We start from the raw sequence: 142120 nt of genomic DNA, 5'->3' as shown, positions 1-142120 counted from the left end.
TCACAAACCTCGAGATCGTGACCTGAGCCGAAGTCAGATGCTTAACCGACTAAGCCACCCAGGTGCCCCACACAAATGCTATTGTGTAACTAGGGTGCTAAAAATTAGGAGCTTCCATTGACCTCCATTTAAAGTTAGATTCTTAGTCTGAATTCTAGCAGTTTTATTACAAAAACAAAGCTTCCTTGTTCTTTCTCTTAGAAAAAAAAAAAGTGTTGGTATAAAAGATTAATCTAAGAACCATGCACTGAAATTGATTAAAAAGCAGTCCCCCAAACAAATATATTTATTTTAGAGGAAAGAAAACACTAACTTTCAGTTATTAAAAATACACTGTTAAGTGCTAGAAATTCAGGATGATTCAGTATCAGCTACTTCGGTGTTTCACTTGACTTCCAGTGGAATGAAGCGATGAAAATTTCATGCCCTCCGTGTATAACCTAATTTGACCTTTCAGGTCAATTTCAACCAAATTTCAGGAGAAATGGGCTAAAAAAGATACTACAGTTTTTTAAAATGTATATTTGTAGAGTGAGGATTGCCCAGCTGCAAATTTTTAATTTTGAGAACTACCACCTTTTGAAAAGCAGTAATCTAGCAATTAGGCTATGCTGGGGAGTTTAATCTGCAAACCTTCCCTGAGGAACTCTGGGTTCATGAGAATGTCTTGCAAGAAAAAATGATGGAGACTTTATGACTCAGAGTCCAGCAAAAGAGACTGTAACCCTGTCTTAGAATGAAAAAGAACAAGGCTGAGAGAGTAAGAAGGTGAATTGGCAGGCAGTCTTAGTTTGGGGTGAAGGGAACAACTGTGGGAAGCTAGGAAGTCACCTGGACCATGGACCACCTGTGGTCCTGGAGGGAGTCAGATTGCTCAGTGAGACTACAATGATCAAAACTATTAGACCATTTAAGGTTGGCTCAAAATGCTACAAGCACTAGGAGAACGAAACTTTCAGCACTTAGAAGTAGCTATGAATGATGGCAGGAACATGGCAAGACAGGTGGTGACAAAAGAGAGGTCAAGTAGTGTCGCTTTTCCCAAAACTTGCACAAGGAGCAGTGGGATCCAGCACCCAGCACATATATGCTAAACCCCTTTGGAACCTGAAAGAGCCTTCTAGAGTCAGGATTCTAGAAACTAACGTGGTTAAGAGACTAGAATAAAAAGCAATGGCAGTTGTTACTAAACCTTTGATTTTTCCCAAAGTTACTATGTTCTGGGGAAAATAGGTGCTATGCAGGGATGTAAAACATTGCTGTATTTGTGTGGTCTATATTTTTCCTGAGGACAAAACATAACAAAAGAATCTTCTTTCAATCTTTTAATTTATGTCTGGACGTTTGCTTGCGGCGCTAGAAATGCTATCACTTTGTCCCCTAAATCATGCCTGAGTGCTCTCAAATGAAAACGTCAATATCGTTGCAACCTGTGATCTTAAGAGACTTTCTATTTTTTGATGAACGTGTTTGGATTTGGAAAACGGGAGGGATGCCATTTGGGTACTAAGGTTGAACATTTTGTTTGATTATGATTTGTTAACAGAGTCATTTTGTAGATAAGCTTCAGACTCCACAGAGAGCCATTCTTTGTAGGTATCTTGCTTTAGAAAATTTGTTCAAGGTGTTCCCACTGTTCCAGTTGATTTCACAATGGATAATTGGAAAGCTTACGGAATGATGTCTGTCCTATGTTTCCTTCCCCTCCCCAACACAGCCACACATATCAAAAGAGTTGTCTCCATTTCCTCATTCTGTAACTTCTCAGCTTACTCTGGTCTGCCTTCCTCCATTATTGTTTTATTGAAACTGTTCTCACCACAGTCACAAATTGACCAGGTGACTATACCTAGAGACCACGTTTCAGCTTTTACTCATTGACTTTGTTGATTACCTCCCTTCTTTTACCTTTCTCCTTTATTTTCAGGACTTCACCCTCTTTGACTAACTGCTCCTTATCAGCTTGAGTTCCCTTTTTTTGCTCTACCCACCTGTTGGCTTTAGTTGGATGGCTCCCTATACCCACACTTTTATAGTTTTCTGTAAATAAATCTTCCTCAAATTATCTTATTTCAGATATGCCATCTGTTTCCTGTTTGGGCCCTCACTGATGAACAAACTCAATGCCAGCCTCTTCTTAAAACCCTTCAGTGGTTTTTCATTGCTCCTAAGGTAAAAGACCTAAATCCCTCAACATGGCTACCAAGTCCAGACATGATCTGGCCCTGCCTGCCTCTCAAGCTTCATTGTTTATTTTTTGACAAGTATATGCTGGATTTCAGTAACAGAAGAGTCCGTTATAGTTCTTTCGCATTATCTTAAACTTTGCATTTAAAAATAATTAAAGGGGCGCCTGGGTGGTTGAGCCGGTTAGGCATCTTCAGCTCAGGTCATGATCTCACGGTTCATGAGTTTGAGCCCTGCATCAGGCTCTGTGCTGACAGTGCAGAGCCTGCTTGGGATTCTCTCTCTCTCTCCCTGTCCCTCCCCTGCTTTCTCTTTCTCTCTCTTTCTTAATAAATAAAACTTTTTAAAAAAGTTTAAAAATAATTATAAAATAATTTGAGACTTACAAAAAAAGTTCCAAAAATAATTCAAAGTGTTCCGATATACCCTTCATTCAGCTTCCCAAATGTTATCTTTGACCAAAATACAATAAACCCAGAAAATTAACTTTGACACATTTCTAATTTGTAGATTACAACCTAATCTACAAATCTTATTGAAGTTTTATTAATTGTCCCATTAGTGTCTTTTTTAGGGGGAAACAAGATCCCACATTGCATTAAATTGTCATGTCTGAGTCTTCTTTAATTTGGGACAGTTCCTCTTTCTGTCTTTGTCATTCATGACTTTGAGACTGACATAGCACTGGACATTTGTTTAAAATGTACCTCAACTTGTTTGTTTTTCTGATTTTTCTTCACAATTAAATTCAGGTAATGTGTTTTTGGCAAGAACATCACCGAAATGATGTGCCTTTCTCAGGGCATCCTGTCAGGAGACACATGATGTCAGTATGTCTTGTTACTGGTGATGTTAAGCTTGATCATTCAGCTAAGGTGGTGTCTAGCAGATTTCTTCACCATAAGTTATATTTTTTTCCCTGTATGATGTATCTTACCTTATTGTGAGATACTTTGAGAATATGTACATACTCTGTTTTTCATGCTTCTGCCCACTAGTTTTATGATCCATTGATGATTCTTGAAACACTTATGACTGTGGTGTTTGTTTAGTGGTAATTTTCATCATCTACACTTATTAATGGAATTCTGAAAGAAAGAACTGTCCCTTCTCCCCCATTTCCTCATTGATTTAATTATTTGTTTTTATTAGTATGGACTCATGGACATTGTCTTATATGGGTTATAACCTATTGCTATCATTGTCATTACTTAAATTGTCCCAGATTTGGCCATTGGAAACCCTTCTCATATCCTTTCATGTCCCTGCAATTTTTCAAGCACTTTCTCACGTCTGGTGTCACAGGTACTCCAGGCTCAACTTGTATTTGTCCTGATCTAGCCCTGGCATTCAAGGAGTCCCAATTCCTTTTCCTGGAGAATAGTATTTAGAAACCAAGATCTGAGCACTAAGTGTCCTTATATTACTGGGTGTCATTGCTTCTAGATCCCCTCGGCAGACAGAGCTAGGTATATGAATATATATTCCTGCACACATCTATACTTGTTTCTCTCCCCACTCCCAGGAGCCCCCCGTGTGTGTATGACTGTGAATTCATTCTGATACCTCTGATGTCAGTCCAACATCACAGGATTTATTCTAGAATTTCTTCTTTCTTTATTTTACTTATTTTCTCAATCCTAGAATTACTCATCATTTCACAATTGCTAACTCATACTCCTATGAGAACAATTTATTATTATTTTAATTTTGGACAGTGAGAGTACTCGTAAGTGGGGGAGAGAGGTAGAGGAAGACAGAAAGAATCTCAAGTAGAGGAAGAGAGAGAGAATCTCAGCACAGAGTCTGACACAGGGCTTGATCCCATGACCCTGGAATCATGACCTGAGCCAAAATCAAGAGTTGGCTGCTCAACCAACTGAGCCACCCAGGCACCCCAAGAAACAAATTTAATTTAACCTTAGTATATATAGTTAAAATACTATTTTCTAAAGTTACATTGAGTTAGTTCTTTTCTTCCCCATCCACCTCAGTCTGGTTATGTTGTTCATTGTAATTAGTTTCTAATCATATGTATTCAGTTAGGTTCATGTGTTGCTATTTGTATTACTTTTTGGGTTCTCCCTCCCCAACATCCTGGCTGACTTAAATTATTTACTTTTAGGGTATGTGCCATTAACATGTCTCTAAAAGTCAGAACTATACAAGCAGTTCTACTCCGAGAACTGTTACTCCCCCCTGTCCTTTCTACTCCCATACCTCATACATCTCATTCTTTCCACTTCAGTCCCACTTACGGCAGGTACCCAAGTGCATTATTTTTTTGGTTTGTCACATATGCGTGTACATACATGTTTTACACAAATAAACAGATACATGCATATTTTCTTACTTCCTGTCTTGCTTATAAGAAAGGTAGCCAGCCAGAGTAGCGTTTCACTCTTTGTCTCAAGTCTCGGTGTGGTTACATTCCGCTCAGTTCTCCCTCTGCTCAAGCACATTCAAACTCCCTAACCAGCGTCCTGCCTCCCCCACTTAGTTCATTGTACTTCTTCAGGCCTCAGCCCAAGCATCACCTCCTCTCGGAAGCATCACCTCCTCTGGGAACATTCCTGACTAGGGCAGATACCTCTTTTAACATTATACCATTTTCCCTTTTTTTGGTAGCACTTAACATAATTATAGACTTAGATTTATTTGTGTAAATAGTTGATTAAATTCTGTTTCATATACACACTATGTGGGCTGGACCATTGTCCTGTTTCACTGTTATATGCCCTGACCTAGCTCAGTGCCTGGACCTTGATATTTGTTTGTTGAATGGGAAAATGAGTGAATGAAATGCTAGTAATATATTTCAGTGAAATTTCAATGAAGTCAAATAATTTGGATAATCCAACAGGTTATTACTGGTTATTTTTAAATGATAAGCTGTGCACATTTACTTTACCTTGGGGCTGCTACTACCTTCACAAAAACCCAAATAAATAAATACAGTTTTTCTTGAGGTTCTGTATTTAATCTACCTCTCTTTTTAGTCTCAATTTCCCTTATCTTTTTCTAAGAATATGGTCTGTTTTCATTTCCAATGCCTGAAGAGTCTCCCTTTTTTCTTCCCTGTGATGATTTCTCAGTGACCCTCTTTTTTATTTTAATTTTTTTGATGTTTATTTATTTTTGAGAGAGAGAGAGAGAGAGAGAGACAGAGCACGAACAGGAGAGGAGCAGAGAGAGAGGGAGACACAGAATCTGAAGCAGGATCCGGGATCTGAGCTGTCAGCACAGAGCCCGATATGGGGCTTGAACCCATGAACTGTGAGATCATGACCTGATCTGAAGTTGGATGCTTAACCGACTGAGCCACCAGGCACCCCTCTCAGTGGTGCCTCTTGACCACCTGCCTCTTGACCACCTGTCTCTGTTAATAGAGTTGGCCAAGGCTAGTGAGTGTCCCCTAAATCTCTTCTTCCCTCTGTAGCAACAGGACCCCTTATTTTAGCTACATTTCTTGACCTTCCCTGAAGCTAGATGTGGCCATATAACTTAATTATGGCCAATGAGATGTTAGTGGAAATGGTATATGAACTTCCACGAAGTGTCAGTAGAGAGAGTGCACTTTTTCTTGCCTTTCCTCCCTCCAGCTGGCTGAAAGGAGACATGGTGGCTTGAATTGGAACAATCAGCTCAGACCCAGAGCTGGAGCACCAAGTCAGAGGAGCCTGATAAGTGCATTACTGTATCAGCCTGAGGCTGTCCTCCTCCAGACTTTGATGAAAAGAGAGAGTGGAGGTAGGGAGGAAGGGAACAAGAGAGGAAAGGGGAGAGAGAGAATGAATGAATATCAGCTTGTTTAAACTACCCCTGCAAGGGGCACCTGGGTGGCTCAGTCGGTTAAGCGTCCGATGGCTCAGGTCATGATCTCGCAGTTCGTGAGTTCAAGCCCCGTGTCGGGCTCTGTGCTGACAGCTCAGAACCTGGAGCCTGTTTCAGATTCTGTGTCTCCCTCTCTCTCTCTGACCCTCCCCCGTTCATGCTCTGTCTCTCTCTGTCTCAAAAATAAATAAACGTTAAAAAAAAAAAATAAACTACCGCTGCTTGCGTTTTCTATCACAGCTAAATCAAATCTTAGTTTATTATAGTTTGCCTTACCATAACATCCGAACCTAGAGTCAGTATTACCATTTAGTGGGTGGGAGTAAATAACCTAAACAAATATTTATTGAAGGGAAGATCCCTTGCAAAGGAAAGCAGTGATTTAGGGATCCTTACAGGAGTGGCCGACTTTAGGCACAGGGAGTCAGGACTACAGGGGCACTGGGAACAAGCTAAAAGAAACTGTCCATAAGGGAAAAGTCAAATCCAAAATGTGAGACATTCTACAAGTTACCTGACCCGTACTGGGGTGTAGATTGAAAGTGATCAGTGCAATGCAAGAACTTTGATTGGATTTTGAATAGAACAGCAATCACAAATCACCTATAAAATATTTTTGAGACAATTGCATAAATTTGAACATAGACTAGATCTGAGATAACTTTATGGAATTACTATGAACTGTTTTTTTTTTTCTTCCTTTTTTTTTTTTTTTAGAGAGAGAGCATGTGCGGACAGGGGAAGGGGCAGAGGGGGAGAGAGAGAGAGAGAGAGAGAGAGAGAGAGAGAGAGAGAGAGAGAGAGAGAGAGAGAATCTTAAGTAGGCTCCATGCTCAGTGTGGAGCCTGATGCAGGGCTTGATCCCGTGACCCTGGACCCTAGGATCATGACCTGAGCCAAAATCAACAGTCGGACACCGACTGAACCACCCAGGTGCCCCCATTATGAACTTTCTTATGTGTGATAACATTGTGTTTTTGAAAGACAATGTCCTTATTCTTAGGAACTGCGTATAGTAGTTGGATATATAGGTTCTGAAAAACAAGATATCTGCAACTCTCATCCAAAGGATTTAAAAATGAAGGGGTGCTTGGGTGGCTCAGTCAGTTAAGTGTCTGACTTTGGCTCAGGTCGTGATCTCACAACCCATGAGTTTGAGCCCCATGTTGGGCTCTATGCTGACAGCTCAGAGCCTGGAGCCTCTTCAGATTCTGTGTCTCCCTCTGTCTCTGCCCCTCCCCCACTCACAATCTCTCTCTCTCTCTCTCTCTCTCTCTCTCTCTCTCTCTCAAAAATAAATAAACATTAAAAAAATTTTTAAAAACCCAAAGGGTTTAAAAATGAAAACAGGCCATATTGTTAGAAAAGGATAAGGAGAAAATGAGAACAGTGGATAAAGACAGGTTAAGTACCTTTCAGGAGTTTGGGAAAAGCTATATTTATTTAGGTTTCTGGGAGTGTGTGTGTGCTTGTGTATAAACACAGAGAAAGTATATGTAGTAACGTTACCAAATGGTGAATTTTGATGAAGGGTGTACATATAGTCATTGTACTAGTCCATCAATTTTTCTGTCATTTTGGAAGTTTCAAAATAGAGAAAATGTTAATGAATATTGTGATACTGAATTGGTCTAGCAAAGAAATTCTTCATCAACTAATGTGAATCCTGTCTCATACTGTTTTTTAAAAAGGATCCAGGGGCGCCTGGGTGGCGCAGTCGGTTAAGCGTCCGACTTCAGCCAGGTCACGATCTCGCGGTCCGTGAGTTCGAGCCCCGCGTCAGGCTCTGGGCTGATGGCTCGGAGCCTGGAGCCTGTTTCCGATTCTGTGTCTCCCTCTCTCTCTGCTCCTCCCCCGTTCATGCTCTGTCTCTCTCTGTCCCAAAAAAAAAAAAAAAAAAAAAAAGGATCCATAAGTAATATTGGCCACTTATTGTAATCTTTTGCTTTTATGGAACACCAGACCTTGTGTGAAGGCCTCTGTGTGTATTACCTCATTTAAACTTCACAGCAGTCCCGTGAGGTAGGGACTGCTGTCCACTCCAGTTTCACAGGGCTATTAAACTGTGTTCAGCATTACACAACTATCAAGATGCAACTAGGATCTGAACCCAGGCAGTCTGATTCCTGAGCCTGTGACCTTCACTACTTTTATACTTGTCCCTGATATCTGTGACATTCTATGGTCATAGTAGTAGTATGACCACACACAACTGGCTTATTATCACATATCTGAATTGTCTGTAGGCAAGGTAACATCTTCAAGCATTTCAGTCAAACAGAGCTTCACAAGGTCTGTAGTCTGGGCTATTTGCCTTAGTTCTCTTAGAGCTTTGTTACATTTCTGTGACTATAACTACAACATGCTACTAATTGCAACTTGATAAAATGCTTTAAAGACCCAGAATAAAATTATATCCTTACTTTCTATATTATAGCTACAGGTTTTGCTACTGTATTAATGATAAATGGAAGAAAAGTATTAAAATACTACATATCAAAAATATCTTAGTCAAGCAAAAAGTCACAGTGTTGGACACTGTTTGGAATGTCTTTATGATGTATACTAGGGACACTCGAGAGGGTTTCCATGCTACTGTTGACCTGGAACAACATTGAGAGGCATCAGGTAGAGATTTAGGGAGACTGCTGGTAACCAGGCACAGGGGCAAGTTATGCTTACTGGAAATACTTTTCAAACTTGGACTGGTGCAGTCCCTGCAATTCCATAAAACATATTTGTATCATTATAGGCTTACAGAAATAAGTCCAAAATCTGAGAATCCTAAGAAAATATGGATGTAGAAATAAAGATGGAAATAAGACCAAATGGAAGGAAGTACAACCAACACGTAATTGCTTTTATTAACTTAACAATGTGACTTTATTAGAAAGGAGATTCTTAGTTGATTATAATTAATGAGATGGAAATGCCATGCAAGCCTTCTCTGTATCAAAAAAAAAAAAAAAATCCTGACACTGAAGATTTGCATGAAAATCAAGCAAAAGAATTTATTGTGAGATCAATAAAGCCTTTGTGTCCCAGCAAGAAAAGGATGAGCACTTATAAATGAGCCACTGTTTAGGAGCTAAAAGGCACCAGTTGGACCCAAAGAAAGAAAATATGTTCTCAAGATGATGCGGCAGAGCTGAGGGGGTGGGAGGGGGGGGGGGTGGTGCGGGTGAAGAGTTACAAGGTAAATATGGATACCAGATGTTTCCATTTTGTTAGATTTGAGTTTTCGTTTCTTGTTGACAGAACCTAATGGACATAGAGCTCACTGATATCATGTGAGATCTCCATTTGTTTTCCTAACTCTAAGACAGTCCCTGTGGTGTCTGAGGCCTACAGACAGGCTTCTGAGGTTCCAGGAACCACTTGAAATAGGGCACAAAATTGTGTGTGTGACGAGGGCAGGGGGGTGGCACCTGGTTGGCTCAGTTGGTAGATCATACAAGTTTAGATCTTTGGGTCATGAGTTCTACCCCAGTTGGGCATGGAGCCTACTTAAAAAACAGACAAACATTTGTGTTTGTGTGCATGGAATTTTCTGCCGAGGATGTTTCTATAGCCCTCATCAGAGTCTCAAAAGAATTTATGGCCACACAAAAAGGTTAAAATTCACTGTAGTAAAATACTGCAGTGGGAAACATAGTCTTTACTTGGCAGAGTATGTCAGGAAAAGAAAAATATGGTCACTCCATCTTTTGCCTGTACCTGTAAAAGTGAACATGAAGACTGTCAAAAGTTGTGAAAGGCAAAAACTGGGATATTTAAATTGCCTCTTTTTGTTTGTTTGTTTGTTTAGTAGGCTGTATGCCCAATGTGGGGCTGGAGCTCACAACTCCTAGATCAAGAGTCGTGTGCTCTACTGACTGAGCCAGCCAGGTGCCCCATTTTTGGTCATTCTTTGATATTGAATCAAAGAGATGTTCTGGGATTCTGTTTTTTAGACTTAGTTTGTCCGGATGGCATGGTGGAGGGCCAGTCTGAATTAATGAACAATCAGATTTCTGCAATATTTAAAGAATTCCGACTCATAAAAAAGATTGCTGATTTTTAATAGAGATAAATAGATTAATAGGTAGATGGCTAGGTGGATGGATGAATGGATGAGAAACACTCAACTACATTATCAAAGAGCTTAAGGGAAGGGCTTTGATGCAGTGTGACCCCCAAGCAGCTCACCTCTCTGCCCTCAGCCACCCCACCCTCACACGTACCACAAGGAGGCACGCAGACCCACCTCCTAGTGACAGGCCTTTGCCCTTGCAGGCCACTGTTTATTTACTTGAGCACCCACAGACCCGTCAGTTTAGGATCCAGAACTTTCCCTGAGAACCAACCAAAGGAGGCTGAAACTTAACCCTTCTAGAGGCAAATCTCTCTGTGCTCCCGAGATGACAAACTGACCCGTTCCAGCCCAGGTGTTACTGCTCCAGGGACCTGCTGGGGACAGACATTTTTAACATTCATTCTTGTAGCCCAGTAAGGGTCCCTGCTAACCACAGTCACTGCCCAGGATTTAGACACCCCATACCGAATCTTTTCTATAATCTCTACTCAAGACTGTTTCTTGAGTTCTTCTTGTCTGACTCAACCTCCCCTCTTCTACACTTCCTGCTGCAACCTCTAAGCCACCTTTCATGATTTACCAATTGCCCTATTTCTCAAGCCTTCACTGAAGTTTTCTTTACCTCCTACTTTGACCTCTGAGGACTTGATTTCATCTGGAGCCATTTTGAGAGGAAGTTTCCCATTCTCAGAGTTGAGAGATGGGAGTTTGTGTCCTCTTTACTCATGGCTTATTACTCTGTGTCACAAAGCTCTTGTGTCTCCAAGCCTCAAGTCTAGCTGTCCTGTCCTCACTACTCTGCTGCCATTCCCCACTTCTGGTCACTCCCTTCAATCACAGCATCTTTTTTTTTTTCCTTCCCCTTCCCATGTTCTCCCATTTTCCTGAGAAACTTCAATGTCTATGTGGATGGTTTGTGTCCTACCTCAGCAGCAACAGAACCTTGTCTCTAGAGGCTTCTACCTTCATGGACACCCCCAGCACTTGAAGTCACCTAATAGTATCTGAAATTGTGGACTGAAACATCCCAGTCTGAGGAGGAAGCCTGTCTAAAACTATGATAGAAAACCAAGAAGCCATAGAAGAAAAAAAAAAAAAAGGAAAAATAACAAGCTGGGAAAATATTTGCAAATCAATTCATAGTTTTTTTTTTCCAATTAGAAGCTCATATAAACCAGTTAAAAAGTTCTTATAACCCAGTAAAAAATGAAGAGTTCACTGAAAAGTCAGTACAAATGTATTTTAAAGAAATGCACCCAACCTCACACATAACAAGAGAAACGTAAATTTAAAGCCAAAATGAGGGGCACCTGGGTGGCTCGGTTAGGCATCTGACTTCAGCTCAGATCATGATCTCACGGTTCGTGAGTTCAAGCCCTGCGTTGGGCTCTGCGCTAACAGCTCAGAGCCTGGAGCTGCTTTGGATTCTGTGTCTCCCTCTGTCTCTGTCCCTCCCCTGCTCACACTCTGTCTCTCTCAAAAATAAATAAACATTAAAATAATTTTTTTAAACCAAATGAGACACTTTTCTCACCTACCAAATTAGGAATGATCAAAGGATTTAAGAAAATGTGTGGTAAGGGGACATATGAGGAAACAGTTTCAAAACTATTGAGAGTTTAAATTGCCCTCTATGCAGGGCAATATGGCAATATATATCCTAATTATAATGCATGGCTCCTTTGACCCAGAAATTCCACTTCTAGAAATATAAACGTATGCAGAAGTGTGTGTGTATGTGCATGTATAACCACTATATTCTGTGCAACTATAGAAAAAAAGAATCAGGAAGCTTAGAAGTTCCATATTTAAGATAAAAAGGAAAAGAAAGTAATGTGCAGGAGAGGCAGTTAATGATACAAATTTGTGTAAAAATAATTTAAAACAATATATGCATATATATAGGTACATGTATGTATAGAAAATGCTTTTGTAATGCATGGAATGTCTCTAGGAATAAACACAGAAGGTGATGGCTATATTTGTGTCTGGGGAGGGGAACTGGGTAACAAGAACAAAGTTAGGAGGGCGACTGTGTGTCTTAGAATCCCAGCAAGAGGGGCCCCTGAGTGGCTCAGCTGATTAAGCGTCTGACTTCGGCTCATGATCTCTCAGTTCCATCATCTCTCAGTTCAAGCCCCAGCACACTTCGGGATCCTCTGTCTCCCTCTCTGCCCTTGCTCTGCCTCACACTCTCTCTCTCTCTCTCTCTCAAAAATAAATAAACATTAAAAAAAAGAAAAGAATCCTAGCGAACAACTGAAAGCACATTTAAAGTGGGTATTTTGAAGAGGGGCAAAAAAAGGACTATTTACAAAACTGCACCCCAGGGAAGGCAGCAGCAGAAGTCATTACCATGGCTCCTGCTGAAGGTGTGTGGACTTTCCTGAAACCCACAGAAGGTGGCAGTGTAGAGGGACCTGCGTGATAGGAGCCATGGCCCTATGGTGACTACAGGAGAAGACACTATGGCTTACTCACAGCTTCCCTACTCTCCTCCTGCCTTCCAACCTCTGTCATGGGACAAACCGTATGAGGGACGTTTCTGTGCATACAACCAAAAGCCACAGTGCAAGGAAATCATTGATGTCCTTCATGAAGTCCAGCCTCTGGGGCGAGGAGCAGGGTGGAGAAGAGAGCACATCTGGAGGCAAGGGGAGAGTCCTGGCAGAGAGATCTACCTTTCATTGCATTCTTCTTTATAGCTGTTGAATTTTGCACTGTTTGTGTATTTATATTAAAAATAAATTACAGGGGCGCCTGGGTGGCGCAGTCGGTTAAGCGTCTGACTTCAGCCAGGTCACGATTTCGCGGTCCGTGAGTTCGAGCCCCGCGTCAGGCTCTGGGCTGATGACTCAGAGCCTGGAGCCTGTTTCCGATTCTGTGTCTCCCTCTCTCTCTGCCCCTCCCCTGCTCATGCTCTGTCTCTCTCCGTCCCAAAAATAAATAAATGTTGAAAAAAAAAATTTAAAAAAAATAAATAAATTACATAATCTCTTAAAGAATGGAGAAATATTTATTTCCCCCTCCAACGATCACCTTTGCTTTCTGCTTTCACAGCCAAATTCATGACAGGTGTTATCTACACTTACCTGCTTCCCTTCATTTTTCCTTTTTTTTTCTTTTTAATTTTTTTAACATTTATTCATTTTTGAGAGACACAGGGAGACCAAGTGTGAGTGGGGGAGGGGCACAGAGAGAGAGGGAGACACAGCATCTGAAGCAGGCTCCAGGCTCTGAGCTGTCAGCACCAAGCCCAGTGCAGGGCTCAAACCCATGAACCGTGAGATCATGACCTGAACCAAAGTTGGACGCTTAACTGACTGAGCCACGCAGGCGCCCCATCATTCCTTCATTTTTCAAACCTAGCTTCTATTCCCTTGACACTTGAATGTGCTTGGCCACCAAGATCAGTAATGTTAGTGCTTCTGGCTAAATTTATTTTACTCTACTTTTTGGGAACATGTAACACTACTGATCCCACTTCATACTTTCTTGAGACACCTTGGTTTTTGCAGCCCCAACACCCATCTGGCTTCCTTCCTGGCCCTTTCTCCTTCTCAATGTCCTGGATGGGTCTGTCTTCCTTAGGCCATCACTAGATGTGTTGTTTTCAGGGTTCTATCCTTGGCCCTCTCTCCTCTCACACAGCATTGAACTTCACATTCTCATATCTACTCTTTTTGCCTTTAATGACCCCCAGACATTTCGATCTTGGGCCCAAATCTCTTTTCTAAACCTCACAGTTGGAGACATCTCCATTTGAGCATTCTACGGGCTGTTATGGGCTGAATTCTGTTCCCTTAAAATCCATATGTTGAAGTACCTCAAAATGCGGCTGTATTTGGAGATAGATCTTCAAAGAGGTAATTAAAGTAACGTGAGGTCATTAGGGTAGACCTAATCCAATATGCCTAGTGTTTTTATAAGAAGAGGAAATTAGGACACAGACATACAGAGGAAAGATCATATAAAGACACAGGGAGAATATGGCCATCAGAAGAAATCAACCCCACCAGCACCATGATCATGGACTTCTAGCCTTTAGAACTATGAGGAAATAAATTTCTGTTGTTTAAGCCACCCAGGGTATGGTACTTTGTAATGACAGACCTAGCAAACGAATGCACTGCCCCAGCTCAAAATCTCTAAACTCTTTCCTTCTTTCTTTCCTTGTTTCCTCCTTTGTTTCTTTTTTCTTTTCTTTTCTTTCTTTTTTTCTTTCTTCTTTCTTTCATCTTTTTTGAGAGAGAGAGAGAAAGTGCTGGAAGTGAGTAAAGGGCAGAGAGAGAGGGAGAGAGAGAGAGAATCCCACAAGAGGCAGAGAGAGAGAGAGAGAGAAGTGGAGCTCATCTGAAGTGGGGCTTGTGTTTGCCTGAAACAGGGCTCGAGCTCAGCTGATGGGGGACTTGAACTAATGAACTGTGAGATCATGACCTGAGCCAAAGTCAGATGCTTAACCAACTGAGCCGCCCAGGGGCCCTCCAAACCCTTCTTGTGACCCACCTTCTCAATTGCCCATCACTCATCTGAGCCTAGTTATTATTTGCATATCTTTTCTCAGCATCAACTCCATTTTGCAGAAAATGTTTTCTAATAGTTACATAAAGATTTAGAAGATGCTCACATCCAGCCAATCAGAAAGTAGACAGGCAAAGTCACCTTATGGTGATATACTGGCTTTCAGCTTTAATGTTGGTGAAGATTCAGGGTATCTGGGTAGGGTGGTATTAGATCTCTTCTCCACAAGTCAAGCCAAGAAAGCAGAAGCTTTACAATAAAATCTAGGGTAACATTATCAATTCAATTGTTTATTTTTTGAATAACATTTTAATTTTTAATATTTTAGAGATATTTTAATAAAGTGGCATCTTAAACTTTATTATGTAAGACCAGCAATAGTACCAACATCACATCCACTTATTACCCCAGCAGCAAGGCCTTAAATCTTTTAAACTATATTTTGAAACATAAAGTATCATACTTAAATGAAAATTTTTTCAAGTGTCAATGAAATTTATAAAAACATTGTATTCATTTGTTTGTGCTCTTTGTGTTGGCACCTGAAAAAGGTGCTCTGCTAACGCTAATCTCCTAGGATCCTGTGTTTTCCCCCTTTTCTCCCCTACCACTCCCCCCCACTCCCAACTCTCCTGCCCCGTGACTTCTTCTGTCACCTTATAGCACTTAGGCTAGGACCTCTCACAAGGAATATGTATTACTTTCTCTTCTAATTGCTCTTCTTGAGTCTTGATTCATTTTCTCTCCATGTCTGATTCTGCTGCATACACCCTTTTATATGTATGTCTGGTGTCCAAACTCATCGTGAACTGTGGCTTGATTGAGTTGATTAAGAACATGCATCATCCCAACAGGTGCCCTCCTCAATACCCATCACCCACCCTCCACTCCCTCCCACCACCCTCCATCAACCCTCAGTTTGTTCTCGGTTTTTAACCAATTTGACAATAAATTACATATTAAAAAAAAAAAGAAAGAAACCCTGTCACATGCTACAACATGGATGAACCTTGAGGACATTATGCAAAGTGAAATAAAGCCAATCACAGAAAAAAAAAAAAAGAACATGTAAAAGATATGAAATCCAAAGGAATGATATAAAATTCAATATTTTTGCTTTGGAAGTCCTATTAAACTGCTTTGGAAGTCCTATTAAACTAATATTAAAACCAAAAATAAACACTTGCCAACTGAAAAAAAAAAAAGAACATGGGTTGGGGTGGTCCCTTTTGGGCAGTCTCTTGGATCCTCCTCATAAGCCAGTGGTCTAGACCGCTGTTTTTTTTTTTTTTTTTTTTAACATTTATTCATTTTTGAGAGTGAGAGAGACAAAGCATGAGTGGGGGAGGGGCAGAGAGAGAGAGGGGGAGACACAGAATCCAAAGCAGGCCCCAGGCTCTGAACTGTCAGCACCAAGCCGGACACGGGACTTGAACTCACGGAGTCCAAGATCATGACCTGAGCTGAAGTCTGACGCTTAACCCACTGAGCCACCCAAGCGCCCCTGGTCTAGACCACTGTTAATCAAAGTATGGTTTAGTCTTACCAGGAAGATTGTTAAAAATACAGAATTTCAGACCTCACACCAGAACTACTGAGTTAGAATTTGTATGTTAAGGGACACCTGGGTAGCTTAGTTGGTTAAGTGGCAGACGCTTGATTTCAGCTCAGGTCATGATTTCATGGTTCATAAGATTGAGACCCCGTTGGGCTCTTTGATGAAGTGTGGAGCCTGCTTGGGAGTCTCTCTTTTTATCTGCCCCTCCCCTGCTTCCTCTCTCTCTCTCAAAATAAATAAAATAAACATTAAAAAAATAATTTGTATGTTAAAAAGATGCCATGTATTTCATATGCAAGCTAATGTTTGCACACTAATGTTGGAGAAGAACCGATCAATTGTTTCTTATTTGATCATAATGGCAGAGCTCCAGCTGATACATATACAAGTTCGGGAAGCACTGATTTACTTGTCCCTTGTCATATTGTCATGGCGAAGCATAACATAGGCATAGCAATATTGGCATAAGGAGCTGTCTGAATCCACCTTTCTCAAAAGGTGACAGTATAACTGGTAGGCATTAAGGCTTTATCATTACTTAGCTGTGGGAATTGAACTTGTTAATTTATGTCTCTTTGCCTCACTTTTCTCATTTGTAAATGGATTGGCAATACTTATCTAATACAGGTTGTTTTGAAAAGTTACTGAAAAAAATATCGACAGACGGGTGTTCAATAAGTATTAGTCCCTTCCCTTTTCCTGTCTTGTAAAACCTCAATTAGAATTAGTGAAACAAAGCCCTTGAGAAAGAAAAATAATAAGATCCCTCTAGCGTGGAGCTTATATCCATGGTTATGACACCAAGGCAGTCAGAATTGATGGCGGTTGCAGAAGGGGTGGAGTGAAGATGTCCATCTGGCTCCCACGGTCTTCATACCATTTCTGTAGCTGAAGGAGTCCTAGGAGGGGAGCTGGAAGGCAGACATATTTAGTTCCCTATACCTTCACCCTGTAGGGCATGGTTCCTACACAGCCCCTGGGGATTCAGCCTGGGATCTGGCTCTACACAGGGGGTTCTGAGGGGCCATTCTTTGAAGAGTCCATCTCCTCAGCTCCTCTGTTAACCCAGTCCTGTTCAGTTCCCCTCTGGCTGTTAGTTACACCACCACCACTGCTCTGGGGCTGAGTCCCTGCCTCCCTTCCTTCTCTTTGTGGCTGGATTGCACCCCTTTGTGGAGCAGCTTTTCCATGTAGGACTCAGTCTGATCTTGCACAAAGTTTGGCTAAGGCTTGCATGGCTGCTGTGCCTTCACAGCTATAGATGCTTTCCTTTTCCTCAGAGCCTTGTTCTCACGTTCTCATACCAAACTTCTGTCCACCTCTTGTATCTATTGACTCCTCAGAGATTCCTGCCTCCTTTCACCTTAGAGAATTAAAAAAAAAATTTTTTTTAGGGGTACCTGGCTGGCTCAGTCGTTTTAGTGTCCAACTTCGGCTCAGGTCATATCTCACAGTTCACAAGTTCGAGCCCCTGCTGACAGCTCGGAGCCTGGAGCCTGCTTCAGATTGTGTCTCCCTCTGTCTGTCTCTTCCCCCGCTTATGCTCTCTCAAATATAAATTAATGTTAAAAAAATTTTTTTAACGTTTATTCATTTTTGAGAGACAAAGAGGGACAGAGCATGAATGGGGGAGGGGCAGAGAGAGTGGAGACACAGAATCCGAAGCAGGCTCCAGGCTCCGAGTTGTCAGCACAGAGCCCGATGCAGGGCTTAAACCCACAAGCCTTGAGATCATGACCTGAGCCAAAGTCGGACGCTTAACCGACGGAGCCACCCAGGCGCCCCTTAAAATTTTTTTAAAGTTTATTTATTTTGAGACAGAAAGAGAGAGCATGTGCGTGTGTATGCGTGTGTGCTTGCACACACCCCCACAGACAAACAGACACGCACACGTGGGGCAGGGGCAGAGAGAAGGAGAGATAGAATCCAGGGCAAGCTCTGAGTCGCCATCATGGGAGAGCCTGATTCAGGGCTCGAACTCAAGAACTGTGATATCACGACCTGAGCCAAGATCAAGAGCCCACCACTTTGTGCCACCCAGGCGCCCCTGCCTCCTTTCACTTTTATACAAGCTGAGTTTTAATAATCTTTCTTCTCTGTCACAGGTCTAAAAGCTAACTTTTAATCTGCATCAGATTAAGATTATATTCTAGTTTTTCTCACAGAATTTATTTACACATGCATCTAAAAATAGTTCACCTCATGGTGTCTCTGAAAATGTAAACCACACTTGAACCAAAGGCCACATAATGTTCAAAGAGGATCTGACAAGTCCAGGAATGTCCACAGGCCACCAAGAGTGAGTGGGGTAGGTTGGCCTACCAGAAGAGCTGTGACAGTAAAATGCAGTAAGTGGCTCTTGGGATCAGACCATTCAGCTTAGTCTGGTTTCTAACTTGTTTCCCAGACACAGATTTTGCCAGTATTGATTCTTTTGCCTTCCATGAAGGCTTCACTGAAGGTAACTTATGCTCATCCCCATGACTGAACCTAGACACTCAGTCATAGAGCTCAGTACCGAAAAACAAACGGTTACTTTTTAAATATTGGCTCAACATTTAATGGGAGCAAAGGCTGAGTGCTCTGTGGAAGGTCACAGAAGAAGAATGAAGAATGGCTGGTGTCAGCTCCTTGTCTCATCTGGGCACAGAGCATTTCTGCTCTGATCCCGAACCTGCCCACTCTGCTTCTTGTGAACGAGGCCCCGAAGCCTTCTGGTCCTTCTCCCTGGAGGAATCTGGTGACCACCTGTGTCACTCCAGCAGGCCCTTGGGTTTCACTCCCACAACCTGCTCAAAGGAGTTCCACTTCTGAGTACACACACTCCTTCTTCCAGAGAGGTCAGGGGTACCTACACACTGCTGTATGGGACCCCTCCCCAATCCTGTTTAGTACCTCCCATATCTCCTTCAGGCTGGCAAAAAGTCCATGTTTTAGGAATATGACAGCATTCCCTGCTCTTCTAAAGGGCTGATGTGGCAGCGGAAGTAGAAGAGAAGGGGGAGCTTTCCTTCACTCCAGTGTCCGCCCTCTCAGGAAAAAGCTTGGAGGATTCCCACATCCATCCTTTCACCTTGGGAGTGATAGATAAATCCCCGACTTGAATTTCTTTTTCAGTTCCTCCAAACAATTTTAAGCTATCCATGCTCTTGCTAAAATTCATGTGTATATCATAAAACCATGAAACATGACCCTATTGTTTGGACTTATGATCTTTTTAAGTTTATTTATTTTGAAAGGGAGAGAGAGAGAGAGAGAGAGAGAGAGAGAGAGAGAGGAAGCGCACAGAGACAGGGAGAGAGAGAATCCCAAGCAGGCTCCACGCTGTCAACTCAGAGCCTGATGCAGGGCTCAAACCCGCAAACTGTGAGATCTTGACCTGAGCCCAAGAGTCCCACGCTGCATTGACTGAGCCACCCAGGTGCCCCTAGATTTACGAACTTTTAAAAATGAAATTAACCATGAAGTTAATGGAAGAAAATTGAAAACACACACACACACACACACACACACACACACACACACACACAGAGTTTGCGAGATTTTCTGCACCGAAAAGAAAAGGAAAACAAACCAAAACACCCCACCTCTGCGGGTTCTCCCCATAATGACTTCAAAGGGGGAAAGACTTGAGCTGGGTCTGCCAGAGGGGAAATCTCTCTAGGGTGCATTGTTGCTGTTACTTGTCAAACCAGACAAGCTCTCCTCTCCGTGAGCACATGGCCAAAGCCTAGGTAACTGTGCCCTGTAATAAGAGTGTTTTTATAAATTATGCAAATACACAGCGCCTTTCTGATGGCCAGAACAATCTTAATTCCCGACCTTAATCCGGGCGCTCGTTCCCAGCCCCCGCCGGGTGGCGTCTCCTGCCTGCCACTCGGCGCGGCCTCAGGTGAGTCCCGCGCGCTCCCCGCTCTCCGGCCTGCGGGAGGGGCTGGAGCGACGGCGGAGGGCGGGCCGGGGCTTGGGGGGGACCGAGATCCGGGCCCTGACTGCAGCTTCCTCCCGGCGGAGCCGCATTTCCAGGCACCTCCGCAGCCCTACCCTCGCGCGCCGAGCCGTTCCCGGCCGTGCCGCCTGGAGGCGCGGAGCCCGCCGGGCGCGCCCAGCCCTGCAGCTCCGGCCGGGGCGGAGGCCGCCGGACCGCGGAGATGCGGGGCGGGGGCAGGGCGCGGGGTAGGTGACTTTATCCCGCCTCTGTTTCCCTGCCCCGGGGAGCAATGACATCACGCGGCCTTCTCCAGGCGCCGACACAAAGAGCGGCGCGGAGAGGCCGCTGCGGGGGGAGCCGGCGGCCGCCGCTGCCGCCCAGGGCCCCGGGGCCCCGCCGGCCAGGCCCGCCGCCCGCGGCCCTCGTCCTTCCTGCTCCTTCGCCGCCGCCGCCGCCGCCACCGCCGCCGCCGCCTCGGTCGCCTCCGCCCGCGCCGCCCGCGCCCCCAGCGCGCCGCTGAGCCCGCGCCGGGCCGCGCCGGCCTCTTCCCATGCGGGCGGCGCGGGCCCTGGGAGGGGCGCCCGCAGCCAGCCGCGCAGCATGCACTGGGGGGTTGGCTTTGCCTCGTCCAGGCCGTGCGTGGTGGATCTGAGCTGGAACCAGAGCGTCTCCTTCTTCGGCTGGTGGGCCGGGTCCGAGGAGCCCTTCTCCTTTTATGGGGACATCATCGCTTTCCCTTTGCAGGATTACGGTGGGATCATGGCAGGGCTGGGCTCCGATCCCTGGTGGAAGAAAACACTTTACTTGACCGGGGGAGCTTTGCTGGCCGCAGCTGCGTATCTGCTCCACGAACTCCTGGTCATTAGGTGAGCCGGAGAGAGGGCCCCGCGCAGGGGCGCCGAGAGGGGCACCTGGCCAGGGCAGGGCTGACGCGAGGGGGGACCGTGCCAGCCTCTCGGTCACGCCGCCCAAAATGCCCAAGAATCCTGCCCTTACCTTTCCCTAGAGGCAGTCCGTGGTCACCTGCCCTGAGGGGCAGTTCGGAGTTAACGGGAGAATTAACCCGGTACTGGGAGGGAAAAACATTGGTCTCCCAATCCTTCGGCGCTAAAAGCAAAAATTCTCTGGGTTGTTGTGGAGCAAAATAGTCTGTTATGAAATGCCCTTAGTAAGATCCTAAGTGCAATGTTTGCAACAATAGAACTAGGCCTTGTAGAAATATTAAGTTACACTTTTATGAAATGCCTTATTTGTTTATAGGTAATAATGCTGGAATGTTAACCACTAACCTTATCTTTTACTAGTTCTCCACTATCCTTCCCCATCTGTCAACATCATCAAAAGGCTGAAATTGCAAAAGCTTCCAGAGACCTCCGGGTCCCTGTTAAAGAGGCATGGTCAATTGTAGTGGTGTGCAGGTTTGATGCAGCCTTAACCTGGTTATCTGCTGATCAGGTATTTAACGCTAAGCACCATATTCCGGTTTCAGTGCCATTGTTGTGTGAACAGTAGAAGATCCGAGGACAGCACTAGCACATGGGCGTGTTTGACAGGAACACGGGAGTCACCCAGTGCCGTAAACAGTTTCATCCCCTGCCGCAGAATGTTTACAGGACTGACTCGGAAATACCAGGAAATGGAGGCCCCTACTGTTGGTACATCCAGAACGACATGAGATCTTTGAGTAGGGTAATAATATAGGCTCCTGGGATGGTCCTTTGGCTTGTGGATACATCGATTTATGGTTAAAATTTCCATGCGTTTGAGCCCTCTGTCCCCGGGAGAAGGCCAGAAGCAAGCGGTTCTCAGTAGCTCAGAAAATCCTTCGGCCAGTATTTTTTAAATAGCGAGAAATGTGTTCACACTGCCCTTTTCCAGCGGGGGAATCCTACACAATAGGCTATAAACAAAGACAGTGACAGGTGACCTTTAACAGGCCTGTGGGGATTCCTGGGCATGGTGACAGGCTAACGTGGGTATTTTGAATATTTCTAGTCTTTGAGAGGGTGGGAAATCATTTAGGTCTGAGGGAAGTACTGGCTTTCACTATTATTTAGCTATAATTGCGAAGTTTTATCTTGAACGTATTATATACATTGAATTCTCTCAGTACAGTGCCTTGAATCATCTAGTTGAACCAAGTAAAAAAATTGTAAGTGGATTATTTCTCTAGATCATTTCCTACTAGTTTTAGAACTCTATTCCAAGTTAGGAGGCAAGCTGTATGAACAACTAAAACATTTGTGCAGTACTTTAAACAGTAACCCAGTTGTTTCTCAGTTATCTTCCAGCCCAAAGCCTTTTCAGGATCCAGAACTGTGTGACTTCTCACCGGTTTAACACTTTGTGGAGGGGGTGAAGGCACAGCTTCATAGAACCAGCTCTAAACCTTGCTTTAATGACCTTGCAGAAATAGGGAGTAGCCCAGAGCTCATCCTGGGAGCAGGCCACGCCCTGGCAGGTGTGGTTGCTGGACAAGGAAGACTTTCTGCCCACAGAAGTGTCCTTCCCCACTTAGTGGACTACTTGGATACTTACTTAGATCGAGGCGTGTTTAATCCTTGGTTGATTCACTTTTGTTTCTTGACAAATGTTTAAACCCTGGGTAGGAAATATGTTATAACGGGGTAGACAACCCTGTTATTATGCACATAATAAAAATGGCTGCCTGTTTTTGATCCCTTAGTAGGGACTCTTCATAGAAGTGCTTTCCTTGCACTTATTTATCCCTCACAGCTCTCGTTGGATGTTTGATTCCCATTTCGTAGATAAGGAGAGTACAGCTGAGGGAGGTTAAAACACTTGCTCAAGATCACACAGTAAGAGTAGTAGAATCCAGACCTGGGAATGTGTGTCTGTGGAGTCTGTACTTTTTTACCACTGGCTCCTAGAAAGTACCGATGTGAAATAAACTTGGATGGGGGAAGAGGAGGAGAAATGTAGAGAACTGGGGCATTGCTCAGGCAAGCGAGGCCTGTGGCGGGGACCAGAGTTTTTGACAGCCTCTAGTGGCACAAAAAGATAGGGGGGAAAGACTGAGCAAGGTCTGGAACTGACCATCGGAGGTCACAAGACAGAAACTTCCATTTAGGATGAACTTTAAGTTTCAGTTGTCTCAGTTTAAGCAAAACCAAACAATCCGGAATATGCAGGATGGAAAATACACCTGGAAAAGATCACAATGTCTGAGGTCATGGGCAACGGTAAAGTCGTGACCACTTGAATTTTCTGCTGCATGGACTTAACCCCAGTGTATGGCCAGGTCTCCAGTGTCTAAAGGAAAGCTGGCCAGTGAGAATTATTTAGGGAGTTAAATTCATGAGTATAAAACCAAAGGAGTAGTTTGGATTTTGTGCATGCTTTTCCCGCTGCAGTATTTTAAAACAAATATTGCCTCAACCCTCTACTTTATTTCCTTGAGTGGGGATAGCCTAGCAGTTATCTTAAATTCAATCCATTTGGAAATGTGTTGTGTGTAAAGTGAATGACTAAGTGATGATTTCGTTGTTGGTAGCTCATTTGCACGTTGGGCACTTGGGCTCAGCCTGCCCTAGAGAACTTAGGGAATGACAGCAGCCCACAGGTCCACAACACCTGACCTCCATACACAAACCGCTCATCAGCTGTACACAGAGGCATTGTCATCTGTGACAGCCTTCATGTTGGGAGGAGGGGCTAGTTTTGCTGCTCTGTGGGTATTCTTTCTTTTTTAAGATATTGTATTTTATCTATTTTTTAAAGCTTGTTTGTTTATTTATTTGTGAGCGCAAGCAGTGGAGAGGAGCGGAGAGAGAGAGAGAAAGAGAGACAAACTCCCCACACAGGGCTCTAACTCACGAAACTGAGATCATGACCTGAGCCGCAGTCAAGAGTCGGATGCTTAACCGACTGAGCCACCCAGGCTCCTGTAGATGACCTCTTATACAGGTCTCATTATAAGGCCACTTTAGAAAATACAGCTATGTAGGTGTTTTATAAAATACCTGCTCCTCTGATCCTAAGTTAGAGAGTAGTTCCTGCTGTGTGGAAGAAGGGCTCTGGAGCCAGAGTGGGTTCAAACCAACTTTGCTTTTAACCATGTAACCTTGAATATGAGAGTAAGCTTCTGGGCTACATGGTTTTCTCATCTGTAAAATGGGGATAATAACAGTAGCCTTTCTTATAGAGTTAATTGAGTTGAATGTGAAATGCTTACAACAGAGTTTGACATGGAAGAAAGCATTCTGTAAAAGTTGGCCATCATTAGCTATTATAACTTTTATTAGAAAGTTCCAGGCTTGAGCGACCTGAGTCAAACTGGCTGTTTTGGTCAAATTAACTAAGAAATTGCCCATTTCAGTGTACTGCTTAAGACCTTGGGATCTGGAGGGGTGCCTGGGTGGCTCAGTCGGTTCGGCTTCCACTTTCAGCCCAGGTCATGATCTTGTGGTTCGGGAGTTCGAACCCCATGTTGGGCTCTGTGCTGACAGTTCAGAGCCTGGAGCCTGCTTCAGATTCTGTGTCTCCCTTTCTCTGTCCTTCCCCTGCTCACGCTCTATGTCTCTCTCTCAAAAATAAACATTAAAAAAAAAAACTAAGACCTTGGGATCTGGAGCTATTAATGACCTGATCTTAAAATGATATTCCTTGGACAAGTTATTTAACCTCTGTTAAGCTTCAGTTTCTTTACCTACTGTATGATACACTAAATTTAAACCCTAACAATATCCACTCGGTGGTGTTACTGTCAACATGAAATAAAATAATATGCATGATGTATACAAAGTCATCGCCATATGCTTGTCACATCCATTCTTATTATGAGATGGCCCAAGTTAACCATTAGAATTAGATGTTTCTGGCCAGTGGACCAGAAGATTTTATATTTATCTCCCCTCTTAACAATTCTTAAATTTTGCCTGGCTAATTTACATGAAAATACCACTCTGTGACTTGAATTATTCGCCTGGACAAAATCAGCTAATTGTCAAATCTAGTTCACGCTCTCTAGGAATAGTCTAAGTGGCTCCTTGATTTTAGTATCTGACCTCCCCTGCCTTTCATCTAGACGAAAATCTTTGTTTTATACAGCAAATATTGCCAGAAAACAGCAAATATTTTTATTCTTTTGACCTGACCAGGATTTTCAAACTGAGTCATTCTCAACTCTTTAAGTGGAATGGACGCTTTGCCAGTAAACTTCTCCAAAAGAGTTTGTTTCGCTGAACGCAGATACTATAGTTAAGTGAGCATCCATGGATGATGATACAAAGAGCTTGTCTCTTGCTTGGGTGGAAGTGGGTGTGGGATTAGACTGGGAGTGATGTGAGGGAAGCAGAGGCCCAGGGAAGGCCAAGGAGAAGGAACAGGCTTATCTGACTGGGAAGTGCATGGGTGGAGGGAAAGAAGGGAGGGAATTGCAAAAGGTTCCTGAGGGTGGCGTAAGAGGGAAGCTGTGTGGAAGATGTTGTAGTTTAAGGAGATATTGTAGTTTAAGGGGATTAAAACTCTGTGAATGAGAATAGATTCTATGACTCCTCTACAGTGTTTGAGAGCTTGACCAATGTTTACAGATTTTTAAAATGTAATCCTCATGATAATTGGTGCAGAACTGATACTGTGTGCACTTTCCATGTGTGAGAGGAAGAGAGGCCAAGGGTAACATGGCCAGTAGGAAGCAGGGCTTGGATTTGTACCCAGGTGTCCACCCTTGGAATCTAACGTTTTCTCTAATATACTGTGTCTGTTGAAGAGCTGTACCAGGGAAATCCTCCCACTGAAAAAAGTAGCCAAGGAAAAGATAGACATGTGGCTGAGGCTGGAGGAAGGGAAGAGGCAGGTGTATTAAGATCTATGCCTGTGGTGAGAGTGGGGACCCTGGGGAACTGGAGAAGGTGAAAGAGAGCTCAGAGGCCAGGTTCCTTGGTATCACACAGGTGAGAGGCCAGGTGAGGGCACACATAGTTTGGAGGAGGGACCAGAATATTCAAGGTCTCGGATTCCCTACAGACTGGTTCATAGCAGAGTAAATCTGCGCTGTTATTCTTGGGTTCTATGGACAGTTTCATCATATAGTCTAGGGGTCAAGAACATAGACTCTGATTGCCTGGTTCAGTCCAGGTTCTGGCATCTAGCAATGTGACCTTGGGCAAGTTAATCCTTTCTGCCTCAGTGTCCTCATCTATAAAACACGGATAATAGTAGTACCTCCCTCATAAAGTTATTGTGAAAATTAAGTGAAATAATACCTGTGAACTCCTTAGAACAATGCTTGACACCTAGTAAGCACACAGAATCATTTTTACCAATCCAACTTGTTTGTCCCTGGCAGGTAAACATAGCCAGCTGGAGAAGAGGTGGGCCTGTTATAGAAAGCACTCTTCCTGCTCATAGGGTATAGTTATCATCAGAAGGAGGTTGATATATAGTTACTAACTAAGTCCTTGGGATCATGGTGATAGTTTGTAAGGTTCTCCCGTGTTTTGGCTAAGCTTCTACTTAAATGCTTCTGGGTGAGGTAAGCCCCTATGACAAAGAGATCTGCTTGTTCATTGAGGAGCTACAACCCACCAGGGACCTCTGAGGAACTAAGGGAATTGTATGTATAACATGTGGATTGTTCTTTATTTCTGTTTTGGTTTTGGCAGGAAACAGCAAGAGATTGACTCCAAAGATGCTATTATTTTGCATCAGTTTGCAAGACCTAACAATGGTGTCCCCAGTTTGTCTCCTTTCTGTTTGAAAATGGAAACTTACTTAAGGATGGCTGACTTACCCTATCAGGTACTTGTGAACAAATGTATCTTTTTTTTTTTAATTTTTTAAGTTTACTTTAATTTTTTTTTTTTTGAGAGAGAGAGAGAGAGAGCGCAAGAATGAGCGGGGGAGGGGCAGAGAGAGAGGGAGACGCAGAATCCAAAGCAGGCTCCAGGCTCCGAGCTGTCAACACAGAGCCCAATGCAGGGCTCGAACCCACGAACTGTGAGATCATGACCTGAGCAGAAGTCGGGCACTCCACTGACTGAGCCACCCAGCAGCCCCTAAACATGTTTTATGTTCATGACTGTCATGTCAGAGGGGGAGTTCCTAATCTCACACCGTGGGAAGGACTTGCTCTTGGTGCTGAAAGGGTGGGTGTGAAATTAGCAGGGCCCAGTCCTTACTAGATACTTAGGAGAGACTTGATTCTAGCGTCAGTTGATTTTTACATTCAATTTAATGAGGGATCCAAAGGGTATGGACTTTTGTAGGGTTCAGGGTCATTGTATTGCTTTTCTGACATAGAGTAGGCTTTGGTTAAGCTTAGATAGGCCTCCTGGGCAGCTACTAATAAAGGTGGGTGCCCACCTTTTCCCCACGTGGTTTTTTCCTTTAGATTTCTGTTTGACGGCATTATATTTTGTCTCTCATGAATCCTGGGGGGCAGAGCACTCAGCAGGCCACCAGGGAGATAGTTGTGGATTTTGTGAGAGCTTTTCCATGGGCTCCATGTTGTGTTCAGATGACTTTCAGCGAAACATTTGCTCATTTCAGCGTTAAAGAATGAACAGAGGAACGCAGTTAAAGGTTTACATTTTTCTGTGAGTTGTGTCTCACAAATTTTACAGGTTGTTTTTTGTTGTCATTCAATTCTATATATTTTAAGAAAAATTTTCCCTTTTTCTTTTTCAGCTAAGATCTAGCCACATACAATATTTTAATGCTTTGGTTTTTGTTATTGTTTTTTAACTTTATGATCAGAGCAGATAGTCTCTGTGATCGTGATTCTTTGGAATTTGCTGAGGCTGTAGCCTAATGTGTGGCTGGTTTTTATAAATGTTGAAAATAATTACATATTCTCTGTTTGGGTGAAGAGCTCCTTAGATTTACTTGCTTGAGTGTGTTTAGTGTATTTTTTAGATCTTGTATATCTCTGCTTATTTTTTTTAGCCTGTTCTAGCAGTTTCCAAAAGGAGTGGGTTAAAATATCCAACGGTATTTGTTTTTTTTTTTTTTTTCAACGTTTATTTATTTTTGGGACAGAGAGAGACAGAGCATGAACGGGGGAGGGGCAGAGAGAGAGGGAGACACAGAATCGGAAACAGGCTCCAGGCTCTGAGCCATCAGCCCAGAGCCCGACGCGGGGCTCAAACTCACGGACCGCGAGATCGTGACCTGGCTGAAGTCGGACGCTTAACCGACTGCGCCACCCAGGCGCCCCTCCAACGGTATTTGTTGATTTATCTTTTCTTCCTGCCATTCTCTCGCTTCTTGCTTTATGCAAGAGGTTATATGTTTAGGTACACATCATATGAAAGAACACATTTGTACTCTCTTGTTTCTTTTCCCAGTATGTAGCAGTCAGCTGAGTCCCCCCTTTAAAAAAAACTTTTTTTTTAATGTTTTTATTTATTTTTGAGACAGAGAGAGACAGAGCATGAGCAGGGGAGGGGCAGAGAGAGAGCGAGACACAGAATCTGAAGCAGGCTCCAGGCTCTGAGCTGTCAGCACAGAGCCTGACGTGGGGCTCAAACTCACGAACCGTGAGATCATAACCTGAGCTGAAGTCGGTCGCTTAACCGACTGAGCCACCCAGGCGCCCTTCCCCTCTTTTTGTAATCTTGAATTTTTTATTATCAGATATTGAGATTGATTCTCTAGCTTTCTTTTTGTTCATAATTGCTTGGGGTATCCTTCCCCATCCTCTTTATTTTTTGTGTATTGTCTTTCATGGGCAATGTATTACTTATAGCCCATCTAAGACTCCTTAACCGGTGAGTTTTTCCATTTATGCTTGTAATTATTCTCTTACTATGACTTATTTCTAACATCTTACTTAAAGTTTATTTATTTATTTTGAGAGAGAGAGGGAGAGAGAGAAAGAGAGGCAGAGAGAGAGGGAGAGAGAGAGAATCCTAAGCAGGTTCTGTGCTGTTAGAGCAGAGCCCAACGCAGGGTTCAAACTCATGAGCCATAGGGTCGTGACTTGAGCCAAAATCAGGAGTTGGACATGTAACCAATTGAGCCACCCAGGTGCCCCTCTAACATATTATTTAGTATTTTTCTCCTTATCATACTTTTTTTTTTCTCATTTCCTGCTTTGTAACGGATAGATAAAAGAAAAACTTTGTCATTTAAAGCAAATTCTATTTATGTCGTTCTGGTGGTTTCTCTGAAGATCCAAATTTGAGTTTACTTATTTCTCCCCATTTCTCAAATGCTGTGTTGGTCCTCTGATGATACGAGTGTGTTACAGGTTCACATGACTCTTGGGTCTCTCTTTTCCCAGCCCTGATCCCAAGTGTGTTGTTGTCTAATGTTTTAATTCTGGGATTTTGGAAATCCTGGCTCTTTTTCAGCAATAAACCTTACTAAGTTTCTGACCAGCCTTATTTCCCATATATCTTCTCTGCCAGGATTATTTCTTTTTATTAGAGCAAGTCCTTGATATTTTCCGATTGAGCCTCCCGTGAGGCTTATTATGCAGTGAACTTCTAGTGGCTCTGTGTGCCTGATGACGTCTTCATTATGCCCTCACATTTGACACAGATACGTTCAAAGTTCTTTTCCTTCAGGGCTGTAGAAGTATTATTCCTTTGTCTTTCTGCATTGATATTGCTATTGAAAAATATGATGTCAGTCTGATTCTTTTTCTCTTTCTCTCTGGAAGCTTTTAGAATTTGCATTTAATCTTGACATACTTAAATTTCACTATGATGTGCCTTGGTGTGGGTCTTTATGCATCTTGTTTGGTCCTTTCTAAACTCTTTTAGTCTGAAGTCCTTAATCTTTTTTTTTTAATTCTGGGGAATTACTAATCTTCTTCAAATTCTTCTTCCTTTTTTAATTGGTTTTATCCTTCTTTTTGTAAGTTTTTTTCTTTTAAGTTTATTTGAGAGAGAGAAAGTGAGAGTGTGAGAGAGAGCAAGGGAGGGGCAGAGAGAGAAGGAGAGAGAATCCCAAGCAGGTTCCATGCTGTCTGCACAGAGCATAACACGAGGCTCGATCTCACGAATGGTGAGATCATGACCTGAGCTGATCAGGAGTCAGATGCTTCACCGAATGAGCCACCCAGGCACCTCTACCCTTCTTTCTTGTGCCTTATTATCCAGATACTGAAATCTCTGCCTTTATTTTCTGTATTTTTGAACATACTCCTTCATTCTTCTTCCTTCTGGGTGAATTCACCTTTCTGAGCCATTGTACCACTCTGTTCTCTTCTTGTATCTGTCATACTATTTACCTATTGAGGCCCACTTTTATTTTTCTTCGTAATACTTCCCCTGTGTTTGTATTACAACTTCTTCTCTTATACCTTAGATGACATTTATTATGCCAATTAAAACTGTTTGGTCTGTCCCCAGAATCCTGCGTCATGTTGTATTTATTCAGTCTGTTGTTCTTCTGTTATAGTGGTTGTATGCCTCAGGTGTCTATTTTTGTTTGCGATTTCCTTTTACCAGAGATGTCAGCTTCCCTGCCTGGGAATTTGTAGGGAGCAAGGGCGAAAGCTTAGCCTCTGAGGGGATGTAGGAAAAGTAAGGAGGTGAGCCCCAGGCATCCCCAAACCACTCCTCCAGATGCCTCCTACTGGTCTTACAAAGTAGCAGCATTGGGAGGAGGTGGTCTCCTTAGCCGGTAACAGAGGGAGCCAAGCTTTTGGCTTCCCTGATAGTGACGTTACCCCTCCAACTGCTGACGCCCCCAGGCCTCTGCTTTCTGAGCCAGTTTCTCTACAGAAGAGAAGGGGTGGGGTGGTAGTGATTCTCCTAAGGTGGGGCTGGGATGAGAGGCGTGGCATCCTCTTGGCTTGGCGGCCCCACTGGGGGTGTGTCGGAGCGGCACCTGACCTGGGCTTCGGGTGAGGGGCCCTGGGAGGGCATGTGGTATTTGGGGGACAGAAGGAAGTTCTTTATGACTGGGAACTGGAATGCAAGGGCTGAGTCTGGAGAGAGGAACAGAGAGATCATTCAGGACTTTCAAAGCAGGAATAGAAGATAAAATAGCACTGAAGACAGACAAATCTTGAACCATCTAAAGGCGGTGGATCAGAGTTCAAAGATCACTGTTCAGCTTGGTGTTGGCAGTTGGCACTGGAAAGCATATGTCACTGAGGGGCTCACACTGAAGGAAGGAACTGCTACCCAGCAGCTGCCTGTCTCTGTCCCATCATCACTCTTGACTAAATCATATCCATCAGCCTTGGCAGCTTTGGGGCAGTCAGGGTGCCAATGCCAAACGTTGTGCTCGGTAGCCTCTTGTGGCTCCTGGGTCTCTTGCGCCCCCCCCCCCCCCGCCTCGCCCCCGCCCCCGCTATTGATGAAGCGGTTCTGCTGTTTGCGGGGCTGTGGCAGCTGCCAGGGCGTGCTCCCCTTTCCCTTCTTGTCTTCACACCTGCAGGTACTGACTGCTGTGGCCCTGTCCTTACCAGTAGCCTAACTACCTTTGTTCGTGTTGCAGCTGCTTTTAGTTAGTGTGTCTGGAGCAGCAGGCACACACCTCACCATGAAGCCTGAAGCTGTTACAGAGGCCTTTGAGGAGGTGACGGCTTGCCCCCTTGCAAAATTATTATTTCCCGTGTGTGTGTGTGTGTGTGTATTTTTTTTTTTTTCTTTTAAAGAAAGGTGTAGGTGTGCTGTTTCTTCTGTGAGGTCTCTATGGAAAATAAATGGAGGGGATGGTCGGTTCGGGCGGAGATTTAGGTAACAGAAAAATGGTTCTGTGGTTTAGAAAGGGATGCTCCGTGCCTGTCCCAGGCGCCTGGGGACCTGTGTGCCATCAGTGAGGGTTTGTGCTCATGTAAGTGGTACCTGGGAGGTGCTGGAGGGCTCAGCACCTGGACTCGTCTGTGCAGAGGCTTTTTGTCAGAGATCCAGAGAGCTCTACTCTCTGCCCCTTCTTTGCTCTGTGCCTTAAAAAAAAGAAAAAAAAGGTTAAGATGCCATATTCCTAAGAGCACGACTTTATAGTTGAAGCTTCTTTATTTTGTAACCTAAGAGGGACTGGAATAAATATTTGATGACCATTAGAAGGAACTCACAAGGCCTTTTTTTTTTTTTAAAGCCTGATCTATTGGCCACAGTTATTATCTTCTAAAAATCAGGTTATAAATATTGGTAGGTCAATTTCAAAAACTTTTCATTTTGTAATAATTACAGATTCATATTGGGGTCCTGCAGATATGGTTAATTTTTTTTTCAAAATGAAAATAGCTTTACCGGTGTTGTTCTGATTACACGTAGATGCCATATAGTCCTGATAAGAATTTCAAACAATACTTACACAAAAGTGTAAGTGGAAAATGAAAGTCACCTGCCATCCTGGAGGTTGGAGGTTACCATCACTGATACTTTGGTCTCCCTTCCGTACATTTCTCGGGACATGGATAAGGACACCTACATCATTTGCCATAACTGGTTGTAGAGGAAGCATGTATTTCACACAATGCTTCTTTTTAAATAGGAGAAAGAAAAAGAAAGAAAATGGCTCCTTAGGAACTCTCTGCTTTGGCTTTCAGCCCTAACTTTTTATTTTTTATTTATTTTTATTTTTTAACATTTATTTATTTTTGAGACAGAGAGGGACATAGCATGAACGGGGGAGGGGCAGAGAGAGAGGGAGACACAGAATCGGAAGCAGGCTCTAGGCTCTGAGCCATCAGCCCAGAGCCTGACGCGGGGCTCGAACTCACGGACCGCGAGATCGTGACCTGAGCCAAAGTCGGACGCTCAACCGACTGAGCCACCCAGGCGCCCCATAACTTTTGATGGTTCTGTTTACTTGCTGATCCTGTCTGTTTTCCCCCACCATCTTTTTGTTTTGAAATTTTCTAAAGACAAGCTAAAAGAATAGTACTATAATACCCATATGACCTTCACCTAGATTCACCAGTTACTGCCTATTTTTGCTTTATTTCTCTTTATGTATACCTTTGTGAACAATTTTTTATGAACCATTTGAAAGTAAGCTGCAGGCATCATGACACTTCGCTCTTCAGTACTTCAGTAGGCATCTCCAAAAAATAAGGACATTGGGACACCTGGGTGGCTCAGTTGGTTAAGCATCTGATCTCAATGTCAGCTCAGGTCATGCCCGCATCAGGCTCTGTGAAACAGCGTAGAGCCTGCTTGGGATTCTCTTCCTCCCTCTCTCTCTGCCCCTCCCCTGCTTGCATGCTCTCTCTCTCAAAATAAAGAAAAACATTAAAAAAAAGGATATTTTGTTTACAAAGCTACAATACATAGTTGTAAGGAGAAGTACTCAAGTTTTTTCCTTCTTACACAGGGGAAAACCCAGTTTTTCCCTATTGTGTGTTTCTTGTGAGTCTCCTTTACTACTAACATAAAACCCTTAATTTCTGACACTTCTGACAGATGTGAGGAGGTTCTTCCCCCACACCAGGCAACTCTCTGTGACACCCTCTGGGTGTCCTACAATCTAATTCAATTCTGATACTCTACCTGGATGCACTGTCAGATCCCACACTTTAAAGGCTCAGTCTCACAGACTGTATCCCTCCCCTTCTACAGAACTCAGGGAAACACTTCTGTTTATCAGTTTATTAAAGAATACGGTAAAAGATACAAGTGAATTGAGGTGCCTGGGTGGCTAAGTCTGATTAGTGTCTGACTCTTGATTTCGTCTTGGATCATGATCCTGGGTTTCGTGAGATCAGCCCCACATTGGGCTCTGTGCCAGCAGCGTGGGATTCTCTGTCTCCCTCTCTCAGAAATAAATAAATAAACAAACATTAAAAACAACAACAGCAACAACAACAAATGAACAGCCAGATGAAGTCATACTTAGGGTGAGGTGTGGGAGGGTCCCAGTGTAGAAGCTTCTGTCCTTGTGGAGTTGGGGTGGGTCACCCTCCCTCTATGGGTGTTTTTGCCCACTGGAAGCTCTCTGAACCCCATGCTTTTGGGATTTTATGGCTTCCTCACATAGACGTGATCAATTATTAACTCTATTTCCAGTCCCAGAGAGGATGGAGGAGGGGGTGGGGCTGAAAATTCCTGGCTTCTAATCAAAAGGTTTGGTCTTTGTGGTGACCTGCCACCATCTAAAAGCCATCCAAGGAGCCCACCCAGAGTCACCTCATTAACACGAAAGATGCTTCTAGGAGCTCTTGTCCTAGTGCTTTTATCATTTATGAATTTTTATAAGGCTTTTAGGAGCTCAGTTCTGAGAACTGGGAGCAGAGACCAACGTATATATTTCTTATTATTTCATAACAGTGGATGCATGGACTTTTTTTTTCCAATGTGGTATAATCCACAGAATTTCTCAAATATCTGAAATTTAGCCAGTGGGAGACCTTTCAAGATGGCTCCAGGGGTGCAGTGAATGTAATGGATATATATTTAGCTGAAAAGTTGGGGTACCATGGCTAATGTAGCAAGTCAGTGTCCCAAGACTTTGGGATTTCTTTTAAGGTTTCACATTCTGCATTTCCAAATGGTGATGGTGATGTTAATATGTCTGATGAAGGCACTTGTCAAACACTTCATTGTGCATTTTCTCATTTACTCCTATGATTCTTGATATCCCCATTGTGTAGTTGAGGAAATTGAGGCCCAGGGATGATTAAGGGAGACTCAGAGAGGGACCAGGGTCACACTGAATAAATGATGGAACCAGACTTTTAAACCCAAAGCCTATGGTTTTCACTGCTTTGCTAATAATGTAGTGTAAGTATAGATTAATCTCACCCCGGGCAGACTTACAGGGGGAAACTTCAGCTCAGAAATAATACAGAGGTTTTACCTCTTCATTTTTCTTCTCAGAATTACTTTCAGAAACTCCGCTCAATGGGCCCAGTCAGACTCCAATTGCTTGAATAAAACAGACCAGGAGTTCTTTAATATATTTAAGGAAGTTAAAGAAAATTAAGTATTCTTTTTAAAATAAACACTTTTAGGGGCGCCTGGGTGGCACAGTCGGTTAAGCGTCCGACTTCAGCCAGGTCACGATCTCACGGTCCGTGAGTTCGAGCCCCGCGTCAGGCTCTGGGCTGATGGCTCAGAGCCTGGAGCCTGTTTCCGATTCTGTGTCTCCCTCTCTCTCTGCCCCTCCCCCATTCATGCTCTGTCTCTCTCTGTCCCAAAAATAAATAAAAACGTTGAAAAAAAAATTTAAAAAAAAAAAAAAATAAACACTTTTATTGTAAAAGTAACAAAACCACATTCTGAAGAATTGAAATTCATGGGAAGATCATCTGCATCTCATAGTCTTGCCGGTTACTTTAGACATTTTTGTGTTTCTCTTTTAAATGTTTTTTGAAAAAATAGAATTCATCTCATTTTTAATTAGATATGATCATAGTGTCTCTAAAGTATTATTTTCTGCTTTTTTATCTAGTAAGCAAAATACATTTCTTCTTAGCTGGTATTTTGTTATTTTTAGTTTTATTGGAGTATAGTTGGCATACAACGTTACGTTAGTTTCAGGCGTACAGCCTAGTGATTGACAATTCTACACGTCATAAAATCCCACAGCAGGTGTAGTTACTGTCTGTTACCATACAAAGTTACTACAATACTATTGACTATATTCCCCATGCTGTACTTTTTCATCACTATGATTTATTTATTTTAGAACTGGAAGTTTGTGCTTCTTAATCCCCTTTACCTACTTTGCCTGACCCCTACATCCCTTCCCCCTGGCAATCACCAGTTTGTTTTCTGTTTTTATGAGTCTGTTTCTGATTTGTGTGTTTGGGTTAGTTTTTTAGATTCCACCGATAAGTGAAATGATATGGTATTTGTCTTTTCTGTCTGACTTATTTCACTTGGCATAATACCCTGTAGGTCCATCAATATTGTTCAAAGGGCAAATTTCATTCTTTTTTATGGCTGAGTAATATTCCACTCTCTCTCAGTCTGTCTCTCTATGTATCTATCTATCTATTGGTGTATCTATCCCACATCTTCTTTATCCATTTACCTATTGATGGACCCTTAGGTTGCTTCCATACCTTGGCTATTGTAAATAATGCTGCAGTAAACCTAGAGGAGCCTATGTCTTTTCAAATTAGTGTTTTTGTTTTCTACGGGTAAATACCTAGTAGTGGAATCACTGGATTGTATGTTCTGTCTTTAATTTGGAGGAACCTCCAAACTGTTTGGCATAGTGGTTGCACAAATTGACATTCCTGCCAACGGTACATGAAGGTTTCCTTTTTTCTATGTTCTCGCCAACATCTGTTGTTTCTTGACTTTTTGATACTAGCCATTCTGACTGGTCATGTCTCATTGTGGTTTTGATTCGTATTTTCCTGATGATTAGTGATGTTGTGCATCTTTTCATGCATCTGTTGGCCATGTAAGCATCTTCTTTGGAAAAATGCCTGTACAGGTCCTCTGACCTTTTTAAAATCAGTTTTTAAAAATTTTTTTAGTGTTGAATTGTAGGAGTTCTTTATATATTTATATATGACTCCTTATTGGATATATCATTTGCAAGTATTTTTTCCCATTCGGTAGGTTGCCCTTTTGTTTTGTTGATGGTTTCCTTTGCTGTGCAAAAGCTTCTTAGTTTGATGTACTCTCAGTTGCTTATTTTTGCCTTTGTTTCCCTTGCCTGAGGAAACAGATCCAGAAAAATATTGCTAAGGCTGATGTCCAAGAGATTACTGCCTGTGTTTTCTTTTAGAAGTCTTATAGTCTCAGGTCTTACATTTAGATATTTAATCTATTTTGAGTTTGTTTTTGTGTATCATGTAAGAAAGCTGTCCAGTTTCATTCTTTTGCATGTAGGTCTCTAGGTTTCCAGTGCCATTTATTGAAGAGACTGTCTTTTTTCCTTCATATATTCTTGCCTCCTTTCTCATGTAATTAACGGTATAAGCATGGGTTTTATTTCCAGGCTCTCTATTCTGTTCTGTTGATCTTGATCTATGTGTCTGTTTTTGTGCCAGTACCCATAGTGTTTTGATTACTGTAGCTTTGTAGTATAGTTTGAAATCAGGGAGTGTGATGCCTTTGTTCTTCTTTCTCAAGATTGCTTTGGTATTCAGGGTCTTCTGTGGTTCTACGCAAATTTTAGGATTATTCATTCTAGTTCTTTGATAAATATTAATGGTATTTTGATAGGAATTGCATTGAATCTGTAGATTGCTATGGGTAGAGTGGACATTTTAACAGTATTAATTCTTCTAATCAATGAGCAAGATGATATCTTTCTATTCATTTGTGTTTCCTTTCAGTTTCTTTCCTCAGTGTCTTCTAGTTTTCAGAGTATTGGTCTTTTACCTCCTTGGTTAAATTTATTCCTAGGTATTTTTTTCTTTTTGATGCAATTGTAAATGGGATTGTTTTCTTAATTTCTCTTTCTGCTAGTTCATTGTTAATGTATAGAGATGCAACAGATTTCTGTATATTAATTTTGTATTCTGCAACTTTACTGAATTTATTTGAATAGATTTTTGATGGAGTCTTTAGGGTTTTCCATATTTAGTATCATGTCATCCACAAATAGTGACAGTTTATTTCTTAACAATTTGGATGCCTTTGATTTATTTTCCTTGGCTGATTGCTACAGCTAGGATTTCCAGTACTATGTTGGATAAAAGTGACAAGAGTGGGCATCCTTGCCTTGTTCCTGATCTTAGAGGAAAAGCTTTCAGCTTTTCACCATTGACTATGATGTTAGCTGTGTGTTTTTCATATATGGTCTTTATTCTGTTGAGGTGTGTTCCCTCTATACCCACTTTGTTGAGACTTTTTACCATGAATCGATGTTAAATTTTGTCAAATGCTTTTTCTGTTTCTAAAAATAAAATTTTTGATGATAATGACCTACTAGAACTTTCATTTCCGTAAGAGTCAGCCACTAATTTTTGCTAATCCAGTTTTTAAAAGCGATCTAGATAAAAATGTACCAAATACTCAGAGAGGGGCTGGTTCAGAAGGAAAGGCAGAGGTACAAGCAGTAATATTATAAGAAGAGGGGAACGTACGCTGCATGACAGAAGCATGGAGGAAAGGAGATGATGGTTGCACCTGGGAGAAATAGTTCACCAACAAGGTGAAATTTGAACTAAATATTTTAGGATAGATACGACTTGGCAGAGGTTGGGGAAAAGGATCCCTGTAAAAGGTAAAGAGTGTGCAGAGTCAGAGGGGTGGCAAAGACCTTGACACGGGTGTGGGCAGTTTGAAATTCAGGAAACCGGAGGGGTTGATAGCAAGGGGGCTGGGCAGGTGGGCAGCAGCTAGAGGGCATAGGCCTAGACTGCTATGTGGAAAGGGTTAGAATAGCCCCATGTAAAACCACTGGATAATTTTGAGCAGCACAGAAATTTCTCTCTCTGCTGTTTGCATTGCAGTTTCCTCTGGTGTCAGTGTGCAGGATAGAATCCATCTTCAAATGACAAGAATCCTGAAGGGGCTGTGTTAGGAGGATATGGGTGCTATCAAGGGTGATCTGAAAGAGGTGCTATGTTATATGGTAAATCTAGATCTTTAGTGTACACATGAGTATGTCTGATGTAATAGCAACTTTTAGAGGTATGTGACATTTCTCCTGGTCAACATCAAGGGAAATGTCTAGGGTTGCCATGTATTGTTGTGCAGGTTGTTCGCTGCACAACAGAGCCTGGCTAGGGAGTAGGGGCGACATCTGGACCCACTTCTGCTTGCCAAGCTGTGAACCCTGGCATAGACTCTATTTACCCAAGGATGTTCTGTTTTCCAAATCACAACAAAAACATATGGCTAACAGCAGCCCCAATAACTCCCTTTTCTAGGTTAGGCACAGAATGAATTTCTTTAGAATAAGCTATGAGATACAGCATACCAAGAGACAGGGACCAGTTAAAGTCCCCATTATTCTCTACCAAAGACAGGAGTGGCAACATTTAACTAGTACCTGCTCAACTCTGCAGAAAAGTGATATTACCTCAAAGGTTTGAGAAGCCCAGGACCTTCAAGCATAGTCTAAGCTCAGTTCTGTGGGCTTAAATAGATAATTGCCTTTACGGGCCATGATATCCAGCTGTAACCCTGTTATCTTGCTGGAGGCCAACATAGTCTTCAGGTATGCTTAGTATATACCATGTGCAATTGGCAAGCGAAATTTCTAGACACAGAGAGTCTTGACTTAGAAAACTGGCAACATTCTATGTTTTTATCCCTTGTGGTGAGATATATGGTTTGGTTTTGGGGGAAATTCATGCGCAAACCTTGCTGTGATTTGGGTGAGAACTAGAATGATAGTTACCATTGTTAAACCCAATGGTTTCCCACAAAAAATGGTAGTTTTTTCATTTCTCAGTAAATTTTGGTTTTGAGCCCAAAAGGAGGATTTGACCAGGTGTCTTCTTGAGTGGGGCCCTGGCAGAATTTTCTGTCATCTTTGCAAGGAGGTATCTACTTGTCCAGGGCTTGATGCAAATGGTAATTTAAGATTATTTTGTTTCTCGAGGATGCGATGAGGGTTACTGGATACCCCTTGAGCAGAGGTCAGCAGGTTATAGGTTTGTGGATCAAATCGGGCCTGTGAGCTAGGAAGGACTTTTATATTTTTAAGTAGTTGAAAAAAGTCAAAAAGGAAATGAAAACTTCATTGCCCCCAAACAACCCTTTACTGCCACACTCGTTTGTTTCTATATTGTTTGTGGCTGCTTTTATGCTACAACTGTGAAGTTGAGTTGTGACAGAGGCCCCCATGGCCTGCCTGAAATGTACTGGCTGGTCTTTCACAGAAAACGTTTGCTGACCTCTATTTCAGAGAAAAGTTTAAAGATGTAGAGGGTTGATACATTTAAAATTTGTCTCATGCTATCTTTTTAAAGAAAAAGCTTTATTGAGATATAATGGACATATAATAAGTTGCCCATGTTTAAAATGTATAACTTGGTAAATCTTGACATGTAAATACTCAAGTGAACATCACTATAGTCAGGATAGCAAGTATCCCTTACCCCTCAGATTTCTGTGCTCCTTTGTAATCCTGTCCCTGCCTGTCTCCCATCATCCCTAGCAAATATGGGTTGGCTTTCTGTCACTATAGATGAGTTTGTTTTATTTGGGGTTTGTTGTATATGAGTGGAATCCTACAGCAAGTACTCTTTCTTTGTCTGGCTTATCTCACGTAGCAACATTGTTTTGAGATTCATCTGTGTTATTGAGTGTATCAATAGTTCATTCCTCTTCATTGCTGAGTGATGTTCCATTGTAAGAACATACCAGAATTTGTTTATTCATGTACTTCTCAAGGGCATTTCTGGTTTTTGTTTTTGTTTTGAAGTACAAATCAATCTTCTATGAACATTTACGTACACCCATTTGCATGGGTATATGCTTTCTTTTCTTTTGGGTAACTACCTAGGAGTGACATGGCTAGATCATATGGCCGGTGTATATTTAACTTCTAAAGAAATTGTCAAATGGTTTCAAAGTGGTTATAGCACTTTACTTTCCCACGCACAGTGTTTTGAGAGTTCTGTTCCTCTGCAGGAGCTAACATTGCTATTAGCCAATAGTATCTGAACTATCGACTTGCATGAAGTATGAGGAAGAGTTTGTAATAATCTGATTAATTTAGGCTGTGTAGACAACCAAAAAATTGATTCAGATTTAAAAATTAACTTTGAGGTCTTAAATGACCCAGATCAGATTTACTGACAAAACTGATAGAATAAATGCAATCATTACCACAGAATCCTCTCCGCCAGCATGGTTAAGATCTTGACTTTTTATATGGTGGGCAGCAAATGTCACTGTAATTCCCAGTGTTCATAAAGTGTATGACTCCCTCTGCCTCCCCCCCTGCCCACTTCACCCCTATCTGGGACTACATCCTGCCAGATGCTGTAAGACTCTAGCATGGGTGTGAATCAAAGGGGAGCTTATCACAAACACAGATTTCTGGGCCCCCTTCCCAGGATTCTGCTGCAGAGGTCTGGGCTGGGACCCAGGAATCTACATTTTCACCCGCACAGGAGTTGAGTCGAGTAAATTGGATACACATTGTTATACCCAAGTGTTACAATTTCTGGGACCACTTGTTTGCAGTGTAGTGGTATTAAGCATTCTTCAGGCCTGAGCTGCTGGGTTTCAGATGAGGTCTTTGGTTACCAGCCTGGTCAGTGCCAGCCTCATTATGGTTTATTTACTTGTTTTGGCATTTGTGGATTGTTCATGCATTGTAACTGGACAACTGTTACCAGGATCATTTCAACACTACCTCTGCTCTCTGGTCTTTTTTGTAACAATATATGCCCTGGATAAAATCTGTGGGAGTAAAGTAGTATCTTCAGGTGAGGTAAATCCTTTTTTTTTTTTTTTTTTCCTCCAAGAGTAACTATTTATTGCCTTAAAGAGTTTATGTGCTGAGTTCATTTACTTAAATGGTCTAATCACTAGACCAATATATATTCCAACCAATATAGGGTTGGAATGTTTGTTTCTGTTAATCATACAGTGAAATTTAAACAAAACATTGCTTTTCTCTTTTTCAAATTTACTCTGCCCAGAATTATTTTGGTGGAAAACTCTCTGCTCAAGGGAAAATGCCTTGGATTGAATATAATCATGAGAAAGTTTCTGGCACAGAATTCATAATTGACTTTCTGGAAGAGAAACTTGGAGTGAATTTAAACAAAAACCTTGGCCCTCATGAAAGAGCCATCTCCAGAGCAGTGACCAAGATGGTGGAGGAGCACTTCTACTGGTGAGTCCCCCGGGCGTGCTGGGTGAGAGCCCAGGGCCTGTCCCCAGCCTTTGGAGGAAGCCCAGGTTCTGTTGCACTTCTCAGATACTCCCCAGCCTTTTCAAAGTTCTCTACATTCTGACTGACTTGGGGTCAAAGCTGTGACCATTAAGTGTCTAGGTCTCTAGACCAGGGGTAGACATTTTCTGTAGAGGCCCAGCTAGCACCTCTTTTAGGCTGAGCAGGCCGTGGCTCTATTGCAGCTGCTTAAACTCTGTCACTATAATGCAAGTCATGGATGACGTGGAAATGACTAACGTGACTCTGTTTCGCTAAAGCAGTGAAAACACTGACATTTGAAATTTCATTTAATACGAAATGTTATTCTTTTGGACCCCCCCCCCCCTATTTAAAAACGTAAAATCTTCCTAGCTGTGGTTTGCTGCCCCCTGATCTCACTGAGGTGAGGAAGGGATTTCAATGGATTCTGCCCTTTACTACCACAAACTGCCGAATTAAAACAAAGTTACATTAGATACCCAGAGGAGGGAACAGAAGACTAAGTCAGGATAGAAGTCTCAGGTGAAGTAAATTATTCAAGCTTTGTAAAATTATTGCCAGTTTTCCTGAGACGACAAGAGCTTCTCTCGTGTTCCAGAAATAAACTGCAGTACTGCTCTCTGGGTGTCTTTGCCCCGACTGGCTGGCTCCTAGGTTGTCTTCCTTGTCTGTGTTGATGAGTTGTCTGTGTTCTGCATGTGGCATTGTGCTGGCTATGACACGTGAGTGAAATAGATGCGGTTCCTCTTGGTTTACAAAGTCATGGTCATGCGGGTTTTTTTTTTCTTTTCCCTTCATCCATTTTCTGGAGTTTTTGTACCTTTCTGTACACTCCAGTGGATAAGAGAAGTTTTCTCTCTGATTTCTGTAAACTTACCTTGTTCCAAAGGTTTAATTAAGAATCATGAAGCCCACTTTTTTTTTGGCATTAATTGTTACTCCTGGGTCACTTGCTCACGCAGTAGTTTTTACGTCCTCTACTGAGAGATACACTCAGCGTGGAGCTGATTAGAGAAGTTCTTCCCCATTACCTTCCTATCTCATCAATTCAGCTCTCCTTCTAAATGGAAACTTGCTGTCCCCTGGCTTGGATTTTAAGTGACTCTCTACTTCTCTTTTCCTCTTTCTGCTTGCAGTTCCTGCCCGGTTGATTCCAGGGCAGACCCGAAACAACCACTTCTCTTCCCCTCTCCTGCGGAGGTGAAAGGGGTGGGAGCAAGGGGGAACCAGGCAGAGAGTGGAGGCAGGGGTGCCGATTAGCATGGAAGTCATCATAGACTCCTCTCCCGGAATGAACCCAGGTGTTTTCCTTTTGAAACCTGTGAAGAACCATTGGGCTTCCCCTCTTAAAGAGTGCAGGGGTTGCAGGATGGGCCAAATGGATGACTCCACGCGATGTGCTTAGCCTCAGGGAAAAGCCTGTGGCACAGAGCCCGTGTCACTTGCTTGCCAGGTTCTGGTCCCCACTTTGCAGCAGTTGAGGGAAATGAAGAAACAGCACAGGGCCACCCTGACCCTCTGTGCCCTCTTTTGATGCAGCCCCCAGAGCATCTCATTTGATTGACGTCCCATTAATGCGGGGAGCTGTCGCTTTGTGAGCTGCCTGAAAAGAGGCTGAAAGTCACCTTACATTTTTATTGGTACTTTTGCTACAACCGTTTGATTTTTGTAGTGGTTCATAAAGTGTATATTCCAGTTAGAAAGCCTTTGATCCAGCAAGATTCCCAAGTACCACCTGTCACTGCTTTTTGCTCTGGGTGTGCAGATGTTTTATATGTTTGCTCCCCAGTAGAAGTTCACCTTCTGCTCTTCCCTCCCCTTCTCTCCCTGCACAGGTGCCAGCTAATACTTGACCGGAGGCGGCTCTCTCCCCGTAGGGGAGGGTTGGGTGTGGGCTGGGAGGTGGTACCCTGGTGGGGACGAATCTGAATTTTATGGACCATAAACACCCAAGTGCTTGGGGAGTTGCTTAGGTCATACGTAGACTCTTCTAAGGATACTTTTGCTTTTCTAATCCACTCTTTAATTACAGTGTATGTTTTTTTGGGGGGGAGGGAGGAGGTTAGCTACTATTTCTCCTGTGTGCCTCCTCAAAGGTTAATTTGAGGAAGAAATAGTGAAGGTGGAAGGTCAGGTCTTGACTGAGATACAAATATCCAGTGAACTTGCAAAGACAAATGCCTAATTCCTTCAATCCCCTTTGGTCCCTAGCAGCAGAAGGAAAAACAAGCCTTCCTCTGTTTCATAAGGTCTCTTAATCTTTAGCCATGTTCTCGCCTTGAGGAGACCTCAAACGGGCTTTCCTATGAGCTCTAAATCCCAATGGAGAAGAGACCCCTGTCGCTCCGGTAAGAACATGCCTGAGGCAGAGAGTCTGTGGACATTCTTCCTCAGGCTCCTCTCCTTCCCCTGTCTTGTCTGAGGGCCACACACAAGATGTGCACCCGTAGAAACCAGGGCCGGCCTAAGGAATGGCCCATAGAATGTAGGACAATACTGCAAGTATGAGCTTTTCATGAGAACTTGATAAATCCTGACACTCAGCAAGCTCCAAGGCTGTGTCTGTATTTACAGCGGTGGAGGGGAGGAAATCAATTGTTTGACCCAATTGATTCAAACTATCTGAAGTTTTCAGATACGTTTATTTTGGTCTGAAACTATAAAAGTACTCCAGGTATGATGTTCTGAAAAGCAAAGACAATGGCAAGCTGGCATTGTTATGTAAATACCATCACATAATTCTGAGGCTCTGCTTCAGTGTTGCTCAAGTAAGCACACTCTGCTATAAAAGTGGGCTTTCTTGCACTTGAAATCCATACAAGCATGTCCAACTTGCATTATAAAACTATTACTGGACATGAAGAAGACAGGTTTTTATCCTCTTCGTTCCACTGGATGCTTACGTTAGATCCAACGCAAGGAAGTTGGTATAAAGGGAAGTATGAGAGACACGTGGTCAAATTAGTGGAATGGCATTGAGTTTTGGTAACAGACACTGCAGCTGCTTTTGTATGAGACACTAGTGTGTTAAGAGTCTTCCAGACCCACAGGGAAGTGTGCAGGGCACTGTGGTCAAGCCATCTAGTCATCCCACTTTGACCCATTAAAATAGAGGCATTAGAACAGGGATTTCAGTTTTTCTTCTAGGTTGGCCATGATTTTTAAATTCTGAGTTTGGCTTTTGGTATAGTTTCACTGATTGGGGGAGGTAGGACCCTTACGAAAATGATTTACCCGAGATCTTGTCTAAAAGCCAGGAGTCTCTCTCTCTGATTACAACTGGGTTGATGTGTCCCCCTCTTCCCTGTTCCCCTTACCCCCATTTTAGATGTAGCGAGAGGTCCTGTTTGGAGGGGCTTAGAGTCTAGTGCCTATGCAACTCGGTGAAACCACAGAAGCCGGTTGTATGCTCCTGCACCCTCATGCATGCAGAAGACAAGCAAAAGATGACAGGGATGTAGCAGGACATGGAGAAAGGCATCCTCATGGTCAGGAAGGGCACATGCAAAGACTCATCAAACGGTAGTTTGCCACGGTGTGTAGTTTCCCACAGGTTAATATCGTTTCTGCTATGGGCAAGGCCTCATGTTAGGTTATAACGAGAGATATCTTCATGGAAACAGCAGGGTCAGTTCTTCTTTCCTGGCCTCTTGAGCTCCTTTAAAAAGTGTTGAACAGTGTTTATTCTTCTGTTCCAACTAAGCTAATCAATCTTCAAAAGAAACCTTGACCCCATTTTGCAGAAGAGATCAGATATATCAGTTGCGATAAAGAAAATGAGCATCAACTTCCTGAAAGAGGTTCTCAGAATGATGAATTATTTTAATTGTTCAGCCTAGTCTAGTTTCCACATTGGCCCTCCCTGCCCTCTCCAGCTAATGATTCATGAATCCTTGTGCAGTGGGCTTCTTCCCAGTAGAGAGTGACACAGAGCTCAGAAGGGAACATGTCAGCCCCTTCTTCATTCTTCAAAGGCATTTCTCTTTTTCCATCTTTCTGTTTAAATATTGTCACCCCATAGAAACACTACTTGGCAGTAGCTGGCTCAGAAGTGAAGCTTTTTTACATTTCAATCAATAGTTCATTCTTTCAGTAAACTTAATGAATGACTACTTGTGGCCGGGCTCCATGCTGGAGGGGGTGGTGGGGAAGCAAGGTGATCAGATGCTATCTCTGTCCTCAGGTGACTCTTAGGCTGGGGGAGACGTTGAGCCATCCTAATGGTTGGTGCTGGGGTAGAATTTGAAGAACTGAGGAAAGACAGCCAGCACCTGCTGGAGTGATGAGGGGAAGGCTTCCCAGAGGACACGGTGTCACAACAGAAGCTAGGGACAGTCAGAGTGGTGGGTGAAGGGGCTGGGTGGCAGGGGAAGATTAGGATATCCAGGCAGAGTAGCAGCATCTGCAACAGGATGAGGCCAGAGAATGGCCAGACCAGGCCTGGGTCAGACTGTGGGAGCAGGGCTGGTGTGCAAGCTCAGGAATGGGGAGTTCATGAAGGACTCTGAGAAGCAGCCTGATATGACTAGATTTGTGTTTTAGGAGCTCACTGTGGGTGCCTTGGGGCAATTGGGTTTCTGAAGGGCCTTGAAGGGATGTCAGGAGACCTGTGGTGGATGATGTGCTAATTGAGTTGGAGAAAAGGGCAAATTCACAGGGGGGACTGGCTGTCAGGAGTGAGGGGCAGAGAGCAGTGAGGAACAACACCTGGGATTCTTTCAGGTTTGGGCGAGGAGAAGCAGATTTGAAGGGAAGGAAGCTGATGAATCTGATTTTGGAAATGTGGGTTTGCAGCTCCTGAGGACGCCTCACATGGATCCCTGGGTGTCAGGACAAAGGTCTGGGCTGGGTATGGGTTTGGGAGTCATCAGTTTGAAATCAGAGTGTGAATTAGATCACCCCACAAGTGTGGAGGAAGAGGTAGGAGGAATAGCGATGAAAATCTCAGGAATATGCACGAGGGGGCAGGAAACGCAGTAGAGACCGACGTAAGCTGAGGGAGGGCTCTTCTATGAAAGACACCGATAGTGCCAGATGTTGCAGAAAGCTCAAGAAAGATAAATATAGAAAGAGTCTTTATTTGGATTTTGCAAGAAGGAGGTATCGTTGATTTGGAGGAGAGTGGTTTCCGTCAAGTGTCAATAGTTTGCCAGAAGCTTGGTTATGGGAGGAGGTAGATTCTTGGTTGTAATGACATGGAAGCATGTGTAAATGAGGTCTGTTGCCTGCAGTGATTGATTCAGGAATCCATGAGTTACCCATTTTCTTTGGTATTCAAAGTTTGTACCCACTTCACAGGGGTTGACCCTTATAGAGCCTGCCTGGCCCTCTGCTTCTCTTCCCTGACACTGGCCTACAGTATTGGGCACAGGGAGTGAATGAGGAAAGAAACCAAGAGCAGGGTGGGAAAGAGAACAGAGGAAGACCAGTTTCTCAGGTTACCTCTAGCTATAGACTTCCAGATCAACCCATTGTTCCTTTTACTGTGCCCTGCATTCAACACGCTAAGGCAGGAAGAGAACCTTACACCATTGCATTGGTAGGGTTTCCTACCAGCTTAGCTGTGTGACCTAGAACGGCTGCCTCTTCCAACCCCATCTGCTACTCGAACCCAGTAGTCATCCAAAGCTCTCTCTCCATCGCTGCATCCTCATCCTGTGCCCATGCCCCCATTTCCTGCTCTATGGAGGAAAGTGAAGTCACTAGGCAGGAACTCTGAACCTCTCTGCAGCCCCTCATGTCTTGTGACACTTCCCTTCTCTCCATCTCCAAGAAAGCAGTGTCTCTACTTCTCACCAAGCTGGCGTTTTTCCAGCCTGGCGTTTTTACCTTCTATCTTGGTCCTTGAACTGTGGATGCCCTATTACCACTCCTTACCCTAGAAACTTCCTTAGGTGACCCCTTTTCCCTGATGGCTTTAGAACTCTCACTGATATGCCCTCACCCACAAATTCTCTATCTTGAATCCAAACCTGTCTCCTGAGTTCTCAACCTCTGGATATTCTCACTTGGGGGTTCCATGGGACCTTCAAATGCAACAGCTTAATGCATCTTTCATCACCTAAATCTGTACCTGATGTGTGCCCGCCTATAAAGGTTAATGGCATTATCATCCTCTCAAACCATCAGCCTGAAAGAAAATACCTAATCTCTCCTTTTACCTAATCCATTGGTCAACAGACTCTTTTTCTCATATCTCAGGGTTTCTCCTCTGCATTCCCTGTACACCCCCCACACCTGCCCACCACCCCTGCCATTGGTCTAGTTCTTGGATCTTGCCATAGTCTTCTAAGCAGCCTTCCTACCGGTGGTTTCTCCACTTCCATCGACACATCGATTACATTTCTTGTCTGCTTAAAATTTTCGGTGGATAAACTTTGCTTCCAAAATAAAGTTCAGCACCCTTTGTCTCAGGCCTGTCCGTATCTGGTCCTGGCCCACCCTTCCAGCCTCTACTCTTACAGGCTTCCCCAGGCCTCCTGTATCCCCTGGCCAGTGCTCTTCACACACACTCCTTCTCTCCCTCTCCCTCTGCTCTGCCTGGTGAGCTTCTGCTCATCCTTCAGGACCAGTTATGCTTATCATAAAACCTGTGTAATTTGTCTACAAAGAAGGTACTTTTTTTTTTTTTTCCAGATCAACCCGTCAGTGTAGAGCCACCATATTCCTCATTTTTACTGTTTAGATGCTTCCTGGATGCTATTACCTGGTCACACTTATTGGGATAATTTAGTTTTATTCTCAGATCACGGACTTGCAAAATAATCAAGGATGCCATAGCCCTTTTATTGCATTTCAATCTAGTACAATTAGAATCGAAGTGCTGAGTTATTCTAATGGAATGTGAGAATGTATACCTTAATAACTGCAGGTGTAAAAAGAAGAACAAATAGGAAAGCATTTAGTTTTCATGTTTTATAAAGAGTGTACTAGAGTAAATGTGAGAATCTTTTATGTCAAAGGATCCATTGACTGCTCTGACTGTACATATTCGTTACTTACCATTGCAATGTACTTTTTCCTGTTTTCAGCAAAATCCATTCCCTGACTCAATACTTTATTTTGAGAAATTTACAAAAAGAAGTACCCAAAGCTTTCTAACAAGATTTCTAAGCACTTTTAAAAAGGTACTAAAGAAGAGTTACGGTTACAGTACAAAGGGTATGTTGAAATTGGCTGTAGGACTTTTCCAGTAAAAATCAGGAATGCTTAAAGTTTTTTACAGAAATCTTCTGTTTCTTCCTTTTGTAGAGAAAAGAAGATGGGAAAGAATAGAATTATATAAAATGATCAACATTTCAGGGACTCTGTTTTTCTTTTAAAAAGACAAGGTAGAAAAGTAGCTATAATTTATTACGATTCCTTGTGTTCTCTCTGCAAACATATTTTTCCAAAGTGGCCATCATTGCTCTGTCAACTAACACTAGGAGTAGAGATGACTACCAGTGCATCTTTTATTGCTCATTATGGGGAAAAACTAAAGTATCTTATGTCTCTATTCTCACAGCTATACTTTTCTCAACCTTCAGCAGGAAACCGTTTTAATTTCTATCTACCAGCTTTATTAGCCGTAGAAACAGTCCTGCAATTGCACAAGTTCCAAGAACAAAATCAGTGTCTGCCTGAGTATTGCAGCCAGCACACCGCACCGACAGCGGGTAGCTGCTTAGCTGTGCACAGAACATGGGAACTCCTGGACGGGAGCGTTTGGCCACGAGCATCACCCAGATGGGAAAAACAACTCAACTAAGTTGCTTTGGTGTTTGTATTCGCTTTAAGAGCCCTGGAGAAACAAACTGAAGCAGAGTTGACTTTCTGCAGAGCAAATCCTATACGTAATATTTATAATTTATATAGTTTATAATAAACATGGACAGGTCTACCTACTCCCTAACCCTCTGTCAAAAAGGCAAAAGTTTTCCTTTTTAAAAAAACTCTTTGACTCTGTAGAATATAAAATGCACTCCCAAATTGCACCAAATTACAAAAGTGCAGCTTAATTAATTACCACAGAGCATATACCTGCATATCCATTACTTAGATCAAGAAAGAGAGTGAAGCCAGCACCGCAGTCACTGTGCCTCCTTCCTGGGGTCCCCGTAGGTACGCACCTAAAAGCCTGTTGTAGTGGGTTTCTAGTATTTTCTGAGGGGTTGCCTCAGAGGAAGCAGAAGCGTGCCTTGGGAGGTGTTGGGGGCCGGGGGGGGGGTGAGGGGCGTGGATCTGAGGGCGGGTGCCAAGAGAGGTTTGGTGGCATTGTAGCATGGCATCGTTACCTGGATTTGTTTTAGTTTCTCTTCCAGACCCGAGGTCTAGGCCCTGACCAGAAACTGTGGTAATATCTGCCATGCACGCTGCTCTTTGTAAAAGCTGCGCTGACTCATTTCCTCCGGAGCGTGCGAACTTCTGACGCACTCCCTGGAAATGGACTCTGTGGAGCTGACATGTATCTAATGCCCGGTAGTAACCTGTTTCCACACAATTCCAGGACGTTAGCTTATTGCCAGTGGGTGGACAATCTCAATGAGACCCGGAAGATGCTCTCTCTTAGTGGTGGCGGTCCCTTCAGTAACCTGCTGAGGTGGGTCGTGTGCCACATAACGAAAGGAATTGTGAAGCGCGAGATGCACGGCCACGGCATTGGCCGCTTCTCGGAGGAGGAGATTTACATGCTGATGGAGAAGGACATGCGGTCCTTGGCAGGGCTCTTGGGTAACGTACCATACCTTCTATATTCTATGTTTTCTATCCTTGCTTTTTGCATGATTAGTAAAGCACTGTTAGCGTACTGATTTAAAGTTTTATTTTGGTTGGTTGGTTTCTTTGCTTCCACCTGGAGGCTGCAGTACCCCGCCCCCCCATTTAACCAGATCGCCTCATTTCCAGGAGCGAGTGTCTCTCTTCCCAGTCGCTAGGGTGAGACAGTCTCGTGCGGGGGGTGGGGGGACCCCGGGGGACCCCCGCGAGCAGAGAACGTAGCACGTGGCGCGGCACGGCTGCCTGGCCGGAAACGCCGCTGGCGTCTCAGCGCGTGTTGTGAGCGGTGGGCGGTTCTGGGCAGGGAAGCTCGCTCACGTGTACACAGGCCAGGGTGAAAGGGCTGCTTGTAAGCACGCGTGCTTGAAGCGTCAACTGTGTATCCGGGGGACCTCAAGCTACTAGAAAGGCCGGCGGCGCAGGTTCGTGCACGTGCCCCGAGTCCTTTTTCACGTTTCGCGTTTGTAATCTCAGGCCTCCTCTTACCAGCATGTCGTAACTCATTCTGAGTTTGCGTTCACTGCGCACAGTGGATTGAACTGTGCTGGGGAAGCCCCTCAGAGAGAAGCCCGGAGCAGCGTAGGTCTGGGCAGCTGAGGCTACCGAGAGTGGAGTTATGTGTCCTTTGTCACCTCGCTGGACACTGGAGGTGGCTGGGCCGATGCGATTCTGTACTGGGCAGAGCTTGAGTCTTAACTATGTCAGCTAGTAAACACGGTCATTTGAATTCAGAAGCTCCTGTGTGTGAAATGATGGTTTCTCCTGGAGACAACTAGTGCCTATCGGGAGCCAAGCCCTCTGTGTGACTAGTCATGGGACCTAGTCTTATGCGACTGCTTATTTTGCCTGGGGGACGTGGGTTTTTATTAACTGTCTTTTGGCCCCCTCCATTCTAGAGCACATTGGGTTCCTCATCTCCTCTAGGAAGTGGGGTTTGGGGCTTGTTTTGTTGAAACCCATCTGGTGCTCCAGGAACTGGGGCCTTTGCTGGGTATAACATGCCCCCTACAGGGTGACTCACTCTGGCTCCTTCCCTGCTCTGCACTCCAGATGTTCATAAGACCTGGAGTCCTCCCTTGAACCCTGGCCTGCAGGGGGAGAATCCCAACAGCATGGCCAGCTCTCTGCCACCTTTGTCTTGTGGGGGGGTTGCTGTTGGCTCCTGCTCTACACAGACGTTCAAAAGCACTGCCTGGGTTGAAGACTGACGCTGCCTGTATCTTCTGGTTCTTTGCTTTTCTGGGCCCAGAGGGGCTTGCCTGTTGCAGGTATGAAGCGATTAGCCTCAAGTTTGCCTTGTTCCCGTGGAAACAGTACTGGACTCTCAGCTTCACAGAGCAGACATGCAGTGGGCCATTTTCTCCTTAGTAATGGCTCTCCCTGTTCTCAGCTTCCTTTCTAGCTCATGCTGTGGGAGCCCCAGCAAGCCAGGCATTGAGCTCTCAAAGTTAAGACAGAGATTATGCCAATAAAGTGCTGCTCTTCAAGAAAAACTTAACAGTGTTGGTTTCTTAACCAGGGAGGTGGTGATCATCAGTTTCTGGAGAACTTTGTCTGGTTGGGAGAACCAGGGGAGCAGGGTGATAGCAATAAGAATAATAATCAAGGGCACCTGGGTGGCTCAGTCGGTTAAGTGTCCGACTTTGGCTTAGGTCATGATCTCACAGTTCATGGGTTCGAGCCCCGCGTTGGGCTCTGTGCTGACAGCTCAGAGCCTGGAGCCTGCTTTGGATTCTGTGTCTCCCCCTGTCTCTGCCCCTCCCCTGTTCATGCTCTGTCTCTTTCTCTCTCTTTCAAAAATAAAGTAAAAAGAGTAATGGTAACTATCTATGTTTCTCTGGCACTTAATGAGTTAGCAAAATCCTTCTTCCCCAATTATGGTGAGATGGGAGGTAGATCTATTGTTGATGGCTAGTGTGGGTACCTGGCAAGTACTCCAGACAGCATCAAGTCTAGATGATTTCCTGAAATGAGAAATTGATTCAGTTACTTGAAAAGAAGGAGTTTGCTGGAGTTCTGTTCTGTGTGGGGGCCCCGGGAGCAGCCTAGTCTCCATAGGAGAAGCACTTTTGCTGCCTTTGGGGAGGGAGAGGCTCTTTGGCTGAACATCAGAGTTTTTCTTACTAAACGAGGCAAAAAGCATTACCTCCCCCCTCCCCTGAGGATATAGCTGACTTTTAAGATGCCTAAGAGACTGAAAATGCATAATGACTTTTGTTAAGGTAGTTCAAGATTTGGGGAAATTGTCCAGGGATGTATTTGACTCATCAGGAGAAATTAATTATTGATGTTTCAGTTCAATTGACTTCAAGGATTGAACGCCTTCTATGTGGCAGGAGCTGGGGAATACAAAAATGAGTAAGAGATTGTCCCATCTCTCAGAGAGCTGATACCTGTTCAGTGGGAGAGATGAACTTATAACTAGGAGAGATGAACTTATAACTAGAAATAAGCAAATTATGGCCCATAGCTGGTGGCCTGTTTATTTATTTATTTAATCGTCTCTGAGCTAAGACTCGTTTTTACTATTAAAATGTGAGGGGGGAAAAATGCAACAGAGATCAAATATGGCCCAGAAGGCGTAAAATATTTACCATCTGATGCTCCATGAAAATTTGCTGACCTCTGCTCTAAATAAGTACCCATGTTCAAGTTAGGCTGTGACAAGTCCCATGACAGAGGTCTGTGTGTGGTGCTCTGAAGACATGGCAAGAGCAGGGATGAAATGACAGGGAAGCTTGGGAAGCCAGAGTAGAGGTGGCAGTCATGTTGGCCCCAGAAAGTAAATGGTTGTCCCAAGGAAGAAAATAAGGAAGGACCATTTGGGGAAATCATGAGAAAAGAGATCATGAATGAGGGGGATTTTGGAATCATGGTCTAAATGAAGATTAAAAAGTAGTTTGGGGTCATCTTATAAAAAGTAATAATGATGCTGAGAGACTTTATCATACAGAAACATGGAGGTGGTACAGACTTCCGAGTATAAGAGAGAAAGAGCCATATTTGTGATTTAGAAAAGTGGCTCTGTTGGTGTCATAGTGAATGGCTTGGGCCTGAGGGGGTAGGTGGTAGAGAGAGACTAAAATATAGTCAGTACATATCTACGGATGTAGTTTTAAAAATTGATTAAATTCAAATAAAAATAAAAAATTAAATTTAAACAATAAAAATTAGTTGAGAAAAGATGATGTCTTCATGTTGGGAAGGAGGAGACCAAATTTTTATTTATAGAAATGAAGAGATTATATAGCTAAAATAATGGAGAATCAATTAAAATTACAGTTAATGGAAAGAGTTCGACAAGTTTACAAAGTTACAGGTATACAGATGGCTAACAGACACATGAAAAGATGCTCCACATCACTCATCATCAGGGAAATACAAATGAAAACTATAATGAGATATCACCTCACACCTGTCGGAATGGCTAAAATTAGCAACACAGGAAACAATAAGCATTGGTGAGGATGTGGAGAAAGGGGAACTCTTGCACTGTCGGTGGGAATGCAAATTGGTGTAGCCATAGTGGAAATCGGTATGGAGGTTCCTCAAAAAAATTAAAAATAGAACTAGCCTGTGATCTAGGAACTGCACTGCTGGGTATTTATCCAAAATATGCAAAAGCACTAACTCAAAGGGATACATGCACCCCTATGTTTATTGCAGCATTATTTATAATAATTAAACTATGGAAGCAGCCCAAGTGTCCATCAGTAGATGAATGGATAAAGAAGGTTCCATAATATAATGGAACATTATTCAGCCACAAAAAGAATGAAATCTTGCCATTTGCAACAACATAGATAGAGCTAGAGAGTATTGTGTTAAGTGAAATGTCAGTCAGAAAAAGATGAATACCATGTGATCTCACTCATGTGGAATTTAAGAAACAAAACAAACGAGCAAAAGAAATAAAAAGAGAGAGAGACAGACCAAGAAACATAGTCTTAATTACAGAGAACAAACTGATGGTTATCAGAGGGGAAGTGGGTAGGGGTATGGGGGAAATAGGGAATAGGGATTAAAGAGTACACTTACCACGATGAAATAAAATAAAATGGTAAAACGTTTACAAAGTAATAAGCATATAAACATTTTGATATCTCAAATAACCAATTAGAAAATATTTAAAATTTCCATTTACAATAATAAAAAATGAAAATACTAGAAATATGATATATGAGAAATATTCAGGACCTACAGAAATAAAATTAAGCCATCCTAATAAGAGATAGAGGGTTTTTTAGAAAATGGAGAACATACCTTCATTCATTCATTTGAGAGCAATGCCTCTAGAGCCAGAGGTCAAACCTTACCTCCATCGCCTCTTAGCTTTGTGACCTTGGGCCAGTTTCTTAACTTCTTTAGGCTTTAGTTTCCTTATGTATAAAATGGGGACCATAATGGTGAAAAGAAGCACATGTAAATGCTCAGAATTGCAGCTGGCACATAGTAAGCAGTCAAGTAACAAGCAAGCGTAAAACGCAACTGTGATGAGGGCTGGAAAGAGAGGCTTGTGGTGCTGTGAGAGCCAGTAATGGGGGGAGGATTGCCTAGTGGTCAGTGCTAATCTCCATTCGGTTCTGCTTGTTCCCATGTCCCCTTTGGGAAGGTGGGTGTGTTTGAAGCAGAGATGCCACATGTAGGGGATGCCTGATTTTCATCTCATGCAAGAAGTGCATATATTGTCTGTTTCTATCCCCTCCCCAAAGGGTGAGAATTAACAAAGCATGGAAGATGTAAAAATCAAGAGCAGAAAGGTTAGGTTTTTGGGAAGTAGTTTATGAGAGAAGGATTTCTGGAGTCAGATCCCCGGGGTTTGCATCTTGGACTCCACACACTTAGCAGCTGTGTGACTTCCCATGAACAACTTGAACTTTTTCATCTACAGAAGGGGGGTCAGGACAATGCCTTCATCATAGAGTACAAGGACTCAATAAGCATTTATGTAATGTACTTTCTATAGCGTTTGGCACATAAAAATGCTAAATAAGTATTAGCTATTATCATTATCACTGCCACAGATTTTGTATGTAACACAACTCCATTAAGAGCACTGGTTTTGGAGAAAGACAGATATCATATGTTTTCACTCTTATGTGGATCCTGATAAACTTAACAGAAACCCATGGGGGAGGGGAAGGAAAAAAAAATGAGGTTAGAGTGGGAGAGAGCCAAAGCATAGGAGACTCTTAAAAACTGAGAACAAACTGAGGGTTGGGTGGGAGGGAGGGACGGGTAGGTGATAGGCATTGAAGAGGGCATCTTTTGGGATGAGCACTGGATGTTGTATGGAAACCAATTTGATAATAAATTTCATATATTAAAAAAAAGCACTGTTTTTGGGGAAACAAGTCTAAAAAAACCTTTCCTCTGAGTTTTAAATTTAGTAGTAATTGTAGAAAGTTGGGAAGGTTCAGAAGAACACTGAGAAGGAAACTACGTCACTGTAATCTTCATACTTACTGCTAACCACAGTTGTCATTTTGGTGCATGTCTTTCCAGTATATATGTGTGTAATTTTGAGTCACGTATATGTATTTTTGAAAACACACACATACACGCACATAATTTTCCAACCGTCTTTTCCTCACCTAATATATTGCAAGTATTTTTTTCTCTATCGTACAATTCTATGTGCCTGGTATTGCACTTGATGTTATAAAAATGACATAAAACCCATCAAAACCCCACCTTCTGCCTCTTTTATATTTCTTTTTTTTTTTGTAAGTTTTAAAAAATTTATTTTGAGAGGGAGAGCGAGAGCATGAGCAGAGGAGGAACAGAGAGAGAGAATCCCAAACAGGCTCTGTACTGTCAGCACAGGACCTGATGTGGGACTCGAACCCACAAACCCCAAGATAATGACCTGAGCCAAAGCTGGATGCTTAACTGAGCCACCAGGGCGCCCCTCCTCAAGGATTCTTTGAGGAGGTGATACTTCAGCTGGACTCTGAAAGATAAGCCAGAGTTAGGCAGGCATGTGTGTGAGGAGCAGGAACGGGGTGGGATGGGAGGCTAGCATGGAATTCAGAAGGGACTTCACATGTGAAGGCTCTGACACGAAGAGCAGCTGGGAGCCTTCAAGGAGTGAAAAGATGGCTGGTGTGTTAGAAACTGTGTGAGAACCAAAGTGTGGCATGAGGTAGAGGTAGGAAGGAGCTAGATCACATGGTCTTCATATCACTTACATAATCTTGGGTTGTGTTCTAACACAAGTTGAAAGTAGGGAGGTGGCTTGACCTTATTTATATTTAATGTGCCAGAGGAACCAAGAGTGGATTTATTTGGGGGCCCAGTGAGGAGGCTGTTGAGGTCCAGGAAAAATAAGATGGCATTGTGGATTACAGCTATGGTGTAGAGTTGGACATAAAATGATGGATTAGAGCTATATTCTAGAGACAGGGTTGACTACAATTTGGGGACTTGATATGTGTGTGGGAGGGGAGAGAGATGGTGATGGAGAGGGCAGGGGTAAGGAGTAACCATGTTCTTGACATGAAAACTTAGTGAACAAATAACCATTCAGAGTTGGAGAACGCTGGAGAAAAGGGAAAGGTCGTGAATTTCAGGTGTGGGTATGCTGAGTCTCAGATGCGTGTGAGGTGGACACAAGTGGAGACAAAGCATATAATAAAGGCGCCCTTTTGAATTGGTAAAAAAAACACAAATTAATTCAGTAAATGGTGTTGGGACAGCTGGCTAACCATGTGGAACAAAATAAGCACGGTACCCCTGCCTTTATTTCATGCACCTGAATAAATTCCAAAGAGATTAAGCATTTAAATGCAAAAAATGAAACCATCAAGGCGTCAGGATAAAATATGGGAAACTTTAATAGAATCTTGAACTTGGGAAAGTATTTCTAAATATGGTACCAAAGGGAAAAGTAACAAAAGAAAAGTTGAATCGCTAGGTTTCTTGAGCAAAATAAAACCTCTTGGATGTCAATAAACAAAGTTAAAATTGAAATGAAAACCTGGAAAAATGTTTGCAACGTGACAAGGAATTAATGTTACTATTTGAAGAACTTGTACAAATCAGTAAGAAAAGTGAATATTTGAAGGAGAAAACTGGGTAGAAGACATAAAAAGAGAATTTGTAAAAACAATACAAATGATGAATACATGAAGAGCATTCAACCTCTGGTAATCAGAACAATTTAAGTTAACAAATGAGGCACCGCCCTGTCAATCAAATTGGCAAAGTTTTTATTTTTTCTGTTAGTTTTTTTTAATGTTTGTTTATTTTCGAGAGACAGAGAATGAGCAGGGGAGGGGCAGAGAGAGAGGGAGCCCAAGAATCCGAAGCAGGCTCCGGGCTTCAAGCTGTTAGCACAGAGCCTGACATGGGGCTCAAACTCAGGAAATGTGAGATCGTGAGGTGAGCTGAAGTCAGACGCTTAACCGACTGAGCCACCCAGGCACCCCTGTTTTGTTTTGTTTTGTTTTGTTTTTTAATGTGGCATGTTGGCAGGGGTGGGAAGGAGGCGCTGACATGTTCTGATAGAAATAAAAACTAGTACCTACTTTCTGGAGTTGAGTTCCACAGTTTCAAAAGTCATACCATTTCACATATTTATTTATTAAATAATAATAAAAAAAAAACCCAGGAATCAAAGCTTTGAACCTTAACGGGAAGTCTAATAGGGATAAATGTCAAATTCTGTACTTAGGTCACCAAATTGAATTCCACAAATATAGGGTGGAGAGAAACGTGTGAAAAAGAGACTTCAGGATTTTTGTGGATTTCATTCTCAGTATGCCGCAGGTATGATGGACTGTCAAAGAAGCCAATAAAAACCTAGCCTTTTAAATGCCACCCAGTGTTTCAGCTTAAAAGTTGTTTCCTTAAGGAAACCTTTCTGGGTCTTTCTCTCAGTGTGTCGGGCACATCTGTTCCTTGCTTCCAGGCACTTGGTGCTTTCCTCCTCAGAGCACTCCCTGCACCTTCTTTTAATGTTTTAATGATTTGGTTTGACTGTCTCCTCAGCTTCACTGGTGTTTTTATTTCTGTTTCTAGGGCCTGAGTGCCTGGCACCCACTAGGCATTCAACAAGTGTTCGTTGAACAGAGAGTTTCAATGTTAAGTTCTGGGATCCATCTTTTTTTTTTTTTTTTTTTTCTTTTTTCCGAATCCCAAGCAGGTCTTGTCTGCAGGGCTCCAGCTCACGAACTGTGAGATCATGACCTGAGCCGAAATCAAGAGTCTGACGCTTCACCGACTGAACCACCTAGGTGCCCCTGGGATCCATCTTTTAAAGGAACTTGGTCAAACTAGGGTGTATCCAGAGAAGGGTGGTTAGGAAGGTGGTTAGTCTCAAAATAATTTCAGGCAAGGAATTTGAGGATCCTGGGGAAGGATGGTCTGCAGAAGCCAAGATGTACGGGTCATATAGCAGCTTTTTTCAAATATTGGAAATGGGTAGTGACTTAGGTGTTGCAGCAGATGATGGACATGTTTGGGGAGAGGGGAGGAGGACAGAGGAGAAGGTGGAGTGTGTACATGGGGGAACGACCACAGATTACAAGTCAGGGTGAGGCGGCTCTTTAAAACGACCTGTCCTGAATTGGAAGGGCTTGTCTTGTGATGTGGTAGGGCTGTTCTTTGGAATTATTCCAAGGTGAGCTTGCTGACCACCATCAGGATAGCTGAGGAGTCTTTTTATAGGCGGTGAGATCTCTAACTAGAGATGGTCTCTGGGGGGGGGGGGGGGTCCTTCTGGTTCTGATGGTTTCATGATTTTATATTGGTTCTCTAGAGAGGAGAACAGAGGTGACTTTCCAAGCTACAAAACAAGGGAGAGCAGAGGTGACTTTCCAAGCTACAAAACAAGGCAGAGGCCAAAATAGAGATCACTCAAGTTTTGGTTGATCTCTTGGACTGTGTGTGATTTATGGTTGGCTGTCTCTCCTGCCTTCTGAAGGTCTGGTCCCTTAAATGATCTGTGTTTATATGTCTTGCTATTAAATCTACTTTATAAACAGTGGTTGGTTTTCAATAAACCTCCACTTCTTTGGAAGTTATTTTTACTCAAAGGTTTATGAACAGGGAAATTTTGTTTTTAAGTGAGCTTGGGAATAGGCTATTTTAATAGCTGCTCTTCCTACCCTGTTTAATTATATTATGCAAACAATACTCCATTCACATTAGGCATTTAGGCCTAGGCTGGGAGCCACCTGCGACACAGCAGCCACACATGATACCTCCCAGTGAAGGTGATGGGTTGGAGAAGCCTTCTGGACCAGGTATGAGAAAAAGATGAGAAGCATTAGGTTATATATCACACACAAACACATGTAGCATATGTTGAGGCCAGAGGAATAAAGACATAGAAGTAATTATGCCTGGGGTGCCTGGGTGGCTCAGTTGGTTAGTCCGACTCTTGTTTTTGGCTCAGGTCATGATCTCACTGTTTGTAGGTTTGAGGCCCACACTGGGCTCCATGCTAAGAGGGATTCTCCCTCTTCCTCTACCCCTCCCTTGCATGCTCTGTCTCCTGAAATAAATAAAGTTAAATAAAAGCTTTAAAAAGAAAAAAGTAATTATGTCTGTCAATCTAGCTAGAAAGATGAAACACACAGATAAAAGAAGAAAATAATAGACACTAAAGGGAATGTTTTGGAACCTCAAAGCATTAGTGTTTCCTAATGCAGTTTCCAAACCCTTTCCAAATTACTGTCGCCTACTCAGCATGATAGTGGTTCTCAGCACTGATTATGCATTAGAATCACGTCAGGACCTTATAAAACACAGCTGCACAGGCCAAATAATTCAGATCTCTGGGAGGGGGTCTGGGGAAAGGTGTTTTTTAAATTCAGCAAGTGACTAAAATGTGTCTGTAATCTAATCTTGGGCAGCCAGGGAGGTTAGAAAGGCCGACCTGGGTGCTAGGAGGAGGGACTGGGTGGGTAGAGGCCCCAAGAAGGGCCTGGGCCTTGCTTTGGGCAGCTATCTAAAGGGAGGAAATTCAGAACAAACTGAGCCTACTTCATTCAGTAGGGTGTGCGTATGGTGCCTCGCACAGTCTTTCCTTCTTTCCATGCTGAAAATCTAGTAGGCTGATTTTTTGTGTGGATAAATTTTAGACATTTAGATACATTAAAAATATTTTTAAATGTTTATTTATTTTTGAGAGAGTGTGCACGTGCACTTGTGTGAGAGTGGGGTAGGGGCAGAGAGAGAGAATCCCAAGCAGGCTCTGCTCTGTCAGCACAGAGCCTGAAGGTGGGCTCGAACCTACAAACTGAGATCATGACCTGAGCCAAAGTCGAGAGTTGGATGCTTAACTGACTCAGCCTCCCAGGTGCCCCATAGATACATTTAAAATTTTTAACAGCATCTTCAAGATGTAGTATCTTACCACACCCCTGGGAGCTACTTATTTTACAGATGAGAAAGCCCAGTGAGGGTCAGAGAGGCGAAGGAGTAGGTCTCAGGCTGCTCAGATAACAGTAACGCTTTTCTTTGGCTCTAGTACAACTTCCGTATGTTTGCATTGGTGGCTTGTTAAAATCACATGCAGGGATAGTAATAATTTGAGTTGAAAATCATAAATTCTGTTTTTACCTCTATTGATTGGGTTCCAGGGAGTGCCTAAGCTTTTTTGCAAGTTCCTGCTGGAGTCCTGTACTCACCTCCTGAAGTGGAAGTGATTTACTCTGACAGGTCTATACATATTCTTCAATAACTCTAAATTGCTTGCAGGCCACTAATGGGCATCAATGCTTGTTTTCAGGATGTCTGGACTTCCAGAGGGAGGAGGAAGGAATGCATGGCCAGGGGGCTGGGGTATCCTTAAATAGGGGCTGGTGGGGCCAGGCCCTGCTCAAGGTGTTTGTGCCCTCATGGGGAGTAGGCAGTTGGGGCCAGACTGTGGCTTGTTTCTTTTGCATTTTCATTGTTGCTAACTCAGTGGGTCCAAATATATTGGCTATTCATGAAAACAACCAAAAAAATGACTTTTAGCAGACTAAAATCAAATGCTAATGAGTACCGAGTTTTTAGAAATCTTTGCGGCTTATTTAGCAACACAGATTGGTTGGTATAATTCTGACAGAAGTGATCTGGTCTCTACTTTACCCTGGGAACGTTCTAGCTATTTCTTCCTCTGAGAGAAGTGTGTCTTTGACTTTATGTTTAAAATTTCAGGATTCCAATTCCTGAATGATTAGAATAAAAGAATGAAAAATTCACAAGATAGCACCGTGTAGATAATACACTTTTAAAGTCTTTGCCAGTACGCATCCTTTCCTGTTGCCAGATATGGAAGCCCCTCTGCATTTGTGTTCTGGTGGGGTGAGTTGCCTGGATAAAATTCATTGGGTAGACTGCCTAACCTGGGGAGGAATTATAGATAAATGATGACCTGATATATGGTAATACATCATTTTTATTTAAAATTTTCAGTTTGTATTAAAAAGACTAATCAGTAGGGTTGCCTGGGTGGCTCAGTCGGCTGAGCATTTGACTCTTGATTTTGGCTCAGGTCATGACTGATCGATCCTGAGATCAGTCCCTGCATCAGGTTCTGTGCTGACAGTGTGGGGTCTGCTTGGGATTCTCTCTCTCTCTCTCTCTCTCTCTCTCTCTCTCTGCCCCTCCCCTGCTCATACATATTCTCTCTCTCTCTCTCTCTCTCTCTCTCTCTCTCAAAAATAAATAAAAAAAAAGACTAAACAACATTTAAAACAATGGAAAAAATTTTAGATACCATCATTCTGTTACATAACTCAGTAACAATTTTCTATCTTCCTCTATCTTCCACATGCAAATTCTTAGGAAATCTATGTGATGTACACATATCTTTGTATTCTGTTAATTTTTTATTTTTTTTTCAACGTTTTATTTTATTTTTGGCACAGAGAGAGACAGAGCATGAACGGGGGAGGGGCAGAGAGAGAGGGAGACACAGAATCGGAAACAGGCTCCAGGCTCTGAGCCATCAGCCCAGAGCCCGACGCGGGGCTCGAACTCACGGACTGCAAGATCGTGACCTGGCTGAAGTCGGACGCTTAACTGACTGCGCCACCCAGGCACCCCTGTATTCTGTTAATTTTTTAAAGCAAATGCTAAAATTAAATATACTTTACTTTGGAGTAGTAGACTCAGAGGTGTGAAATTACTGGGTGAAAGGTTATGAACATCATTAGGTCTGTTCCTAGGCATTGCCATGGTGTTTTCCAAAAGACAAGCACAGATTTGCAAAGTAACCAATAAAAGATAGAGGTACCAGTTTCACTGAAGGCTTATGAGTAACAGGTCTGATGACTAAAAAAAAAAAAAAAAAAAAAAAGCTGACCACTTTATTCATTATAGACTGTTACCTTAAGGTTACTTTGTGCTCTGATTCTTTAATCACCTCCAAGAATCTTTTATTCCTTTTAATTTTCTTGTTTCTTACGTGAATTCGCTGTTCCAATCCTTTGTCCATTTTTCTATCGAACTTGAGGTTTCCTTTAAAATGTAACTGATCTATTTATATCTCACAGATCTATGCTCAGTGATGTTTGAGGCAAGTATTTTCTCCATCTCACTTGGAATCTTAAAGATTTATGCAGATGGACAGCCAGACCCAAGGTTATCCTGACCAAGGTTTCGGTCCTGACCCCACCGTAGGCATCCACAGCGCTTGTGTGGGCCTTTGTCCAACACCTCCCAGCCTCCACCCCGAACCCTGCAGCAACCTCTCCTCCTTCCACAGAGCTGCCTGCCTTCTTCCCTGGGCCAGCTCCGGACTCAGAGGGCACCTGGCGCTGTTGACTTCTGACCAGGGCCTCAGAGCCTGTCGGCGCACCCTGAGTAGCCACCTCACTTCCACACTTGATCACTGACTGTCTCTCAACCTCAGGCTCCTTTCTCCTTCACCTTCTCCCCCCGACCCCTGCATTTTGTTAGCCCCCCCTTCCCCTATTCACTTCACTGTCACTCAGCCTAGCCCAAGATCCATGACGGACGCTGTTCTCATCCCCTCGCCCAGCTCTCCTCCGCCTTTCCCATCCTGCAGTGCCCCAGTCAGCCTGGTCAGCTTCAGCCTCGTCATTCTGAGGAGTCCCGCCCCCTCCCATCCTTCCCTCTTTAGGAGTCTGAGTTCAAATTCTCTCTTTCCTCTCTTCACCCTGTGTTTCTTTACAGTCTCCTCCTACTTACATAGAAGTCTCTCCCTTCTGTCCGATCCCTTGACTTCCCTTCACAAAGCTTATCTGAAAAGCAGTGATTGTCATACTCACCTCCCATTCACTCTTTGCACCACTGTATCCAGACTCCTAGCCCCCTGCCCTACCCTGCCCTCAGGTGCTCTTGGAAGGATAAATGGCAACCTGCCTGTTCACCAGATCTGCATAAAAGCCTTATTTCAGGCTTCATTTGGAAGTAGGAAATGTCTACCTGAGGGAGAGACTCTGAGGAGTGTCTCCTGCTGTAAGGCTAATGGAAATGAGGTTTCTTGGATGTGTTGAAGAACAAAGGATTCAGGCTTTCTCTTTCTCTGGAGGCTTCATCCTCCATTTTCAAGTCACAGATCTCTGGGCATCCCCTGAGGAGGCATTAGTATCTTGCTGTTTCAGGCCGTGTCCTAATTGGCTATAACCTACCAACCCAATGCGGGCACTTACTTTGTATGAACTCCTTAGTGCTCACAGTGATCCTTCCCATGAAGAAATTTAGGCACAAAGAAGTCCCCTGCCCAGGGACACCCAGTTAGTAAATGGCAGAGCTTAGATTTGAACCCAAATGGTCTGGGAGAAGCCAGAAGTCTTTGCAGAACACTTTTTAGCCTTTATCTTACTTACTGGATCTGTCTGACCTTTCTTTTCTACTTTTGCTTTGCAAGTTCCTTAAATACTGATGGTGAAGGGAGTGAAAAATTCTTTTCTACCTTTTAAGGTCTTCCAGCTGGACTAAAAATTAAATTTACTTGAGATATATTAACAGGAGGAAAAAAAACAGTTTTATCACACACATGCAGAGGCCCCATAATGAGATTGAGACCTAAAGAAATGACCAAGGCAGGCAGATTGTATATTTTTTGGACAAAGAGACAATAGATCTATGAGGAATTGATAGAAAAAAGAAAACTTTGGGAGCTTCAGTTAGTAGGGAATTCTAAACAGTATTTGGGCTGCAGTAATAAATTAGTAAAGGTAACACAGGTTGTTTATATGGCCTTCTCGCCTCTAAATTTCCAGTTTCTGGTGGTAAGATTGTCTCTTGTCTCCTGGTACAGGGAGGACACCTTTCACATGGGAGATTTATTTCCTGCTTTCAGGGGGTGGAAGATGGTCTGAGTGTCCTTGCACAGGCTTCTCTTAAGTAACTTTTATGTAAAATAATATGCCAAAGTGGCACATTTTGGGGACAGCCTGCCATTGGCCCCTACAGTGGTTCCTCAGATTCCCTTCCCCTCATTCTGGTCATCTCCTGAGTCCAGCTGTTATCTTCACGTAGGTGTCCCACAGCCATCTGAAATTCAGCACATCCCCAAAGAACTCCTTACCCTCCCACCAAACCTGTGACTTCTCTGCGAATGGGATCAGCATCCATTCAGTTATTCAGGTCAGATGCTAAAAAGTCATTCTAGATTTCTCCTTTTCCGTTATCTTCTACCTGGCTTTCAAATCCCTATATTGCCAGAGCCCTGCCTGCTTTCCAGTCTCACTTCTTTTTTTTTTTTAATTTTTTTTTAACATTTTATTTTTATTTTTGAGACAGGGAGAGACAGAGCATGAACAGGGGAGGGTCAGAGAGAGGGAGACACAGAATCTGAAACAGGCTCCAGGCTCTGAGCGGTCAGCACAGAGCCCGACGCGGGGCTCGAACTCACGGACCGCGAGATCATGACCTGAGCCAAAGTCGGCCACTTAACCGACTGAGCCACCCAGGCACCCCTCCAGTGTCACTTCTTAATCCTACTTGTCCGTTATATGCCAGCTGCACTGGTCTTCTCTCTGCTTCATAAACCCACCAAGCTTGTTTCCCATCTAGGGCATCTGTCTTAGCTGTTCCTTGTGCCTAAAATTCTTGCCCTCAAGATCTTTGCATTGCTAGATCCTCCTGGACATTCGTATCTCTGGGTAAATATCACCTCCACAGAGAGGCCTTCCCTGACTCACAGAACTGTTTAGTGTAGCTGTCAGCCACCCGCTGTCATGTCACCTTACTTTTATTCTCTGCGTGGCACTTATCACTTATTGATTGGCTTGTTTATCGTCACTCCATGTGATGTAAACTCCACAAGACCAGTAACCTTGTCTGTTCTGTTAGTCCCTGTTTCCCAAGTCTCCAGAGCTGTCTTGCATATAACCAAAATAATATTGACAAGAGCTGATATTTGTGGAGCATTGCCAGTGTGTGTAAGCAAATAGTAATACAATATATAATACCCTCATATGGTAACCCCTACTTTCATAATAACATACATAATGCATATTATACATTGATTATATAATAATCTTTAACATTATACTTATCATATATGATATGAAATATCTACTATAAATATATGACACGTACATATAGGTGTATGTATATGTGTGTGTGTGTGTATCCTCACAGTAATATAATAACAATACCTATTCTCATATGATTTTGGTGAGAATTAAATGAGACAGGAACTATTCTCATTCATCCTCACCAAAGGTATATGAGGGTAGGTACATTGTTATTATTATCAGTAGTATTATGCCTGGTTTGTAAGTGAGGAAACTGAGGTACGGAGTGGTTTACTAACTGACCTAAGAGCACATAGCTAATAAGTGGTGGGGTGGGGTCAGGCTTGGACCCAGGAGTTGGTCTCTAGAGCTGAGGGCTCTATCAGTGCTTGCTCTCCGAAGGAATGGATACACCTACCTCATCACCAGGGTGCTCACCAAATGCCTTCATCTCCGACTTCCTTTCCGCCCCATCGCTATAGGAGGGGCACCCAATGTCTCTTGCTTAGATTTTGCCACAGCTTCTTAGCTGATGTCCCAATCTCCAGGTCTGCTTTTTAATTCTGCTAGCGTGTTTAATCTAAGATGTAGGCTCTTAGCGTGTTTAAGATGTAGGCTCTTAGGGGCGCCTGGGTGGCGCAGTCGGTTAAGCGTCCGACTTCAGCCAGGTCATGATCTCGCGGTCCGTGAGTTCGAGCCCCGCGTCGGGCTCTGGGCTGATGGCTCAGAACCTGGAGACTGTTTCCAATTCTGTGTCTCCCTCTCTCTCTGCCCCTCCCCCGTTCATGCTCTGTCTCTCTCTGTCCCAAAATAAATAAACATTGAAAAAAAAATTAAAAAAAAAAAGATGTAGGCTCTTAGCGTGTTTAATCTAACTGTTTAAGATGTAAATCTGAACTGTAGGCTCTCAGTCTTTTAGACTAACATCCAAACTCCTTTTCTTTACAACTTGAATTCTGCTCATATCTCAATCCTCATTTCCTACTTCTCCCTCTCATGCACATTGCTTTCTACCACAGCAAATTACCCTTGGATTCCTGAAGCACACTGTGCTGTTGGGCAGTTTCATGTCTTCACATGGGCGGTCTCCCTTGCCTTGCTTAATTCCACAGGTGTGTAAGTTTTATTTCTACTTGGATACTTTCTTGATGTTCTCAACCTCTTCCAGCCCCATGGGGCTGCCTACATTGTATGTTGCTCTTCTTTCCTGTTTCATTTTGTAATGACTTCCATCATGGAGTACCATATTGTACTTGTCTGGCCTCTTTCTGTGCCTCCCACCCCCCTACCCCAACTTTCCCCAAACCTTGCCTGAGAACATTATTTATTATTTTGAAGGAATTGACTGACTGGCTTCCCTCTAACCCTCATACCTAACAGAAGGTCTGGAAAATAGTAGGCACTCAGTAACTGTGTGCTGAATGAATACTAACTTCCAAAAGGAATTTGAGGCAATCCACATGTAAGGGAGGGGAATATAACATATGGAACCATAATACAAAACTTTCAGAAACTGAGTGAAAAAATCATGTACTTGGAATGAGTGTATTCCTGGAATCAGGCACAGTTTAAGTTTTTTTGGCCACTAAGGTAAGAAGGGAAACTTGAGGGGTACCTGGGTGGCTCAGTTGGTTAAGCTTCTGACTCTTGGTCTTGGCTCAGGTTATGATCTCACAGTTTGTGAGTTCACAGCGCTGACAGTGTAGACCCTGCTTGGGATTCTTTCTGTCTCCTTCTCTCTCTTCCTCTCCCCTGCTCTCTTTCTCTCCAAATAAATAAGATCTGAGATCCAGAGTCACATGCTCTATGGACTGAACCAGTCAGGTGGCCCTTATAGACAGTGTTTTGTTTTGTTTTTTAATTTTTTTTTAATGTTTACGTATTTTGGGGAGACAGAGAGACAGAGTGGGGGAGGGGCAGAGAGAGAAGGAAACACAGAATCGAAGCAGGCTCCAGTCTCCGAGCTGTCAGCACAGAGCCCGACATGGGACTTGAACCCACAAAGCGTGGGATCATGACCTGGGCCGAAGTTGGATGCTCAACCGACTGAGCCACCCAGGCACCCCTAGATAGTGTTTTTGAATGTAAACATTTATAAAAGTTTTCCTTAGCGAAAGCTCTAGGTCTAGCATTGAATTTCTGGAGACCTACTTTAATGTAGTTCCTATATATTTTTTTCTGATATAAGTTATTATAGACTTGGAGGTTAGAGAGCCTAAAGGTTTTTATAACTTACCCTATAGCCATAGCACAGGCACCTCATAGACCCACCGTTTAATATAAGATAGTTTTGGGGGCAGAAGTTGAGGGAGTTTTAGCTAGCCCTGAGTCAGCTCTTTTATATTTAATTCTTTTGGTGACTACCAGAGGTAGAGCTCTTCCATGTTACTGGTTTAAGACAGTTCTCCTTGCATTAGAAACCAGGTGGCCCAGGCTTTGATGTTCTCTCATGAGAACTTAAGGTCCTGACTCATTGTGTTACCTGGTTAGAAGGCCATCTTGCCTCCATGGAACAGTGAGCTGTAGCTGTCTAGGACAGGGCCAAATAGTTCTTCATGAACTATTAGCTCAAGCACCTATACAAGCCTTTGGTTGTGCCCCGGAGTTCTAGATCCAAGAGTTCTATGCCATCACGTATGGGAGGGATAACTTTGGTCTAAAAGATTTGATATGTTTACTGAGTACCTACTAGGTGTGAGGCATGGGGCTGGGTACTGGGGGTACCGTGTTAGCACTCAAGTAGTGCTCATCATCTAGTGTGATTTCTTTCTTCATTGATTTCACAATCTAGACAGAGTCACAAGGAACCATTCTGATGAGACTGTCAGAGCATCTGGGTACCAAATAAACCCCAAGTAGTTCAGTTCAGTAACCTGTTAGATGAGGGTGGTTTAGTATAGTCTGTTTAAACATTGAGGTTTTCTGCCAAATGTTATAATGTTGTAAGATTTAGTCTAGTTGATACAATTTTCCTCCTTGATCCATTAGTACTGAACAAGGTCAGGTGGTTTTGATTTTTTTTAATTAGGAAATTTTCCAGACACAGAAAAGTAGAATAGCAGTCCAATGAATAGCTTTATAATCACCATCTTGATTTAATGATTGTTAACATTTTGCTATATTTGTTTTCACTATTTGTGTGTGTGTGTGTGTGTGTGTGTGTGTGTGTGCTAGTATTTTAGAGTAAACTACAGATATCATGACATTAAACTTCCAAATGCTTTTGAATGTAGCCCTGATAGATTCCTCCTGTAGTAGGCAGCCTCCAAGATGGCCCCCAGTGATTCCTGCCTCCTGGTGTTCATCCTTTTGTATAATCCCCTCCCCTTGAGTGTAAGCTAGATTTATTGATTTGGTTCCAACAAATAGAATATGGCAGAAGCAATGGGATATCCTTTCCAAGGTGAGGTTATAAAAAGACTGTGGCTTCCATTTTGGGCATCTCCTCTCTCTTGCTCTTGCTGTCACTTGCTTGCTTTGACGGAAGCCAGCACTGTTGTGAGCTGCTCTATGGAGACGTCCATGTGGCAGGGAATGCATATCTCTGGCCAAGAGCCAGCAAGTACCCGAGGCCTGTGAATGAGTTTGGAAACAGCCTCCCTGAGTCAAGTCTTGAGTTAACTGCAACCCTGGCCAACTTCATTATAGCCTGTGAGAAACCCTGAGCCTGAGGCACCCAGCTAAGGCTGCCTGGATTCTGGACCCGCAGAAACTGTGAGGCAATAAATGTTTGTTGTTTTAAGCTGCTGAGTTTTGGGTGCTTTGTTATTCGGCAATAAGAAATACACCTACATGGCTCCTGTCCTGTTAATCCCGGCAGGAGACTTAGTGACTGCTGAGTTGTGAAGAGTGATGCCAGGCTGTCAGCAGACCGAAGAGTGCTTATCCTGCTGTGGTGGGTGGCAGGCATCAGATCTCATTTGCCTCAAGTTTTTCAGTAAAAGGTTTTACATCTTTCAGAAGTAGAATCTTATCTTCTCGTCTCTCAAGATACTATTATGATTACCCATTCTGATTCTTAAAGGGTTATTTTTGTCTTGGCTCTGAAGAAATCTGTATCTTTTCCAAAGCAATAGAGCTTGGCACGTGGGAGGTTTCTGTCTCAGGATTCAGCGATCTTGGAGAAAGCAGTCTGCACTGGGGAGAGAGTAATGTGGCGTGTTTTAAACCGTGTAATGGTCAGGATACATGGACAAAAGCATTCAGTACAGGAGTAATAAGGTTTCCTATAAAGTAGGATAAGAATTCTGTCCTGCACTTAAGAAGAAGCTTCACACAGAACTCTGACGTGATATTTAGCATGGTCATGGGCATAGCATTTAAGAACATATAGGATTTCCATGTTTAAAGATAAAATCGATAGCTTTGATTTTACCCTAAGGGACCTGTGCCCATTGAGTGAATCTGAGTAAGATCCATCACTCTGGGCAGGCCCTAAACAGTTCTGGTGGTGAAAGATCTTTACCAGTTTTTGGTGCTTGCTTCAATGTTCGAAAGTGGTTGAGGATCCTGGGTTCTGACTAAGGTGAAACCTGAGATCTATAAAATGAATAAAAGTCCTTGAGGGCTGTGGAGACTGCTTGCATGGCCTTGATGGCCAAACACAAAACCTCCCATGGGAATCCACTACTAGTCAGTCTTCTTAGAAGGGTAAGTTCCTTATAAAAGGATTTGAACTTAAATTCAGTGTGACATTGAGTTCTGTCTGATGTGTTGTTTCACTAACCAAACCAGAATGTGGGGGCTACCAGATAGTCCTTATTGAATACAGAGATGGAACAGCAGGTTCCTTTGCCCGAATACAGGGCAGCCGAGACAGAAATGAAATTAAGGGGAAAGCCTCTCCTGGGATGTAGTTTGAGTTGAGTGATATGTATTCTTTACCCTCAGAAGGTGTACTTGGTGGGGGAGCCTGGGTGTCTCAGTTGGTTAAGCGTCTCACGCTTGGTTTTAGCTCGGGTCATGATCTTACGGTTTATGAGTTCAAGTCCTGCATTGGGCTCTGTGGTGACAGTGCAGAACCTGCTTGGGATTCTCTCTCCATCTTTCTCTGCCCCTTCTCTGATTGTGCTCTCGCTCTCTTTTTCTCTCAAAATAAATAAACAAACTTAAAAAAGAAAAAAAAAGGTGGTGTACTTGGGATGGTGAGGTGAGATTGGGGAGACCCATGTGATTTTTAAACCCTTCAGATTTCAGTCCAATGTGTAGTCAGACTCAGAAGCAACAGTATTGTAGCAACTTTAAGAAGAGAGATGAATAGGGGTACGTGGGTGGCTTAGTTGGTTGAGTATCCAACTTTTGATTTCAGCTGAGGTCATAATCCCAGGGTCGTGGGATCGAGCCCCACCTTGGGCTCTGTGCTGAGCATGGAGCCTGCTTAGCATTCTCTCTCTCTCTCTCTCTCTCCCTCTCCCTCCCTCCCTCCCTCTGCCTGTCTCTCCCTCTCGCTCTCTGTCTCCCCATCTCTAAAATTAAAAAAAAAAAGAAGAAGAAGAGAGATGAATAAGGCCAATCATCAGTGAGTCAGTAACATTATGTCATCATTTGAGAGGTTAGTTGTAGTTCTTTGTGATTTCCAGGAGCTACTGTTTAATGATATTAAATTATAATAATACGTGAGTCTTAGCAGGCATTTGCCTCATTCTGAGGAGTACTTTCCTAATCTAGATTTCCCATGTGTGAAGTTTTTCCACTTGGTGCAAATCCTTTCTCCAAGTTTTCTAAAGTTACAGTTGTATGCCCATGGAGGCTTTGGGTGTGTGACGTTCATAAGGTCGGACACATTATGAACACATTATGAGGACACATTATGAGGACTGAAGTATAGAAGAACAAATGCAACTCGTTCCTTATAGTGGGGATGGTATATACTTCCTGGTCTCATCCATAGAGAATCTGAAGAGCCGGGAGGGACATCATCAAAGAGGCGATGGGGAGGGAGAGGCGAGATGATTGGTTTTGGTCAGTGGGGACTCGGTCAAGACAGTTCATACAAGCTGAGAAAAATTCTTTTTGGGTGTTCTTTCAGAGAATCTTACAGAAAATTGCAGGGCTAGCTAGTTGCTTTCTAGAATTAAATCTGAGGAGGCGTTAAATTTAGGTGCTTCCTCTGGTGTTCTCCTTGATTAATAACTTCACATATAAGATAGCAACTCCTTTCTCCTCCGCAATGGAAAGAATCACATACACAGCAGTTTTAGAGCATGCTGGGAATATGGACAAGAGCTCTTTAAAGGAAGTAGCCCGACAAAGAGGGTCTGGTCAGGAGTGTAAGAGAGAACAGAAAGTAGATTTTATTTTTCCTTGTAGCTTTGCTCTGTTGGCGATTCATATGCGGAAAAAGAGCTTAATGTGTCTTCTGGAAAGTTGGCTGGCAAGATTCTGTGACATGTGCTATCTTTGGGGAAAGTATTCAGTAATTTTTATTTCTCAATTTTCCTCAAATTCCTAATTAAAGGTGAGAGAAGGACAATAGAGATGTTGGTGGTGTCCACATTGACTTCACTGGAATTATCTGCTTATAAGTCATATCAGTGCTCAAGTAGAAGGAAATTCACAATTTCTCTTTATTTCTTAGACTAACAGAAAAATGCATGCTTGAAATTTTTTTGACTTTCTCTCTTGAACTTATATTTTCTAGCAAAGCCCTTTCTCTCTCTCTTTTTAACTTTTTTAATGTTTATTTTTAAGAGAGAGAAAGACAGAGTGCAAGCAGGGGAGGGGCAGAGAGAGAGGGAGAGACAGTATCTGAAACAGGCTCCAGGCTCTGAGCTGTCAGCACAGAGCCTGACACGGGGCTCGAACTCGGGAATGGCAAGACCATGACCTGAGTCGAAGTCAGACGCTTAACTGACTGAGCCCCGCAGGTGCCCCGCAGAGCTCTTTGTCTTAAGCTAAATGGCAGAAGCAGAGTTGGTCATGACCAGTGGAAAACGGGAGCAAAATTAGTAAGGGAGGGAACAGGCATGAGTCAGAGGTTCATTTCTGTAGCTGTTTCCAATGCCCTGAAGTAAACTTACTACCCACTATTCCATACTGATACATGTGCAGGTGGTCAGCTTTTACTTGGAAATATGTTAGTGGAGATTTATTTTCCTAGGAATGGGTAGAGTAAATATGGCCATAATTTCTGTTGTGATTCCAAAGGAAAGAGCTGGGATGAATGATGGAAGTTCTAAGGAGTCATATTTTTGTCCAGTGTTTGGAACTAACCATAGAATAGTCTGTCCTGCCCGAGAAGTGATGGAGAAGTCCCCAGCAGGATTGGGTTGGGAAATAGGTGGTGGGAAAGTGGGAGAAGGGATTTCTACACTGGGATAGATGTTGGACTGGTTCTGTCCACAGGCAGGACTTGTTGTGACTACTGGGGTTAAAATAGCAGTTCTAGGGGTGCCTGGGTGCCTCAGTCAGTTAAGTGTCTGGCTTCACCTCCGGTCATGATCTTGCGGTCTGTGAGTTCAAGCCCTGTGTCGGTCTCTGTGCTGACAGCTCAGAGCCTGGAGCCTGCTTCTCCATCTCTCTCTGCCCCTCCTCCCACTCATGCTCTGTTTCCCTCTGTCTCTCAAAAATGAATAAACATTGGGGCGCCTGGGTGGCGCAGTCGGTTAAGCGTCCGACTTCAGCCAGGTCACGATCTCGCGGTCCGTGAGTTCGAGCCCCGCGTCAGGCTCTGGGCTGATGGCTCGGAGCCTGGAGCCTGTTTCCGATTCTGTGTCTCCCTCTCTTTCTGCCCCTCCCCCGTTCATGCTCTGTCTCTCTCTGTCCCAAAAATAAATAAAAACGTTGAGAAAAAAAAAAATTTATAAAAAAAAAATGAATAAACATTAACAAAAATTTAAATAAAAAAATAGCACTTCTAGGGGCGCTTGGGTGGCTCAGTCAGTTGGGTGTCCAACTCCGGCTCAGGTCATGATCTCACGGTTTGTGAGTTCGAGCCCCGCGTTGGGCCCTGTGCTGACAGCTCAGAGCCTGGAGCCTACTTTGGATTCTATGTCCCCCTCTCTCTTTGCCCCTTCCCCACTCACACTCTGTCTCTCAAAAATGAATAAACATTAAAAAAAAATAGCACTTCTAGTTTGCAAAGTACTTTCACATTATTTTATCTTTTAATCCTTACAATAGCTCTCCATTCTAAGAAAGGGCAGAGATCAAACATAATTACAGCTATTATCATCTAATTGACAGTTTCTATTGTGATAGGTACCTGGTGGACAGAAAAGTAAACCAGAGGGTTATATGTCCTCAAACAGCTTAACAACTACGTGAGGAGACAGGACATGCACGTAAATAAGACTATGAGATGGCATGTATGAATTACCTGATGAGAGAGCTAGATCAGTGGTTCTCGAAGTGTGGTCCCTGGACCAGCAACATCAGCATTACCTGAGATCTGTTAGAAATGCGGATTCTTGAGTCCCAGTCCATACCTACTGAATCAGAAACTCCTGGTGTGGGGGTAAGGGCATCAATGAGTGTTTTTTAAAAGGCCTCCAGGTGATTATGATGTGTACTTGAGTTGAAGATCACTGATCTCGTCCAGACCAATACTTCTCAAACTCTAGCACGATAAGAATCACCTAGAACAGTGTCATTCAAAGTGTGGCCCAAGCTCTGCAGGCCCTCCAGGTGATTTTGGCTGACCTGAAAGCTTATTGAAGCACAGATTTTTCTAGTCTCACTCCCAGACATTCTAATTCAGTAGATGGGATGTGAGAATTTGTGATGCTCATGGTCTCAGATTATTCTTTGTGTAGCTTTGCTCTAAGCCGTTATACCTCTGGGATTTAGCAGAAGAGTGGGAAATGAGAGGTACTCTGTGGGACCACAACAGTGAGGGTGGTCTTCACCGAGTAGAAGAGGGAGGACCTGATCTGAGTCTGATGGGAAGACTTAGGTCAGATAAGAAGTTGTTTGAGGCTGGGGGAATAGGATGAACACTCAGCATGTTTGACTGAAGTAGAGCATGCATACTAGCTAGACCTTGGTGTGCCCAGCTGGGGACTCAGGAAAGTTAGCAGCTGTCAGCTCTCACCCGTTCTCCCCAAGGTGGAGGCTGAGAGCCAGGCAGCAGGCAAACAGCCTAGGACCCGGAGTTGTTTCTTAGTTGCGCCATTATGTGGTCCTACCTCTAAGTGAGACTTTTAAGACCCACTTAGAAAAGTTCTCTGCTTTTCTCCTCTTCCCTTGATTCCCCTGCTCACCAAACCTAGCTTGCTTCAGCTCTACAGCTTGTTCTCTCAGTTTGGTCTGAATCTTCAGGCTTGGATTCTGACCATTCTTCTCAGACTCCATGTTGGTTTAGTTCTCCCTGGACAACTCTGTGGCTTTTTTCTCCATATTCACCCTTCCCCCTCATTTCTACCCATCATCTCAGTCCGTCCTAATGGGGGTGCGGGACCTGGCCAACATGCTCAGTCTTCTTCCATATATTCTCATCTTTGTTGTGTTCTGGTGTCTCCTGGTCAGCCCTGTGTTGCTGTCTATGACAGGAGAAGTGGAAGATACTGTGGAAAGAGCCAGAGGTCAGGCTTAGACGTCAGGATAAGCAGCCTTATATTAATGGGATCGCAAGATTTTGACCAGTGATCTTGATAAAGTCCAATCACAGCTCAAGTCTGAGGTACAAAGAGCAAATATCCTCTAGGGTCCCAGAATATTTTTGTTATTCTTAACTTAGCACCCCCACTCAATTTCTGGTCATCCTTGGGTGCCCCAATGGTTACTGCATCTGCATCATGGTGTTTGTCATGGGGAGGAGCTGCCCAAACCACTCAAGAAAGGTAAGATCAGATTCTAGAAACACCCAGGACCAGCTAGCATTCCCTAGCCCTCAGTGGAGCCAATTCCTTTTGCCCCTGCTGTGGGCTTTTCTTCTCCATGGCTCCTCCCCTCTGGCTGTTTGGTCCCTGTACTTGTATTTCTTCACTGGTCTCTCAAGAAGACCACTGGAAGATCAGGGCATGGAGTTCTGTGAAATCACCCTGAGCACCTGAAGTCACCCTGCTGTCATTTGCTGGATATACTCCACACTCTTTTGTGACGGGGGCTCACCCTTATAGTCAGGAGCGCTCTGCAAGGGAGAGGTGTTCCAGGTGCTTGGAGACTGGCCTCTGGTAGAGTATCCCTCAGGGAGTCTGATACCCCTCACCTCCCAGGGTTTCTGATATGTTCAGCCTTCATTTGCCCTCACCAGTGGTTCTGGTCCACGCTCCCAGCCTGGAGGCTGGCAGGGAGTTGTGGGTGCTCAGATATCTCTTAGCTGCTTCTGTCCCTCCCTACAGAAGCTGGTGGGGGTAGTTTACCTACTGAAGATAAAGCTCGAGTTGCCTCATCCCCCAAGCCTGTTCCTTTAGTACCCTTCAAAACTGCCCTTAGTGTTTTGTTTTTGCAGTGTCTGGCTGCAAGATCTGGAACTGCTTGGTGAAAGCTGGTAGTGCTGAAGTCTTGAGACCTTAGCTCGGCCTCTTTGTCTCTAAGCAGAGTCAAATCTAAATTCAATTTCCCTCTTAAAATTACTTCCTGCCAACGTCCAAAAGGCCACAACTAGAGCAATTTGAGCAATAAAATATATAATGAAAGTACTGGATTATAAGCCATAGAATAAGATAAGTATTGATGAATACATACTTACATAAATAAATAATTGAATACATTAGTAGATGGGGGATGTAGGGAATAGTAAAATACTAATCAATACAGGTAGAAGGAGTGAGAGAAACAGAAAATCCTGATGAGGCAAACGTCATAGTAGTAATGCTGAAATCAGTGGGCCAAAGTTTGCAGAGAAACATGCTATTTATATAGTTTCAAAATAGCTCTCCCAAGATTCTTAATTGCAAAAGGAAAAATAGTACCACTACAGTGAAGAAATCTCACAGGTGCCATCTTTGCCACATAGTCAAGGTTAACCTTACCAATGATAAGACACACAGACATTATGGACCCTCTATTATGATGCCCTGAGAAGGCATATTAGTCGGGGGTTCTTCAGAGAAACAGACCAATAAGCTGTATGTAAATAAATAAATATATTTGGTATATGTGTATTTAGTGTAAAGTTTTAGTATAAGGCATTGGCTCATGCAGTTATAGAGGCTGATGTCACAAGATAAGCTGGGTGAGTCGGCATTGCTGTTGGATCCCGGAGACCCGGGATTGCTGTTGGAGTGGTTCCAATCCAAACGTCAGCAGTCTCAAGACCCAGGATAAGCCAATGTTTCAATTTGAGTCCAAAGTCAGGAAAAAAGCCCACATCCCCATTTGAAGGCAGTCAGGCAGAAGGAATTCTCTCTTACTCTGGGGAGAGTCAGAACTTTTGTTTATTCTTCAACTGATTGGATGAGGCCCACCCATATTTGAGAAGGTAATTTGCTATACTCAGTCTCCACTTAAATATTAACCTCATCCAAAACACCCCCACAAAAATGTCCAAAGTAATGTTTGACCAAATAATTTAGCACTCCGTGGCCTAGTCACGTTGACACATAAAATTACCTATCACAGAAGGGTACATTATTACTTCCATGGAATTCTCGCCAAAAATGTATGACCTAACCTGCTTTTTAAAATTTGTTTATTTATTTTTAAGAGAGATGGTGAGAGAGAGAGAAAGAAAGGAAGAAAGAGAGGTAGAGAGAGAATCCTAAGCAGTCTCTGTGCTGACATGGGGCTTGCAGCCATCAACTGTGAGATCATGACCCGAACGGAAACTAAGTCAGATGCTTAACTGACTGAGTCACCCAGGCATCCCTGCATGACCCAGTCTAATCATAAAAAACCTTAGACAAACTCAAATTGATGAACATGGTGCAAAATAACTGACGAGTATTCTTTAAAAATGTTGAGGTTACGAAAGACAAGGAGAGTGAGGAAGTTTCAGTTTGGAGGAGTTAAGGATACAGGACACCTAAATGTAGTGTGGGATCCTAGACTGGCTCCTGGAACACAAGGGGACGTTAGTTGGAAAACTAATAAAATTTGAATGGAGTCTATAGTGCAGTTAATCGTTCTGTATTCGTGTTAATTTCTTAGTTTTTTTTTTTTAATTTTTTTTTTCAACGTTTTTTATTTATTTTTGGGACAGAGAGAGACAGAGCATGAACAGGGGAGGGGCAGAGAGAGAGGGAGACACAGAATCGGAAACAGGCTCCAGGCTCCGAGCCATCAGCCCAGAGCCCGACCCGGGGCTCGAACTCACGGACCGCGAGATCGTGACCTGGCTGAAGTCGGATGCTTAACCGACTGCGCCACCCAGGCGCCCCAATTTCTTAGTTTTGATAAATGTGCTGTGGTTATATAAGATGTTGATATAAGCAGAAGCTGATTAAGAGGTAAACAGGAACTCTGTTTTTGTAACTTTTCCGTAAGTCTAAAATCATTTCAAAATAAAAACGTGTTTAAGTATTTTTTAAAAAAGTTTATTTATTTATTTTTAGAGAAAGAGCAAGTGGGCGAGGGGCATAGAGAAGGAGAGAGAGAATCCCAGGCAGGCTTCGTACTGTGAGTACAGAGCCCGACATGGGGCTTGAACTCACAAACCACGAGATCATGACCTGAGCCAAGGTTGGATGCTTAACCGATTGAGCCACCCAGGTGCCCCTCAAAATAAAAAGGTTTTAAAAAGCTTCCTGCCATTTGGTACTTGAGGACTTTTTAATAGCAGAGTATATTTTAATATTCTCTAAATTTATAACGTGTGTGTGTGTGCATATACTTGTAATGTTGTATCTGTCAGTCAGCATTTTCCACAAATGCTAAACTCCATCCATTTTTTTTGGAGGCACCTTTAAAAATCCTAGACTTCTTTTCTTTCCTTTTTTGTTTTTTCTATATTCTGTATTCCTAACTAAAGCCTTTTTTTTTTTTTGTAAATGATCACAGCTCAACCCTCCTTCTGTTCCAGAAGGAACATCCCTGAGACTATGATCTGTGTATATGAGGCATGTTGCAGGGAGCAAAGAGTATGAGGCCAGAGATCAGAAGATCTGAATGTCAGGGGCACCTGGGTGGCTCAGTCGGTTGGATGTCTGACTTCAGCTCAGGTCATGATCTCGCCGTCAGTGAGTTTGGGCCCCGCGTTGGGCTCTGTGCTGACAGCTTAGAGCCTGGAGCCTGCTTCGGATTCTGTGTCTCCCTCTCTCTCTGCTCCTCCCTCACTCATGCTCTGTCTCTCAAAAGTGAATAAATGTTAAAAAAAAAAAAAAAAGATCTGATGCCAGCCTTATTAGTCTGGTTCTATTACTAACTCTGTGAACTTTTAGTTTTAATGCTCTGACACTAAATGGGAAATTTGGGCTGAATACTATATGTACAACTTGATGTACGGATTCAAATGATTTTATATGTATATATACTCTTTTAATTTTTAATGTTTATTTTTGAGAGAGAGAAACAGAGAACAAACAGGAGAGGGGCAGAGAGAGACAGAGACACAGAATCAGAAGCAGGCTCCAGGCTCTGAGCTGTCAGCACAGAGCCTGACACAGGGTTTGAACACACAAACCATGAGATCATGACCTGAGCTGAAGTCAGATGCTTAACTGAGCCACCCAGGCGCCCTCAAATGATTATATTTTTTTTATTAATTTTTTGTTTTTATCAAGGTCCCATGTGCTCTGTTTTTAGGTTTCCCAAGGTTTTTTTTTTTTTTTTTAAGTTTATTTATCTATTTTGAGAGAGAGAGAGAGCACAAACAGGTGAGGGGTGGAGAGAAGGACAGAGACAATTCCAACCAGGCTCCAGGCTCCACACTGTCACCACAGAGCCTGATGAGGGGCTTGAACTCACGAACCATGAGATCATGACGAGCTGAGATCAAGACTTGGATGCCTAACTGACTGAGCCACCCAGGTGCCCCCCCAGTTTTTTTTGTTTATCTATATGCATTTTTGCCTCTTGCCCCCAGAGTGTTTGGATTTTACAACAGCCATCACAATTTACTGACTTCATTCTGGCATTTCCCTTAGACTCTCTCTCTCTCTCTTTTTTAATCAAACTGAGGGGATCCACAGTTTCTTTTCTTTCTTTTGATCAGGAAGCTACTGTAGTTGTCCTCTATCTTGTTTTTCTTCTTTCTGGAGGGAAGAAAAGTTTTCTTATGTTAGGGCCTTGAATGGGCTGAGCCCTGGCACAATCCTGGAGGGACCATTGGCTGGCACACCTCTCTTGCCCCTGCACAGTGGCATGAGAACTCTGGGGCAGGGTGCTTTGGCCAACCTGCGTCTCTCATGCCAGCACTAATGCCAAGGCATGGAGCCAGCAGGGAGCGCCATTTAAGAAATAACTGACACTCTTGAGAACAAATGATTTACCCAGGTTTGCTTTGTTATTTTTGCCCAGACAATATTTTTTCCGTGTGTTCCCAGCATACAGGTAGTGGGCTTTTAGATCCCAGGGTAAGACCCAAATAAGGGAGACGTTGGTTGGCAATGGAAACCCCTGAGGGCTCTGGCCTGAACAGCTTGCTCGTTGTCACCAGAAAAGACAATTTGGGCATGTTCAGCAAATTGTAGGGCTTTCCTTGGTCCTTGTGTTGTTGTTTTTAACTTCCTTTTATTTAAAAATTTTTTTTTTCAACGTTTATTCATTTTTGGGACAGAGAGAGACAGAGCATGAACGGGGGAGGGGCAGAGAGAGAGGGAGACACAGAATCGGAAACAGGCTCCAGGCTCTGAGCCATCAGTCCAGAGCCTGACGCGGGGCTCGAACTCACGGACCGCGAGATCGTGACCTGGCTGAAGTCGGACGCTTAACTGACTGCGCCACCCAGGCGCCCCTTAACTTCCTTTTAAAATTGAGATGTAATTGACATGAAACATTGTGTCAGGTGTACAAAGTGTTGGATTGGATACATTTACATATCACGGTAGCTCAGTAGCATTAGCCTCCAGCTTTACTTATGCCATGTTGGCCTGTTAAGTCACATTCGCACCTCCAGCCATTTCTCTTCCCAATTTGTTTACTGTCATTGGATACTTAGTGTTGTCAGCTTGCTGCTCAAGAACAGTGAAGTGGGTGGATATTTTTAGAGTACAGCATCTAGAACCATGCTGGCATGTAGTAAACATTGTATTTGAGTTTGTTTCATAAAAATAAGAAGTTTTTCCTACTTTCAAAGAACTTACCATATAGTTGGAAAGATAAAAACCCACCAGCACAGAGCACAGTATGGAAAAAAAAAATGCTACTCAAGAGGCAGGGCGAGAAGAGGCAAGACCCTATCTTCTTTTTTTAATTTTTTTTATTTTTTTATTTTAGAGAGCAAGCATGTGAGTGGGGGAGAGGGGCAGAAGGAGAGAGAGCGAATCTTAAAAAAAATTTTTTTTACATTTATTTATTTTTGAGAGACAGAGCACTAGTGGGGAAGGGGCAGAGAGAGAGAGAGAGAGAGAGAGAGAGAGAGAGAGAGAAACCAGAGCAGGCTCCAGGCTCTGAGTTGTCAGCACAGAGCCTGACATGGGGTTCGAACTCACAAACCATGGGATTGTGACCTGAGCTGAAGTCGGACGCTCAACCGACTGAGCCACCCAGGCGCCCCAGAAGCAGAATCTTAAGCAGGCTGCACACTCAGCACAGAACCCAATGTGGGGCTCCATCTCACGACTTCGGATCATGACTTGAACCAAAATCAAGAGTAGGATGCTAGGGGTGCCTGGGTGTCTCAGTTGGTTAAACATCCAACTTGATTTGGCTCAGGTCATGATCTCACGGTTCATGAAATGGAGCCCTGCTTCAGGCTCTGCGCTGACAGCACAAGCCAGCTTGGGACTCTCTCTCTCCCTCTCTGTCTGCCCCTCTCCTGCTGGCACATGTGTGCTCTCTCTCAAAATAAACATTCAAGAAAAAAAAAAGAAAAAAAAGAGAGACACTTAACTGACTGAGCCACCCAAGCGCCCGAAGAACTGTCTTCTGTGTGCTCTCCTCAGGTCACCTCATTTATTCGTCTAAACAACCAGCAATTCCTCCCATTTTGTGGTTCATAAATTGAAGTCAATAGGCGCAAAAGGCCTTAAAGTCCTATAAGGTCATGTGTGTAATAGCGAGATTTGAACACAGAGCTGTGTGAACTGAAAGCTCCCATTACCACCAGAAAGAATAGAGAAAGCTTTGAAAGGAGGCTGGTGCTGGACCTTGAAGGATGGATAGAATTTACCAAATGGAGAGAAGTGGGGGGCACAGACAGGTTGTAGGGGGCAGGGAAAGGGGTGGGCACAGCATGGGCAAAAGTGTAGCCTTGGGAAGCACGAAGCGTGCTTGGGAATGGCAGGTGTTCCCCAGGTGTGCTAGAATAAGGGAGGAGTGACAGACAAAGCTGGAACATGGGTTGGAGGCAGAGCATCCTGAGCCTGGAATTCTGAGTTCGGGCTTTATTTCATAACCCATTTTACAGCCTATTGAAGGTATTTGTGAAAGGGAGTGACATGGTGAAAAGTCTTGTCATGGTGACTTAAGTTCAGGTGGGATATGGAATGGGCTGGAGAAACAGAGGGGCTGCTGTCGTGGAAGCTAATGTGTGAGGTACATAGATACGGTGCATGATGCCATTCAGCCTCACAATACCCCTAAGGGATGGGCACTGGTAATATCCCCATTTTCCAGGTGGGCAAACCGAGGCATTGAGAGGTTAAGTACTGACCAGCCTACCACAGTGAATAATGATGTTGCCAGGATATAAACCACCTGTGCTGCCTCTGTATGCCACAGCACCTGAGGAGACGTCCGGGGGCCATTTTAACAGGTCATGTGTGATAGTCCATGTGGCGAGGACTGAACTAGTTCAGTAGTGATGGAAAAGGAGAGATGGGAGCAGCAGTGCGAAACACCATCGTATGTGAGCCTGATCCCAGGGCTGGACCTGTAACTTCATGGCTTCTGTTTATGTAGCGTTTCCCCGCGGAGGCTGGTGCTCAGTGGCGAGAGCGTTGCTGAGACCGTGGGGCAGCATGGACAACCTCGCCTCCAAACTTCCTAAGTAACTTATTTTAGGCTTCTTGTTTTTCCTGAGGAAATGTATTAATCTAAAAAAGCAAGTGCTGAGGTTGGTGTTCTTGGTTTGAGTTACTTTTGAGACCATGTAAGCAAACTTCCAGGTGTTCTCAAGCATCTCAGGCTTTCAGTTCTAGCGTTTGAGACAAGAAGGTGGCTCCAGAGGGCTGGGGGTGATCAGATCTCCCTTTTGCCCATGAACCTCCTCCCTCATCTGCTTCTCTTGATATGTTCCCAGTTACTTCCCTGTTTTGCTATTGTATGGGTTGACATATAAAATTATTCAATTTGTTTTACTTTTGTTTCTAATTTTTTTAAGAGAAAGGGGGTGCATGCATTTTGACTCTGCAAAGCTTTTGACACGCAGTTAAATGAACCTATAATTCATATGTGCTGAATGCCATGGTGACTGTGTAGGGCAGTGTGGGCCAGCCCAGTGACCTCTGTGCTCTGTCTGTTGCAGGTGATAAGAAGTACATCATGGGGCCCAAGCTTTCTACTCTCGATGCCACTGTCTTTGGACACTTGGCACAGGCAATGTGGACCTTACCTGGGACAAGACCTGAGCGGCTGATCAAAGGCAAGCCCTACAAACCTCTTCAGGTCTTGGGAGTCGCTATGGGGTGAAGGCAGGGGTAACACAACAGAGAATTCTAGGCCATTGCCTGTGAACTTGACTGTGCTTGATGGAGACATCAGGCTGTCGTGTCCAGGGCCAGGGTCAGTTTATTGTGCTTAGGATATGTAGGGGTTGAGGAGACGCTGGGCTTCTTACCTGCCATCTTGCGTCAACAAGGTTGATACAAATCGTACCGTGTTTTACACCAGGGCTTTTCTTTCAGCTCCTTACATAGTGGACTTAACACTTGTTGAAACAGGGCTTGCATTCCACCTCATGCACTTGTCTTGTTGGTCTTCCTTAATTTCCTTTGGACAGTGGTGGCTCACCACTTTCTGGTATATCCAGTGCTGCAGTAACCATGGTGGGGTGGGGCTGATGGGGCTCACTGCCCATCTCGAGGCTCCTTTTGAGTCTGAACTGGTCTCACATATTTCACATGTAGGTATAGGAACATATGTTTCTGTGTCATTTGACTTCAAAACATTCTTTTCTCCCCTTCCAGTGGGTGTCTGTAGATGATCCATTGAGAGCAGTAGAGCTAGTAAGTTCAAGCGGTAAAAATGGAGGCAATGTTAACCAATGTTTTGTAAGCTTGGTTCTATGCAAAATATTGTTATTATTATTAGTAGTAGTAGTTAGTAGTAGCCGCAGCCCTAGTAGTAGTACATTTTAGCCAGAGAAACACAGCCTTGTGTCTCTGTTGTGTGATCTTGGCTGTAAGGCCTACCAGAGTTAACTTATAGTTGGCGGGGTGGAAGTGAGGATGAATGGGACCAGCCTAGAGGATGAATATATGTGTGGAGGTGAAGGTAGGGGTGTTAAGCCAGGAGTAAAATTCACTTTAGCAAGGGAGCAGGGAAAGTGAGCTCAACGTGGTTTGATGTCAAGGGACCAGATCTTGATGTGTTTGTGGGGAGGGCGGTGCAGACTGAAGTGGGGGGATGCACATGGCAGCTGGGCCATCTGGGAGAGTCTTCCCCTATGTTGGTAGATGGGAGCTGTTTGGAGTCATCTCCACTTAAGTGCCTCGGGCCCGGGGATGTGGGGATCAAAGTCCGATATTTGGGTTTGGGAAAGGGTGTGACAGAGTTGACCAAGGTATTTATACCCCAACTGAGTAGGTTGGGGGTATAGATGAGATCACCAGTGAATAGTATATAGAATGCTTTTAATGTTGGGTGGATGGATGGTTGGAACCAAGCAAAGCAGAATCATATAAGAAACTAAGGCAGGTAAACACTCATGTGTGGTGGTCATAGGTGAGTGGATAGGAAGGTTGGTGAAGGCTGAAGTTCTGTGTGTGTGTGTGTGTGTGTGTGTGTGTGTGTGTGTGTTTATTCATGTGAGGCCCAGAAGCCCAGACCAGGGCATGGACAGCAGGAGTCATTCTCCAGATCCTCATATTGGTGGTGGTGAGGCTTTAGATACATTACCAAACGTGGTTGAAATGGAGGAAGCATTGACTGAAGGTTTTCCAGAACTTCAGCTGAGTGAGGGTAGGAATAGTATGGACTGATACTTAATTTCCTAAATGATCAACATGGAGATATTCCTCGTCTTGTGATGTGTTGGAACTTACGATACTTATAGTATTTAAATAGTTTCCCTTTATTTTAATCAGATTTTCCAAGGTCACCTAAAATATATTGGTTCCCTTTAGTTAATTTAGAGGTTTGTTTTATATCTACTTTCTGTTCCTATTACTTCCTGCTCCCTCTCTCCATTTCCCTAGCACACCACTCTTACACACCTATGTACACACATCACCACCTCTGCTCACATACTTTTATACACACACATCCCATACACTTGTACACATAGACTTACATTTGTAGCCAAGCGTGCACGCGCGCACACACACACACACACACGCGCGCGCGCACACGACTGAGGTCATCTGGTATTTAGTCAGAGCATTTAGGTATTCACTATCAGTAGAACTCTCAAATTCTATAGAATCCCTTCTTGTAGGAATGAAGCATCTTTATGTTAAATTATTTATGACTTGGCCCTTTTCTCTTTTACTTCCTGGAAGGACTTGAAACATTTAATGTTATTTTTAAAGAAATGGCCAGCCTTTTTGGAGGATTGGAAGATTAGAGGATTGATTTTGAGTCCCACCCAAGACCCACACATTTGGGGGAATCTGACACCATCGTCTGTGAGGGACTTTGGCACACAGTTTCATGTACTTTGATTCTTAAACAAGGTAGCAGCTTCCAATTCTCCCTGGGGACTGGTATAGCATGAGTCATTAAAGTCCACAGAGGGTCTCTAGGGGCACCTGGGAGTCTGGTTAAGCATTCAACTTCAGCTCAGGTCATGATCTCATAGTTTGTGGGTTCGAGCCCTGCATCCGGCTCTGTGCTGACAGCTCAGAGCCTAGAGCCTGCTTCAAATTCTGTGTCTCCCTCTCTCTCTGCCCCTACTCTGCTCATGCTCGGTGTCTGTCTCTCTCAAAAATGAATAAACATTAAAAAAAAGTCCACAGAGGGTCTTTAAATCTCATTTTGGTCATTGATTTCATGCCCTTCTAAATCTTCTGATTGGAGCTGCTAATAGACTAATATTTTGGTCTCAACTTCTTTCTCTGCCTTTGTTCTTTCTGTGGTGGAGACTTTCCCAAGAAGTAACAAGAGGAAGGAGAAGCAGAAACAACTAAGAACCTGTATGATTTAGAACTGGCTCAAATCCAGGAACGTGAATGGCTTAGATCAGGCAGTTTTCTGCCTAGCTTTGGAACAGCCAGGGCACTTTTGGCCTTGCTACATGTGTGAATGTGTGAGTGTATATATGCATAAATATTAGCTTTTGGTCCTAGATATTAATTACAGTAGGGAGCCACAGAGGCTGCTTCTGGAGCCATCTAAAGTAGGGAGAAACTTGCCTTAATTTAGGTGAGTAGGAGGACAGACTTTGAATATTCAACAGTTCTCAAAATATACATAAGTATGTGTTTGCATATATATAGATGTAGATATATGAAATATTATTTCCTTGCTGGAGAGAATCTAGAATAAATAGAAAAGTTAAAAAAAAAAAACTTGTGTCCCTGTCACCCACAGACAACTGTTAATATTGTGGTATGTATCCTCATCTTTCATCAAGTACATGTATGTATGTATTTTTCAAAATCAGGATCACGGTATTGATACAGTTATAAACCTATAAATTTTAATTAGCTGTGTCTTCATTTCTCTTGTCATTCAATGTACCTTAAAACAATATGTTTAGTAGTTGCATAATATCCTGTATCCTATGGCTACACTGTAATTTATGTGATTAATCTTTTTCTGGTCTCATGGGTTATTTCACATACTTGTTTACCAATATTCCAAAGTGACTATTGTATGAATATATATTCTTGCTTATCTCTGGTTATTGTTTTTTATTTTTTATTTTTTTTATTTTTATTTTTTTAATTAAAAAAATTTTTTTTTTCAACGTTTATTTATTTTTGGGACAGAGAGAGACAGAGCATGAACGGGGGAGGGGCAGAGAGAGAGGGAGACACAGAATCGGAAACAGGCTCCAGGCTCTGAGCCATCAGCCCAGAGCCTGACGCGGGGCTCGAACTCACGGACCGCGAGATCGTGACCTGGCTGAAGTCGGACGCTTAACCGACTGCGCCACCCAGGCGCCCCTCTGGTTATTTCTTTAAGCTAAATTTGTAGTTGGGGAACTTCTGTCTCAAAAGGTATAAGCCCTTGGTCTGTATGGCTAAACTGCTTTCTAGAAAGACTGTAGCAGTTTATATTCTTGTGAGTACCGTCTGAAAATACCTCGAATTTTGTTCCCCAATTAAGATTGTGTAGAATTTATTTTGAAATTTTTGCCATTTTTCCAGTAAAGAATCTCAGTTTTACTCTCAGCAAATTCCTCCTGTAGAGTCCCATTTGACATTTTGTTCAGAGTGTCCTTATTAGGGAATTGCACTTGGATCTGGGCACTCTTTGAAACAGACATGGAGCACTACAGAGGCTGGAAAAGTGGACAGAAGTGCCAGAAGGGAAGGAGTTCTGCGACCTGTCTGCCTGCCTTGTAGCATGTAGCAGGCCCACAGCACGATGCTATTTTTCTGGATGTGTGAGAACCACAACCTTCTTGTGCTGAGAAACACTTTATTCATTAGCTCTTTTACCAGCAGTCATTTGTTACTGTTGGGTGACTTTTTGCTTCTTATTTGATTAATTGAAAGATGGAAGAAATGCTGGATATCCTTGAGAAATAGCTGAGTCTATCCCCCCTCCCCCCCCCCCCCCCCCCCCCCCCCCCCCCCCCCACTTACTGTTCTCCGTCTGGAAGTGTTCAGCAAGAGGTCTGGTCTCAGGAAGGGGATGGCTCAGATGACTTTTGTGGGTATTTGTACTTTGAGATCTACGAATTTGTATCCTTTAGCTTCAAGGAGATGAGGGGAAGGTGGTGTCCTCATCACAGCATTCAAGTTTGTTTTGAACTTAAAAAAATTTTTTTTATTAAATATTTTTTTTTAAATTTTTTTTTTCAACGTTTATTTTATTTTTGGGACAGAGAGAGACAGAGCATGAATGGGCGAGGGGCAGAGAGAGAGGGAGACACAGAATCGGAAACAGGCTCCAGGCTCTGAGCCATCAGCCCAGAGCCTGACGCGGGGCTGGAACTCACGGACCGCGAGATCGTGACCTGGCTGAAGTCGGACGCTTAACCGACTGCCCACCCAGGCGCCCCTAAATATTTTTAAATGTTTATCTTTGAGAGAGAGAGACAGAGCATGAACGGGGGAGGGGCAGAGAGAGAGGGAGACACAGAATCGGAAACAGGCTTCAGGCTCTGAGCCATCAGCCCAGAGCCCGACGCGGGGCTGGAACTCACGGACCGCGAGATCGTGACCTGGCTGAAGTCGGACGCTTAACCGACTGCGCCACCCAGGCACCCCAGTACTTTTAAACCAAACAGTAGAATTGCATTATACACATTACTTTGTAACTTGCTTTTTTTTTTTTTTTTTAAAATTGTTTTTTAATGTTTATTTATTTTTGAGAGAGAAAGGGAGAGAGAGAGAGAGAATGCAAGCACGGGAGGGGTAGAGAAAGAGGGACACACAGAATCTGAAGCAGGCTCCAGGCTCTGAGCTGTCAGCATAGAGCCCAATGCAGGGCTCAAACCCGTGAACTGTGAGATCATGACCTGAGCCAAAGTCAGGTGTTTAACCGACTGAGCCACCCAGGTGCGCCCTGCTTTTTTCACTTAATAGAATATCGTGTCTTTTTAACATCTGCAAAATATTATATAGAATTGATACACCATGATTTATTCAATCAGTCCCTATTGATGGACATTCAGGCTGTTTCCATATTTCTTTTCTTTCTTTTTTACTGACATAATGCTGTCGACGTTGGTATACATATATGTTTATAATACTAGTGCTTTTATTTTAGTAGAATAGAGAACTAAAAGTGGAGTTTTGGGCCAACAGGTACATTTAAAATTTCAATAGATGACATCAGATTACTTTCCAAAAAAGGTTATAGCAATCTTATAATTCCACCAGACATGTGCTTACAATGCCTGACCCTCCACATTGGATGTTATCAAATCTTAATTTTTACCAGTTTGGTGGATGAAATTGTTACCTGATTATTGAGTACACTTTTAAAAAGTCAGTTTTTCCATTATTTCACAAAGTTTACATCCTCAGCATAGGCATTTGTGTTGACAAAGGAATATCTCGCACACACACACAAAGCCATTTTCTACTGCCAACTTTTTTCTGTTCTTTTGGCTGGGACATGTTGAGTCCGCTGATGGAGGATCTAGGCACAGAAGGAATTGGCAAAGCCAGACAGAATTGGCAAAGTCAAACATAAAATTTCATTCTTCGTTCTACTCTTTTTTATCAGTGGCAGGAAATGAGGATGGGTATGTGAGCTCCTAGTTTTTGCTTATCAAAGCAAACTCTTTCTGGACTGCATGATAGAATGATCACTTCTTGACAACTCATTATCTTTGAGGGGCAGCACCTATCCCCTCATAATTCTTAGTACCCCAGAGAGAATTTGAGAAAAATAATCTGTGACAGGGAGTGTGCATCTATGAATTCTCAAGTCAGGCTGTGAGATCACCAGTGGGGGTGGGGGGGAGGGGGAGAGAGAGAGAGAGAGAGAGAGGTGGTTGGTGGTGAAGGGCATGGAGTCTGGAGACTGCTGGTATTTAAATCTTGGCTCTGCCACTTTCTTACTGTGTGACCTTAGGCAAGTTAATTAACCTCTCTGTTGCTTCAGTGTTCTCATGACAGATGGGGATCATAATAGTTCCTGCCTCATAGGATTGTTGCGAGGACTAATTCAACAGATGCATAAAAGCACTTCAAACAGTGCCCGGTACACAGTAAGGGCTATTTGTATGTTTGCTATTATTACTTTTTATTATTGCACACTGAAGTGGTTTTAATGTCACATAGTACAAAGGCAGGGCGGCTCTCCTGGAAGAAAAGTGAAGAAACAGGTAGTAGAAAAAACAGCCACAAAAGAAGTGGATAGAATCATATATGGTGTAGATCCTGTGGCTATTGGGAATAGATTCTGACTTTCTAGCTGCTCCCTAAACAGCTCATAGGGAATGGACATGATTGAGGCAAACACGGCTGGCCCCAGACCCTGCTATGAAGTGACCATAATCCATCTCTGATTACCACCTCCCACCAAACCTTGGTGCCGCCTCCACATCTTTATCTGATTCTTGGTTACCAGTGACTGGGAGCCATACCTGCTGAGGTGTTTCATGACTGCTTTCCTGAGGGAGGATCTAAGTGAAGGTTTGGCATGCATCTTTTTAAGGAGCAATCCTGTGGCTCCTTGGCTTCTGGCTCCGGGGCGTGTGTGTAAACTCTTCGAGGAAGGGGCAATCAGAATGGGCGCATATATGGTATGAGTTGAACTGTTATGATCTGAGACAACTGAAAATGGTGACCTGCAACCAGTACTGGCTCGCTGCTTGATAGGATCTGTGAAGTAGGGGGATTTGCTTCGTTATATTTTACAGGAGATGTGCTTATGTAAGCAGAACAGCGATCAAGTTTTGAAAAATTTTCATGGGAAAACGCATATAACAACATCATATGAAGTAACAGGAAACATTAATAATGACAATAAATAGAAAACATACTGAAAGAAATTACATCAAAACGCTACTGTGATTACCTTGGATTGACGAGATTATAGGGGGCTTTTGTTTTCTTCTTTATGGCGTTTCTATATACAGACTTCTAATCTTCCAAAATGAGAATGTATTATCTTCTTTGATAGAAAATAAAATAGAGTAGTTAAAGACTATAGTCAGTAGACCTGTTAATGTAGAAACAACCTAAATGGCCTTGAAGGGGGTGTGGTAAAAACAAAATGAAACTATGGTACATCTGAATAATGAACTGCTGTGCAGTTATCAAGGTGATAGTGTGAAATTGACAGTTTTTCATTATATGTTGTTAAGTGGAAAAAAGTAGCATAAGGGACAATATATAGTAAAATGCTAAATAGCAAATGTAAATATATGTAAATGTATATCCAAGGATATAAACGGAAATGTTAATATGATGAATGTGATTATTGGTAATTCTTTTGTTTTCTGTGTGTTGGTATTTTCTAATATTCTTCAATAAAACCTGGGTTACCTCTATAATAAGTAGATATTTATATAACTTAAAAAAAAAAAAATCCAAGGAATATTCTTAGGGCAATGAAGTCCGGTAAGGGAGTGCCAGATCATGTATTCGTAAGCAATAGTGCCATCTGGTGGATCAAAGGCAAAAACTCACCCTCTTTATTTTTCATTTGGAATTTGGAAATGAAAGTCAGTTCTGTGTCACGTTTCAGACAAATGCTGGGACAATTTTAGCAACTTAACAGAAGTGTTCCTTTGATTCACAGGAAAAAGAAGTAGCCCAGTAACTGAGTTGGGAACCTAATTATAAGTATAGTCGTTCAATTTTATTTAAAAAAAAAATCTGTTTTACTAAATGTGCCTGGGGGGGCACACTCATCCGTAGACAATTCTGAATTATCCATTTTATTTAGGATCATTTAGGGCAAAATTTGCATCTTAACATAACTTTCTTCAACGACGTGGCATAGAACCCAGCCCTTAATAGCACCACCAATATTTGTGGAATGAGGAATTACTTCTGGCTGGCTGACCTCGCTGACAGTTGGTGGATTTACATGGGGCATAACTTAATTTAAATATGAACCAGTGGAAGTTCCAGTTCTCTTGATAAGCAAACACAAAATACTAAAATGCTTAACAACGCCCAATGATGGTAGTTGAGCTGCCATTCTGGATAAATTACCACCGCCACCCCCACCCCCACCATCACCCTACGACTCCCTGCCCACTCACACTTCATTCACCCAGCCCACTCACACTTAACTTTTTCCACTCGCCTTTCTTCTTCTGCGCGTGAAAATCTAAATATCTGATAGTCCGTCTTTGGAAAAACACTGTTAAGGTCTACCCCACCGCGTTCTTCCCAACCCCGCAGAAGGCCAAGCTGCTGGCAGATTGCTGCCTTTGAGAATTAACCCTGGCTTTCCTTACCACCCCGCAGGTGAGCTCATCAACCTTGCCATGTACTGTGAGAGGATAAGGAGGAAATTCTGGCCTGAGTGGCACCATGATGATGACAACACCATCTATGAGTCCGAGGAGAGCAGCGAAGGGAGCAAAACCCACACGCCCCTGCTGGATTTCAGCTTTTACTCAAGGACAGAGACCTTTGAAGATGAGGGAGCAGAGAATAGTTTTTCCAGAACCCCAGACACGGATTTCACCGGACACTCGCTCTTTGATTCTGACGTGGACATGGAGGACTACACAGACCACGAACAGTGCAAGTGACATTCAACCTTGCTGACCCTCTTCTGCCGGAGCGGCCACTCCCTGGGGTTGGTCCTATTTCCCAGGTGGAAATCCATCTGAGCTGGGAGGAGATCTTCGTGCTCGACACAGTTCTCACGAGCTAACTGGACGATAGCAGCCTTATTTCTTTTTGTACAAACGAGACACAGAACCATTCAGATGGCTCCGTTTAAAACAAACAGGCAAAAAGGAAAAAAAAAAAAAGTCAGCATGGTTCCTGAAATCCATTTTTGTTTTCATTAGAAAACTAACACTGTGTGGCAGAGCAGGGGCAAGAGCAGATTGTCTGCGGATTGTGTCTATGTAGATCGTCTTCAACCCGAGGGCTTATTTGTGAGACGGATTCTCGAACGTCCTTTACCCACCGGGGTTCCAAGTAATGAGAGAAATCATCGGGGGAAATGCCCAAGAGACAAATATCCTATGGTGGCTGCTTGTATTTTATGTGTGTATATTGTATGTTGAGATAATTCAAATAAAAATCCATAGATATTCAGTGAACACCTACTATGTGCAAAGCACTGTGCTAGGTGCTAATCAGTATAAGATTTATTCTCAGTCCTGCCAGTCACTAGCTGTGTGATTTCGGGCGAGTCCCTTAATTCTTGTGTGCCTCATTTCCCCCACCTGTAAGGTGGGGATAACGATACTCTCCACCTACCTACCTCACAGGGGTGTTGTGAGGATTCATGTGGTAGCACCTCTTGGAAGAGGTGTGACATAAACACAACATTTTATTCTTTATTGTGCTTCCTGCGTATGAACATTTGAGGGCAGAGGAATTCCATATCCAGCCAACAGCAGCCACAGTCACTCGCCAAAGCCGAGCAGACGAAAACACACGCAAAGGCGCAGTTAGGATTCTGTCACCATTCTTCTTTGTGATCTTGCCTGAATGGAAATCTTTTACTGAAAGACCGTTGAAAATGCTTTCACAGAGCATCGACAGCTACACACAGTCTTCAGTTCTGTGTATTTGCAGACGTCTTTCTTCCGTTGCCTGACCGCACGCTGGAATGTTGTCCTTTGTAGACTCCCGAGTGTTAAGTTGCCTGTGTTTGATTTATTTGAAGGGAATAAAGCTCAGGAATATGATGGGTTTCGTAGAGGTGAAGGGGAAAGGATTTGACTGATGTTTCTAAGCAGATGCTTGCCAACGTGTAATGTCTTTTTGAAAACAAATCTTGCAAGACGTATCGAAAAGATGAAGTCTGAAGAGGATCACGTGACAGGTATCAAAGCACTTTGTGCAGTGTAGACTCTATGCAGTTTTACTAATGCAACTTTTCTGGCGTTCTCAGCCATTGCCCCATGAGAGGAAGGCAATGCTGGGGACAAATCTTAATGTTTCTTAAGGATCTCCCGTAGCTGCCCTGTGCTCCCTCTCTGTCCCTGTAGAGCACATGGACCCTTGGGGTTACTGTATTTACTAAAGCGCTCTATCTCTGAAGACATCCTTTTTGTTGACTTAGAACATTTTCCAGTGAAATACGGGGTGAAGATGCTGGGGTGACGGCCATGGATTTGGGCTAGGAGAGTCGGTGTTACGATTTACAACCGCAAGCAGAGCTGCTTTGCTTCTGATCTCAACGGACTCACTGGGTAATGGTTATTCATGGTGGGGCCAAAGAGGCATTTTTCAAAAGAGACAGCAATTTCTGCTGAGAAGTTCGTGTATTTGCTTGAAAAAGACTCTCTTTGAATATGGCTTTTGCAAAACAATCCTAAAATGCTGCGGATTCACAAAGAGGTAAAGGGGGAGAATTGCTGAGGCTGTTTACCATTGGAGCCACAGTGTAGGACCTGTGTAACTGGGGACAGATGCTGAGATACCCTCAGTTAGAGATTCTCATTGCACAGGAAACTCAGTCGTTAGTTTCTTATTAAAAGCATTCATCTTTGAGAGGACCGTTTGGTGCCTAATGAAAATGTGGGGGAGAAGATATGAATGGATGAGCGTGTCGTATCTCCAGCGACACTTGGGAGGACTCTTCACCTCGCCTGTCTCTAACACGTGTGTTCCAAGGTCAGCTGGTGGTAGTTCTGTGTGACTAGGGAAACTTCTGGCTTGCAAATGTGAATGTCATAACCAGCTAGGCTGTGGACCCGGCCACACAAAGACCAAGTTGACCTGTCCCCATCCATAGCTGGAAAAAGTTGTGTTTGCAATCTTGCCTGCAATTTATTCTCACTGTATAGCACAAAGGGTGTTGTGTCCTCGCGTCAAGAATGATTTAAGTTATGGCTGTGCAGAGTCACATATCGTTTTACTGTGCATTGCTTGCAGGGCAAGTACATAGAGAGCCAGTGTTCATCGTGAAGTTGTAAAATAAGTCATTCTTTCCAGGTGCCTCTCACAGAGGCTTAAATGGACATTACCACTTGGAGTCTTGGGTACTAGCCTGCCAGCTAATGACTGGGCACTCAACATTCCGAAGGTGTAACTTGATTTGGAACACTGAAATATACCCAGGTTTTACCTTCCCAATGTGGGTTATGGAAACAAAATGACCAAGACAAAATCACTGTCGGTTGGATGACCTAGGTAGTCTTTATTGGAAGGGCTTTAATTTTACCTGGTTTGTTCCTAAGTTCCCTAGATTTGAAGTGTTCTCCAATATGGTGAACAGGTGCTACTTAAAAGAAAATATAACAAGAAATTAGGGGACATTTTGGTCATCTGGCTTACTTATTCAAGTTGTGTTTCTTTTTTTCTTGGAAAGTGACTTAAGGAGGTGTGATCTTTAATGTTAACAGATGTTTTTTGGTTGGACAGAAGCCCCACTAGCTGTCCGGTTTTTTTGTTTGTGTGTTTGTTTTATTTTTTACCTCTCAGTGTAAAAATAAATTCTGCCCCTCTATCCACTTCCCTTTGCCCCTCGTCCCCACTCATCAGGATTAAGGAGCAGCAGCAGTGTGATTTAATCTGCCTATGTCAGCTAGGCAGAGGTAAGCTATATTGTCAGAGTTGACCATTTTGTTGTTGTGGCATAATGAATTGTGAACAGTGATGCTATTGTTGAGGCCATGAGCTAGCTACCCTGGTGACTGACCACAGACCCAAGAACTTGAATCATAGCTGTAGTCTGGCTCTCCAGTGAGCCCGGCCTGTGTATACTGTGGCATTAGGTATTAGGATACGTTTGCTTGAAATAGTTAGAGTTCAAGGAAGGGAAGAGCTAGGAATTTTAACTTCATGGGTCTTGCCTAGGTTATTTAAGAGAAAACATAAAATCATAAGAATGTATATAGCTGGGTAATGGATTAGTTGTAGAAAGCCCCTTACAAGAGAGCCTCTGAGGTTCTTATTGGCTCTATATCACATGCATATTCATTTGTAGGCAAGACCTGAACTGAAGTCTTTCACCTTGCCTTAGATGGTTCTTGCCGTTATGTTACTTTGACTTTGTTTCTTTTTAAAACCCACATTCCCTGAGAAATCAGTCCATGTGTCCATCAGCACATCCCCAGCCTCTCTCAAAGAGTGCTTGGAATCTTCCTCTCTTGCTCTCCATGTCTGTTCAGCCCAGTCCAGACCAATTCAAGAATTTACTCTGTGCAAGGCACTGCTAGACTCTGAATGATACCAAGTCACCAAGAGTCCATATTCTTTGTTTTTTATCTTTTAAAGAATCCATGCCATATTATCACTCCTTGCGTATTTACTGAGCACCTATCCTGTTCCTGGCCCTGAGATCCACAGGAGATCTAGAGGGTGTCCACAGGTCCACAGAACAGACATGGCACCCTGATTTTAGGGCATCCGCTTTTGCCCAGACTAATGCAATGGCTTCTTCTAAATGCTTGGTCACTTCCCTGATCCATTCCACCCTACACCATTAATTTTTAAAAGAATTTCTGGCCCTGATGGGGTGCCACATTGCCTCAGGATGAGGGTCACTCTCTGGGCCCTGGTATTCTCAGCTCTTCCTTCATCTGTTTCCTGGGACGTCTCCCAGGGCTTCTCCATATGAGCCATCCAGTGCATCCTGGTTGGTCTCCTTGCCATTGCCTAAACATGCCTCATGTCCCCACTCTGCTTCTGCTTCTGCTAGCCTCCCTCCTGAAAGCCCTGCCCTTCCTCTCCACTGGCCCAACTCATGCCCACCTCCCAAGGCCCAACTTCATCAGTTCTGCAAGAAGACTTCCCAGCTCATTATAATCTCCCCTTCCTCTAGAAACACAGCACACATCGTTGACTTCCCTGCTGGCTGCATGGGAAAGGTATGCCTAGAAAGCAGGTCACACACTAGAAAGTAGTGCTTTTAAACTGTTTGTGTCAGGGATTCCTTTGATAATCTAATGAAAGTCCTATACCTTATTACCAGAAAAATACATATATGCAAATATACAAAATTTTACATGTAACTTCGGGTTTAGAGACCTGAAATCATCCATGGATTCTTTAGGGGGCTCATGGACCCCAGTGGAAGAAGCCTTCTAAAGAGTCTTTAAAAGCTACTGTTGTTAGTGTTCATTCTTTCTTGCCTTTGACATATGCAGAGAGTAGAAAATTGGTATGGGATGTGCATGCAAAAGCAATCTCTGTTATTATCCGTGTTGGGTGTGTGTTGAGTGACAGGGAAGGAAGGAAGAAGAGCTGTCTTACGTTAATTGAGAGTATATCTTTGTTTTGACAGGCTTGGCATTTTGAAACTGACAAGGTTTTATTGTTATTGTTCTTGGTTATCTGTTAACCATCCAAAAAGTTGGTTTATCAAAATTAATTCAGGGCCAGGTAAGCTTCATTTCAGGCCTCAAACCCACCACTTCTGCGTGAGTAGGCTTTGGCCTAGGGTTATTAAGGTAGGAGAGAAGAGGCTGGATTTTTCCTTTTAGGAAAAAGATCGGCACAGTCAAGTTTTCCTGTATTCATCATTCATTAATTCATTCGTAGGATAACTGTTGAGTGTATTTCCAATAAAAGGATGGTGCCTTTGTTGATAGGTAACTACTCAGGTTCTTCTTTGTCGTCGTCGTCTTCTTCTTCTTCTTTTTGTTTTTTTACAGGGTGAAGTTATTTTTATTGCTCCTGACTATGATCCAGGATCCTTTGTTCTCCTTTATGTGCAGTGCTGTTTAAGTTGAACAAGAACCAGTGAAAATACATTCGATGACAAATACTTCCAAGTCTGAATGCTGAACTCTGGCAACACATCTTTAATAGGTCCAGCCATCAATTAATGTGTGATTGTAGAGTGCTTGACCCTTTTTCACTTGCTTCCAGTGGTGAAACTGGGTGAAGTTTGAAAGGATCCCCTTGGTGGGTGGGGCAGGAGGTCCCTCTTTCCCAGAGTTCTTTTGCTAGTACCAGGAGTAAATGTCAACAGATGATGAATATTTTCTTCATTTGAATTCCTTACCAGAAACTTGAGTTTTTAGTCCCTGAATTTAAAGGATATCCTAAAGACATTTAAAGTTCCGGCGGCGCCTGTGTGGCTCAGTCGGTTAAGCGTCCAATGTCAGCTCAGGTCATGATTTCGCTGTTCCTGAGTTCAAGCCCTGGGTCAGGCTCTGTGCTGACTGCTCAGAGCCTGGAGCCTGCTTTGGAGTCTGTGTCTCCCTCACTCTATGCCCCTCCCCTGCTCACTCTCTGTTTCTCAAAAATATACATTAAAAAAAAAAAAGATATTTACAGTTCCTTAATGTTTAGGATAAGATAACTGGAATGGATAACTTACTGGCCTTGCTCCTTAGAGATGGTTACAGAGGAAACTAAAAAACTGCTTAAAGGAAAGTGACTCAGCTCTTTTGGGGCTGACAATGGGACCTCCTTAACCATGCTGGCTCCTGCTAAGGCAGGGAACCTGTCCCCACAGCAAGGCTCTCTGAAGTTTCTGTTGTTGGCTAGATTATGACAAAGTGGTGATGCTCAAATTTCAAGAAGATTATTGCCCCAAATTGTAAAACGTGTAGATAGATAAAGGGTCCCATCGCAGTAATAAAGTAACTTATGAATGTGGTCTAGCCAGCACCCACACTCCTGATCATTTTAGTGGAAGAAACAAGTTAGAGTAAAAGATTGATACAGTACTTTGGTGTTCTGTACACAATTAAATAATGACATCAATGAACGTGATGGCCTTCATAAAGTTTAAAAAATTCTGGTTGTCCCTAATTACAACTTTATATTTTGAAACAATCCACTAATTGTAGAGCAATATATATTTATGATACTGGTTAATTTTATAAAAAGTAGTATTGCTACATATGACCATTCACTTCCCTCCCTCCCCATAGCAAGCAATTTTTTTTTTTTTTTTACTTTATGGCTCTGGAATAGAGTAACTTTCATTTATCAATAATATTTAAACCTTTGGTCTTTCTTTAGTATTTTATACACCTACCTATGTCTTTAAAACCAATAGGAGTCAGCTGCTGAATTGCCATGTTAATTAGCTGTGACTGAACAGGTAGCAGAGGGAGTACAGTTGTTCAGTGGAGGGCTAGGAAAGAGAACTGCTTTGGATATTTACCATCCCCCTCCTCTTAAAAAACAAAACAAACCCCAAACAACAATCTGTGGACTTTTCCCTTTAACAGTTGTTCAGAATTGAAAGTGTTCTGTCATATTTGCTTCTGTCTCTCCACAAGAGATCGCATTTGGCTTATTCAAACACAAACCATGTCCAGATGATTGTATTTTTACCTTAAACAAATTGTATCTGAATTCTTTTGCAGCAATAAGATTAAAAACAGTATCAAATTTTCAAGGAATCTCTGCTTCAGTAGGGGCGACATGTTTGTGTTACTCCTGTCAAAATGATTACCTCATGTGATCAGTCTCATGGGATCATGCTTATTGTAAACATGTGTTTTCCCCAGGAATGTGCATCAGGCAGCATGTCTCACGACTCAAAGGGTAATGATGGCTGGGAAGAGGAAGGTCTGAATCCTTCATTTGGCGATGCTAAGATTTCACTGAGTGGGAGGAGAGAAGGAAAGGGTGACAAAGGTGGCCTCTTCAGGCAGCACGTGGTACGGCTGTGTTGGAGACGTGTCAGGCACCTCGCAAGTTGTCTAAGGGGTGGCGTCAGTAACATAATACAAAATCCAGGTTTACAAATCAAAAACAAATGCAATTTGTAGGGAAGGATTGTTTGTGGATGTATGAAAGACCGGTGCAGGAAGCACTGAAATAATGTTGATCTTTGTCTTAATTTATATGCTCAAGTGCTGGGATTGTGCCATCTGAAGCCAAGCCTGGGAAATGGGAGAGCAGCTGACAGCGATGGCCTCTGCTCAGTTCCTTTGATTCTGGAACTTCCTTCTGTTCTCTCAAAAGGGTTCGTGGCATATGGTTTCCATCTCATGAATATAAAATGTACAAAGTAACGTATATTTGTTTTATAGATGCCCTTTAAGTGGAGACACCCCAAATCATTTGTATTTAGGTAGTGGTCTCCAAACCTTTGTGCTCATTCACCTCATCAGTAAAACTTTCTGAGCATGCCCTTTAGCATATTTATTTATAAACACACACACACACACACACACACACACACACACACACACACACACAGAGTGCTCATACTGCAGTACTGATGTGTACATTAAAAACCATGGCAAACATAGAAATTTTCAAAGGCTGTTGTTCTGGATTCAGTAGAGTTTAGGGAATGGGGCAAGGAGTACTTACAGGCAGCACCTAGAAAGCTGCAACTGATTAAAGAATGTGTATGTAACATTTGTGGCAAAGTGGATGTAAAATAGGCATGGGCGCATGATTTTAGGTCAACGAATGTATGTATGTATGTATGTATGTATGTATGTATGTATGTATTTTTACTTAAAATGGGCATTTGGGGTTGGGGAAGAGAATGGTGAATAAATAGATGTCCCCTTTACAAGAGCTATTTTAATTCTGTTTTTGGGACCACATGATCTAGAATGTTTTGAAAATTTCTGAAAGATTTCACAGTACATGGACTTAAGCAAAATAAGAAAAGATAGGAGGGGAAAAAGCAAATAATGCAAATACGGGATGCATTGCTTCAGAATTTCAATACCAATCGGAAAAGCATGTTTTGATAATTCCTGGTAACCAACATCTCACTGATTATAAATCTCTCTTCTGTTTGTTTATAATCCAATGTCACCAAATGTGTGGAAGGTGCACAGATTTATTTTCAGAGATCCGAGATGGGAAGGACCAATGTTGGTATAATTTGAACCCACATTTCAGCTGCTTGGGGGCTGATGGATGGACACTGCCCGGAAGCATTTACCTGCACCACCTGTTTTGCAAACACAATGAATAGCATCTTGCTGAACAAGGGCCTCAATGTCGAGGTGGCATTCCAGTGTTTATTTCTGGACCTATGAGTTACTTTAGCACAGTTATTGTTAGTAGTTTATAAAGCCATATTTAAACTTGTATACTTGATTGTAAGATAGATTTGAATTGTGCACTATGTTGATTACTGTATATAAATGTGGAAATTCTGTACATTTGGTCTTCATGCTGTATGTATTTGATGTGTAAATGATAACTAATGGTTATGAAATAGCTTGCTGTGAATGTCTTTATTCCAATTTGCTTCTCTCTTTGCAGATTTGAATGTTTTAACTTTACACTCATGAGGAAAATCTGAAATCTTTGCATCGAACATACTGTTAACTGGTAGTCTCTTAGATGATCGGGAAGATATTTTTCTTGTAAGGTTCTTGTATAATTAAAGCAGAGGTAATTAATTTTTTAGGCATATAATTTTCAGATAGAAATTCAACGGAATGTTTTTTAAGTAGAAAACAGGTCTTTGAATATGCTCTCCTACCCTCTCCTGCCTTTTAGTTCTTGCCCAGTGTGCCCCTCAGAGCTTTTGGGGAGTGATACCCACTAGTAGGAGAAAAGGGGGAGGGGAGCAGGACACACGCTAAGACCTTTGCTGTGGGTATGAGGCCTGATGATAGAGCAACTTCTTCCCCTTCTGTTAATAGTGTCTAAATTAGTTTTTGTACCTCTCCAGTGAAGTAATTGTGATGTCCGTTTTGTAGATGAGGAAAGAGGCTTGGGGGGTAAATTAGGGTACAGTGGCTAAGACATGCTCAAGTCATTGATTTGCAGTGAGGTTTTAGAAATACAAATCTTACTTCCTAGTGTTCTGTCCATATGTGCCTGGCGATGAACCATGAAAGACAGCTGGATCTAAAGGCATGTCAGGATTGATGGAGACATTTAGGGTGTTTGAAATCCTATCTAGAAATTTGAGCAACTATTATCCAAATATTAGCTTCTTAGCATTTAGGGCAGATTGCAATAAGGTAACATCTAAAATCCCAAACTTCCCAAACCATGGGACTATCTATTAAGTGGAAGATGAGAGAACCCCCTAATCCCACATTCTAGAGGTAACAGTTTGGCTTTCAGACCCCCATTCTCTCTTGACTAATAAATCCCAACCATTCAGCACTGCTTATTAACATAGACCCTTATTACATAGGCCCATAATTGAAAATGCTTTGAGACAATGTGTATCCACTTCAACTTAAATGAGCTCCGGACCCTTCTAGAACTTGTATGGGGGCTTTGGACTCAAGCCTGGTGTCTGTCCCACTAGGGAAGCTTGCTCTCCTTGCTTTCAGAGGCATCAGAAGGAAGGGGGGTGTTTGCCTTTCCAACATGCTGTGCTCAGAAGTGTTAAGAGAAGTATCTCGTTGCCAGTTGTCCTGAATATTCCATGACTTGATTTTTCATATTTTTGTCCTTTCCTTTTAGAGGAGAGGCAGAGCAGTTGGTGTCCTGGCTCTCTCAGGGGCCGCCTGTTTTGTTTGCACAGGATGCCACTGTCAGCACCCATTAAACACTTCCCAGCTGGGCTCGTTCCCATTAGCAACAGACTTTTCTTTTGAAACCTACCAAGGTTAAAGTCGCTTATGCTGTGGATGAAAGCAAACTCTGGAAAACGAAGGGAAGAGAACCAGCGTCTTCCCTCACAGTGTGGCTGCCTTGTGTGTCCAAGAGGTACCTGGTCTGTTTTCATGGTGGTGCACTCATTGTGAAGGCTTAGGGGTCCTCTCCAGTTGAGGGCCTGTTAGAGTTGGAAGGTTCACCTTACCCAGGATGGGCGGACACCCTAAGTGACTCATGCTCAACATGTATCCAGGTAAACCCTGATTGAAACAGCATCACAGGGAGCCTCGAAAGGGAGGAGGAGAGTTGAGGGAAGGGCTGTGGGTGGCAGGGAGCAGCCCCGGACCCCTTCCCCAGCCCTACTGTATCCACACGTTTATTGTGTGCTGCTGCTTCCTTCTCCACCCTCACAGATCTCCCTCCAACTAGCTGGTGCATTTAAAGGCAAATAGTGGAAATCTTAGGGCTGCTCAGGAATGTCAAATAGTCCAGATTCACCAGTGGTACAAGTGTAAGATGGGAGGTAAGTGGGCAGGCAGCCTGGGCCACACTGTGTGGAAGTCATCCCTATAAGGGTGAGGAGGTTTTCTGAGCAGGGGACTCACATGAAGAGAGGATATTTAATTCAGGTTTATCTGATGACAACCTGGACACAGGACACCTCAGAGAGGAGGCCGCAACAGAGCAGCTGGGCAATCTCAGTGGTTCCCAGAGAAGTCAGAAGTGGGGCAGGGGCGCAGGGTGAGTGGGGAGGGGGAGATGCCAGCCACAGAGCACAAGGACATGCCGAGTCTTGGATGCAGGGAAGGAGAGGGCCAAGGTAATGAGGTCTTGCTGGGAGCTGGGGGCTGCCAGGTGTAGGAAATGTGGAAAAGGGACACGGGTCCGGGGAAAAGCTGTGTTTGATTTTAGCCTCGCTGAATGTGAGGAACCAGTAGGGGGTGCGGGGCTGGAACTTGTGAAGGGGGTAAAAGTGGAAGCAAATGGGCTGGAGAGAGAGAGTAAAAATCTTTAGCACCTGGGGTGCCCGGGCGGTTCAGTCAGTTAAGTGTTGGACTCTCGATTTGGGCTTAGGTCATGATCTCGAGGTTTGTGAATTTGAGCCCCGCCTTGGGCTTTGAGCTGACAGCATGAAGCCTGCTTGGGATTCTCTCTGTCCCTCTCCCTCTGCCCCTCTCCTGCTGTGTGCTCTGTTTCTCTCTCAAAATAAGTAAGTAACTTGAAACAAAAGTCTTTAGCACCCTGCATTTGAATGTTCCACTGTCTCTAGGGTTAGTCTCTCAGTAACTCCTTGACCATGTCCCCTGGTGTCCTCGTATATAAGATGAGGGGTCTTGAGTTTGATCTTCAAGCCCCTCCTCGCTCAAGCCTCCTTTCATTGTTCCCGATGGCTGAATACCACTTAATACCAATAAACACTGATTCCACCTCCTGCTTTGTTGATTCTCATAGTGTTGGAAAGAGGAATTTAGTGACCAAATCAGCCAGCAATAGCTGACATTTACAGATCACTTACTATGTGCCAAGCACTGTGTTCTTGGCAACCTATGTGCAGCAACTCATTTAACCTTCACAGCAGCCCGGTGAGATAGGTACTGTCACTGTCACCACTGCCGCCATCATAATGACCGCCACCACCACTACCATCATTGTCACCACCACCTTCCTCCTCGGCGTCACCATCATCACCATCTGTAGTTTATAGATGAGGAACTGAAGCAAAGAGGGGTTTAAGTAACTTAACCATGGATCTCTGCCAAGTGAACAGCGGAGCTGGGGTTCAAGTGCACGGTCTGTGTTTAAGAGCCTGGCTGTGACACCGCTGTGCCCCGCTAGCTCTACACCATTCTAGCATTTGCACCCCCAGACCACACAACCTCTCGAGTACAAGGCTGTGAAGATGCAGGGTGCTTGTGTTGAACCAGAAATGGCTTGACTTAACTCACTTCTCCCGAATCATTCCCAGCCAGCCCTGCGGGGTTTGCCTTCTTACAGAACACACACAGACCCTGTCATCAGGTCCCTGATCCATGTTCAGACAGACTTTGGTTCTCTGTGGGGAGCTGTCTGGTTTCCCTGGTCAATTTGCTTTGCTTCTGGTGGTCACGGCCATTGGCCCCACACACCTCGTTCACCTTGACTCCTCACAGAGGGGATTCCTGGGCGAATGACTGAAAAAGGCAGGATTCTTAGGGTGCCTACTGCCTGCTGCCCAGAGGAGCTCACCGCGCACATTGTTCTCCACTGCCTATAAGCAGATGCTGCACACGTCTCCACCTCTCACCCCAGACCTTGCTCCTCATTCTCCAGACCCACGTACACATATGCCCGTGGGATGCTGCCTGTGGGTGTCTCCACGTGTCCAGATGTGAGCTGTCAACTCTCTTTCTCCCAGTCTACCATTTCTCAGTGTTTCCAAGCCACCGAATGTCTAAGCAAGACCCCTGTAGTTCACCCAGTCCTGTGGCTTCTGCTTCCTGAAAACAGTTTAAATGCATCTCCTTCCTCAGCTCGGCCTGAACTTCTGGGGCTGCGGCCTCCCACTAGGTTCCTTTCTTCTGGTCTGCTTCCCCCGTACCCATTCTCCACCTTGCTGCCAGGCGAGTCGAGAATTTGGGCATCATCCTTGTGCAGGGGCCGTGCTAGTCTTCTCTGTATCCTTCCAATTTTAGTACGTGTGCCGCCGAAGCCAACGCCGTCAAGCTACTCAAAAAGGGAAACTGTCCGTGTTGCTTCTGTAGCGTTCAGGACGAAGTACGGGCACAAATGGCTCTCCGTGACCTGGAACCCGCCTCCCTCACCCGCCGTATTTCCCACCGCTGCCCTTCCCATCTTCACACACCAAACTCCAGATCTACCAAGATATGAAATTGCCACTTTGTTTTACCTGTCATTCCACCACTGAAGGAATGATGCTGTGTCAAAAAAATTTTTTACTGGCATCTTGTGTCTCTTTACACTGATAATAAATGGTTGACTGTAGTTGATTTTTTTGTTTTCTCTGCTGAGTGCTTCCTTTTGCCAGACTTTCCCCAAGGAGAGACAGCCAAGGAGAAAGGTGTTCTCTTTCATCTCCTGACGTGGTGGGGGATAGAATGATAAATCAGACACTGACGCTACCCTCAGCGGTAGGTGAGACATGAACACATAAAAACTCTGGCAAAAGATAAATGCTGATAAATACCCCAAGAGAGGGACAAATAAGATGGCTTGGACCCTGTGGTGGGGAGAGTCCTTCCGGCCCAGGAATGCAAGAGATGGAGCCCACTGTGCCTCTCTCCACTGTTCCCCTGCTCTCGCAGTCCTGAAGGTAACACACTTTTCCAAGTCATGACACTTCCCGAGGGGCCCTCTTCCCAGCACAGAAAGGAGGAAACAGTGTCTTTCTTTGGCTAACAAGGCTTTCAGGAATCTGGAGGTTTAAAAATGGTGGTCCACAGACCGTGTGATCTGAGTTGTAATAGGCGTAAGGAGCACCAGTACGGCTGGATCCTCATCTTTCTGAGACAACCCCCACTGTCAAGGACCCTCTCTCCACCATTAGCATCTCAGACAGGTAGATGACATTAGTGCTGAAGGGATAAAGGAGGCAGAGAGGTGTCTTTAAAGAGTTAAAGTGGACGTGGAACACATCTGTGGCAGGGAAGGACAGGGCATTACACCAGCTGCTCAGAGGCAGGTGGTGTGGGCTGACTGGGTGGATGTGCCCTATGTCTTAGCATCAGCTAGATCAACCCCTTCTCCTTAAAAGCAGCTTTTGCAAGTCACTGTCCCGAAGCTTTTCCTATGAGTGCATATCAGCTTTGGGACACTCTTAGGACGGAGCACCGCCCACAAACGCTTGCGTTTCCATCCTTAGCCAACATTCGCTTTACTTGCTGTTGCTGGGTATTTATTCCCCAGGCAGGGCTCTCCAGTGGTTGTAGAGTGTCCAATTTCAGGTGTTGGATAACTTTAAGATTCGTGTGCAGTAGGTGGAGGCCCAAAGGGAACCGCATGTTCCACCTCTTCCACAGCATGATACACATAGTAAATGCTCAATAAAGACTGGTTACAGGAATGGACACATCCTCGGGTAAAAGACAAATCAAATTGCTAAGAAATATCCAAAGTTTGAAGTTTGCAATGACACACTGTGCAGAGGCAGCCAGTAAATTACTCATAGAACAAACCACAAGTGACTGAAATATGGGGTAGTAATTTTTGTAAGCTCAAGTGGTTTATGCAGTCCTCAGGATCTCTCGATGGAATTATAGCCCCGTAATTCAAATAGCTCCCATTTCCTTGACACACAGACCATGGATCTGAATCCCAAATCCTGCCCATGGTTGGTATACTGCGTTTTTCTCCACCCTTGCAGTCTTATGCTGCCCAACAAAATCTTTTGTATGCACCTCTCGAGTGTGAGGTACATTCACCTCCTCTTTGTCTTATGTTGTTTTTCTGTATTATAATGTATTTAACTTATTAATGAGACTACATCCAATAAAACTGGCTTTCTTATGGGGTCGTGGAAGTTTATTCCTTTTAGCTACCAGCTTTTGAATCCTATAGGAAGCAGAGTGATGTTAGTGGTGCTTTCTTTGCTCAAGTATTAGCACGTATGGACTTAACCTGATCTCTGCACACAAAAATAGAGGGAAAAAAATCCCTGGTAGGTAGGAGATAAGCCTTCTTCTTTACTTTTTTCCTCTCCTGCTTCAAGCCTTCCCTGATATGAGGAATTTGAATTCATTGTAATTGAATAGCTATTGTTGTTAGCTCTCTTTCCTATAGATGGTCTTATACATATGCAGCTAGTACTTTAAAAGCAGACATGTCAGGTACAGTTATAAAGCAGCTTATTGTTTTTTTTTTAACTGGCTTTGCAAAGTTAGCCACAGTAGGACTAGTTGCCCCCCTAACACTGGGTGAAATTTTAGGCAAGTGTCATTGTTTATCTGCTTACTCTTGCATGGTGAAAAGTTGGGGGTCTCTTTAGTCTCTCAAAACAGGTGCAGTTCTGTTATGGATGTGTGTAGTTGTGTAATAATCAAAACTCTGAATTGCATTCAACACTGAAGCTGCTCCCTTGCTTTGCTCGAATCTCCACCAGAAGAGAGCATGGTACTTTTATTTTGTGTCTTCTGTCGACCTGTACCTCCTGACCCCTTTCCCACCCCATACGTGCATTGGCTAGCCATAACTTCTGACCATTCTAGGGTTAGAGCAGAGGAACGCAGAGGAAAACATGTCTAACTTGACTGCCACCAAAATGGTTGCAGATATTTGTAGATGTGTAAAGATGCCTCTGTGGTGGGCACTTTCACAGAAATTTTGGAGACCTCCCTGGTACTGGGAATCTTTCATCTGGCAGTTCCCATGACAGGCAAATTCATCTCCCCTTGGTTGGAACTCTACCGCTTTGCCAAAAGTGTCTTGAGCAGAGTGCCTTGAAGATGGTGCCATTATCTCTGTCTCTCTTCATGCTAAAATGTAGACCTCTCCACTAAAATGTTGAGCTCTCTACCAAACCCCAAGGGTGATTGGAAACTACTCCCACCCTTCCCCCACCTCTGCTAGACCTGCTTACGTGGTTTGAGACTCCACTGCAGAGTGGGATTCGTTGGAGCCTACTGTCCTGGGGCCTCAGTAGAAAGTGAGGGTATGCTCCCAATTTTACGTCCTGTAAAACATGGCATATACCTGTGAAAGAGAATCAAATAATTTTTATGTGGGCTTGCTAGTCATAAGCCACCGATGTCCTCACCTAAATGGGCAGGACTTTGGTGTCTCCCCTCAGGCTGGATGTAGGAGGCTTTTATCACAATGGCTGTGCTCCAAGCAGCTGCACCTTTCCTGTTCCTTCTCATGGGCTCCTGCAAAATAAGAGAATCACTGCAAAATAAGAGAATGAAATATTCTCTGTTAGTCCAGTGAACTGGTTGATCTTGCTCTCAGATCCTGAGGAACTCTGAAGCGATCTATCCCCTTGGTATACAGGAATATTTCCAAGTGTCCTTTTCTTTCAGTAACTTAGAATGAAATTAACATCCATATATAAAAATTAATCATATAATCAATCTATGGGTATCTATTGCTCACCTTGTGCTTTGTTCTGTGCTAGTGATTTGGAGGGGCTAAATATATATGAGAATATAAATTATGTATATGTGAAAAGTATCTGGCAAGTGGGCAAGGGGGGCTGTCAGGGGGCCTGGGTTGGTGACTAGTAGGAGCCCTTGGCCTATGGAAAGCTGGTGGAATTTGATGGGAAAGATTAGTTATTAAAATTTCTCATCTAAAGCCAGGAATGAAGGATAAATTTTTCATAGAGGTTTATTCCCAAATTGTGATTCGGGGAAGTTGAAATGATTTGTGTTTTAATTATGCCTATGTATTAGATGAAGGTTAATCTAAGACTTATAAAAATAGTAGAAATCGATGCTTTTAAAGTCTGGGTGTTATGTGCTGGGTGCCATAGTGGTGCCCCTGACTAGTTGAATGCGGTGGAGGGGTCCTGGTGAGAGTAAGTGGCAAATGGGTTTGTAACCAGGTCTATGAAAGACACTAGAGCATGGTGGATGCCAAAAGGAGGAGTTTGGACTTGGTGTGGGATGCAACGGGGACTTTCAAGTGGAAGGAAGATCAGCAAAACGATAAAGGAAGATTAATCCAGCAGCACTGGGTTTTAGAAGGGAAGAATAGAGTGTCTTATAGAACAGAGTGTTCCTTCCTTTTTATTCACATTGTTGCTCTCCACTTCTCAACTTGGGTCCTTATTGCTTCTTGTCAGAATTTCTTGCTCTGATGATTCCTTACCCCCCTACAGAATAATCTCAACTCAGTAGCTTGATTGTCAAAGGCCTCCAATATCTGGTTCCTAAATTATTATTTTTGTGCTCCTCTATGTGAAGCTTTTTGATATGAACTGTATTCTCCACCTAAAAAGCTGCATTATTCAAAATTGTATCATATCCTTGGCTACCTTCATGTCTTGGTCTATAGAGTTTTCATCTTTAATGGCTTGTGTGTTTCTATTCCATGCCTTATGGCCATATCAGATTCATCCTTCTCCAGGAAGTCTTCCTGCTTTGAGAAATGGTTCCTTCTTTTAAATTTCTGAAGTAATCACTGTTTGTCGGTCCATTGAGCACACCTAGCATGTGCCTATATGCTTGTCTATTTATCTCGTGTTGGATACCACATCCTACATTCTAGATTATAAACTTCCAGAGATGACACCTGAGTTTCCATATTTAAAAAATTTTCCTCTAGGCCTCAGTAAATGTATGTTGTCCAAGGTAAAGACAGTGGAAGTAGAGGGGAAGATACAGATGCATGAATGATTTTGAAGGAAGAATTCACAGAACTTTGTGATTACTGAGTTATTGAGATCCTTCTTGGGGGCCTATTTTTATTTGTATGCTGTTTAAACTCTTGAGATAATGGGTTCCATATACATCCATACTCCTGTGCAAAGAAATTCTTCCTTTTATTTGTCCTAAATTGCCCTTTATACTGATGATCCTATTTAAAGCATAAGGTCTATATGCCTTTTAAAGGTTAGGGCACTGTTTAGCCAGACGCCCAAATATTTATATACTGAGACCTACACGAGTGTTGTCTGATTAATACCTGTCTTCTTGGGAAAGCTGTGAATAATGTCAACATGAACTACATTATTCCTGCTAAAAATTCATCCATTTAGTTTAACTTGCATGTAATGACACCTGAAAGTCAGGAGCTGTTTGCTGAGCGCTGTTGCAATACTGTTGTAGCTCATTCATAACGAATGGCGATGAAGTACCCTCAGCATACCAAATGGGAGCATCAGCATAAATGGGAAATTTAGGGGCTCCTGGAAACCTTTAATATGTGATGAATATAAAAGGAAAATGCAGTGGGTCTCAGAGAAATCCTTGTTTGGAAAAAAAGACTCTTTCAGTAATAAAATTGAATTGGAAGTTAAAACTATGATATTAACCACATGCTTTATGTTAACGCCAGCTGAAATTTATCAAGATAGCTGAACAATGACGAAGGTGGAGCTGGAGCTATTAAATAGACTGAGGAGGGGCTGGGGAAAGGCAGAAACTCTCCATTTTCTTTTCCTCCTTCTTCCAATTTTTGATTCCTTCTTTTCTCTCCTGTTGTAAACATCAGCCTGTCCTCTCTCCTCTCTCTCATCTTTCCTACCCTGCGAGCCTACCTTCCCTCCTCAGCCGTTCTATTCCCTCTCTGTTGTAAGTTACAGAGTTTTGCAATTTGAGGGACCTTGAGACCATCTAATTTAGTCTCCTCCTTCTCATAGATGAGGCTAAAAAGCCCAAGAGGAATTAACTTCCTCGCTCAAGCCAGCCAGTGAGTGATAGCATCTGCCTGGGAAGCATCACATTTCAGTATCGAAAGGGCCTGGGATGTCATCCGTGCCACTCATCTAACCAATGCAGGAGCACGTTCTAAAATATCTAGAGTTAGCCTGGTGGAGAATATTTCCAGGGAAGGTAGCCTACTTCTTGGTTAGACGTGTTATTCTGTTGTTGGAACATTCTGATAGAAAGCTATGCTTTAGATTAAATTCTGATTCCCTTCCATTTTCTTCCACTGTTCCTACTTCTGTCTACTGAGTTTCAATGAAGGTTTCCTTTCCTGTGTTTGGTCTTTAAATTTGTGATGAAGGAACTGCACTTTTAAGCCTTATCTTCTGTAAACCAAACACCCCTGATTGTGTTAATGGTTCCTCCTGTCACATGGGTTATGCTTTATCTCTTACCGCTTTAGAGCCCTCCCCTTGGTGATCTCTAGTCAATGTCACCCTTAGAGAATGGCAACAGATTTAGACACAATACTTCAAACAATATTTAATCCACACAGACTGCAGTGTCATCATTACCTATCAAGATCTGGAAATTTGATCAGTTTATTAGTGCTCATCATGTTAGCTTATTGGGAGATTAGACTCAGCTGAAACCCTCATGTCTTCTCCATTTACACAGCCAACAAGCCAGATCTTTCCAGCTCCTCATATCTGATTATGTAGATGATTATAACATTAAGTCTTAGTCGCTATTCCCATCAAATTTGATCATTTTGGTTTTGTACAATTTTCCCCAGCAACCTCGGTTCTTTCTGGATTGGTAGCCTTCATCCACATTCCCACGTTTTACAGTGTGCCGGCAGCTTCCTGCTGAACAGCCAACTTCAATCAAGGTGTAAGTTTATTTGTAACTACAATTAATTTATTTCTAACGACAGTGATATCTGCCAGATAGGATGTTGGTGACAGAGTCACTTGATACAGAGTGGAATGGAGTACTCCTTTGCCTGTATCAGTTAAGGTTCATTTGATTATAAGCAATGGAAATCAACTAGAAAAACCATTATATCTCACAGAGTTAAAGGAAGAATGGGACAACCAAATCTCAGAATGGGCAATTCTACAGGTAAGTGTTTGCGATGTCTTCTAGAGATTGGTGACTCCTGGTCTCTGGGTTTTTTCATTCTATCTTTCAAAAGTCTTCATGAAAAACATCTAATTGATCCCACTTGGGTACCATTGAGGTCCCTGGAGCTGTCTTGGTCCCTGGACCCCCCCACTCTTGGTTGACTCACTATGCTCTGAGTCATGGAGTCAGAGGTACAAAATTTTGTTCCATATACACAGAGCCATCAGGACCCAGCTCCTGTGCCCTTGACTTCCTAGCAAAGAGGGAACAGTATAGGCTGGTAAGCCCCACTGAGGCCTACTAAGGGGACAGCAAAGTATAAAGAGAGTGCCAAAGGAAGAGAGTGTGCTCACTGGAATATATGAGAATGGAGCTTCATTAGTGTATAACACAGCAAGGTCAGGACAGTAAAAAGACTTTTACAAACAGCTCTGTAGTGCTGGAGGGCAAACGTGGGAATAGTGGCAGGTTTAAAGACGCTACCAAATGGAGTCTTACTGTAGGGGTGATTGTGCCATAATTTTGCTGACCTCATTCGCTCAGCAAATGGTCATCAAATGCTTATTATGTGTTTACCATGTGTGAGTCATTACTACAGGGTTAGGAAAACCATGGTGAATAAGGCAGATATAGTCTTGCTCTGGTGGGGCTTATCATTTAGTGTGTGTATGGGCATGTAATAGACAAGGAAACAGGATAACAGTAAATGTTATAAAGAACACAAAATGGGGTAGTGTTAAGAAGGACAACTGGCCTGGCGCATGGTCTGGGAAAGCCGTTCTAAGAAGATGACGGTTGAGCCGAGGTCTGAACATCTCAGGAGACTGCCATGTATTGATTTGGGGGGAATAGTGGTATCTGACTTGTTTAGTGTTGAGTCCTCCCCAGTAATTCTAGTATTTGAAAGTGAATCATAAACACAGCACGTCTGAGGGCCCAGCTGTAGGTATGTCGCTATCAGGTGATGACTCTTGATGTGGCTCTGAGAACATGGTGGCTTTGGTGGCGTGAATGAGGCAGTAGTCCTTGGAGTTACCCAGCTTGGTATGGATGTATGAAGAATAGGCAGAAATTTAGATTTAGTTTCCCATAGCTTCATAATGAAGAGTGGGAAGTTCTGATCCCGCGCCCCCCCCCCCCCCCAATTGCACTGCTCTGCTTTGTCCTCCATTTTCCCATTGGCTCCCTCCTTAGACACAGGTCCTGGAAGGACTCAGAGAGTTCTCAGAGATCAGCATGCCAAAATCTGCATTTGATAAATGAGAAAACTGAGAGGTTAGTTGCCTTGTCTAAGATCACACAGGTACTTAGGGCTTCCTCTGCGGATTTGACTCAGGTTTTCTGTTTCCTGGTTCAATCCTCATTCTTTCAGATCACCCTGGCCCTGAAGCTACAGGGGTGTTTTTTGAGAACTGCATTTCAAACTAGGGTGGGATCCAGGTTCACATTTAGTGTTAAAAATAATTATTTCATAAAACTTCTAAAGATGAAATTAGTATTAGATAAGAAACTGTTTTATAATAAGATATTGTATAGGTCAGTAAAATATATTATTGAGAACAATTAATAAGTGATGAATATGTTATAAAACTATTAAACAGTTACGGAATTACTCAAAGGGCCAATTGACTTTATAGTGGTGGGGAGTTGCAAAGTGGATCATGGGAAACTGCAGGGAGGAGCTCATGATTAACCTGCGTCTTAAAGGAAAAGTAGTAATTCACTGATGTAGTGGAGGTGGGAAGGACAGGAGAGCCATCCTGGAGAGACTAGTGTAAGCGATGGGTTAGGGGACTACGTATTAGGGAAGTTTGGAGAAAGAAGCCAGACAGGAGAGTAGGAAGGCAGATAGGACTAGGGTGTTAAGAGCCTTGTTTGTCTTGCCAAAGGCTTTTAGCCATCCTATAGAAAAATGCTGTTCAAAACTACTGATCACTGTCTGTGATTTTGGACACGTCTGATATTTGTGCTGTCCAATATGGCAGCCACATGTAGCTCCTGAGCCCTCGAGTTTTTTTTTTTTATTTTTAGCTACTGAGCGCTTGAAATGTGACCAGTGCAATGGAGGGATTTTGATTTTAGTGAATTAAAATGTAAATTTTTTTTTTAATTTTTTTTTCCAACGTTTATTTATTTTTGGGACAGAGACAGAGCATGAATGGGGGAGGGGCAGAGAGAGAGGGAGACACAGAATCGGAAACAGGCTCCAGGCTCTGAGCCATCAGCCCAGAGCCCGACGCGGGGCTCAAACTCACGGACCGCGAGATCGTGACCTGGCTGAAGTCGGACGCTTAACCGGCTGCGCCACCCAGGCGCCCCAAAATGTAAATTTTAATAGACACACACAGTTAGTGGCCATCATATTAGACAGTGCAACTTTAGAACGTGTGGGGCCGTAAGCAGTTCTAGGTAGGTGAGTGATACAATTAGATATGTGTTTAATGATTCCTCCAACGGAGGAATTATTACTATGAAGCTATATTTATGCAATTCTATGACAATCAAATAAGGAAAAAATAAATTCATTGATTTTTGTATCAACTAGCCTTAAAATGAAAACAATGATGATTTTGGTTTCGAGGAAGCTCAAAAAATAGGCTCTTCTAATGCGTATACTCCTGGGATCAGAAGGAATGCTCCAGTAATAGTGTTAGTAGCCATTGTATTGTGACATATCAATAAAAAGATAATGGCACATAAAATACTGTTAAAACTTACGTTATTATTTTTTTTCTAAAGTAAGCTGCGTGTCCAACCTGGGGCTTGAACTCATGACCCTGAGATCAAGAATTGCAAGCTCTACTGACTGAGGCAGCCAGCTAGCCCATAAACACTGTTTTATTAAGGTCCCCTTCTTTCCTTAGATTGTTAGAATGCTGCATTTCTGTAAGGTTTCTGAAATTTCATGTATATATTAAGAAGGTAATAATTAAAAAAAATCCATCCTAGTTCATTTATCTGTCACTAGTTAAGTTGCAAATTACGTGGTGGCTAACAGGGAAATCTTAAATCTTTCATTAGCACAGGATAGTCTCCAGAGAGACTGTGACTTCAACACACATTTTGGATAGATTCCAAGCTAGGGAAGATATCTTTCAACATTCCTAAAAACAAAACAAAGAAATCCTTTTAGCTCCTGAAGGGCTAAGGTCTTGTTTGGCCCACTTGGGGTGGGACTTGGGCTGCGGCGGGGGCATGGTGTCTACTTCCCACCCAGACTACAGTGTGAATTCACCTCCCCTCCTGTTCCCTGGAGCCTGGTTTGGTTGATCTAGTTCAGGATTTCATGACAGGCCTAAGCCCCTGATCTCAGCTACTCTAGAGAAGATGTAACCCTCAGAAATCGGTCGTGGAATACCTCATTCTGCTATCTGTCCCAACCCCCAGCCGCCTTGACTGGCCTAGGGTTAGGCCAAGAGTCCAGATCCAGATCGGTACCATAGGAAAATTATACACCATGATGAATCAGAGCTTTTCTGTTTGTTTGTTTTGTTTTGTTTTTGTTTCTCTTCCTTCCCCTTTTCCTCCAAAGCTAAGGATATACCCAGACTTCCTATGGGTACCCAAGGCCCCATCCAGAACTAGGCCGATTTCTGGGCATGCAGGATGGTTGGGGACCAGGCAGACGTGCAGTTTTTCTAGTCCTTTGAAGAGGTGAGCAGGGCTTTGGGACATCATATTTATCCCCCCACCCCCTGCTTTTACAGGTCTCTAATCTCAGAAACCAGGCGGAAAGGATACCAAGTCACCCACAAGAGGGCAGCAAATGATTTCCATTCCAGTTTTGTTTCTCTGCCACAGAGCTTCTATTTAGTCAAGAAATAAAAATTTGATGCTGACGGGAGGAATGGGGCCCGGGGTTCATTTCCCTGTGCAGCTTTTGCACAATTCTCATGTACCCTTGTTAGTACGGCTTATTGCTGAAGTGTGGCAAGTCCCGGCTGGTGGTCTCCTGGCCTGAGCAGGCAGGATGGGGAGGCCTGTGGGACCTGGCCTTCCTCTCTGCTCAGCATTCAAGGTCAGGATTTGTTCCTGAGGAAAGGAACAACACAGACCTGCATTTGGTATTTTTCTTGTTTCAACCTCCTTGTTGTGAAAGATTCCTCAGTTTGTGCTTCGGCCCAAATTATCAGATGCTGGTCAGTTGCCAATGTGCCCAAACAGGAGACTGAACAGGTAGAGATGTCTCCAGGCCAGAGGACTTTCCCTCATTGTTCATCATGAGGAATACTGCCCTGTTGGTGAATGGAGTGTGATTATTCCCGTGTGCCCGCAGGGTGAGACTCAGACAGGCCTCGGTTCAGTTGTGAGATGGCCTAACCCGGCATCCTTTGATCACCTCCTTCTCTCTGCCCTTCTTTCTCATGAGAGGGGCTTTCTGTGGTCTCCGGGTCCAAACCAACAAATATTTATTAAGCACCTCCACTGGGTAGGTGCTCAAATGACGCTAATAACAACAACTTATTTATTTATACACATTTGTGTATGCCCAGCTGATATTATGATGTTTAATGAATCCCCTAAACAACCCTATGAGGTAGGTATTATTCCAAGTTTATAGATAAAGGAATCGAGGCTGTGAGAAGTTAAGCAGTTTGTCACTTAGCTAGCCCAGGGGAGGAACAGGAATTCGAACCTACATGTGACTGACTCCAGTACCCTAACTGGGGTGCCCATTGGTTTTCTTCCTAGAAAGGCCTTTAGTCTCAAAGACCTTGTAATTTAATGTGGTGGTTTTCCACTTGAGTGCACATCAGAATCATCTGGAGGGCTTTTAAAGGTTTTTTTTTTTTAATGTTTATTTTTGAGAGAGAGAGAGAGAGAGAGAGAGAGAGAGACAGGGTGTGAGCAGGGGAGGGGCAGAGTGAGAGGGAGACACAGAATCCGAAGCAGGCTCCAGGCTCTGAGCCATCAGCACAGAGTCCGATGTGGGGGTCGAATCCATGAACCGCGAGATCGTGACCTGAGCCGAAGTCGGACGCTCAACCGACTGAGCCACCCAGGTGCCCCTGGAGAGCTTTTAAAAATCCCAATGGCCAGGGTCCTATCCCAGGCCAGTTAAAGGTGTGTGTGTGTGTGTGTGTGTGTGTGTGTGTGTGTGTAGGTGTGTGGACGGGGGTGATGTCATAGGCACTGACATTTAAAAAAGCTCCCCAGGTGAGTCCTGTGTGCAGCCAGAGTTGAGAAGCCCAGCCCTTGTGGACAGGAAGGGATAGGTGATGTGAAGTCCAGGCAGCCAAATGAAGAGAAGGGTACACTTGTTTAGGTAGGGATCAGGGGTGTTGCACACCCCTCTCCAGCAGACAGTTGACTGTTCCTGTGGAGGTGGGTACTTACATGCGAAAAAAGCTCCCCTTTGGTAACAGTGAAAATAACATTTTTTTCAAGCACTGGCCCCTCGTAAGGCAGTTTTACATTTTTACCATTATTAACGCTTTTAATCCTTGCAACAAGCTAACGCAGTAGGGCCTACCTCTTCATCCAGTCTAAGATGCTGTGGGTTCTAAGATGCACCATCATTTTATGTACACTAAGAAAGAAAGAAAAAAACCACTACCAACTAGTTGTACGTCCCTTTAAATGATGGTTTTTTTTTTCAGAGATGTTAAAATGTGAGAAAACATGCATCTCGAAATTAATGAAGCATGGTGTTGTTATTTCCCTTAATAGATGAGGAAATGGAGGCGAGGGAAGGTGAGTGTCCAAGATCATCCAGGCAGGCAGGCGCATGAGCGTTTACCGTACCGTCAATATTCTGCCTCAATGTAATTTGTAATGGCAAGATTAAGTTTCATATAAATATGCCCTAATTACTTTAATTACTCCCCTAATTTTAGTTGATTATATCTTGATGCAGGTTTTTATATGTGTCTTTTCCCAGGGCACTGCCAACCATACATTAGGTGCTGACTATTTTACAGCCAGTGATTCCGTTAAACCACCCCCACTGGTTCTCATGTGTCCGGTGTGAGATTGAGGCTGGGACCTCACAGGCCTCTTGTAGAGCTTTCGAATTTCACCACTTCATGATGAACTCTGTGGACGGTGCAGCCGATCAGCTGCACATGGCTGCTTTCTTTGTCCAGCCTCTCAGGTCTCAGGTTGGCCGGCCTCGGATGGTCCTCCGCTCTGCACTCACTCGGCCGCTCTCTGGGACTAATGACTACTGGTTGCATAGTGATTCAGGTCTCGGGTGCATTGCTTCCCATCGAGCATCGGAAAGTGAGTGGATGGTTGTGACCTGAAGGCTGGGCGCACTTGATGATCAGGAAACAGTTGCTGGGGCTTTTTGATTCTGACAGAGCCAAGTGTTTTCACTGCAAACATCTGTAGACGTTCCTCATGCATGATCCCTGATCAGATCTTGGCACTTCTACAAGAAGCCTGACCGGTTTCTGGTAGAGCCTTTCCTTCTCTTCTGAAGGCTGGCAGTTCAGACGTTAATGAAAGTGGCAAAGTTTATAGTTTAGGGGGGGAAGGTGGCAGGTTATCTCAGCTGCTTGAGGGTCTGGTTGGCCATACCTGAAAACAGTCAGTACCTCACTCTGAAGTAAGTATAGCTGGACCCCGACCTCCCTGTCCTTTATCAATCCTCATCTGTTGGTATGGGTATTACAGGAGTTTCCCACATGCACTGGGACCACAACTGAGACATCATTCAACTGTTGGTGGGGCGCGTGGACGTGTTGCTTCTTTTCTTTCACAGGAAGTAGATTACTAATAGGCAGGGCTAGCATCTTGAGATCCCAAGACCATTCCTGATTTACCAGAAATACATTGTTTTGGTTATTTATTGTTGTATAACAACCCCCCTCCCCCCAAATTTAGGAGCTTGAGACAAAGGCCAATTTATTAGCTCTCATTTGGTTCTGTAGGTTGACTGGACTCAGCTGAGCAGTTCTGCATGTGTCACTTGGAGTCTCTCATGTGACTGTCGCCAGATGGTAAATGGAACTGGAGTCATCTGAAGCCAGACTTGGGAGCTGGTAGGACTGAGCCTCCCTCTCTCTCCATAGTCTCAGAGCCTCACCTGTTCGTGGAGATTCTCCACCAGGGTAGACAGATTACCTACATGGTGACTCAGGGATCCCAAAAGAACAAAGATGGAAGTTTCTGGCTTTCTCAAGGCTTAGGCCTGGAACTGGCCTAGTGTCATATCTAATCATTAGAAATGTTAGTTAGAGGGCCAGTATAGATGCAAGGGGTGGTTAATAAATGACACTTTTATGGAGGGAGTTACAAAGCACTTTCTGCTGTCTTTAGTCTACCACATATGTTCACACTTTGTGTAGTGATATGGGTGAACATAGGCTAAGAGATACATCTGACCCCAAGGATTTTAGGGTGTGAATGGCTTCTCTATTCTTGCTTTGATAAAGATGCCAAATGGGTCTGTGTCCACTGGCAAATGTTTTATTAAGAAGAAATAGGAAAGTGTAGTGGGTGAAAAGGGTATTTGGTGTCTCTTTGCTTCGGGCATTGACCATCTAATCTAAGTACAGAAAGGAAACTTAGGCACCTTTCCTTTTTTTTTTTTTTTTTTTTTTTTTTTTCTGAAATTTATTGACAAATTGGTTTCCATACAACACCCAGTGCTCATCCCAAAAGGTGCCCTCCTCAATACCCATCACCGACCCTCTCCTCCCTCCCACCCCCCATCAACCCTCAGTTTGTTCTCAGTTTTTAACAGTCTCTTATGCTTTGGCTCTCTCCCATTCTAACCTCTTTTTTTTTTTTTTTTTCCTTCCCCTCCCCCATGGGTTCCTGTTAAGTTTCTCAGGATCCACATAAGAGTGAGACCATATGGTATCTGTCTTTCTCTGTATGGCTTATTTCACTTAGCATCACACTCTCCAGTTCCATCCACGTTGCTACAAAAGGCCATATTTCATTTTTTCTCATTGCCATGTAATATTCCATTGTGTATATAAACCACAATTTCTTTATCCATTCATCAGTTGATGGACATTAGGCACCTTTCCTAATTGACAATGAGATCTTACCTCTAATAGCTATCTTTTTTTTTTTTTTTTGTCATTTTTGCTGTGTTTTGGCTGGTGAAGCCCTTTTCTCAAGTGTTGGTGCCCTCGGAGAGCTCACAGCAGAGCCTCCACTGGGGTGAATGAGAAGAGAGAGTCTAGCTGTCCCCATTTAGACTGCATCTCCTAGAGGACAGGGCCTCTCACCTACCCTTGTAACCATAGCACCGGACACAGGCTCTTCCTGAGTAGACAAGCGGTTAATTGGTTTTCACCGAGCCACCAGTATAAGGAATGAGACAGGGCAAACCTGGGCAAGCATGGATAATGACAAGCACAAGAGACAAAAGAAAACGTAATGTCTTCCTACACACAGCTTCATATTCTATGAGAGGACAAAATAGCCCCAAGGGAAATACTTGAGACTGAAATCAGGACAGGATCACTAAGAAAATCTTCAGGGATGCTCGTAAAAAGGGAGAGAACTCAGGAGGGCCAAGTGAGTGTAGGAATAGGGAGAATGTAGCGTGGTTCAGCCTTCTCCAAGTTGTGTGTGCAGGGAAATGGGGAGGAAGCCCTGGTAAAAAGCAAATTCTTATTTAGTCGTGTGGGGTGGGGTCCGAAAGTCTGCATTTCGAACAAGTTCCCAGCTCTTGCTGATGCTGCCAAGAAGGATCGATGCAGAGAAGAAAAATCAGAAAAGTTTTCAGGATGGAGAAAAGGAGGTGAAGTTTGGAGGTGTTGCTAGAGGATCCTGCTAATGGAATCACTTTTCTGTGGACAGCTCTTACCTTAGGAACACTTCTGTAGCAGGACTGTGAGACATCATGAGGCAACGCCCTTCTGGAAGAAAGCTGTGTGGGAGTGAATGGGAGAGCACTGTCTCGGGTTTTGTCTTTTTATTTCGTATAACACCAGCAAGTTGAATTCAGATATTTTCTTTTCTTTTCTTTTCTTTTCTTTTATTTAAAAAAAAATTTTTTTTTCAACGTTTATTTATTTTTGGGACAGAGAGAGACAGAGCATGAACGGGGGAGGGGCAGAGAGAGAGGGAGACACAGAATCGGAAACAGGCTCCAGGCTCTGAGCCATCAGCCCAGAGCCTGACGCGAGGCTCGAACTCACGGACCGCGAGATCGTGACCTGGCTGAAGTCGGATGCTTAACCGACTGCGCCACCCAGGCACCCCGAATTCAGATATTTTCTTAAATATTCCTTGCTCCGCACTCCCCAGTATATTGGGATTCGATTTTTCTCGTATTACCTGTCAAATGGTCTCAGGGATTCATTCCTGGGGGGCAATAGGGAATTTGCTAATTTTGGTACTGCTGAGAGATTATGGACAGATGCTATGATAGCCCCAAATCCATTTGAAGATATCAAGACCTCAGATGGTCAAAAAGATGAGAAATGCTTGAAAAATCTATTGAAAGACCATTTCCTATTTAAGGTTATTATTTGTTTTCATTTTTCCTGCATGGCAAGACTTTAACTTTTTTCAGTTCAGTATGGTAACCATTTGAAGTTACCATACTTCTACTTCTAAGAATATGCTTTTAGGCTCCCAATAAAACGCTGTTGATCATAGGGGCACTCAATACTGATGGACTACAGGGGATATTATACCCGAGAAACCACTGGCCTCCACTGTAGCTACATGGAGTTCCGTGTCTCTATTCTATCTGAGATGGATGGGTGTATGGCCACCATTATCACTTCCATGGTGCGGGCTGTTATAGACTGTAATGGGAGGTTAATACCTGTGCCGATTTATGACCTCCAACCACCCCAAGTTACTGTTCAGGTAGACAATATCTCTTCTTATCACATCTCTTCTGTTATAACGTGGGAGATAGTGACCTGGGTCCAGATAAATAATACCACTTGAGTTCAATTAGTGATTTTTCTGTCATAGTAGTTATTTCACGTGTACTCTCCCAAGCTCTGTGAAATGTGGTCTCGTGTCTTTCCTGTATAGGAACTGTTGATTTGTGACATTCATTTTCCAGATAATTGTTTTCCTTGGTCTTGTATTGCCACAAACCACTCCCTAGAAAGCTGATCCTGTATCTTCTTCTTTTAAAGTGGTCCAGTTTAGATAAGGAAACACGATTTCAGATTCTTATCCAAAGCCTATGCAAACCACTTTGGTTGAGAAAATTGGTCTGTAAATCTTACAGGGTTCGGGAGCTTCTTAGGCACTTACATGGGTTCAGGTGGATCAAAAATATTGATACAGCCTGTCCTTCAAATTACAGCGTGGCTCCTTGAAGCCAGCCTGTAATTGCAAATACTGAGCAGCGTTCTAAGATGGAAAGGACAGATATCTGGATGTTCTGAACTCTAAAAAGAACTTTAATTTCCATTTCAGCTTCAAGTTAGTCCTCTCCAAAGGCAAAGCTTAGTTTGTCCTCTGGGGCTCACCCGGCCGTGGTAAGAAACAGGGCCACAGCTCCAGGGGCCACAGCTGAAGGCAGTCAGGTTGAAGTAATGCTACATCTGCCTCATCTGGCTGAGTTGAACTGCGTGGGGTGGTTGTGGTAGCCAGTTACGGAGAATGGCGTACACAGCGCCGATGTGCATGCCCTGTTGGGGAGAAAATCAATGGTAACTGCTACTATTTATTGTACGCTTACTGAGTGCTGGGCTCCGTGTACTCATCATCTCATTTCATTCCCTCAGTAGCCCTGCAAGATAGGCATGATCATCCCCATTTCCCAACAGAGAAAGCTACAGCCTGGAGAAGAGAGATCTTCAACTTTCTGCCAGGACGACAATGGAAGGTCTTGTCAATATGGCTAGCTTTAACAGTGACAAAATAGCAATTGGATCGGTCTCCACCTCCAGCCTCCTCTATCCTTTCAGCTTCTTTGTCCTGCCTGCGAGCCTTCCCCGCCACCCACCCAACCCTGCTTTTTCCCTGGGGGAATGCAAGGAGGGCAAGATTTGAAGAGGGGGAAGGAGCAGAGAAAGAGAATGATGTTAGTGGTTTAAGCTAAGAAAAGACCGCACAGAATGAGAGTGGAGATGCATGGAATAGAGTTGCCCCATCTGGATCCTCTAGGCCCATTTTTTCACAGGAAGGAGACACGAATGGCCCATCCAAAGAAGACCCAGTCTTCTTTGCTTGGTGAATGGCAGGAGGGCAGGAATGGAGGAGACAGCCTGGGGCCAGCTGTCTTTGGCATCATTGCCAGCACCAAGGATGCTATGGGGTGGAAGATACAAGAATCTTGCATAAGTGTAAGGGGCACTCTCCTATTCTTGAATTCTGGGTCAGTGGCTTCTATCTCATTAGCATTCAGAATTCAGAAAGTTTTTTCACTTTGTTTTCAATACAGGGATCCAGACTTTGGGGGAGGCCCTTCCTTTCCTTTGTCACATCTACAGTGTGCCCCGGGGGGGGGGGGGCAGTGTGCTGCTGCACGGTGCCTCACGGAGCCGTGAGGTGAGGCACCACAGACCCTGGTTCTGAAAAGTCGAGTCTTCCTTCTGGAATTCTCCATAGCGGCTCTGGGTTTGCAAGGCAGCTTGTCTCCCTCCTTTGAAACTGGGATTATTTGCTAAGCAAAGGCAGCACCATCACATCTTGCTGATGCTCCGAGCAAACATCAGTAGCAAATGATCCTCTTAAGCAAGTGCAAGTGGCTGGAGGCAATGCTGAGGGCTAAAAATATGGAATGGACTAAAACCAAAACAACCGCTCAGCCTCAATGCCACTGCGTCCGGAGGACCCCTTTAGAATACTGATGTGGGGAAGGTGTCTTGAAACCGCAGGCTGGAGGAGTAGGAGAAGGCGTTCCTTTCCCTCTGAGCAAATTGCTCACATCCTGGGGCGCCGACTCAGACTTTCAGCTTTTCTGCTCTGTCTTTGAGGCTGGAGAGAGGCCCAGGCTCTGAGACCAACTTGGATGAGGGTATAAGAGGACTATTGAGTGGAAAGGCAAATGCCTTCTGTACATTCTGGCTTCTTGATTTCAGCAAGCCGAATTCCTGTGAGCCCAATGGACCATTTCCCATTGCTTTCAATGGATGGCAGAAATCCCTGCTACTTGAGTGAATGGCCTATGTCTCGAGTTTGGAAAAGAGAAATCCTTGGATACCTTTCACATAATCCTTGCTCAGTCTTAGCATTCCTGTCAGCAGTTTATTCTAAATCACAGGAATTCTCTTTTCTGACAGAGGCCTGGGACAGGGCCTTTTTGCACGGAAGGGAGTCAGGGAATGTTGATGGCTGGTGGCACTTGTGTTATTAGGTTACTAATGTCACTAGGTTACTGACGCAATTGGAGCACATAGAAGTGGGACCACATGAGGGTTCAAGCTTCTCAACTATAGAGCTATTTGTCTGGTGGATATGTTTTCAGATGGTTGTGGTGCTTGTTGGAACTGCCCATGAGATGTTGGTGTTTGCGTTTTTCTGGAACCTGATCTCAGTTCTCCTTTCTTCTTACTGGAGTCATTAGGGTCCTGTTTGCTTCCCAGGTTGTTTAATTTCCAGCCTCTGTTGGCTCCTCTCCCCCAGGCTGGATCTTCCTGAACACATCTGTAGTCTCAGCTCTGCCCTGGGCCCTAGGACGAATCCCATTTCCAGGTAGGAGAGATTTAATGAGTTTCATGTTTCAGCATGAGTGGCCTTTGGTGCGAGTGCAGCCATGACCAATTCTGATAACCTGAAGTTGTATGCTGGTCCAGAGACAACGTGTCACTCTGTGCCCTAGGTCTGAGAATTGATCTTCTGTCTGGTAGTTGTTGCTTTTTCATTGGAGAGTTTAGTTTTTGTGTTATTTGCCTCTTACAAATTATTGTGTCGACAATCTGCCATTTGTTTTGGTTTCTCCAGGATGTGAGCTCTTCTCTTATTAGATGCCTCCCTGTTCTTTCTCCCTAAATACCTTCTACCTGCTGATGGATAGCTCTGGTGCTGCCTGCCTGTTGGAGCTGCTGAGTTTCTTTTGTGTTCCTCATGTCCCCTAATTGGGTACCTTTATTGGTAGCATACTATCTCTTTACAGACTCTGACTAAATGCCCATCCATCCATCCTTCCACCCACCCACCCAACCACCCATGCACTCACTCATCCATCCATCCATCCATCCACTCATTCCTTCCTCCATCCATCTAGGAGTTACTGAGTGTCTACTGTGTGCCAGGCCTCATTTTCTGTGACCATGCAAGAGAAAGAGAGAGAGAGAGGATGAGAGAGAGAGAGAGAGAGGAGAGGGGCAGAGGGAGAGGAGGACAGAGGATCTGAAGTGGGCTCTGAGTTAATAGCAGAGAGCCCGATGTGGGGCTTGAACTTATGAACCGTGAGATCATGACCTGAGCTGAAGTCAGATGCTTAACTGACTGAACCACCCATGTGCCCCTCATCTTCTGTAACTATACTCTTTAAAGAACACATTGCACCCAGCGGGCCATATTTCCTTCCAGTGCTTATAACTAGGTCTATCCTTCAATTCCATTATAGGGATTCAGTCATGGGACATTCTTCCCTGATGTCAGGCCCCTCCAGCTGCTCTGTCTAGTTATACTTTATTGAGATTTCTTAAAAAAAGTTTTTTTAAGTTTATTTATTATTGAGAGACAGAGAGCATGAGCAGGGGAGGGGCTGAGAGATGGGGAGACACAGAATGTGAAGCAGGCTCCATCCAGGCTCCGAGCTGTCAGCACAGAGACTGACGTGGGGCTTGAACTCATAAACTGTGAGATCATGACCTGAGCCGAAGCTGGACGCTCAACCTGACTGAACCACCCAGGTGCCCCACTTTAGTGAGATTTCTTATTTGACCATTCATGACAGGGTCTTCAATTCAGCTTTTTCATTCTTTCTTTATGATTCTGATCACCGTATAAACATATTTAGTTTAACATTTTGAATTCAATTATTACTAACTCTGTGGTATTCCTTGAAGTTTACTAAGAGTCAGACTCTGGTCAATGTAAACATGATTCTCTTATTTCAGGTATGTTCAAACTCCTTCTAAGTTGTGCAATTAGTTCATATTAATTCTACTCCTACGTTCACCTTGATAAATTTTAATGTGTCCTTCTGAGAAATTTTATACCGTTTTGTCAAAATCTCTCATATTTTAAAGACACTTATGGAAAAAGTTGTGGAAAACACAGAAAAAAAACAAGGTGAAAAGGAGTGTCTTGCCCAACTCAGGCAACCTCAGAGAGCAAGATCAGAGAGAAAGCCATTCACTGCTCTCTCTTCAGACTCCTCAAAGGTAATTGTTGTTCAGCTTTGCAAATCAATCGTTTAACATTATTTTCTTTGAAGTGGTAGATTTGTTCTGCAAAACAGTCAAATGGTAGAAAAGAGTTAAGAAATTAAGGAGACATAACAAAATTAGTTGGTTTGAAGGAGCAGGAAAAGACACTTAACAGTCTGAAAACGTGGTGAAGGAATTTTTTTTTTTTAAGTTACAAAAATTAGTGGCGTGTATAACAAATTAGTCCAATAGCAAGTGCTAACATGCAAATTAAGTGCTAAACTCAGTGAACTGGTAGAATACATAAAGATCTCAGGTGAGGAGATTGGTCCTTTCTGAGGAAGATTGTTGGACGATGGGTGACATTTTCTGGCAGGTCGGAGGTCCCGGGGATTAGGGTGGAGACATTTAAAGCAAGCGGACCCCACTGGAATCCTGGGCACTTTCATTTAAGCTTCCAGACCGTGTGTTCTGAACAAGTACTTGAATAGTTCCTCTGGGCAAAGTCCTTAGATGTGGTGGCTGAAAGCCAGTTCTATTATCTCCACAGTCCTCCTTCTCTCTGTTAACTTGATAACAATTCACTTGATTCCCAAATGAAATGTTTCTCACCCGTCAGAGTCTTTGATCTGGCATGTCAGCGTCACATCAGATTGCGTCACCTGCTCTCTTCTCTCCTTGCTATATCATCTTACTCTGTTTCCTCTGAACTGCGTGTCCCTTCACATTTGGATGATTATGTTTGAAAACGTGGCCTCGACATTTTCCCTATTGTATCAGGTGTCTTATGCTCCCGCTCTCTGTTGGAAAGGAGAATGCACAGTGAAAAGAAACCCAAACATTTTAGTTAATAAGACAGGACAGAAACCTCCCTATTTGTGCCACGCACTGGAATTCATCTGATGAGGCACCCTTAAAAAAATCCCTCTTCTTTAGAGCCTTGCATATAATTCATTTAAAGTAGTTTAATTTCAAGTCTAGAAAACTCTGAAGTCCGCATAGACTCTGAATGGTTTACCCTCTTCTGCTCTTTTGGCAACTTGTTTAGCTAAGACCTACCTGCTAAGTTATATGGCTCGCTCTGCTCTTTATTACACCATGATATACATTATTTGTTATAGAAAAGTGTTATAGTACATGTTACCTAAATGTGACCACCATCATCTGGATCCTCAGCAAATTTACAATTACCATTGGTCATACTTACAATTACAAATACTTACAATTGTCAAATTTACAATTACCATTGGTCATAGAGTGGTTTTCAAACTTGGGTGCTCCTCAGAATTACCAAGGGAGCTTTTACAAATCCCAATGCCCAGGCCACACCCTAGACCAATTAAGTGAGAATCTCTGGGAGTGGGACCCAGTCATTAGTATTTTTAAAAGTGTCTTGGCAAGGTTCCAGGGTCAGCTTTGGGAGCCCGTGGTGTAAAATCTACTCAGGTCTTGGTCTGCATCCCAGCAGTATTGGTATCACCTGGGAGCCAGGCAGAACCCTTGGGCCCCATTCCAGACTTGATCTGCATTTTATCAAGATCCCAAAATACTTCACCGTGAACTTTAAAATTTGGGAAGCACTGAATGGCACGGAAAGGCACTTGACGAAACATTGTAAGGTGATTCATTCACAATTGATTACTTCCATAGTGTGCCAGGCACTGCACAGGGCTCAAATTCATCACCACCCAGCAAAGGGGTATTTGAGCATTATATTGTGAGGAAACTGAGGTGTGGTCAGGCTAAATATCTCAAAAGAGGCTCAGCTAGGATTTGAACTCTGGTTTCTGTTACTCTAAAACACAAGCTTTTCCCACTGCACCGAACTGCTTCTAAGTATAACTCTCGGAGAGTTTCTACAGTAAACCAAGTAAACAATACTTCCTAAATCTTTACCTTACTAATGACATCTTTAATCTACTTCTCAAGAGCAGAATTAAAGGTTAAGATTGCCTGGTGAAACATGGAGTTCTTGCCAGAGAAACATAGGAAGGTGATGAGTTGTATGTCAGTCACTGATGCAGAAGGCAGGAAGCAGGACAGAAATATTCCCCGTTGGTTATGAGTGCATCTCAAGGGACACACTGAATATTCATTTTAAAGAGGAAATATCCTCAGTTAGTTATGTGGGAGCTCCTGTGTGCCTGACTTCGGGTAACTGGTCTGGAAGAACCAAAATTGCCTGTGGGGTCGCTTCACGTAATTCGACATACACTCTTGTCATCTCGCTCAGTTGTTTGCCTCAAGGGCATCATTCTGGGGCTACTTGTTCGAAGATTTTGTGTAAACAATTCATGGGGACTCTAGTAGCTAGGATGTGAGGGATATTTGATATGACTGAAAATGTGTTCAATGATGTATATTGCATGTACTGATATTATTTCAACTAAATAATAATAATTTGCCACTGTAGTTCTCTTCCACAAATCTAACTCTTGGCTATCTTGTGTCAGTTTCCTTCCCAAATTAGAGATAGTTTTAGTGAAACATTTCTGAGCTATGTTAGATGTAGTAAAGTGGAAGAGGTAAAGTAAACATTACCTTTTCACTCAATCTTGGTATTTTTCCTGTCATTAAAAACCATAAACATGCAACAGATTTTTAAAATTACTGTTTAATATTTTTCATGAATAATAATCTAGGGTGAAAGATGTGAAATCTTCTTCCCTCCATATCCACACCAATTCCTGAAAATGATTCTAATTGATTGTGTTTATGTCATATTTCCACCCATGAGTCAAACTCCATGTCCTGGGCGATGTATATTCTGATTGGCCAGCCAGAACCATGTGCCCATTTCTGGGTTTGAAAATTCCATCAGACAGAAGGGAAGCTACCCAAAGAAAAAGCTGGACAGACAAAAAAGTAAATGTGGAAGACAGAAATCATTCCTTGCCTCTCTGGGCTCCAGTTTCTTCAATAGTAAGACAAAGAAATTGGATGAAAGAAATCTCTAAATAAAAAAAATAAAACTGGGGACACACCTGGGTGGCTCAGTCTGTCAAGAGTCTGACTTCAGCTCAGGTCATGATCTCATGGTTTGTGAGTTCAAGCCCCACGTTGGGCTTTCTACTGTTAGCACAGAACTTGCTTTGGGTCCTCTGTCCCCTCTCTCTGTCCCTCCCCAACTTGGGTACTCTCTCTCTCTCTTTCAAGAATAAATAAATATTAAAAAAAGAACACAAACAAACAAACAAACAAACAAACAAACAAACAAAACAAAACTGTATTGACTTACCTGATTCCCAAAGTAATATATGTTGGTGTAAAAATTAAAACAATACACAAATTTATGATGTAAAAGAGGGAAGGTTTTACCTAATCTCCAATTTAGTAGATATCTTCTAGGCTTTCTTCCCCAATATTTGTTTTGTAAAATTCTATCTACTGTTGAGCTGTTATAATGAAATAATATAAAGAACAGAAATTTACTGCTTATAGTTCTGGGGGGCTGGAAGTCCAAGATCAGGTGTCAGCATGGTCTGGGGAGGGCCCTCTTCTGGGTTGCAGATTTTTCATTGTATCCTCATATGGTGGAAGGGATCTAGGGATCTTTCTGGAGCCTCCTTTATGTAAAAAGCACTAATCCCATTCATAAGGGCTCCATCCTTATGACCTAATCACCTACTGTAATCACCTCAAAGCCCCTCCTCCTAATACAGTCACATTAGAGGTTAGGATTTCAAAATAGGACTTTTGGGAGAACACAAGCATTCAGTCCATAACAAAGGGTATATTCATTTCAAATATAAATATATGATGTCAAGTGACTCATCAAAAAGTTGTATGAGTTTATATTCCCTCTGACAGTGATTGAGAGGGCTTGCTTCCCTACAACTTCATCAACAAGAGGCGTGTCTATTTTCTTAATTTCTGCCAATCCAAGAGATAAAATATATTTTCGTGTTATAATCATAATCACTATTGACCAAGTTCTTCAATTTTTCTTCAAGTCTTGCCACAAGGTGATCCTGGCTTATAGGGCCAATGATCACTTCTATAATTTCACGCAAATTTGGGTTAATATGGTAACATTTAAAAAAAATTTTTTTTTCAACGTTTATTTATTTTTGGGACAGAGAGAGACAGAGCATGAACGGGGGAGGGGCAGAGAGAGAGGGAGACAAAGAACTGGAAACAGGCTCCAGGCTCTGAGCCATCAGCCCAGAGCCTGACGCGGGGCTCGAACTCACGGACCGCGAGATCATGACCTGGCTGAAGTCGGACGCTTAACCAACTGCGCCACCCAGGCGCCCCTAATATGGTAACATTTTAAGGATTTTGAAGGTTTGCACATGAGTCACAACAGAATAGTACATGACTGTAGCAGACATTTCTGCATTTATTAATTCATTCAGAAACAATTTGTTGAGAACCTACAATGTGTAAGCCACTATGTTCAGTAGTAAAGATGTACAAGTGATTAAGGTAGATATGATTCCTGTCCTTTTCCTTCAGGAAGGACAATGGATATTGAACAATTGATTACCAAAAGGAAAATAGGATGCATTGGTATTTAAAATAGGGGGACCAGGCCTTGTCTGGAGAATTAATTAAGCTTGTTTGAGAAAGTGACATTCCTATTGAAACCCAAAGGATAAGTTGGCTATAGGAGCAAAGACAGAGAATATTCCAGGCAGGAGAAGTAGCTTATGGGAAACATGGGGAGGACTTGAACTGAGAAGGACCCATTTAAAGAAACCCAGTTTGGCTGGCACAGACAAAATAAGAGTGGTACAGGTTGTGGCCAGACAGTTAGGCAGGGGCCAGATCCTGTAGGCCTTGTGGGCCATGCTAGACAGTGTGAGTCTTTTTCTAAAGGCACGGGGAAAGGTTTTAAGCAGCAAAGTGACACGATTATAATGCATTTTATTTATTTATTTTTATGTATTATTATTTTTTAAGTTTATTTATTTATTTTGAGAGAGACAGAGACAGCATGAGGTGGGGGGGGGGGGCAGTGGGAAGAGAATGAGGGAGAGAAAGAATCCTAAGCAGGCTCCGCATTGTCAGTGCAAGCCCGAAGCGGGGCTCTAACTCACGAACCCGTGAGGTCGTGACTTGAGCTGAAACCAAGAGTTGGATGCTTACCCCACTGAGCCATCCAGGCGCCCCTATATTTGCATTTTAAAAGACCCCTCCAGCTGAAGTGTAGGTAATGGGTAGGAAATGAGCAAGACTAGAGTGTGCAATTTAGCAGGAGGCTGTTGCCATGGTCTAGCAAGGCAGGGTAGTGTCTGGACCAGGTGAGCACAGTGGAGGTAGAGAAATGGGGAGAGACACGGGAGATGGGCAGGAGAGAGAACCAACAGGACTTGGATGCGGGGGTGCAAGAAGAGTAACGGGTGCGTTTGAAACAAGGTTGGCCTAGATGACATTCAGAGTCCGTTGCTCCTCTGAAGTGATAACATTCCATAAGCCTTGGGCATATACAAGGTCACACAAACTTGAAAACTTTTTGTTAGAAATGCCCTTGGCTGTAGGGAGAAAATGATATTCCTCCAACCCTGGAGGAATCTCAAAGCCAGCAGAAAAGTAAGCATGACAATGATGATAATAACATTCGTATATTACTTTTTCAATATTTAGTGCTTATTTATTTTGACATAGCTTTATTAATATATAAATGACATTCAGTAAACTGCATATATTTAAAGACTATACATTTCATAAGCTTTGACCTGTATATCCAACCACGACACCACAACAATCAAGATACTGAACATATCCATCACCCCCAAATGTCCTCTTATGCTTCTTGGGAGTCCCTCTCTGGCACCTCCTCCCTGGGCAACCTCTCATCTGCTTTTTGTTCCTATGGACCAGCTTGTATTTTTTAGTTTTATGTCTATGGAATCATACAATATTGTATTCTTTTGTGGAGGAAATAGGTCTTCATTCACGAAGCTCTTTTATATACATTATCTTACCTAATTATTATGTGGATAACTCTATTACCATGAAACTGATATTCAGAGAGGCTAAGTCTCAAGGTCACCCAGCTGAACAGTGGCAGTACAGGTGTCGGAGCCCAGCTTTCCCCATTGCCGTGCACAGACTGGCTGGGACACCCTCACAGCACGCACAGTCTCTGAAGTGCTATGTCGCCATGGCATGAGTCTAAGAGCAGGGGCTGAGCCCGTGTCTCATGGGTGTGTGAGCCTGGAATTATGACCTAAAGATCTGAAGATGAGCCTCTTACCTCCCACCACCGTGAACATGTGAAGGATTCTAGTGCCGGGGCAAACAGACACTAGTGGCCCGAAATTTTGCAAGATCTTTGTTTGTGAAGGCCCCTGGAAACCCGGGCTGGTGGAAACAGAGGGTCAGAGAGGGGAGGGGGAAGATGACAGACTCTCTTGGTTTTCAAACAGAAGCCAGTGCAGATCTGAGTTCAGGGACAGGTGGGAGGAGGGCTCTGGCTGCCCACCTCCACACCAACCACGGCAGCTCTGTTCTTACCTATTTCTCTTATTGTGCATCTGGGGAAGGGTTCTTTTGACAGAAGAACTTTGTCCTTAAAGAAGCTTGAAAATCAGTGATCTGGCTTAATAGTCCATTTAGATGGGGAAACTGAGGACTTGATAGGGTTGCCAGATAAAATGTAGGATACCCAGTCAAATTTGAATTTCTTTTTTTCTTTTTTTTTTCTTTTTGGGACAGAGAGAGACAGAGCATGAACGGGGGAGGGGCAGAGAGAAAGGGAAACACAGAATCGGAAACAGGCTCCAGGCTCTGAGCCATCAGCCCAGAGCCTGACACGGGGCTCGAACTCACGGACCGCGAGATCGTGACCTGGCTGAAGTCGGACGCTTAACCGACTGCGCCACCCAGGCGCCCCTCAAATTTGAATTTCAAATGAACAAAGAAGAATTTTTTTTTAGTGTATCTCAAATATTGCACGGCACATATTTATGTTAAAAATTATTTACTTTTGGGGTGCCTAGGTGGCTCAGTCGGTTGGGTGTCTGACTTCCGGCTCAGGTCATGATCTCACGGTTTGTGAGTTCAAGCCCCGCATCAGGCCCTGTGCTGACAGCTCAGAGCCTGGAGCCTTCTTCGGATTCTGTGTCTGCCTCTTCCCCACTTGCACTCTTTCTCCATCTCTCTTAGAAATAAACATTACAATAAATTTAAAAAAATATTATTCACCTTTACTGAATCTGACAACCTTAGGCCTAGGGAGCATAGCTGCTCTACTCAAGAGGAGGTCAGGGCTGCTGTGGTGTAGGAGGAGGTATGGGGCTGATTCGAATGAATAGCCTCCCGCCCAGAAATGGACCTTGGCCGCCTACATTGTATAACAGTACAAAGCCTCCCTTTGCTGGAGGCCTGCATGCTTATATCAGAGCCACACCTGTTTAGGTGCTCGCACGAGAGGGGCTAGAGGGGGCAGGCCTTGGTTAGGCCAGTGGCCCTGTGCCATCCACTGTGCCTGCCTCTTCCCTGCGTGTCATCCTGTCCTCTTCCCCTCCCAGCTGTGACCTGGGGTTTGGGGTTCCGGCAGCCCAGGACACTTGGGGCGATGAGTTTTGTTATGGCTGAGCATTGGTGCCTGGTGAAGGGGGACACTGAGTCCTCATCCTGAAAGCTTTCAGCATTCTCTCTGGAGCACGGGAGAGAGGACAGGCCTGAAAGTTAACAAGCAAAATCACTCAAATGATCTCCCTTCTTACTCTTCCCTGACTCAGCCTCATTAACACAAGGAGGCTAATATTTGGCTCTAGAGCGAAGGCAGGACTGAAGCTCTCTCCAGGGGCTCTGTTAAATGTCAGAAATTGCGAGAGCGCAGCTTGAGGAGTTTGTGAATGGCATCTGAGCCCGAGGCCATCTAGTAATATTTATACTGTGGAAGTTCAGCCTTTTTCCCCTTTAGAAAAAGTTTCCGATTTGTTTCAGAGGATGTCCATCTTAATCACTGTTTCTGGTGCTCTAATGGGCAAGATTCTCAGTTCCTGGATGCCAGGGGAAGGCCATGGAAGAAACAAGCTTCGTTCTTGAGGAGGTGCTTACTGGAGCCCAGATTGTGGACCTTTTATTCCACCCGATGCCTTCTTTCTGTTTGGGATACAGTTAGGAAACAGGTCTCTAGCTGTTGGGGGAAATGAGAATCATTCTTATTTTTAGTCTATAAAATCCAAAGAATGAATTAAATATGACTGTTTAGCCATATCCAAAGGACATGAAACTCTTCAACAGGGATGCTGAAATATTACCCCCCCCCCCAAATAAAATAATACCGGACACATACCTAGAATTTATTATTTGCCAGGTTCCCTGTTCTAATGAATATATATAGTATATATATGTATACATATTCATACATATGTGAGAGAGAGCTTATATAGCTAAACAAACATACATATCCATTTTAGTTTTGGAACAATACTATGAAGTAGGTACTGTTATTATCCCCATTTCAGAGGCTAAGAAACTGAGGCTGAGGTCTTAACCACTAATCTCTGTTATAGACCCAAGCAGAAGATCATACTAGCCGTTCACACCTAGATTGGCTTCTGAACCCCAAAGTCTAGCATTCAGAATGAACATTCTTCTATTACACACTGTTTACCTGTCATGTAACTTCTTTTTTTCCTTCTCAAAATTTAATGAACAGAGACCAGTCTTAGGACCTAGAACAAGGGTAGAGACACAGTGAATTCAAGACTGTGCTAAGGTAGAGCTGTCCCCGCCTTTCTATGTGCACGTTTCCACTAGAATCTTGCTGATCTTTCAACGTCTTATTCAAATGTCACTTTCTCTTAAAAAAAAATTCTGTGATTGGAATTACCTTGAGTCCCTCCCTGATTCTATGGTAGAGTCCCTTTTACTTCTGTAGTAGAACTCTGTAAAATCTGTCTTATTTTATAGCTTTTTAAAAAGTGTTTATTTATTTTTGAGAGAGAGGGAGAGAGACAGAGTGTGAGTGGGGGAGAGGTAGAGAGAGAGGCAGAGAGAGAGGTAGACACAGAATCTGAAGCAGGCTCCAGGCTCTGAGCTGTCAGCACAGAGCCTGATGCGGGACTCAAACTCACAAACTGTGAGTTCATGACCTGAGCCAAAATCAGATGCTTAACCGACTGAGCCTCCCAGGCGCCCCTTATTTTGTGGCTTTTTGATAATAAAAATAATAACAACCTTCCCATAGTGCTTTGTGATTTATAAAGCATTTTTCACATATCTTATCTCCCGACAACCTGCTAGTGTAAATAGTACTGCAAATTTATAGATGAAGAAACTTAAGCTCAAATAGCTTAAAACAGACTTTTAAACTCAAATGCCTGTAAATACAAATACAAATTAATCTTTTCAGGTATGTATCAGTCAGCACACACTAAGGTATTTGCAGTAATAAAGCGATCCCCAAATCTTGGTGGCTTGTATCAGCAAAGGTTTATTTCTCAATCACGTTCCATGTTCATTGCATGTTGACTATGGTCCTGCTCCATATATTTTCCCTCTGGGATCCAGACTCACCGCAGGGACATTGCTAGGAGTGAGAAAAAGATAATATGGTGCAGTCATGTGATGCGTTTTAAAGATCCTACTTGGAAGTGCTACACATCTCTTCTCACAAATCAAAACATGTCCTTTATCTCAGGCTTCTCTAGAAGATCCGTATGAACCAGATATTCATCCCGCATTAGGGGTTGGCAGACGAATGCTCACGGGCCACTGCTTGTTTTTGCATGGCTTGTAAGCTAAGAATGGTGTTTAGATTTGCAAAAGGTTGAAAAAACTTGAAAGAAAAATATCTGTGATACGTGAAAATTACATGAAAGTCAGATTGTCGTGTTTTTGTAAATAAAGTTTCACTTGGACAAAAGCACTCATTTGTTTATTGTCTACGGCTGCTTTCATGCTCCAGTGGCAGAAAAGAATGGTGGTGACAGAGACTGTATGGCCTGCAAAGCCTAAAATATTTACTGTCTGGCCTTTTACAGAAAAAGTTTGCTGCACCGTGTCCTGTATCGTTGGTCAGAAATCAACTCAGGTAGGATCTCAGTCTAAGTCTCAGCTCCTTTTCGTTTGTTTGTTTGCAATCTCTACGGACAACCCAGGATGACTGCATGCCCCTGTGCATACCGGGAGTGTTGTTCAGATAGCTTTCAGCGTGGATGACATGGTGGAGTTGTCCCCACCAGTGGATGTTAGGTTCTTACCTCCTTCTTGGAACACTTTCCAAATTAAATTGTAACTAATAAATAAATTGTAACTAATACAAAAAATTCCCTAAGTGATATTAAGAAGCAAATGATAGATAGCCTCTGGGAAATACTGGTGACAATATGCTAGACCAAAGATGGATATTTTTAGTGCATAAAGAGCTCTTCAAAATAAATAAAAATAAATACTACAATATAAAAAAATAGATAAAAGTTATACATACTTAAGTGAATGTCCAAAGAGCATATGATAAAATATTCAATCTCACTAGTAAACAAATGCCAATTAGAACAGCAGGCTCTTTGGGGAGCCTGGGTGGCTCAGTCGGTTAAGCAACCAACTTTGGCTCGGGTCATGAGCTCATGGCTCATGAGTTCGAGCCCTGTGACAGGCTTTCTGCTGTCAGGGCAGAGGTGGCTTCAGATCCTCTGTCTTCCTTTCTCTGTCCCTCCCCCATGAGCGGGCTCTCTCCCTCTCAAAAATAAACAAACATTAAAACAAAACAGAGTGCTCTCAATTTCATATATTAAATTGGCCAAAAAAAGGGAAATGTCCACAATTGACAAAGATATATGGGACAGGGCATATTAAAAAAAAAAAAAAAGGAATAGGGTGTATTCTACAAATGTGTACAACTTTTGTTTGGCAACTTGTGAATATAAATCGAAAGCTTAAAAACATTCATATTTCCTGACTTTGTCTACTTTAAGGAATTTATCTTAAGAAACTAATAAGTAGAGATGCACAAGGAGAATTACCCAGAAGAACTTTTACTACTGATGTTATTCGTAACAGAGAAAATTAGAAACAACTTAAATATGTGACAGTAAGTACTATGTAACCCTTATAATTATTTTATAGAAGAAAAATTAATGTCATAGGAAAATATTTCAGATAGATCATTAAGAGAAATAAACAGGATACAAATAGCATATATAATATGTTTCCATTTTTGTAAAAACACAAAAACAGAAGAGAGAAATGTGTATGCGTATAATATAAAAGACTGGAATATATTCACTAAAATGCTAATAGCAGTTATCTCCGAATTACTGGATAATGATTGATTTCAGGTTTTTGTGCTTTTCTGTACTTTTTAAATTCTTTACTATAAATATATATTATTAGCAATAAGAAAAGAAAATTAAGCACATTAGGACTGAGGAAACATTGTACTTAGAGGGTGCTCACGGCTATAGTAGGGACCATATGATCGTCCTCATTATCTTCTTCAACTTGGAGAAAATCATTCTGAACCACTTTTTGTGTGAATCATGGGCTTTGCTGTCCTTGATACACGAGAAAATGTGTGATTTCTGATCATGCTCGAAAAGGAACATCCTGCTTTGGTCTTCCTTATCTGGGTCTTAAAGACAAGACTGTGGGATGCTCTGAGGTATTTAGAGAATTGCCTCAGTTCAACAGATCGCTTTATTCTATAGCCACGGCTTGAGACAAGCCGAGGCCAGAGTGCTTCTGAGACGGAATGAGTCAGCTTTGAACAGAAGCATCTTCTAAATTGGGGTAGGACCTGCAGCATGTGGTTTCCATTGAGAGTCGGTGCGCTTCCCCACCCCCCTGGCCCATGCCTGAGTGTCAGCAGGGAGCAGCCTGGTGTGGGGCCTCACTTGCAAAGCCTGCTGGCTGCTACTCAAGAAAATTGCTTTCGTTCTCTAGTTCTCCTCACTGCCAGTCTGGCCCTGGCTGTCTGTGGTCAGTGAAATTCTAAGCAAAGTTGGAACAAAGTTGAATACTTGAGTCTGAGGCTAGAAATCCAGAAAGCTCTGGGCAAAAGCCCGTTCACTTTTTTGGAGGTTGGCTTTTGCTTAGCCTTTTGACATGGTGCTATCACAGAGGCTGTTAACCTGACATCTCTGGTGCCCTAGTGTTTCCTGTCCTTTTTTTTTTTTTTTTTTTAATTTTTTAAAGTGTTTATTTATTTGAGGGGGGGAGGTGCAGAGCAAGAGGGAGACACGGAATCTGAAGCAGTCCCCAGGCTCCTAGCTGTCAGCACAAAACCTGATACAGGGCTCGAACTCACAAACCGTGAGATCATGACCTGAGCCGAAGTCAGACGCTTAACCCACTGAGCCACCCAGGCGCCCCTCCTGTCCTTGTTTGAGACTCACACCGCCCAGGGTCACACACTCACATGCAGATGGGGCAGACTGAGGGGAACTGGATAGAGGCTGGGAATAGCTCCCGGTCAGCGGCAGAGGCCACGAGAGGACTGGTCGGGCCAGAGCAGCACAGAGTCCAAGGAACAGGGACATGGCCTGGCCCAGCCCAGCCATGCAGTCAGCAATGGGGATCCAAGACAAAGGTAGCTGGGGGCCCCAACGGAGAGGCAGATCCCAGCAGAAAGAGTTATTCAGTGTTCTGAATTTCCAGTGAGTAGCCAGTCAGTGGGTAGCAGGGTGTCAGAGGGTGAGGGTTTAGAGATGCCGGATGCTTAGAACATGCAGCACAAGAGCATGGAAGGGGTCTAGCACTGGCCATGTGGTACAGCTGGAGGGGCATAGGCTTTGGAGCCAGACAGACCTCAGTTCGATCCTGGCCTCACTGCTGACTGGCTTGTGCTGTTGGTAAAAGCCTCCAGGTCTGTTCTACCTTCAAGTAGAGCTAACACCACCTAGCTCGGCGGGGGAGGGGGGGAGGTGCAACAATTAAATACGTTGAATAAATTGTATAATGCATTCAGAACAGAGTAGACGTGCAAAGGGACTTTCTTAGATCTCTTTTGGCCCATCTGGGAATTAGAACCAGGAATGGGGCTGGGCTTGCAAATGGAGAACAAGTAGCCCAACTGGGGTGACCTGTTGTGCTGAGGCCCAGAGCCAGCCTGGGTCTCGCACTGTTGAAGGGGTTTGAGGAAAGCGTTCCTGCTGGGTTTCCTAAATTCTTTTCTAATGACTTCCCTGTGTGAGGTCAAGGACTTTGATAAGACTGATTATGTCTGAGATGATTAGAAAAGAATGAGGATTGTCCAACAGAAGTTGGACTTGTGGAAAGAATTCCAAGATGTGGCAGGAATTCTTGCAAATAAATAAAATTATAAATGTCTATGGAGAGAGACAATAAAAATGTAAAGATTATTGTTCATCTGACACATTGCCTTCTAATTTCAGTTAAGGAAAATGAGTAGGGGCCTATTCTTATGGTTTTAGACACTTTGCAAATAATCTAAAAAGATTTATTGAGGTCAATATTTTTTTCATTAGTTTGTAGAATTACTATCATTGTAACCCTTTCAGCACTGCATTAAAAAATTCCAGCTTTTCGGGGCATTTGGGTGGCTCAGTCGGTTAAACACTGGACTTCAGCTTAGGTCATGATCTCATGGTTTGTGGGGTTCGAGCTCTTCATGGGGCTCTGTGCTGACAGCTCGGAGCCTGGAGTCTGCTTCAGATTCTGTCTCCCTCTCTCTCTACCCCTCCCCTGCTCACACTCTCTCTCTCTCAAAAATAAATAAACATTAAAAAAATTTTTTTAAAGGGGGCCTGGGTGGCTCAGTTGGTTGAGCGTCCGACTTTGGCTCAGGTCATGATCTCGCGGTTTGTGGTTTCGAGCCCCGCATCGGGCTCTGTGCTGACAGCTCAGAGCCTGGAACCTGCTTCAGATTCTATGTCTCCCTCTCTCTCTGCCCAACCCACCCCCCCCAACTCTCTCTCTCTTTCAAAAATAAATAAACATTAAAAAAATTTTTAAAAATTTTTTTAGTAAAAAAAATATCTAGCTTTTCTATAGTCCTGAGATTATGCCCACTGTGACATTCAGTGAAAATAAAAGAATGATGCCAACTACTGATGGCAGCCTACAGGAAGTGAACCATATTCCCCTCTGCCTCTCTGTCTCAGCCTAGGGCTTCCCTCCTCCCAGCAGGCCTTCAGTAAAGAGTTGTGGAGCTGAGCCAAGTGACAAACGACATTCTTTTATTTTATTCTATTTTAATTAACTAAATTTCACTTATTTATATTTATTTTATTTTACAGCTTTATTGAGGTATAATTGATATACAAAAAACTGCACGTATCTAATGTATACAACTTGTTGCCCTCAGCACAAATCAAGGTAATAAACACACCCATCACCTTCAAAAGTTTCCTGAAAAACAACAGTTTTAATTGAATGTGCTGCAAATTAAGAGAGCCCAAGACCATCGAGGTTTAGGAAGCAGATATATAAGATGGTGGGGCTGGTTTGGATGTGAGGGAAGTTAAAATTCGGACTACGAATGGTTTCTTACTTACATAGTAAAAATGTGTTTAAAGAGGAAGCTCCCATGTTGAATTAAAAATAAGATTTAACTTTGGGAAATTCATCTTCACGTTTCTTTTAAGGACATGTTAGTTTCATGAACTAAGGAACTCAGATACTTCTGTTTCTAGTAAAGCCATTAAAAAAAAAGTTTGATTTTCCTTAAGGTGTCAGAAAATGTGTGGTGCTCTGACCCTGAAGGAGAAGAACTTCCCTAATTTTGCTGTGGACCTAAAACCTAAGTTCCTAAGACCAGAATTCGAAGCATTTCTCCGACTCACCCACTTGTCTCTGTGTCTTGGGTCATGCAGCGGAACAGCAGTCAGTTCCTGGACAGCAGGTGGTGCTGTATCTGAGTCCTTGGCTTTCAGACCCTGGTGATTCTCAGTGTGAGCGTTCTCCTCTACAGAGAGCTGAATGTCCCTGTGTGTGCTTGGGCTGTTGGGAGATGATCTGCTTCCAGAGCAGTCAAGAGGCAGAGGCAAGTCCTCAATAGAAAGGTGATACACCCAGGGAAGAGAATTTCTAAAATATAAGAGATGAGGCAGGTTATTTACTGTTCGGCTATAAAATTCAACCTCTTTTCATTGCTTTGAAGTACTTATTTACCAATGCTGAGAGCCATGCCACTGACGTAGTTGAAGCATTTTTTGTGGATCATAAAGATAACTGTAGCTGAGGAGCAGGAGCATTTCACAACCAATATTGGAGGCCACCCACAGACACAAAGACCAAGTAGATTCCATTTGAGCTGGTCTCTTGGTCAAGTCAAGTAGTTCGTCACTGAGATAGAAGAAGGTTCTTCAAGCAGGGATTGAATCTTTAAAATGTCATCCATATTTAAAAAATTATTTCAAACCATCCATCCTGCATATTGATCTTATAGCATCTCCACAAGCCAAATCCTATCTTTCTTTTAAGACCCTGCTACGGGCTGAATATTTGTGTCATCCCCAACTGCATACGTGGAAACATAATGCCCAACATGACAGTATTGTGAGGTGGGATCTTTGGGAGATGAATAGGTCAAGGGTGGAGCCCTCATGAATGGAATTAGTGCCCTCCTGAAAGAGGTCTGATGGAGCTCCCTTGTCCTTCCCATGTGAGGACACATCAAAAAGATGGCTGCCAATGAGCCAGGAAGTGGACTCTCACCAGACATCAAATCTACAGACAACCTTAATCTTGGACTTCTCAGCCTGCAGAATTGTGATAAATAAATGTTTGTTGTTTATAAGGCACTCAGTTTGTGGTATAACTGTTATAGCGGCTCAAATGGACTAAGACAGACCGGCTCAAGTACTGACTCTCCATGAAGACTTGCATAGCATATGCTGGGTACCCACCCACATTCTCTTACCCCACCTGGAGGATCCACAGGCAGGTACTGTAAACACTGGGACTCCCTGCCCCCACCCCCCACCCCCCAACTCTGGAGAGTACTCTCTGGTCACATATTTGGGTTTAGAGTGCCAGGCAAAAGAAGTTAACATCCAGGAGTGAGCCCAAAGTAGAGATGCAAGTTGGGGGATGAACACACCTCATCCCTCACCACGGTGATTCTGAGGCATGTTCAGTGTTCTCCCAGGGCTTCCCCATGGGGAGCTCATAGCTGTAGACTACTCAGTAAAGTATCTCTTTTTGGTTTTCCTCCCTTCGCTGACTTGTGCCTCCCGAAATCCTCTTTCTCCCAAATAAGCTACTTGCACTCAGATCCTTGTCTCAGGATCTGCCTTTGGGGAAACAAACTCCAGACA

The 142120-nt window shown here is 43.3% G+C and overlaps 1 protein-coding gene and 1 pseudogene across 1 annotated transcript; one reads left to right on the top strand and one right to left on the bottom strand.

The window, feature by feature from the left end:
- The first annotated feature begins 20535 nt into the window (after positions 1–20535).
- FAXC (failed axon connections homolog, metaxin like GST domain containing) lies at positions 20536–93555 on the top strand. The gene is made up of 6 exons (XM_043591985.1): positions 20536–20972; positions 26733–26868; positions 41543–41739; positions 50267–50490; positions 83410–83526; positions 92150–93555. The coding sequence occupies exons 1-6, from the start codon at positions 20707–20709 to the stop codon at positions 92437–92439; spliced, it is 1230 nt and encodes a 409-aa protein (XP_043447920.1). The 5' UTR covers positions 20536–20706; the 3' UTR covers positions 92440–93555.
- Positions 93556–104918: 11363 nt separating this feature from the next.
- On the bottom strand, positions 104919–105007 carry LOC122490677 (annotated as a pseudogene).
- Between the last annotated feature and the right edge of the window lie 37113 nt (positions 105008–142120).

Source organism: Prionailurus bengalensis, chromosome B2 (assembly GCF_016509475.1).
Source record: "Prionailurus bengalensis isolate Pbe53 chromosome B2, Fcat_Pben_1.1_paternal_pri, whole genome shotgun sequence".
In the NCBI taxonomy this organism is placed as follows: domain Eukaryota; kingdom Metazoa; phylum Chordata; class Mammalia; order Carnivora; family Felidae; genus Prionailurus; species Prionailurus bengalensis.
The sequence above is the reverse complement of the archived record's forward strand: the minus strand, read 5'-3'. Positions and strand labels throughout refer to the sequence as shown.

What these genes read in the sequence shown, in the direction of transcription:
- FAXC (XM_043591985.1), top strand. Translation starts at nt 20,707, where the DNA reads ATGCACTGGGGGGTTGGCTTTGCCTCGTCCAGGCCGTGCGTGGTGGAT. An exon ending in CACGAACTCCTGGTCATTAG is followed by an intron (nt 20,973 to 26,732) that starts GTGAGCCGGAGA and finishes TGGTTTTGGCAG; the next exon opens with GAAACAGCAAGAGATTGACT. An exon ending in GTCCTTGGCAGGGCTCTTGG is followed by an intron (nt 50,491 to 83,409) that starts GTAACGTACCAT and finishes TGTCTGTTGCAG; the next exon opens with GTGATAAGAAGTACATCATG.